The 144,179-nt window shown below is 41.3% G+C and overlaps 2 protein-coding genes across 6 annotated transcripts; both read right to left on the reverse strand.

Moving 5' to 3' along the window:
* Positions 1-1,001: 1,001 nt before the first annotated feature.
* slitrk3a (SLIT and NTRK-like family, member 3a) lies at positions 1,002-11,819 on the reverse strand. Its single transcript, XM_054795163.1, has 3 exons — positions 11,032-11,819; positions 10,560-10,644; positions 1,002-9,205 (listed from the first exon to the last, which is right to left on the reverse strand). The coding sequence occupies exon 3, from the start codon at positions 9,145-9,147 to the stop codon at positions 6,436-6,438; it is 2,712 nt and encodes a 903-aa protein (XP_054651138.1). The 5' UTR covers positions 9,148-9,205; positions 10,560-10,644; positions 11,032-11,819; the 3' UTR covers positions 1,002-6,435.
* A 6,712-nt stretch (positions 11,820-18,531) lies between these two features.
* LOC129191599 (acetylcholinesterase-like) lies at positions 18,532-64,080 on the reverse strand. Of its 5 annotated transcripts, none has more exons than XM_054795080.1 (10): positions 63,957-64,080; positions 62,777-63,082; positions 61,796-62,024; positions 60,522-60,654; positions 60,264-60,415; positions 59,286-59,472; positions 57,003-57,313; positions 55,745-55,954; positions 53,603-53,760; positions 18,532-18,650 (listed from the first exon to the last, which is right to left on the reverse strand). In XM_054795080.1, the coding sequence occupies exons 2-10, from the start codon at positions 63,072-63,074 to the stop codon at positions 18,568-18,570; spliced, it is 1,761 nt and encodes a 586-aa protein (XP_054651055.1). In that variant the 5' UTR covers positions 63,075-63,082; positions 63,957-64,080; the 3' UTR covers positions 18,532-18,567. The 5 variants fall into 5 exon arrangements, with proteins under 5 accessions (XP_054651055.1, XP_054651060.1, XP_054651056.1 ...); XM_054795081.1 differs by lacking the exon at positions 18,532-18,650 and adding an exon at positions 22,335-22,460; XM_054795084.1 differs by lacking the exon at positions 18,532-18,650 and adding an exon at positions 34,356-34,835.
* Between the last annotated feature and the right edge of the window lie 80,099 nt (positions 64,081-144,179).

Here is a 144,179-nt window from a genome sequence, read left to right on the forward strand (position 1 = left end):
GACACAGGAGAACCAGGCATTGTTGTCACTCACACAGAGGGGCATACACGCATGCAAGCACTCACAGCTTCGGTGCCAAACAGCAGCGGCTTTGCAAGTCAGGTCGACTCCCTCAAGATGCAAATACATGAATAAATTAAAAATAAAATGGTAAATTTTAATGAATAAAAAAAACAAATTCAGATTTCGTGACAGCCTGACAACAGTGACTGCAGAACCCCCTACTTGCATTTACACTTAATAAGCTAATGTGAACTGGAACTGTAATGGTTTTAATTGGAATTTAGACGTAAATTAATCTTTTGTGTATATTCTAATATTAAAGAAGCAAAATAATCAGCCAACGGAACAAAAGCAGTGTTATTATTCGCTTATTTTGCAGTTTTTCTTGATTGCTTTGAACAGTTAAAGGGATAGTTTGGGTGTTTTGACATGAAGTTGTGTGACATCCCCATCAGCAGTGTAGTGCATCAACAGGGACTTACCCCCCCCAATTGGTCCAGCAAGCCCAGTTCTGGTCGTGGATCCGTGACAAGGAACGTAGTTCCGCTTAGTTGCTGGGGCCATTTAAGTAAAGAGTTTGGCTTCTCAAAACAATATGCGTTCAAAAAAGTAACACGTTTCAAAAAAATCAGACCTCACAAATGGCTCGCCGTTATATTTGCCTCCCGCCGTGTCCCTGCACACTGTCGCCTGTGCATTCATGTGTATGTGATGAAGACGCTCGCATCTTCTTCTGCAACGGAGCCCCGCGGCCATCTTGTTTACGTGTATGTTGCACAGGGGAATGGAGAGGCTACAGTATGCAGGGACACGGCGGGAGACAAATATAACGCAATTTGTGAGGTCTGATTTTTTTGAGGAGGCATTTTTGTGATGGAAATGTGTTACTCTTTTGAACACATATTGTTTTGAGAAGCCAAACTCCTTACTTGAACGGCCCCAGCAACTAAGCGGAACTACGTTCCCCGTCATGGATCTCCGACCACAACCGGACTCACGGGTAAGTCACTGTTGATGCACTACGCTGCTGATGGGGATGTCGTACTACTTCATGTCCAAAAAAACCCTACTGTCCCTTTAACACACAAGCCTAAACAGTGGCCCTCTTAGGCAAAACGACACATTTAGTTTTCAACCGTGCCAAAACATTTAAAATATGCAACAAAAGCAAATTTGGCCTTCAAATGACACATCTTGCAAGCAAGTGCATGAGCTCTTCCAAACATTGGACAACAAAATACAGCACTGTATTGTAGCCTCTTACGTGGCTTTCAGGCCAGTGCCATTTGTTGTCCTTTTACTTCTTATAAAGAATTGTATCCAGAATCAGAAACACTTTGGTGCAAATGTTATTGATTGCTGACAAATTAAATCCTTGTAAATCCTTGTAAACCAAAATCACAGTTTCATCTGAAACTTGAGCCCTTCCAACTACACCTCCACTCTGCACACGGACTCTTCCTGGGACCGTTCTCTTACTCTCACTCTCATCTGTCTGCCTTAGACCTCTTCCACCCATGCTGGCAAAGAACAGCACGGAGGTGGCATCTCTTAAGGCCTGCAAACTCTAATTAACGCTAATTAAAGATGCGTATGAGGGAGATGATAAAATGGGAGGAATAGATGGTTTCTTTTTGGTTAGCACAGTTAATACAACGCCGTTTGGACTGCTTCGTTGACATCCGTGTTCACAGTTCCGCAAAAGGGTGGGGAAAATGTGTCAGTCCAATGACAAAGGGTTAACATTTGCAAGAGGTGTCTTCTGCTCTGCTGAGATAGTGAGGATGAAAATTGAGTGGATCCCAGTTTCTTTAAGCAGGTCAAAGCAATCAAGAAAAACTGTGAGAGGTGCAGTATATCTCAGATTTTATTACAAAGTAAACGTTTGCAAGTAAAAATTGTGCATTTTATTTTAACCTTCAGTTATTTAATCTGACTTAGATTTAAATGTTTGTATTGTAGCGAGCAAGTGCAGAAACAATGCGTCGCTACCTGCGGTGTGTAAAAACATTTGAAGGAACCTACAGTACCTAATTGCTCATGTACTGTCATACTTCCTTGCGGTAAACTTAACTTTACTGGACGTATTTGCATGGAAAAGCAACTTGAGGTCTTGCGGTGAATGATCACATTCTAAAATGGAAAGATGCCCAGTTTGGATTTTTTTTTTGTTTAAATCCGATTTTTTCATTTGTCGTTCACATGACCAAAAATATGCAACTTGTATTCGCGTGAAATGTGAATGCGAGTGACACGCATGCGCAACGTTGTCTCAATTCATACAAAATTAAAAAGAAAGAGGGCAAAACTTGAGGCGATTGCAAATTTTTGAAATAATTTTCGGATGGCAACAACAACTTTTGCCTACATCTGTCAGCACCTTTACCTAACTCCCACACGGCAGAACACGCCGTGTGGGATATATGGAATCATTGTTCAGACTGCAGTAGCATCAGATGCACATTTACATGTACATATGTACATACGAAAGAGGCCTGGGGCACATTTCAAAATAAGAGAATTGTACCGTTCACCCTGGCATGAAAAAAAATCAGATGCAGGTGAAATATGAGCAAAAAAATCGTAATACAGTATTCCCTCGTTTATCGCGGGGGATAGGTTCCCAAAATAGCCCGCAATAAGTGAAATCTGCGAAGGAGCCAATTATATTTTTGTGCAATTATTATATATGTTTTAAGGCTTTAAACCCCCTCGCCATACACTTTTTACACTTGCTCAGACAGGCATTAAGATTTTATCACATTTCTCTCTTGTTTAAACACTCTTAAAGTTAAAATTTGGTTTGAATTTTAATGATCAACTTACGAGAGTGGACAAGGATCGTGGCTTGTCCTGGCGCGTTTTTGTATCCTTGTTAAAACATATCGCTCCTCGTCGTCCTCTATGAACCGGAGATTTATTTACAGCATTCCAGGCATCCTACAGTACAGCCGTGTAACTTCTGCCTTCATTCAGTATGTATGATGGCTTGCAGCTAGCGATCGTACAGGCAACAGGCAGTCCTGCATGAAGGAGATTGATTGACAATGCTCTACAGCCAATCAGAACGCAGAAGACAATGGGCGGGTTCTCCCTTAGCCAATCAGGACTGTTGTGGCTTGATATTTACTGAGACAACTGGACAGTCTTTAACTCTCACATGAGTATACACCACCTTCTACTGGTAGCAGTAGTAAATACTATAACAGACAACATACAGCAGAGCACCGATCACTCCAATACAACACATGGAACGCACAGAACACAGAACACAGAACAGAATGCACGTTCATACGCTGTTCAAAAAAAAAAGTGCAAAATTACACGTTTAAAAAAAAATCAGCGAAAGAGCGAATCTGCGAAAGGTGAAGTGCGTTTTAGCGAGGGAACACTGTAGACCTGTAGTGTGAACGTAGTCTTTATCTGCAAAATTGTTTTATTTTTAATGCGGATGAGGTATGAAAAAATATAGTCTAAATTAAAACTACACAAATGGTTTCAATCCGGAATGACACTGACAAGATCACAGCAATAATCTACCCAGGGAAGCTGCAGCAACCAAGCCCGGTGCCACAGTAGAGGCGCACAATAAATCACATCACAAACCATACATTGATGCAGACAGGAAGAACCGAGGAGACAACAGAGCAACAGATTTAGGGTAAAGGGAGAAAGTCAGTGTTCGAAAAGGCACGCATGCACACACAAATCCACGCCATTCTCCATTCACCAAGCTGAAGTCCCGTCGACACACAAAACCCCAGGAGAGATGCTGAAAGGCAAGGTTGCCAAATTCAAACATCTCTGACAGCATGGAGGACGATTCAAACAAGCACAATTGATGCATGTTTACATTTCAGAAAAAGGAGAAACTGCCAGCCAGTCTTAAATCCCATCGGTTACCATTATCTAATATTCCTGCAGTGCATGACTTCCCTTGGAGATATTAGTGCAGGATAACAAGAGGATTTATTGGAATAAAACCACTCAGCATGACACAGCGGGCCAAAACTTCAGGGACCGAAACATGGGGTGAAGGATTAAAGGTGGCCGAGATGTATAGGACGGCTCGACCTCACTATCCTCTGCGATCCCCAAACTGTACTTATTTATTCATTTATGAAAGGGTGACTGAAGGTTGGGGTTAACTGATGCATGATGCTTTTAATCAAAGTGAGTGCAGTGTGAAAATGCTGACCATAAAGTCCAAGCCTCTTGGTCATGGAAAGGGGAGGCTGCATGTGTTTGGGTGTGTCTCTGTAACAGATCATAGAAATGTCTAGCATAGATCGTCGTCAAACAGATTGCTGTTTGATAGGAACGGGTTGAAATAAGATGATATTGGGATAGAATGTGAGCAATAGGCAACCACAGGGTTTTCCAGCCTATTGAAAAATTTCACTGCATAATATTTTATTTTGTATAAAGTAACAAATACTGAATAAAATTAATAACAATGAAGTTTGGACTGACATCCCATCAAGCTTTTTAATCTGTTTGTCCCACTTCAAATTTTTTCACCGTGAACTGCATATATATATATGTATATATTTATCAACAACGGTGTTAAGTAAACTTAAACAATTTTAAGTAAACAATATAGAAAACTGTCATAATATGCAATGCAGCTCCTTCAGTTACCTCACATTCTGATGCCGCTCCAACTTGAAAAAGATGCTTGAACATACTGAATAAACAACAAAAATGTATGTATGACAAATGCCACAAACTCTTTGTATATTATAAATAAAAAATAACAGCAGGGGTGGATGATTTTGTGCGTTTTTCTAACACTGAATTCAATGGAGCTCATCATGTTAGTGTTGCCCTCCAGTGGCCTGAAACCACACTGCTATTTCTGGGGCATCAGAGCAATTGACTGAATAGCTTCTGTGTTTCAGTCTTCCTGTCACTCATTCTTTAATAACCTACAACATGAATACCTCTTTGGAAAATGAAGACCGCTTGTCACACTCGTTTTGAAAATATTTTTATATATCATTTTCCTTGTATATATGTATGTGCAGCTTATGCATTCACATCCAGTGGTGAAATAAAAAGCTAATTTAGGTTCATTTATGACCTGTGATGCAAACTATCATTGTTTTCTAGTTGAGGAGCCTTTTCTTTAGAGAATTTCAAAGCATGTCATACAAAAAGTACTGCTATAGGTAGAAAAGGATTTTTGAATGACAAACGATTTGTGCAAGTGGAAGTTCGAAATGAGTGAATCCAATTCAAAAGTGAACTGATGCTTACTTTTTTGAATGATTTTCTACTAAACTCTCCTGAGCCCACAATGAAGGTCCGTACGGTTGTCACAGCCGCTTCAACAATCAAACACACACACGTCAATATTGTTTCACACACCTTTAGGTGGCATCAACCCTCCTGACATTTGATTAAAGAGTTTCTTTTTATTAAGAAGGCTATACCAGACGCATAATCACTATACATTGATTTAACATTACCTTTACAATTAAAGTCTTCACTGAAATTACAGAATAAATATATGCACATTTTTCTTCAAATCTTTGTGAGAGAGAAAAACATTAAAAGTGCCTCCTACAAAGCTGTTAGTGGGTGACGATGGGGGGCGGCGGGGGGGAGGACAATAGGGTGAGGCAAGATCCAGAGGCAAGTGGGGTTGTGTTTAACAAAGTGCATGGAAATTTCCAAAAAACCTTGAGCTCTGATAATATTCACAAATGTTTAACCATCCGTGCGTCGTCGGCGCATCCTTTATAAGAAGCACCCTGATATAGACAGAAGTCCTAATTAAGAGTAACAACCATATTCATAATATAGAAAACTTAAATAGATCACTGTTCATAATTTGATGAAGTGAACAGTTGCAACGCCACGCCCCCCCCCCCCCCCCCCCCAGCTTCCTGCACTGAAACAAGTGCATGCAGCAAACTGCAGTTCATATTAATATTCATTTTTATCTCTTTCAATCATTTCCCATTGCCTTAATGTGCACGGCCTCCGGGTCTTTGTACATCCTAGCGAGGGGTAGAAGAGCCAGAGAATAACCCTCCAAGTCAGGGAGACATCCAGCTCCCGTGTGTCATGGTAACTCCACAAACAAAAGGTTTTCACTGACAGATGTGTTTCACGATGTGTTGTATGTTTTATTTCCCGGTGCACCTCTCGCTCCTCTTACGCGCTCATCTCAGCAAATAGAGATATTTATATTACAAAAATAACGGCTGCTGACATTGCTGGCTACTCTGAAAAAAGGCACTTGATTGAAATATCTGAGAACAGCCTCTCCTCCATAATGATTTGGGCGGCACTGTTAAATCTGTAGTAGATTTTATTTCATATCATGCTGCTTTTTCCAGATAGGCTTTCTTCTACTATTGGTTTTGGGTGGATGTGTTTAAGTGATCATGTTTGTGGTTCATCCTTTTCCATGGGCTAGAGATGTTAAAACCGATACGATTTTTCCAGCACTTCGAGGTAATCAGGCTTGGTTTGAAGTTTGGCCCTTAACTCCAGGTAATCGCTTTGGGACGGGTCAGGATAGCAGCCTTTCCCTGCCGTGAAAAGCAATGTTTCCTTCAGCCGAGCATCCTGTTGCAAATCCGGGTACTGCATGCCGGGTGGGTGTGCATGCGCCACGTGCATGTCCTTTAGTTTGGGAGCCGTCCCATACAGACAGTCAACAAAACCCACCGTTGGTGTGGGTCTCTGACTGTCAATGACAGTTGGGCAGAGCCCGCCGTTCTCATGAAGCCCTGCCAGGTCGGCCGTGGTGTGGTTGACTGCGACGATGGTGTTGAGCTGAGAGTTGGAGACAGCCAGGCTCCACTCTCGCTCTTTCTCTAACAAGGTTCTATAGTTGTTGCTGCTGCTGCTACCGCTGCTGCCATTGTCTTTCTTGGCTGAAAAATGACTTCTGTCTTCTGCTGTCGCTGCTATCTCCCCCTCTCGGGGCTTATAGATGGGGTTGTTACACATTTGAGTCACAGGGTGGGGGATGTAATCATAAACGTGGCCATGGGAATGTGTGTGACTGGGGTGAGTGTGTGTAGGCAAGCTGGGAGTTGGCTTCTCCAGTGTGCTAGTGTTGCCCACGCTACTCTGCCTTGGTGCATCCTCAAAAATTCTGCACTGCATCTGGATCCCTGTCAGATCCACCTCTGATCGCTTCCTGAAGGGCATTTTCTTCCTCCGGCGAAGAACAAAGGCGAACAGCCCAGCTGCCACAAACACGGCAGAGATGAAGAGTATGAGCAGGCTGAGGATGAGGACAGACAGCGGCACTGCATCTCTTCCACCTGCCTTCCCCATACCGGCACTCCCTGTGGTGAGGTCATGCCCTCCAGGTTGAGCTGGCAAGGGGCCTGAGGAATACTTAAGTTCAGGACAGAGGACTTCCACTTCCAGTGAACGCAAATCCTTCCCAACAGCAAACTCTGGCGTCTTACAGATGACATCTCCAACCACAATGACAGAGGAGAGCTTTTCCAGCCATTGTTTGAGGGGGATGATATCGCAGGAGCACTCCCAGGGGTTCTGATGAAGATCAATCTGGACAATGGAAGTCAGATGCTCCAGGACTCCACGCACGGGCAGAGAAAGGAAGTAATTGTTGCGGAGGTTGAGGCGCGCAAGGTTGGTGCCGGCAAACACGTCATCAGGGAGCGAGCGAAGCAGGTTGTCATTGAGAAAAACCAGCTGCAGATTAGGCATGAGGGAGAAGGAGTTGGCCTGTATTTCACGTATGACATTATACTCAAAGTAGAGATAACTCAACATCTGAAGTCCTCTAAACATCCCAGGGGTGAGCCTCTCAATGTCATTCCCATTCAGATATAAGCTTTTTAAGTTTGGCAGGTTGATAAAAGCACCCTCCTGCACATAGGATATCCGATTGTTACCTAAATGCAATAAATCCAAACTTGAGAAGTTCCAGAAATCAGAACGGTAGATTTTCTGTATTAGGTTCCCACTGAGGTATAATTTCTTAGCATTGAGAGGCCGCGGCAACAAGTCTGAGATGTTGTGAAAGCCTTTCTCCTTACAGTTGACCGTTAGGCCCAAGTCATTGATGTGAAGGTTGCAAAGACATCCCACAGGACAAATGATCGGTATCGGAGGTCTTGTCTGATAGCCTGCAACGGGGGGCTGGTTGATGCCTGGGTAAATGCTACGAGGGGTGGGGGGATTTCTTGTGGGCCGAGGTCGTTTTGTGGGCTTCATGGCAGAAGACGCTGTGTTGTGAAAGGAAGAGAGCATGGAGGAAGGTTTGGTTGGCCACGTGTTCTCGTTGCTGAATGGGATGCGAGGAATTCCCAGCTTGGCCTCGATCTCCGAATCGGAGAGCAACGGACAAAGCTCGCTGCGCTTGATTTCCCGTAAGTCTTTCCCATGTAAATGGAAGGGGTACTCACATGTGATCTCGCCCACCAGAGCGGTGTAGGGGATCCTCTCCAGCCATGTCTTAAGCTGGACAATTTCACACACACAGTTCCAAGGGTTCTCCTCCAGCTGAATTTCCATCAAGCTCCGCCCAACATACTCCAACGTCCCCTTATACGGCAACGTCTTTAGTCTGTTCCCCCGCAGGTCCAAATGTGTGAGTGAAACAGACCGGAAGAGATAATTTGGGAGCACAGGGATCAGATTGTCATTCAGTATAAGCACTCTCAATTTGTGCAGGTGCCTGAATGCACCACTTTCAATCCTTTTAATGACATTGTAGTCTGCTTGGAGATACTCTAAACTCTCCAGCCCGAGAAACGTGTCATTCCGGAAAATCTCTAGTTTGTTCTCATGTAGGAAAAGCCGTTTGAGTATTCCTAAACCGTTGAATGCTCCAGCATGGATATCTTGCAAGGCATTATTACCTAGATTAATAGATATGGCATTGTTGAGATGGAGGAAGCTGTTAAAGTAGAGCTTCCTCATGGAGTTTCGCTGAAGGTTGAGTTTGAACGGCCGGCTCCATATTTGAGCAATCTGGCTCACATTTGTAAATCCTTTACTGTCACAGTGCACGTGGAAGATGCCCTCTTTGACCTCACAGTAGCAGGGCTCGAAGCACGGCTCATCAATCTCCTCCGAGTCCTCTAGTAGCGGGATTGGGGTGGTCCATCCTAAGGCTATGGTGCTCAGCAAGGTAACCCACAACATCCTCACTGACACCAAGTAGGTGAAGTCTGGGCTCCAGGAAGAGAGCCACTTCACAGCACTGCAACAGAGGGAAAGAGGGAGAGTGAAAAGGGGAAGGGAGGAATAACACAAACAGGTAAGCACACACTCACGCTCACAAAGTGAAGTTCAAGGTGAGAGACTTATCGCCAGAGCGGGGGGGCACATTAGTGTCGGTGGAATGGAAAAGCGCTTTGAAAGCAACACCGCTGAATAATACAATAACACAGGAGACTACTTTAGATGTTGCTGGTTGTTTCAAACAAAATAGGCCTGCTACTCTTGGACGGTGATGCGATATCCATGCGAGAGAAATCTCTTGTTGAGTTAATGCCACCAAACAGACCAGTGTCATTTATTATACAGCAGATATGCTGCTAAGGTCGCAATAAATCACCTCAGATGCTCATCGCTATGAATAAACAATGGCAACAGCAGGTGGATGAGGTTAGAGCGGCAAGAGGAGACACCGTCCCTCTGGTGTATTTATTACATAACGGGGGCCTCAATCACCTTCTTAAGTAATGAAAGAGCAGTGGAGAAAAAAAAAGCTGCAATGGAGATATTTAGGAATAAATGTGAATCTAAATAATCATGCATGGTGTTGATGAGGTGATATGATAAGACATGCATCGAGCCACCCTAAGTAGTTACCTAATAGGTGACATTAAATCAATTGGATATTGTCAATGAAAGAAAAAGAACTAAAGTAAATAAATTAACGTGGCCATAAAACGGAGTATGTTTTCTTTTAAAATCAAAAATGCAAGTAATGCAACATTTGAGCGTATGTTACAGGATCAACAACAATACGTCTTAACTTAAAAATGTCAATGAAAAAATGTAAATTCCAATTGAAAAAAAATACAATAAATGATGCACTGCATATGATAATCTGATGTGATTGTTGGATCTGATGATGTCTTTCTGATGCTTGACACTAAATGGTTAAAAGTCACCCACGTTCACACGCACACGGATGTGACTTTCCAGTTTCTATTGACATGCACACGCACACACAGACACACACAGGGGCTTGTCGCTGTCCGTCCAAATGTGGGTGCTGAAACATCCAAGGCAGACGCACGGAACAGTGGCTTGCTAGAACCACTGTCCACGGTCCTGAAAAGAAAAACTCCAGAGAAGGGAGGGTAGAAAAAGAAGAAAAAAAGGTGCATTGTAATCCCCCAAAATGAGGCACCAGGAAAAAAGATAACTGAAAAAAAAATCCTCCAAGACCATCTCCTTGCTGCAAAATTCACATTTTGATCCTCTTCACTGTGAGTAATCCTCCAGGATCCCTCGCCTTCCTTATGTGTATACGCAGATGTGTTTGCTTTTATTACAGAACACCATTTATTTAACACGTCTGTCTGATGTAATGGTATACATACTTAGTTTAGAGGGATTCCAACTTCACATATCCTGCGGCGTGTTCTGTTGTGGCCCGCTACGTCCTGCTCACTGTCCGATGCCGGGCTGCGGGGAAAAGCAGCACAAGTAGAGGTGAGGGATCCGTTCAAAAGCAAATAGACGAACCAGAGATAAAAATGTAGCAAACAGGGGAGGTTCTTGCCAACTGCTGCATACTCAGAGGAGCTGTTTCTATTTTGAATTACAACAAAAAGGTGTGTGATTTGCCAAATCCTCTCTTTCTCTACTGTTCAGTTCAGTCGCACTTGTGGAAAGAGATGCCAAGCATAATGCAGCATTCTTTGCTCGTGTGCAGAATGGAACACGACTATAAGGCACGATTATATGTTAGTGGGTAAAGTTGACATCAATGCATGCACGACACACAGATGCACACGCATTCAAAAAGGTAATCACCGACTCTGTGCACAAACCAAACATCTGTCAACTCACCTTAGGTTTGTGCCGCAGCTGGAAAGCATTGAAAGAAATAAGAATGCAAGAAAACAGAAGAGCAATAGTTTCGATGCTGTTAGATTCCTCTTCGTTCCCCATCCCCTGCTCTCCTCACCCTCTCCTCTCCCCGTGGTGAGAGGAGGAAGAGGAGAGATGAAGACGTGAGAGGAATGTGCAATCTGTTTTCACTCTCTGGTGACTCTGACACTCTCCCCCTTCTTCTTCCCACTCTCCTGTTTTGCTTAAAATGCAAGTCCTCGACTCCAGAGCTCGTGCTGCTTCTTCCTCCTTCCTCAGCCTCCTCCCGGCTGAGTGCGCTCGACGACTGCGCAGCCGGGTAAGGATGTTCTCCTCAGGACCGCGTCCTCGTTAAACGCAAGCAGATATGGAGACAGAACAGATCTGTTGCTTTTATTTATCTTTCTCAAGCTGTCTCTTGTCTTTTTCCACTCATTGCAAAAAATGCTTGCTGTCGTGCGTCAGAGGAGAGATGAGGAGGGACTGAGCCAGCCAGTGAGGTGGAGGTGGAGGGAGGGAAATTGTGAGAGGCACGGGAGAGAGAGAAAGAGAGGAGGAGGATGAGGGGGTAAAGAGTGATGAGACCGTTTGGATGCTTTGAAGAGGAGGAGAGAAGTGGAGCACGTTTGCTTTCGTGCACCAAGAAAAAAAAATAGGGAGCGCGTCGTGAGGCATGAGTGAGACCTGTGGATGGCACTCACTCTCTCACTCTCACTCTCATTCTCACTCCATTCTATTTTATTTGCATTCTTCGGTATCATTGAGACTCGTGCTACAGGAGTTGGCATCGCTCACTCCGCTGTGATGACGACAGCGGGTGGCCACGACTATTTAAAGCAAGAGGGGGAGAGGCGTGGAGCACTTCATGCTGCCCCCCCCCTCCTTCTTTCCACTCTGCTTGCCTTCCCGCGCCTCGCCTCCAGCGGGCAACACGCGTCCGTTCTTTGGCAGCAGAAACAAAGTGAGCCAAAGCTCAGACAGAGACAACATCACGATTTGCACCGTTAATTGCTCCGCAAAGAAGGACGATGGCAGCCACGTGCAAGCTTGTCAGAAATGAGAAAATACGAGTCCATTTGTATCCCTCAAGGTACAAATCCACATGAATGTACCACGTATGGCTGATTATGGGACTCCAAGGTATATACTTAATTCCAAATTAGTTGATTACATTTATTTGACTTGATTAACCCCGGGGAAAGTATATTTACACTGCTGGACCGTGTCACATTCAGGGCAAATCCCCCAAAAATGATTTTACAGACATGCAGACCAAAAGGAAATGTTTTGAGATTGCTAAAAGGCACATTCAACCTTTGACAGTACAGCCAAAAAGTTTCAAATGTGTTCCCAAGGTGTGAAAATTAATCAAGTGTACAAAAGAATCAAATGTTGTTGCAAACCGCTGAAAATCAATTTGTAAGCACATTATACTAACAGCGACTTCCGCAAATTACATTTGCATTCTAATTTACTCAACGCCACTGAAAATTCCATTTCTCTAAATACTAGCTCATATTACATGGCGAAGTAACAAAAAAGTGACGTTTGCAATATTAGATGTGTTGAGCTCTTTAAGGGTGAATTGTGTGTCCACGTGTGTGAATGTGAAGATGAATGGGTGGTTCTCCATGTGCGAGTCGAGTGTGTACCCTACCTCTCGCTCAGTGTCATGCTGATGGCAGGATGGATGGATGGATGGATGGACTATGTCTAAAAGGTGAGGCTATCTCTGAGGGCCTAGCATTAACCGAGGTTCTTAGGAGCGGAGCAGAACGTAATATTAAATGGTCACGGGGGTCAAATATCCTGTGAAAGTTTCGGGGCAACACCCATCTGGTATGACAGTTCATTTTAGCCCACACAGAAGACTTTGCCAGTGGACAGGATATTTGAGGGAGGCATTTGCGAGCAGCTGCTGGACGGCAAAACTGACATTCTTCTTTATGAAAAGCCATCATTCAGTCCTTCAGCCTGTCAGCTAATGTCACACAGAGTGACATGGGGCCACTGGAAAGCCTTCATTCAACACAGAGGATATGCTGTACATAGGTCATCATTTGTCACAATGAAGAAGCTGTGACCTATAAGATTACAGCTAATAATACCGATAGCTGGAATGCACACTTCCCAGCGAGCCACAGTGTAAAATGAACATGGAACACTTTGAGCCGTACGAGTAACATTCCACATGCTTAGCAACAAGTAAAGGGAAAAAGTTAGAAGCACGATGAGCATGTTGTACTGGATCATCAGTGATGGTTGATTAGGATTAAGCGAAACTAACTGGGAGAGCGTTGACCTCTCAGACTGAAGATGACTAATCTGGGATCATACTGAATACAAATGAGTACGATCCTTGTAGAATAACACCTGAACCAATGTTGACGATTGTTTGAAAGCTATGAATAAGAGGTGAGGAAAGTGTGTGAATTTAGTCTATCACAAACATCGTGCCAACTTTGTGATGCGCATTTTAAGTTGATTAGCTAAAAACAGCACCTGAATGGGTGCTGACAAGAAAACCTCACGGGACGCAACACTCTATCCATCTCATAACTCCTCTTTGACCCTCAGGGGCCGTCGTTGAGTGACTGAAGTATGCGTACAAGCGTTACAACTCATTCTACTCGTTTCTGCGGCACAAGAAAAGCAACCCACGGAGGAAAAGTTTTCCAACATTGATCACATTCTTTCACTCACTCCAGCAAATAGTTGATCTCATGAAAGTGTTGGAATGTAAATCGACGAGTACTTTGAGGGTTTTATCCTCTTTTTTTTTTGCCGTTGGTGTAGATACCCTAACTTTCTCAAGTGCACAAAATACTAAGTATTTTCTTTTTGCACAAAGTGGATCCAAACATTTCCTTCCATCTCTGGTGTAGCCACGTAATTGTACATCCCTGGCAAAACCACATTTGCGCTGTTAGGGATATCTGCCATGGGAATCCCCTTTGTAATCCACATTAGTATGACAATTAAGCACATTAAAATGTTCTTTAAAAGTTTCCTTGATTGATGATAGCGACGGTTTGACCCTGGATTGGATTACAGTCATCCCTCAGCCACATTGAGGTTCAAATTTCACAGCTTCACTCTTTCAGTTTTTAAAAAAATATCTTATTGAATAAATTATGCTGTTTCGTGGTTGAATATGGCCTATTGTTAGTCACAAACTATGCGTATTTAAGATAATGTGTATTTCACGCCTAAATTAAGGATTTTCAAGGATAAAAATGGCTAAATGAAATAAAATACAAACATAAGGCATTCAAAATACATATTCAAAGACATGTAGTAAAAGACACTGGTCACTAGGTGTCAGTAGTGTGAGTGTAATGTTTGGTGAGGGTTATTGCAGGTTTAAATGATCTCACAACAGACAGAGTAATCCCTAAACCCCCCCCCCCCCCCCCCCATAAAAACACTGGCTACTTTTGCAGCCGTTATCCACGTAAAACGGAAACTCAACACTGAACCCCCGACATGACTTCCCGTCCGTCTCTCTTTCAGGTCCCCTTAGAAACACATTTGTGGTAACACACACGCACGAGTCTTATTTATGTTTGAAATGGCTTATTTACTTACTTACTTACTTATTTTGTTTACTATAATGGGTATTACAAGAGTAAAGGTGACAATAGGGGTGTTATTTCATTTTTAGAGGGCCCTTGTAATGTTAAAAAACATATTTAGTAGTTCGTAAACAGGTTTTCTATGCTTTAACTACAACTAACTTACCACGGTCGGGTCTGGAACCAATTAACCACGATAAACGAGGGATTACTGTATCTACAACCACAGGCGCTAGATTGTTGTGATGACATAGATGCCACACACAGTACAAAGTCATGTTGTAGTTATTATTGATAACATAGGGTCATATAGTCATAGGATTAACTGCCCAGCTGGGCCTGATGTCGTCAATTTAAATTGTCCCACTGTGAAACAGCAACAGATCTTCTCTTCAATGCACAAGGGATTGGAAGAACAACTTAACAGTAGTAAGAGCATACTACAGTTTTAGTTTAGTTTGGTTTATTCCAAACAAGCAGGCAGTGTTACATAGAATACATCAGTTGTTCACAATTAAACATGAACACAAGCAGTAGTAGAGTTCGAATAGAGAAAAGGACTAAAGACTATCACTTCCTTTAAAACTCTTAATGGTCTCCATTAAATGTTTTTTTTTTTCTACTTCTCATTATAGCATCAAGCCGATAGTCTGCCTGAGTACGTAGGAGTCACAATGTCTGAATACCGTTCTCATTTCCTTGCTCACTTCCCGGACTGGCTGTCGGCCCACAAGATCACCAGCATGCCAGTCTCTCTACTTGATGATGGTGGTTTTTCCCTCAAAATCAAGTCTTTCCTACCTGTGGTTTGCCCATCATCGCTTCTGACACTTCCACAGACAAAGACCGAGTCAATCGTGAGTCCATATTAACAAGAAAAGTGTGATGAGAGCATTAAACTGGATTTGGCATCGGTTTAGAATCTTGCTAGATTGACTTTTATGTTCCCACTCACTCTCAGCAGGAAAGAGTTCTTTTTTAGCATTCAATTTCAGTATGTATGTAAAAATGCAGCAGCAGATCAAAAGAGCTAATTACATTCTATTTGAAGCGTTTTGGAATATTTGCAGGATCCGGCAGCAAAACATGAATGCCAAGAACAGTGGTTCATAATGCAGTATGTCATTATGTGAGCTAAACACTGCCAAGGAAGCAGGTGAACTCTCATTTCTTTGCTCCTTTTCAAATCAGTCAGTCCATTGTTCAAAACAAAAGAACGTATAAGACGTTCTGACTGACAGCCGCAAGAAAGTGCACACAAAGCTTTATAGGACATCGCAACAAAGTAGAGTTTTGGTTGCCGCATATGCTTTTTAAAGCACCATTGTACGACCCTGGCCTTGAAATCCAAGTGTGGGTTCAGAATTGAAAATACAAATTGTCCTGCGCTTTATAAACCACAGGCACAGGAAAACTTTCAAACTGGAAAAACACAAGGTGATCAGTTTTGCGTGCATAAAGGCTCTGCGTCTGCAGTGTGCTTCTTTTTATTATCAACCCCATTTTTACATGTATCTATTGTCAAGGCACATCCCCACAGGTTTATGAACTCGTGTGTCAGTCTATTAACCTGCGAGTGACACATTTCTGTGGTCACGTCTGAGTCTGCGAATGAAGTTTCGGACAAAAGACCAGAGTAACCCCAGATAAAAAAAATAAACATTGCAAAAGCAGTTTATTGTATTTTATCTCTTGACCTCACAAAAATGCACACTGGCACTGGGGCCAGGAAAATCAGTGTGACAGTACAGCGCTACACCATCACAGTGCTTTTTTTTTCCCAAAAGAAGAAAATATGGTATACGAAAACATCTGCTAATATAATGCATCATAAGATACAGTAAAACCTCCGTTTTGGTACACCCCAGTTTCCATGTAATATTCACAAAAATGTTGCCTCTGTACACTCTCTAGGTTTTTGTACAATGTAGCCCTTAACAAAGTAGTCCGTTTGTCCAGTCCTGTATCAGTCCGTAAAATCAATGAACCCTGCGCGTTGCTAGGTGTGAGTGCCAGTGACAGAAATTCGATAAAGAAGGTGAGAAACAATACTGAGTTCAATCTTGCCAACATGTACGGGTAGCCCACACTGCAAAAACAGCCATACTTGAAAGAAGCTCAAATTATATTAAAACGAGACAACTTTTCTCATTTCAAGCAAAAAAAATCTGCCAATGGGGTAAGCAAAATTTGCTTGGCTAGAATACTTGTACACTAAGTCCCCAACTAACGAACACAATTGGTTCCAGACGGCCGTTCTTAAGTCGAATTGTTCTTAAGTAGGGGAAAAGGTAATATTACCAATGATATAGGTACTACATGTACGTGTATACATATACAGTATATGTGTATGTATGTAAATATGAGTTTGGATGTAGTAGTAATGTTAAACGAGGATAATTAATGAAAAAAACAATAATAAAAATGATATAATAATACGTAATGGTAAATGTTATTTACCTTTGAAGAGGAGTGGTCGAGCATACGTCGTTGTGATGGAGGAGGAGGAGGAGTTATTGAAAAAAAGGACAAATGGTCGTCGTTAGACTCTTCTAAAAGAGGTAGTGTTCTGTGGGTGGTGTAGAATTAAGCAGGCCTATTAACTCTTCATAAACTTTAATCACAAGCTCCGTCCGGGTTGTATCATAAATCTCTTAGCCTTCCTCTCTCCACTTCCTCGTCTTCCTGTATCTGTTGGTCCCATTAGCAGTGTCACAGTGCCCTCTGCTGGTCAAGCATGTACCGGTATAAATATGGGTTTGCCGGTCAAGCATGTAGCAGTATAAATGTGGACTTATAAGGCAAAACACATGACAAAATAGACCAGTCGGCTTGTGTTCATATCTCCGAATGTTCCCACGTCGGATGTTCGTTAGTAGGGGACTTAGTGTAACTAGAATTTTTTTTCTTGTGACTTTGAGGAATATAATGAGTCCTAAAATAAGCAAGTTGTTCTTAATCACATAGCTACTTGTAGATTTAAGGAAAATATTCTTATTAGAAGGTAAGAAGTAAGCCAAATGCTATATAAGATTCTTAAATTTGGGATAAAAATTTGCTTTTTATGAGGCTAGATTTCAGCAGCAAGTGTTTACAAACTCTACAATAAAGCATTATTCTATTTTCTTACCACAATAACCATGCGGCCACCATGCAGCTAACAGCTTTTCTTGTCGGCATGTTAGTTATGTTGGTTACTTCTTTTCAACAAGCATGAAAAAACAAATGATAAGTATGGAACTTTTTTATTTAAAAAGAAAAGAGTGTTTTTGGCATAATTTGCATGTAAATTCACTAGTTTTTAGATTTATAAACTAGATAAAAAGAGTAATATTGACATTGAATTGCTCATTGAATTGACTCAAATTGACTTGCTTGATGTTATTGTAGTTTGCATGCATACTTCTGATCTATAGAATTGCTAATTGTTTTATTGTTCCCCTGCGTAATAAAAGCAGTTGTTTCTAATATTAAAAAATAAAATGTTTTCTTTTGTTGCCCGGATCTTTCATGTTCATCCTTCCAACCGCATCGTTCTTTGTTATGGGTTGTGGCGTCCATTTTCCTTGTTGTCATGGTGATGAGACCTTTAATATGTATCCTGTTCCTTGGTATCCTTGACAAGAAGCACGCTGGCATCTTCTGGTCCTCCGTTTAGCTAGATGTAATTTTTGGAGGTGGCGCTCCAAGTACCTTGAAGCTTTCCCTGTTTCCTCAAGTCGGCCGCTTTCTTCGGAAAGTCAGCATTGCTCTTGGCAACGTCAGCATTAGGTGTTATTTCACGTATAGAGGCCTCTAAGAATGTTTAAAACCGTATTTAGCAGGTAAACAGGTTTTCTATTCTCGAATTACTAAAATATTCCATTTATAAATAAAAAATCCTACTTTGAGGATATTCACTTACTTGGAACCGTGATAAACATTCACTGTTTATCACCTTTTATGATGTGATGTTGGGCCACTGTATCACAATGCCTTTGAGAGCGCCATGCCTGGAATGAATGAGTGTTCCAAGGTGTAAGCCTACAAAAAAACAAAATACCACACCAATTAGCAGCGGTAGTGAAAAGGTTGGTCAAATGATCAGATTCTAGAACCTTGCTACCTCGGAATGATGAAAGTCTCCATTTAGGTAGCTAAGCAACGTGATCTATTTGTAGCTAAAGGTTGGTTGTGTTTACCTGGCGCTAATGGTTTGTATTTTTAACTTTCTGTAACGCTTGCTACAGCAACAAAGGTCACATTACTTGATTCGGAAAACATTTACTTATGAGTTCATGTACTGCACAGAAATATTTAAAAGCCTCTGTTGTTTTCTGACACAGCTAAAAAGGCTTTGCCCCCTTCCTGATTTCTGGACTTGCTGGTGTGTTTTGAGTCATTGTCCTGCTGCAGTTTCAGCTTGAGGTCATAAACAAATGGCCCGACATTCTCCTTCAAAATTTTTTGGTAGACCTTGGGAAAATACTCTGTGGTCTGACGAGACAAAAGTTGAACTTTTTGGAAGGATTACATCTGGCGTAAAAGTAACGCCGCATTTCAGAAAAAGAGCATCATAACAACAGTAAAATATGGTGGGGGTAGTGTGATGGCTGTTTTGCTGCTTAAGGACCTGAAAGACTTGCTGTGATAAATGGAACCATGAATTCTTCTGTCTATATATGTAATATATATTTAATACAGGAAGGAGGTACACCCGGGACTGGTTGCCAATCAGTCCCAAAAGCACATTATTATTAATTATTATTAAGAACCCGGATGTACCTTGGAGCATGAATAATTCGGGCAGCACTACGACAGGAGTGACGTCTTCGAGATCACACTGATCTGCGAGAATTCCCTGATGGAATTCTCTCTACGAGAAATAGATTTTCAGCCGAGGGAATACGTTACATTTGCTCACTTTTTGAGCCGAGCATCAGGAATAAAATGCAATCTGGAATATTAATTCAGTCAATGTTGGCAGACGTATAAACACTCTGAGACATCAATCAACTGGAACGTCCATCTATCTATTTTCCACTTATCCTGACTTCAGGCGAGAGGCGGGGTACACTCTGGACTGGTCGCCAGCCAATCGCAGGCGACCAGACAAACAACATATAGACAAACAACCATTCACTCTCACGTTCATACCTACAGACAATTTAGAGTCACCAATTAACCTAACTTGCATGTTTTTGGAATGTGGGAGGAAACCGGAGTACCCGGAGAAGGACATGTGAACTCCAAAGATGCCCAAGCGGAGATTCAAAGTCTTCCCAAGTCTTATTGGCGGCGACAGTGTTGCTTTTGGCAGTGATCATCTTTTTGAACTCCTCATAACGCCCTACGATAATTACTTGCTCCTGTTGCATAAAATACACCAGCCAGGATCGCTCCATTTTTGCGTGGGAGGAGAATAACATCACGTCAAACGCCTGCTTTTATGTGAATGCGCACCGGACTTGACAAAGTAAGTTGATAACCACCGTCGCAGTACCGTTTTAACTCTTTGTTGAGCTGCATCATGAGCACAAACCCTGGGTATGTTGAGCCACTTTCGCGGTACAGGCCTCTGAACTCAAAGATCTAAAACTTGAAATTCCACACCTGTGAAGTGGGTGGTTTATCTTGGCAAAGGGGAAATGCTCAATAACAGATTTTGATTTAGATTTGTGAACAATATTCGAGAGTACTAAGCCTTCTGTGGACATCGAAAAAGTTTTGCATCTTTGAGTTTGGCTCATAAAAGATGGGAGCAAAAACAAAAGTGTTGCAATGAAATTTTTGTTGAGTGCATATAATGTAATGTGTCTGCACCCTGCCAGTGTGCATGCTTTGTTTATATTCTAGCAATCTCACTGCATGTGTATTTGTGTCCTCACCAAAAGCCCATGTGGCACACACACACACACACACACACACACACACACACACATTGTCGTGTGGATGAGTATGACATACTATCTGCTATCTCTCTCTGCTGTCCTAGCCTCAAACTGTCTGTGCAAAAATACCCACAGCATGGCTGTTCAGAGACCTAATTTTCACACACTGTTCTCTTCCCAGGAGAGATATGTGTGCATGTGTGTTTTTGTGTGTTTGGGGAGCAGGCAGAAAAAGCATAAATTGCTGTCTCATCAGGTTCTTCTGTCTCGGTTCCAATGGTAGAAATAGAAAGATGGGAATGATGAAGAAAATGATAGGCGTGATGCCTGGAAAATATGTAAGGTGCTCACATACACAAAGACCACAGGATTTGGTTTAAGTTCAAAGTGATCAAAATAGTAGTAATTCTACACGTGATCAAACTTATTTAAAATTTGTCAGATCAAAACACAATCGCTGCATAAGACTTCAAAACATATTAGCATCCACTTGACTACTTCAATTCACAACTTCCTGAATCTGCACTCTAAGCATCATAGTTCTTTTAGCTATAACTTAGCCGCAAGATTCAAAGAGTGTAAAAAAAAAAAAAAGACTTATAGTCCGGAATTTACGGTAATAATGCAAAACATGAATTATATTAATTTGATATACCCTAATATGAACAGTGCATGAGACTGTTTTTGGAGTGAATTTCAATCTCTGTGTGGTATATTTTCCCTTGCATCCCAGTTCTTGACAAAAGGGAATGAACCTATAAACAGGAAGAAGTGGGTCAACTATCTGACCTCTATGAGGCAAAAGCAGCCCTGGGCTCTGGCCAGCCTTGGACTGTACTGCTAAAAAAAACTGGCTGAAAACATAGCAGCAGGAAAACAGAAAATAGTGTTTGTTTGAGGTTTATAAAGAACAGCAACGCGTGCAAACATACTATAGTTACACTAGATGGACAAAAGCAGAATTTGAGTTACATGGAAGCCAACAGCGGCGGCACTAATTACTAATTACTTGTCAATAAGGTGTGGGGATCGATCCTCAACCTCTATTGAAAACTCCAAAAGCACTAGTACAGTATAGGATATCATATCAAAACAGTATAGAAAATGGATGGCTGGGTGGGCACAAACATCCACAGACTTGAAATGATTATACTATATAGAGCGAACATACTTTCTTTAGTTTTCCTCCCAGTTCTCTCTTTCATATGATTTATTTCTCCCAATAGCTCTTTATTGAGCAAGGAACTATATTTGGTACCTTAAATGGTGGTTTAAAAGCAGTAGAAGACCACAATTTATTCCAAAAAGCAGCAATAGATTAATATCAGGTGGGAGTCATCGCTTATAAAGTGACGTGTTTTATTTGCATTCACATTGAATCTGACATGATCATCAGCAGAATATTGTATAAAAGGCTATATATCAGGGGCTAACCTGGCTCACTGAAGTGTTGTGTAACAAACAGTTCAACACTGTATCATTCACACAAGTGAAAAATGACACTTTGACTGCAACAACAACCAGACATTCATTTTGTCAGTGGAAATAAGAAAGTAAGTGAAAGATTTCTGTTGTCACTGTGAGATGAGTCATACAAGGTCAGGCAAAATGATCTGACACTTTTGTAGGTTAAATAAAAGGAAAATAAAGTAAAGAAACAAAAAAGTGTTTTTATTTTCGAAAGTGACTATAAAGACACACTTTTCAACATTATTATCAATGTTGACTAATCATATTGTATAATACAACTTTATCTCTTTACCACTCTAACAATGTCCCTTGTGCAAAACAGCTATAAAGTATATGAGCATGTTGACACAGTAGTATAAAAAAGGCGGGACAGTGGCTGTGTGAAAGGGAATAGCGGAAAGCCGGAACAGGGGTGTGAAGCAATTGTCACCGTCCCATCAGTGTCACCACTTCAGACACTAATTATCTGAATGCGGGAAGTCTTCACTGGGTTCTGTGTGAAAAGGCATAGGCAAATAAAAAGCAGTATTTCTCATTAGGTTACAAATGTTCTCTTAATATTTTGACTTTATTCTTGTAAAAAGGTACTGCAGAGTTTTCTATTTTTGCAGGGTTTTTTTCTTAGTTTTCTTGTTAAATGGAATTTTTAGAATATGCCGAGGGGCGATTAAAAACAGCCGCATTGGATCTCTTCACCAGCATTATAACAAGAGCGCCTGTATAAAACTGGAACAGTGGATTTCTGTATGTAAAATTTGATGCGCCAACCATACATACACATGCACATGCACGTGCACTACAGTACTCTTACTGTCTGATGCGTGTGTGTCATCTAGTGGGAAAGCTGTAAATCAACAAATCATGCACAATTCTTTCTAAAACTTTACAACAAGAATATTGTTTTAGCTATCAACACAATCAACAATGAAAAAGTTAGTGTTTGTCAATCACACCCGCTAGACCAGGAGTGTCCAAAGTGGGCCATTTTCAGCCTGCAGGTCATTTTTTTTATATTAGATATCACACAAATTTACTTTTGTCATCTGTAACGCAAAGCTAGGATGTTTTTCTCACATTGCTTAGCATTTATTGAGCATCTTTAATGCACAAAATGGCCTCCCGGATACTTAAATTGCTCTGTATGCAGCCCTCAGTGGAAAAGGTTTGGCCACACCTGCACTAGGCTGTCTGAATGGCAAACGAGGCTTGCATGTTCCTGCCATCAGGAACAGGAAGTCAAACAGTAACACACTTCACAAATGACTGCTTATAACTCTATAACACAGGGTTATTTATATAGATTAATGTAACTACTGAATCACTGCTATGTAACAACACCATGAACTGAATTTGGGGGGGGCATGCCCCAACCTGTCCCTACTGCAAAATCAACAACACCCTTGAATGCATCACTGTTGGTTCCTTTAAACGTACCGACAATATGAGAATCAGATGTTTTTTGGTTTTTTTTGCATTCCACACACCCTTCTTGCTCGTACTCCTGAACACAAGGCTAAGAATCCAATCTCCAGGGACGAGAAGCGTAAATGGCAATTTGAGCTGCAGCACTTTGCCAGTAGATTGTGTGGATTATGTGCACTCTTTCTGCTTTGCTGCAGGTCTGTAACAAAGTCAAACAGACAGAGTGATCGACAAAAAATTGAAAAAAACGACAGACAGACTGAGAGGCCGGCAAAGTGGATGTAAGGATACGACGACTTGCTGGGTTGACTTATTGAAGAATGGATCAAACTTTAGTTAAGCTGTACAGCAGAGACACGAATGCACCCTACAAATAAGCAGTTGAGTGAAATGCCGGTTTCATGTAAGTAACTGCTTACTGCCAGTTACGAAGATGCTGACTGAAACGACCAATAAGCACAATAAACGGTATCAAGGAGATAACATTAGAGGTATGAACTCGAACCTCCAGTGTTTTACAACTCCGTAGAAGTCTGAATAGCTTTGCTTTCGTCGTTGCAAGATGACATCTACAGTACATTTCTTTTATACACTCAAATGTCAGAGAGACATATACCTTCCAGTTACTGTCAATTAGCATCAAGACTAATTGTAATATAATTTCCCCAAGCTAGTCTTTGAAAATCATAATAGCTCTTTATATATTATTATTCTCTTATCTTGTTTTACATTACAAACTTACATAAATACTTACATACTTGGTCAACCAGTATGCCAACTCTTTTGTTGATGTTTTAATCTGCCTATCTCTAACACACACATTCTTCCACACACACCACACTGATCTCTCTCCAAAGGCAAAACACTACAAATGACAAATTAAATATTTAAGCAGTGAGCAGTGTTGAGCATGCCCTTGCAGCACTGGTGTGTGCTTGATATGGTGTCATTACCTTAGAGAGAACCAGCGTTAAAACCTTGATCATTTTTGGATTGCACGTATAAACACAGTCGATGTGTTTTGCTTTGTGTGGCTTGTTTGCAACACTTATTTAGAAAGATCAACAAGGTGTTTGGCGAGATGAATATTGTGAAAAGAGAAGAAAAAAGAATATACGCTGGAAAATGTTTGTCATAAATGAATGCACATTCAAAACAGTACGACTTCCTTGTCAGTGACACTGAATTCCACCATTATTTCCTATGTTAAAGGTCCCATATTCTACTATTCATCCGTCCATCCATCTATTTTCTTCTTCTTATCCGGGTCCAGAAGCAGGAGTCTCACTAGAGAAGTCCCGTCCCGTCCCTGGCCACCCCGTCTAGTCCCACCAGCCCTGCACTGTGTCCTAAGTCTACCCCGGGGCCTCCTCCTGGCCCGGCATGCCCAAAACACCGCACCAGGAAGACATCCAGGAGGCATTCAGATAAGATGCCCGAGCTACCTCAACTGGCTCCTCTCAATCTCGATGACAGAGGTCCTCATCCTATCTCTTAGGGTGAGTCCAGCCACCCTATGGAGGAAACTCGTTTTGGCCGCTTGCATCTGTGATCACGTTCTTTCGGTCACGACCCAAAGCTCATGACCAGAGGTGAGGGTGGGAACATACTGTAAATCAACCAGTTAATTGAGAGCTTTGCCTTCCGGCTCAGCTCTCTCTTCCCCATAACAGTCCCGTCCAGCAACTGCATTACTCGAGACGATGTCCGCCTGTTGATCTCACGTGCCAACCTTCCCTCACTCGTGAGCAAGACCCCGAGATACTTAAACTCTTCCACATCTAAACTCTTCCACCGCGGTGCAAAACAAGTCTACCAACTAGCTTTAAATATCATACAAACCAAAATAGAGCGAAATAGAGAATGTGAGCTGGAGTCGAGCCAAGCAAGCAGAGAGTCACTGTCTGTATTGTCACTGTGTTGGTGAAAGAGTGACAGGCGTGGCTCCTCTCTCTGGCTGTAGCGAGTCTGTCTAGGGAGGGGCGGTCGCTGTGTGTGGCTGGCCAATCACAGAGCGTGAAGAGTGAATACATAAGTAGTTACCCAATGAGGATTTTCCTTCATCACGATTACAGATAATGACGAGCTGTACTTGTTTCATGCTTGTACTTGGCAAAAATGCATTACTCATCTAAAACGAGAGTCCGGCTCAACCCTAGGTGGCACGCTACTACGTGACTTTCGGTCCATATAACCGGAGCAGGCGCCCAATTCGCATTGCCAGCAGTAAGTCAAGCCTGTTCCGAAAAGTGGAGCAAACGAGTGAGATTTTTGTCACATTTGGTAGTCATGAACAGGCTCTAGGGACACAGTAATCCCTCGTTTACTGTTGTTAATTGGTTCCACACTCGACCGTGATAAGTGAATTTTCGTGAAGTAGGATTCTTTATTTTAAAATGGAATATTTTCGTATTTAGAGTGTAGAAAGCCTGTTTACAACTTTCAAAATACATTTTTAAACAATAGATAGAGCCGTGTGGACATGACATAACGCCCCTCTAGCCACTTTTATACTCTTATTATATAAAAATATAAAGACAAAATAAGACATAATATAAACACACATATGTTACCATTGGGAGAGCTCATCACAACATCTTTGAATGTGTCTTCTGAATGCCTTATATTTGTATTTTAGTTCTTTTAATCCTTTTCATGAAAATTGTTATTTTAGGCAAAAAAAAAATAGAATATCAAAAATTGGAGGGAATTTTTTCTGAGCTAATCGGGGGTCATCGCATCATGGAATGGATGGTGTTTGACCTTCAAAGTTCCACTATATTAGCAAATAGTTGTAGCTATACTCGCCAGCTACAATGACAAATAAGAACCAATACCACATACAATGTGTTTAAACTTCATCCCGGAGTGATTTTAATGCTTTCAAGCTTCAACTTGATTACAGTAGGGACTTAACGCAAATTGGTGCTTAAAAGCAATGATGTTAATCCTTAGAATTAACATGAGTCTTTCACACCGCTCAGTCAGGCCCTAATAGTAATCTTCATGTGTAAAAAGATATTTGGTGTTATTCAGTGGTCAGGCCTTCAGAAGAGCACAAATGCCTTCCTGTGTGTCTTACACAAACTAGGATATTAGCGGATCATATAGCAATGTCAAAACCTGGATTGGGTGCTCAGGCACAGATCGTCGATATAAATCCTTAGGAATTCCAAATGACTTATGAATGTACAGTGTAAGGCAGCCTGTTTTCTGTTGCACTCATTACCAGAAAATGATAGTTATGTTCATTAGTGACTTCTGTGAAATTGTGTCCATGGAGACTGTGAAAGATCATTTAGCTCACATCAGATGAAACCCACGCTCAGACTCTCTACTATTACAATATGAGTCATATCGTCTGCTATTTTTGTCCGGCCAGTGGGAAATTTGTGTGTGTGTTTTTGTACTGTGATGTTTTTACAGTGGAGACGATCTTGCGAATAAGGTTATGCGAGGGCCTGATGTACTGTAATATTATTATTGGAATTTGTAGAAATGTCTTGACTTAAATCTGAAAGAAAGCTTTAAAGATTCATATCATTGATATCATTGCTGCTCATTTAGACATGAGTGAATCAGGTAAAACTGTGACATTTTGATTTTGTGAATGGAAACATGATACAGCTCATTGCCTACCATACAATTGGACCAACAACAAAGTACATTAAAATAATAACTTTAAAAAGGCTGAGGTAGAAGAAGAACAAAACACTCTGGAAATGTTCTCATAATCCAACAAAGAGCATGTGAAAATGCGTGTGGGTGTGTGCTCTATAAAAATGATGGCGGTGAGCGTAATGAGCAAATAATGAAGCTATATATTATACGGCATAGATTTATTGGAACTGCACACAAAAAATAGCAACTCCTGTCGCTATTACCAACAAGGCAGTACTACAATCGCAATAGTTTGCCATGATGTTTGGTCGTCACGTGTGTTGTTTTCTCTAAAGAATATATTTCAGTTTTAAAAATATTTGTGTGTATGCCGAACGCTGGCATTAAAGTAGACGTTAGGAGAAATAAACATACTTTATAGTAAGAAAGTAACTCTTCTTTGCAGTGCATAGTTTCCTACAACATGCTAAATTATATATACTTATGAATATATATATATATACTTATGAATATATATATATATATATATATATATATATATATATATATATATATTTTTTTTTTTTTTTCTTTAAAAGCCAGCAAATGTTGAAAGGTTTCCACTCAACGTACATTAAAAAGTTTGAACACAAGAAATTGAATATTCAACAGAGTAAACGAGCTCAATGAGAACAGCTTGGGGATGATGTGGGAGAAGGTATGTAAGCGAGACAGATCCTTGTGAAGCCGTAAGGATTAAATTTGAATGATTTCTTTAAGTGACAAAAGTAACAGAGGCCGACTGAGAAAGAACAGCGGCAAGATCTGATATACTGTATACTGTTTGGTACCCAGGCTATGTGTATGTATTGTATATTTCTCTTGGAGATCAACAAAGTATCTATCTACTGTGCACACTGCACAGGTAACAAATGACACGCAAAGGGGATTTGCAAAAGGGATCCAAAATTCACCAGCAAGTCCACCTCTGAATGGCTGAAAAAAATGAAGACTTTGGAGTGGCCTAGTCAAAGTCCTGGCCTGCATCCTATTGAGATGCTGTGGCATGACCTTAAAAAGGGGCTTTATGCTCGAAAACCCTCCAATGTGGCTGAATTACAACAATTCTGCAAAGATGAGTGGGCTAAAATTCCTCCACAGCGCTGTAAGAGACTCATTGCAGATGTTGCTGCGAAGGGTGGCCCAACCAGTGATTACTTTTAGTTGGCAATCACTATTTTTAGGTAGGTTTGGATTTTTTTCTTCCTTGATAATAAAAAGTATGATTTAAAATCGGCATTGTGTGTTCAGTTGTGTTGTCATTGGCTAATTTTAAATTTGTTTGATGATCTGAAACGTAGGGCCGCATGGTGGCCTAGTGGTTAGCATGTTGGCCACACAGTCAGGAGATCGGGAAGATCTGGGTTTGAATCTCCATTGGGCATAGAGTTTGTATGTTCTCCCCGTGCGTGGGTTTTCTCCGGGTACTCCAGTTTCCTCCCACATTCCAAAAACATGCATGTTATAGGTTAACTGGCGACTCTAAATTGTCCATAGGTATGAATGGTTGTTTGTCTGTGATTGGCTGGCGACCAGTCCAGGGTGTACCCCGCCTCTCGCCCGAAGTCAGCTGGGATAGGCGACCCTAGTGAGAATAAGCGGCATAGAAGATGGATGGATGGATCTGAAACGTTTAAAGTGTGACAAGCATGCAACAAAACAAAAGAAATCACTTTTTCTCACCGTTGTAGATGACGTAACGATATATATTTAAGTGATACTTTATTTTAATATGGAAATTGGTGAGAAAATGACTTCCAGTTTTGCTTGCTATGTCATGCTATGTCACGCTTTTGGTACCTCTTTCAGAAGACTTACCCATATACACCATAGGCAATATTTTTTTAACCAATCAGATTTCAGATTCGCCTCACAGGGCCAGCTAGCTGGCCTACAGTGATGTCAGCATTTGTCCATCCTCCAATTCGTTAACCGAAGCAAAACTGTTTGACAAACCAAGTTACCCCGACAATGGCTGGCTGACGAGAAATGGACATCTCCGGTATTTTCTTTAAAACGTTTATGCTTTTGTCATGTTTTTGAAATACATATTGATTCTGAACTGCTCCAGATGATCTTAAAGTGTAGAGATTTGGAGTTGTCTTAATATTTTTAGCATCAAGCCGTTCTATTTACTTTACAAACACTGCCGATCACCAGAAAAGTTACTAGCAGAATGAAAATCAGGCATATCGGTGACGATATATTCTAAGATAAACTGTTAAGTTGATGTCTTGCTTCATGAATATTTATATTATTATTTTTTAAACAATACTGGCCCTCTGCTGAGAAAAATGACTGAAGATCCAGGCAGCGAATGCACCGCCCGCCACTGTTTAGTTCTGTACATTCAGACAGTCTCTTCTGCATCATTTCATTGGATTGAGTGGTTATTTGTTGTTCTCAGTTTGATGATGCTAACATTTTGACATTGGAACAGATTATTCCAGTTACTGGGTAATTGATCTCTAAGAGAAAAAAAAAAGTTTTGCAATACAAAAAACTGGAAGCCAATAAATTCAAGGTGGTTATCGTGCTTGATTTTGGATGTTCCACTGTGTTTTTGTTTCGAGATAAGCACACATACTCATGTATGCATGCATACATGCAACCCCCCACCAACCCCCCCCCCCCCCAAAACAATAACATGTCATGCTCCATTACCTTCACAACAGTTTTTGGACTTCCATGCTCTGTAGTATGATTAGGACTTGTAGAGTCTTGTAATTGAACACTGGGGTTATCAGTATAGGAAACCCATTCCAGTTAAAGGCAAGATATGGCCATGAGCAAACAGAAAAATCTGATTTTAACACCCATCGGGACACAGACATGTTTTTCGCATCGCCAGCCAAACATGGGCAAACGTGATCAAAATTGAGGTCAAATATGGTCACAATCAGATTTTAGGAGTAAATCCAGCCTGAAAATCCCAGATTTGTGGTTTGTATATCCCTTGCAACACCCTGCTGTGGAAGAACAACATGTTGACATTTTGAAAAAAATGCTGGGATTGCTGGGTGTGGAATTGAAATGGATCACTATTGCAGGGTAAAGTAAGCAAAGATAAGAACTTAGTCCGCCTTACATCACTAAGGCATAAACAAACAAACTGAAAGGAGTATTTTGTGTTTGTTTATGCATGAGAGTGTGCAGTCATTAAATATACTTGGAGAATTCCAATCTTCTATATTAATCTTAAATCAGTGATGTTTTTGCAATAGATATATTTTGTACATATGTTAGTGACTGTAAATATGTTTTAATGGACGAGCATATGTAGAGCATGTATTTACACCTCACTACAGTCTCCCTTAATCCTGTTGAAGAGTCCGACATCCCGCTTTTGATGGTCATACAAATTAGGTCATATTTCCACCTTGCAGAGCTCAGTGGGTTGATAGTTATGCTTAGTCAACCATAGTACAGTGGTGCTTTGGTTAATGTCATTAATTCGTTCCGGACGGTCAGACCCAAACCAAAAAGAACTCTAACCAAAGCAAATTTTCCCATAGAAAATAATGTAAATCAAATTAATTCCTTCCAGACACCCAAAATGTTAACACAAAACACATTTTATAGACAATAATTATATTTTTGCATGCAAAAAATGATGCATAAAAATATGCATTAAAATAATTACAAATGACAAATGAATGGACAACTGAACATTTAATATCACTTTTACCTAGTGCGCCGGCAAGGAGTCTTATGTCTGGTGACATGTGCTATGCTTTCCTGAGGATGCCGCAAACATGCTACAGTAACTTGGAATGCTTATGTTTTGTTGTTGGAAGCAGAAATGAGTGTTATGGGTGTAAAATGAGCCAGGCAGAAACACCAAGTTTCAGCCTTGATGCGCTGCCGAGTTAATAGACTGTTACGCGGGACGCCTGAAATGACGACGGTCTTCTCTTTAAGGCATAAAATTCGGAGGTCTTGCACCCTTGTCTTGGTATGGTCTACAACTCTGATATAAACAACATAAAATAGTGCCTTGCATTGCACGATCACGTGCAGGTTTCGCAAAATTTAATCTAAGACGTAAACAAACCGGACGGTATTTTGGACGCTAAACAAGCGGGCAAATGCAAGCCAAGGTTGGTTGTTAACCAAAAAAAAACGTGCTAACCAGGGCGGACGTTAACCAAGGTACCAATGTAGTTTAAAGCAAAAGTCAACTTACGATTACATACAATAAGTGTAAACAGTATGCCAATGCATTGCAAAACTTTTTTATTATGCTACAACTATAAGTATCATACATTCATTCATCAACAACACGTTGATCACGGGTATCGCAATTTTCTACTTTCTTTATTATTTCTATTCCATTACTTCCTATGGAAATATGACTGGTGGTCAACCAGAAGTGCATGTGATATGTTTACATTCACTGTGCTTTCATACAGTTACACAGTCGACATGCTCGCAGAGGAGAAATGGTACATAGAAAGCGGTTGGAATGCAATATAGGTGAGCTTGCTGTGTCACATGGTAATCAGCGTGTCTCATGTTTTTCAAAAGAACAGGCGTATCCCCTTGGGGAAGTGGATGTACAGCAATGCATCTGAGAGTTCAAGGGTACACTGATTTTATTAGGGGAATTCATCTGTTGGGTTATTTCTCTCTTTCATTAAACCTCCCCATTGCCTCGCCTTTAATCTTCTGACGTAAGTAAGCAGTGATGGCAATGCTCAGCGTGACCTTATACACCAGCACTTAATCAATAGTCTGTGTACGTAATAATAATGTGATGCTAAATGAAAGAATTATCGAATAAAAGATTATCTCCAGATTAATAATTTTTCTGTCAGTTGTGTTTGTGTATAATAGCCAATTATTTGGAAAACACAGTACATACATTTACCAGACACACAACTTCATGAGACCAGTAGAAGAGCTGTGAGAATGTTTTATTAATGCTTAGTTTGGATTTAAACTGACAGAAAGGTAGTTGATTTGGGTATTTACATGCACAACCATTTCATGGTTGGGTAATTATGATCATTGTTATTTTTAATGAGCCAGGCAGAGAGCTGAGGTATTTACTGTCCTCCCACTTCTTCCCTTATCTGATTAATCAGACATCTCTTCCTGTAGTAGCCTAAAATATCTCATAATTTGGCTCAATTAAATCAGTAAATCAGATAAATTAGTCACACTTCCTGTCTGGTCACATTATCTGTTTGTATCAGAAGCTCGGAAAGCATTGACAAATGTATTATTTCTAATAATTTCACCCTTTAGCCTTCTTTTTCATCAGGATAATAAAAACAATGAACCATTCTTACCAACTCTCGCAACAATGGCAAGTTTGAGTCCATGTCTGTTGTCTCACATTTTAGCATATGTGCAATTCATTGTAAATGGCCGATAACATGTGGAGGTATTTTCCTAACTAAAATGACACCCAGGAGATGGCAAATCTTGCCAAGACCGAGCAATGCTAATTTATATCAGCACCAAATTGTATACAATACACTTACAGATACTCATCTCCTGTATGAACTGTAATTTAGTCATTAAGATGCATATATTCATTTCTGCGAATTGAAGTACAAATCAAACAATTGCACATTGCATTACAAAAGTGTAAACATTCCACAATTTCCATATTATTCTGTTCTCCTTGGCCAGTCTGGTAAGTAACTGTTGCGTGAATCTGCTAGCAAACAAAACAAAACAAGTCCGTATGTTCTGTTCCAGAGAACTGGGAAGTAAAATGTATTCTACTGAGCAGAGAAAGTTGGGTATTTATGTAAAATAAATACAGGTAAAATATTTGATGTGGTATTTCCTTCAATGTGTGTTTCGTCAGACTTGTGCATTTAAGGGTCTGTTCACACGGGACGAGTTTTCAGTTCGAACAGTAAAATATTTCATCTTTTCAGCCTGTCATCCACACGACAACAGAGTTCTGGGTGCCCTGAAACGGTACTTTTTCAAAATGGCTTCCAGAGTGGGAAAAGTCTGGCAACGCTGGCGTGTCGCTGTAAAGCAAACCACTATTAAATGAAAACGAGGACGTCATCGCCTCACCGCCCGCCATCACGTGACCAGAAGTGAACGGCGCCACCGAGCCAACATATCATCTGAATATTTTGACTGTCATGACTCACCACAATTGACATTCTCCTGATTTGATTTGTTTTGCCTTATACAGTCGTCCCTCGCTACACTGGGGTTCGAATATCACTCCCTCACTCTATCGCAGTGTTTCAAAAATGTATTAATTCATAAATGATCGCAGAGGCCTATGATTAATAACAAAAAATAATAATATTTAAGCCAATTGTACATACATTTTAGCCAAGTTAAGCATTTTCAAGCATGAAACTGGCTAAATGAACTAAAATACAAATACAGTATATAAGCCATTAAGTCCACCAACTTGTGAGTGTACTATTCTACATTGGTCACCAGGCGTCAGCAATTGTTCGGTGAGACCACCACCAAAGCGCCACACTTGAACCAACCGGCTTTTATGGCAACTTTAAATGATCTCACAATAATAATAATAATCATCATCATGATAATAACATGGCTTAGTGTTGCGACCATATCCCGCAACAAGCTAAAATTCAACTCTGAACTCCCGATGTCACTTCCACTTTCTGATTCTGCGCCCCTAAATAAGTACAAAAATATTCCATTTATAAAGGAGGAATCCTACTTCATGGAAATTCACTTTTTGCGTTGGGTCTAGAATCAATTAACCACGATAAACGATGGATTATTGTACTCCAAAATGACTCGCAGAAGTAATTACACTTCGTCATTCTAGACAAGCCCTGGACAACCGGAAGACAGTGGACATTTTCGCATGCGTTCTTTCTTCTTCTATAGTTTTGGTGTATGTATGAAAGTATGGAATTTAAATTGATACATTTCCAGGTCTGGAAAAGTGTGCAAAATGGAAACTCGACTATGGAAAAATATCAATGTTTCTAAGAGTGTTACCACTGCTCTGTTTTCTAAAAGATAACATTATGAATAACTTAAAAACAAGAAATCAGTTTCTTTTACGCATTCATGGAAAAAATTGTGAAGATTGACAAATTGAATGGTCAGCCCTCTGCTCTCATCCTCCTCCAATTCTTTGTATGAGCTACACTACCTAGCTATAATCTCCTGGAAATTATATGGAGTCATAATGGCATACAGGGCTCTACGCTTAGCTTTTTCACTAGAACGGGAAAAAAAATGAAAAATTAGGAGCAATATGAAATTTCTTAACACAATTTTATTAACACAGAAATAACGTACACAGGAACACACATGCATTCATGCATATAAACCCAGTGCCATTATAAGGCCTCTGTAACCCTCAAAGACAAAGAACTGTCACACCACAAACTTGGTTGGACCCAAAAATGCAAACAAGCACGGTGGTGTCAATAAAGAAGATTTTTAATTACTTGCACGACACACCACAGCGGCCAAGAAGTAAAAAAAGGTAACAACAAAAATCTATGGTGCAGGTCTAACAGCAACAAAAATAGCACCACAAAGGAAGGAGACCGAAAATAAAGACCACAGAACTCAAAACGGGAAGGCTAACTGGGGGAAGCTACCGAACTGGCAAGAAGGCAACCATTCAAAACAGCATATGTACCGTAACAATAAAAGACAGCGTCTGGAAGGATGAAGAAGACTTGTGAGTCTATGAAGATCAATGAAATGACGCCTTCCTGCTGCCACAGGTGTGATAATAAAGGGGTAGCTCTGATAAGGAACACCTGTGGCTCGTTCGGTAGCTCCACCCATCAAGGTAGTCCAGGGTCTAGAATGAGAAAAACCATAAGCAAAGGAGGAGAAACCAAACCCAAAACAAACAGAGAAACCAATAAGTAGTGTCACTGCAGAGCGTGACAAGAACATCTTTGTTCCACAGCTTTTTGTAGTCAAGTCGCCTGACATGCTTGTACACTTTGCCAGCACTGTGGGTAACACTAGCGCCAATGCTAGCTGTTGCCATCTCCTCTGGCTCGACATTGTCAGTTATCACAGATTCCACATTTTCTCTCACCATTTTTTAAAATATACAGTATATAATTAAATCAGATATTTTTTTATGACACTCATATTTTGTTTACAGAGTTAGACAGGCTGTGGCAAACAGTGCTTCCAATGTGGACAGGACCTAAAAGTAGCTCGGGTAGATCGATTTACTCCCACTTTGCTAGTAACTTATAACTCCAACTGATATTCCGCTGCATGTTTCCAAGGCTAAGGTCTAACATTTTAGGCTTCCAAGTTGACTGAAATGTATCTTTAAAACAGATTAGGAAATACAAGACAGCAAACAGGTGAAAAGTAGAGATAACTGAGATGAACACAAAGGTAGAAAAAGGGCAACAAGATAAAGAATGCGGTAAATCAAGATGAATAAGTATTCATTGTGACGGTGTTTGATTTAATACCCTTCCATAAACTGTATTGTTGCTCCCTGCTGAGGCATCCATTTAAATCAAATTACTGCAGCTGATCCTCAATCCTGGTGGCAATCAGGCAAACTCCTGGTTTCTCAAATCCTGAAAGTCGTCCATGGATAGGAGAGTTTCTCTGCTTTTAGTGAAGCAAACAATCTAATTTACACTAGTTTGACTCATTTTATAAAGTGGCTTTGTCTCCAATAATGGTGTAAGGACACCGGGCTCAACTCACTGTCCTGTTCCATCAGTTTTTCCTCAGGCTTTTGTTTTGTCCAAACGTTTTACAGCCTAATGCCCAATAAGTCACTGGTCTTCTGAAGGGATGAGACATTTTCTGGCAGGATGTGAAAGAGGCTGATTGTTTGCGCCTTCATTCTGCGGCCAAAGCTTCCTGCGGTGCTGAATTCATTCTCTGACCCAAATAAGCCTGGGGCAGCGCGGTTCACTTTGGAGAAAAAAGTTCATGATCTGCTGTTTATCATCCATGGAGACCACAGGCCTCCTCCATTAGTAGCTTTCTCGCTTGGAACACAATTTGTGTAAGTTGTCCAGTGGGTCATCACTTTATTTAAGGAAGTAATGGTGCACATGCACACTGAGGCCATTTGTACAGAATGATCAATATAGAAGATGGAACATCATAGCACATCAAATCAATACTGTATGTCTTTCCACATACATGAATCTTACATACTCAATTTGGAACACAGACTTAGACTTTGAAATAGTGATTTCCAGTTGCATGGGTGTTACATGTCAAAATGACTGAGTAGGTTTCAAAAAGACTACAAAGATATGTAAATATCTTGATTTCCATTGATTTTATGCTGTCATCTGAAACCGTATCTCCTTATTTAGTAGATGTCTCCTCACCAGAAAGGCTTGTCTTTGGGAAAGAGGGCACTTGAGTACACATCACCTCAGGGCAGAGATTACTGATCTCGCAAAACATGTGAACTTAGTCGGATCATTTCAGAGACAATAAAGCTTTTATCAAGTGTCTGTGATTGACGTGCTTCTATCTACACCTCAGATGACCTAATTAGAGAGGAGGGAGACAAGTGAGGGACATCACAGGTAGACCAAAAAATGACGATATATTCCAAGGATAAAAATAACAACAAACTCTTAAAATTAAGGACATAAAATTGGCCTCAGATATCACCAGATTGCAGGAAATGAGGTCTAATTTAAATTTTTTTTCTGTGGGAGGGCCCCCAGACCCCTGCTCCATTTCCAGCGCCTCGGCCTATGGCCTCAGCCACCTCCCCCCATTTTCAAAAAAGCTAGATCTGCCCCTGGTGACCCTTCCAAAGTGCTGTGTCGGGGTTAAGATTGTGCGGTGCAATTCTCAGCCAAAATCTTAGAGGCAGTATTTCCCAGTCAGTCAACACACAGAGTAACCGTCACATTTACTTGTATCGCAAATGTTTAAGGAGAAGGCAATTGTACACACACAGGAAATTACGTGCTATTGCACTACTATTCGCTGATTTTTTTGTAGGTGCACTTCATGCAACGGTGGAGCGTTTGAAGGCATATATGTCGACGCCTCGACGCAGAAGCATAAACCTGCATAATTAAGTCAAGGTTTTGCGTATGGTGCAACTACACGCTTGTCATTTCCATCTTCCAATTGAGTGCACTGGAATGAAATAAGAAGAAAAGTGGATTAGAGCAGGGGTTTCCACAGTGTGGCACAGCAAGCCTGCCTTCAGGGGATTTAAATATGACCGAGGCATCCCCTACTCCCTGAAAAACTGATTTTCTGGAGCATATTTTGTGGCGTTTGCTCACCCCAGATTCTGTTTACTCGCTCAATGTAGGAACTAAAAAAAACATTTTAAAAAAACATAACAGAAGTTAGTTTAGCATGTTAGATAATATGTTTTTCTTAATTTTTTTGCAAGCTGCTGCACCTCCCTTGAAGTCTTCTGGAGCTTCCTCAGGGAGACATGCCTCATACTTTGATAACCGCTGTGTTAGATAACAGAATGTACGTTTGTGTTTTTTTACAGATAATGTTACGCGTCATGTGTATTTACTTTGTTTCAAGCTGTTCGAGTTACAAGCTGGCTCGCTGCTATGAGGTCACGCTTATACTGCATACTGCAGCTGATGAAGTTATTACCAACAGACCTACACACTCCCGTGGGGGTACATGTGTAGACATGTATACGTATGTGTACGTATACGACGGACTAAAAGATTTTAGTATCCAAGGAAAGCCTGACAATGCCACCTGGGGAATATAACACACTATATTATTGTATGCCCTTCCTGCCAGCATCTTACACCCTGCTGTAATGTGCTGCGGTGTCTCTGGGGCTTCAGCCTGCACCTCTCTAATGTGGTAGATCCCTGCCTTTATTGATCTTGTGGGTAGGTCCTGTTCTTGTGCTGCCATGATTAGTGCCTCTGTGCTCTTTTTCAATTCAGCCTTTTCCAGCCATTGGTGTGTTTTCCCAATTTCAGCCACTTCTTCAGTTTGTCGGTGGTACATGCCATACAGGGGCTTGTCTTTCCATGACAGCCCATCTGGCTTCTCGTCCTGACTGGGCTTCTGTTCGTTGAGGCATTCACTTAGCAGGCGTTTAGACTCTTTGGACTGTAGTTGCCATTTGCATTTTTTAATTAGTTGCAGCTTTTAGAGCTTGTGAGAACACCTTTGTGTATCTTTTGGAAGCTATTTTTATCTAGTTGTATTTTGCCACTGCATTCAACTGTATATATCACTGAGAAAATTGTGAAGACTGGCATTCCTTCCTTTGTTGCCTTTGGAGTGCAAATTGCAACAAATAGCATCACAATATGGCATGATAATGATATTTTCCCACAGCTCAGCTCTCAGAGTAACGCAAAGCCCACATCATTAAGCCATAATGCATATCTATGTCTATTTTTTTCCTCGCTATTTTAAAATGACACACTTTACATTCAGTTAATGATTCACAGATACAAAGAAACATGTAACCAGAGTCCCATGCGTTTCGAAAATGTGCAACTAAAGGTCACGTAGTTGCTTTGGTTCTCGGCGCTCTAATATTGCTCACTTCTTTCCCTAGTAGAAACCTTTGCTTCTGGAAACTAAATCTGTAATCTGCTTAGTCGTGTTGATGCATCAGACATTTTTAATCAGCGGTATTGAAAGGAGAGCAGCTCAACGCTAAGGCTTGGCAAAAGCACTGCATTGAGAGGAGTAATGGAGAGTGGGGGGAGCTTGGATGTGGGGATGAAAGCAGGAGCGTGCGTCGTTTGAAAAAGTAACACACTTCTTTTTTTTCCAGCAGGGATGCTGACTCTTAACTTGTGAGTTTGAGAACATCTGGAATACCAAAGGACATCTGGAATACCAAAGAACATGAACTGTTTACTCTATTTTGTGATTACTACGAGAATGAGATGTTTCTGCTGGTCAATGCATTTTAAGTAAATTAGTGGGTTTCAATCATGGGTTGGACCTTTTTGTCCAGTTTGCTGACACACAAAAATATGCATGTCAGGTTACTTGGACACCACATGTGTGAATGTGATGATAAACAGATTGTGTGATTGAAAACTACTGTCATTATGAACGTGTATAACATTTAGCAAGCTTTTACAGACTGACAAGGATGACTAGAGCAATATTTTGCTTACATGGTCATTTATTTTCTCAATTCAAACACATAAACATCTCTTTTGATGGTGAAGAGCGTTGCAGTGGAACCTTGGTTAGCATACGCCCCGTTTAGCGGGTTTTTCAGTTTACATCAAAACTGAAAAATAGTTTTACACCAAAATTTTGCCTCGGTTCACGTACATTTTCTGGTTAGCGTACAATATGGTGCGCGTCTTGTCCTACACTTCTTGAGTCTAGCCGCGTCCTTAATGTATTTTTATCACAAAACGTCCTTGTTAGCAACCTATTAGCTTGCGAACAAAATGGAAAGCACAACTGGAAGTCACCCGACGGGCGGAGGAACAACATTGTGATCTGGCAATCAGGACTTTGTAAGTGTACAGCAATCCCTCATTTATCGTGGTTACTTGGTTACAGACCCAACTGTTATCAGTGAATAGCGGCAAAGTAGGATTCCTTGTTTATAAATGGAATATTTTCAGAGTTATGACATAGAAAACCCGTTTTACGACCTTCTAACAAAATTTTTAAATATTATTAGGACACTCAAACATGAAATAATACCCATATAGTCACCTTTATATTCACATTACCCAATATAGTAGACATAATCAGAGAAAATAAGCCAATTAAATAATCCTCATGCTCATGTGTGCTGCAGTAATTGTGTTCTCTGAGGGACCTGAACGACGGGCAGACAGGAAATGATCTCTGAGATTGAGAGTTGCGTTTCGGCTTTGCGTGAATAACGGCTGCATCAGTAGCCCAAGTAGCCCTAAACACCTCGACTGGGAGGCGTCCGGGAGGCATCCTGACCAGATGCCCGAGCCACTTCATCTGGCTCCTCTCAATGTGGTGGAACAACAGTTCTACACTTAGTTTCTCCCGGATGACAGGGCTTCTCACCTCATCTCTAAGGGAGAGCCCAGCCACCCTACAGAGAAAAGTCATTTCACCCGCTTGTATCCGCGATCGTGTGCTTTCGGTCACACCCCAAAGTTCACGACCATAGGTGAGAGTAGGAACGTGGATCAACCGGTAAATTGAGAGCTTTGACTTTTGGCTCAGCTCCCTCTTCACCACAATGGACAGATGCAGAGTCCACATCACTGCAGGAGCCGCACCAATCCGCCTGTTGATCTCGTGTTCCATTCTTCCCTCACTTGTGAACAAGACTTATCCTCAGGGTCTTCCCCGACCCGGAGATGGCACTCCACCATTTTCCGGGTGAAAAGCATGGACTCAGACTTGGAGGTGCCCATTTTCATCCCAGTGAGAGTTCAAGATCACGGCTCGATGAAGCCAGCAGAACCACATCATTTGCAATTGATCGAATGCCTTCTCCAAGTCCACAAAACACATGTAGACTGGTTGGGCAAACTCCCATGCACCCTCAAGGACCCTGCCGTTCCCTGCAGTTCCAGTACCAGGACAAAACCACACTGCTCCTCCTGGATGCGAGATTCAACTATCCGGTAGAGCCTCTTCTCCAGAACCGCTGAATAGACCTTACCAGGAAGGCTGAGAAGTGTGATCCCACCATAGTTGGAACACACCCTCTGTCACCCCAACCTGCCAATTCAGAGGCACTGCCCCGATGTCCACGCGATGCTGCAGAGTTGTGTCAACCAAGACACACCCACAGCATCCGGGGTCTTAAGGAACTCTGGGCAGATCTCATCCACCCCCGGGGCCCTGCCACCGATGAGCTTTTCGACCACCATGGCAACCTCAGCCCCAGAGATAGGAGAGCCCACCGAGTCCCTGACACTGCTTTCTCATTGGAAGATGTGGTGGTGGGATTGAGGAGGTCTTTGAATTATTCCTTCCGGTCCATCTCAAGTCGAGTTCTGCAGCAAACCATTCCCACCATACACGGTGTTGATTGTGCCTCCTGAGACAGAGGATGGTGGTCCAGAATCTCTTCGAAGCCATCCAGGACTCAAGGATAGCATATCAGAGTAGGCACTTCTTAGTTTCAGGAATCCCTGCTTCTTCTTTGAAGCGCGGAGGTCCAGCACGCTGTACTTTGTGACTTCTTGCCGACAATTTTATCACTAAAAGATTGAAAATACAGAAAAGCATGTACGCCTGATCTACTCGGGATAAACGAACTCGGATGTTTCAAAACATATACATCTTTTAATGCAAAAGAGTAAACAGCAAGTCAACCCTTTTTGCATTGTAAATGCAGAAGGATGTTGGCGTCATTACAGAAAAAAGTGTTTTTCCTTAACTTCAAACAGCATCTGTGGGGTTGAAGTTTGCTCATACTGCTATTTAGTCTACGGTGGAGCGCCATCAAAAACGTGTTATCATGTAAGTCTTTACTCTTGAAAATGCACAGCATAACATCACTTTCACAGTAACCCGATCTTTCTGCTAAACACACATACATGTCCGTTAGAACATATGTTGGGGTTTTACACGAGCTGAACCACCTGTGACGGTGTTGCTCTTAAAATGAAGGCATTAGCTAGTGGCCTTTTAGAAGGTGAAACCACCACCAGTAATTGATACGCTCATAAAAGTGTCTACTTTTTGTCTAAAAAAAAAAACCCGTGTTAGCTTGACGTTGACGTTCTCCTCCGATTTCAGATCATTTACAATATGTGTGATTGTTGTAATTATTAGATTAGATTCATATTCAGAACCCTCCCCTTCTTCACTTGCCATCGTTAAATTGCAAAACAATTCAGGTTCCAGCCCTACATATGCCTCACATACGTATTAAACACATTTAAAGTATACAGTATATAGTTACTCACCACTCGTGGATGATAATGTAAGATGATTGATGAACACATGGAATCGGGGTCACGGTGTAGCCTTTAGCCTGGTCGTCAGGCTAGTGCTGTGCGCACACTGCACTGGATTCCAGTCCGTTTCAGAGTTGATTTTAAACTTTTAACGTTTGTTTTTAAGGCAATTCATGGTGTTGCGCCGCCTTATTTATATTGTACACTCCTAATCAAAATTTGAGGACCAGTTGAAAAATTGCAAGAATTTACATTTTGGACTGTTGGATCTTAAGGAGGGGGCCGCACGGTGGTCTAGTGGTTAGCATGTTGGCCACACAGTCACCGTCAGAAGATTGGGAAAACCTGGGTTCAAATCTCTGTTGGGCATGTTCTCCCCGTGCGTGTGTGGGTTTTTTCCGGGTACTCCGGTTTCCTCCCACATTCCAAAAACATGCATGTTAGGTTAATTGGCGAAATTCTCTATCGGTATGAATGTGAGTGTGAATGGTTGTTTGTCGATATGGGATGGGATGGATGGCAAGGGATGTTTATAAAAATGGCCATCAGTTCCAGACAGTTGATGCCTTTCGTGAAGCCATCTTCCCCACTTGGAGCAATGTTCCCACTAGTCTCCTGGAAACACTCGCATCAAGCATGCCCACACCAATTTTTGAAGTGATTGACAAGAACAGTAAAGCTACTCATTACTGAGTCCTACTGGGAACATTTTTTGTTGTGGTTTGGAGAGTTTTTTGTTATTTTTTGAGCGATGGTCTTAAACTTTTTAATCAGCTGATAAACAGCCTATTTCAGTTTAATTGTTGTTTTCAATAAATTACTTTTTTAAAGTGCTTTTCGTCTCACTCTCCCTTCTTGTTTTTGCATATTGCAGCTCTACTTAAAACCTCATTAAGATCCAAATGTGCAAAATGCAAATTCTAGCAATTTTTCAACTGGTCTTAAGATTTTGATCAGGAGTGTATATTAAAAATGATCGGCATCGGTCTTGGGCTACAGGAAGTTTTATTGTGCATCCTTCTGAAAGCTCACTAAATGTGTAACAACATCAAATACAAATGCATGAAACTAAAACAAATCAAACACCAAAGGGCGGGAAAAAGCTGTTTTGGTTGATGGATATAAATAAAAATGTGTTTATACACTCACATGCAATTTTACTAGCTCCAGTGACCAACAAGGGTCAAAATTAATCTTTTATGACACATCTGGAAGAAAACTATAAGGCATTTAAATTTCCATCAACTTGCATTAAAATAGACCACCCATCCACCACAAAGCCATCCAGCCAACTCCACCCACACAAAAAGACATGTTTATACAAGATCAGTATTTTCCCACAAAGGCAACACATGCTGTATACTGAAATCAGGCTGAATATTGGTTCACATGGCAGCGGAGGAAAGAAAATACCGTGTGGGTAAAAGCTATCATAAAGTCAGTTCTTTCACAATAGATGTCTTCCCTCCGGAAGGCACAACCAAAGGAACGGATGTGAAATGTAAAGAAAAAAATAAAAAGACGACGTTTGACGTGGGCTTTCTTCCAAGGATGTTTCCATTCATACGTACTGATAATTATCCACACTCACCATCAATTTTGACATGGAATGACGCAAATATATTTACCCGCTTTTGACAGATCAATAATCTGATGAAAATCGGATTACAAAATGCTTGAAATATATTTATTTGGCTGGTGTGCAACGTGTAATGGAATCCTCCTCTGCGTTTAACCCATCCTCTTGAGGAGTATGTATGGTTCAATGTCACCCCACTCCGACAGTCTGCCACCATGTTCTTTCTCTGTCATCATTTTCTACAGTCCTGATGAAAAATGAGTTATCACTCACATCATGTTGCCGACCTCAGTCAGTGATACCTGCTGTGGTTATCTAGAGGTAGTCCTCGACCATTTGTCTACACAAATTTGTTTCACTTTGGCTTTGCCCTTTCCTTAATTGTCTGTCTCTTTTGAATGATGTCCGTTTCTGTCTTGAATGACACAGTAATTCTCTCTTGCCATTTGTACTAAATGACGTATTCTGCTTTACTCCAGGGGGACACTCAAATGCCCCCAAACAGATGAGCGTGGCAAGACATGAATATGAATATCATTTTCATTAATAATGCACACAGGAGAAAATATCTACTGTTATGCTATACAACAAGAAAAATGTCAACCGTCTCAAGATTATTTCACTGAAACTACGTAGGAGACTGTTTTTAAAAATAATAAGAAAAAAAGAGTGACTGTATTGAATTACAAACTTTTTTCCACAGAGGGCCACACAATGAAAAATGAAAGGACGGAAGGGCCACTTTGATATTTTGTAAAGCAACACATGTAGATATGATAAGAAGTTATATATACTGTATATTTCAATATACATATATTTCTGTATATTTTTTCCCAAATATTTAAACTTTCTTCTCAAATACTACCAGTTGTCCAACATGAATGATTATTTTTTTCTATGTATGGAAACTTCTGGGCCAGCCTATTCGTGCAAACCAACAAGCGATGTCCAATGACGACTACCGCGAGGAAGTCTGAGCTTTTCTTTCTGTCACTCACACCCCAGTGAGCTGGAGAGATGCAGCGGCGACACAAAGACCTGCTTGAAAAAAAGTGTCTCAAACCTTTGGCAAACAAAAGAGGAGGAGCTATGCTAGTTTTAAGGTATTTCAGACATCACACATCGAACAACTGTCAAGCAGCTAAAAAATGTATCCTTTTTTACTGCAATCAAGTTTGTTTTGAATTAATTACATTTCATTTTTAGTTTTCCCAAGGCCCTACTCAGAATATGCTTTTCTACTAAGCTATTGTTGAAGCAGTTAGGGATCATTGCACAGTAATTTGCTTGTGACCAGAACCATATGAGCAACAGATGGCATGAATGGATGGGCATTTTTAATGCTAAACTGTGCATTCTTCAGTCCTTAAATGTGAGCTCTAAACATGAGACTAAATCATGGCATTACTGAAACGTGTAAAAAAGACAAGGTCTTTACTATTCTTCATAACTCGCTTCTTTGACTTGATATGAGACAATGCTGTGTTTTTTTTTCTATTGTTCACTGACATTTCTTGAACATGTACCGCCTTATGTATGCCCTGGGGGTTGGTAATGAGGATTTCAGGAGACATGCCGTGGGAGGTGTCATCTTTAATTAATGAACTTTTCACTGTCATAAACATTAATCACCACTCACTCCCTGACATCTGTCCCCCAGTGCTGACAAATTGGCCATTTTGTCACGAGAGCTGGTGTCTCTCCAGACCCTCATGGAGGCTTAAAATGATCAAAAACGACTACTGAGAAAAGTAAGTTAAAGAGAAAAACAACTTCAGATGTTTAGATCAGTTTCGTTGGGTCTTTGTCATCAAATGTTATGCTGCTGGTGAATCTTTCCAGTGGCACTGACCGTGAGGTTTATTCTACTGAGTTATGTCTATTATAGTTTTGGCTCTGCAATGTTTTCTTTGGTTATTCAAACACTTGGTCTTTTCTAATTGTAAACCCTCCACTACAACTAATGACACTTCCACAACTTCGAATTTACCTGTTTTCTTATTATCTTCGAATATCGCTCCCTCACTATATCACGTTTTTCAAAAAAAAAAAACGAAAATGTAATGAATTATTGCTGTTTTGTGGTTGACTATGCCTTATTATTGCCTTAAAAAATATTGAAAGACAATTCATATGGAGTGTTTTGGTCACTAGGAATCAGTAACTATATGAGACATTAATGTTATGAGCCAGCAGAGCCGAGCTGACATGCCATGGCTGAGATTGAATGAAAACAAGGTTCTCCTCTCATTCCATGTGGAAGTGGTACATTTGGCTTCTTTGTCCTTCTTCACCACTCCGTTTGAAACACTTCCTTAAGTTTAGAATAAGTAAATTGGAGAGGTTAACTAGTTAGCTCGCTAGCTTATGGTAGCAGTAGCCGTCCATTGTGTCCCTGCAGTGATCCCATAGCCTGAGCAATGTGATGTAAACAAAGAATAACGGTTGTGTAAAAGTGGCCGTTGGGAAGTTATTTCATGTCTACAGGGCTCTAATAACATTAAAACCAGTAGAAAGTCATAAACAGGTTTTCTATGCTGTAGCTACCTTAAATATTCCATTTGTTAATATTGAATCCTACTTTGAGGAAATTCACTTATCACGGTCAGGTCTGGAACCAATAAACCCTGATAAACAAGGGACGACTGTACAAGCAAATGCAATGATTATTAACCATCAAATATAATCGTTTTTTTTTTTTTTTTCCCCTGTCCTGTCCAGCCTTTAAAGCAGATAGAATTGTATACCTAAATGCCGTCAAGTGCTCAACAGATTTACTCTGCCAGAGAGAAGTGTGATATACACTTCCCCTGTCATACAAAATTTATTCGACCTTGATGCTTGTTATAAAGCAAATTTGGAGCGCCCGGACCGGAGCAGGAGGGGACAGAGAAGAAGAGAAAAGGAAACGGGGGGGGGGGCGAGAGGGGACAAAAACAAAAAAAAGAGAGACAAGAGACAAGGACAACAGCAGCAACAACAACAATTGTGACAGAACAACAGAAACATACAGAACGACATCAGCAAATAAATGTCCGTGACAACTATAAAGACGAACAAGGATAAAGGACAAATCAATATCAACAACCACAATGACAAAGCTGTCAATGACAATCAGACATAATAGCAGTCATGAAATGATGACCTATGACAGTGATCACAATGACAATACTGCATTGAAACAGTCGCACACAATAGCAGTCATGAAATGATGAATTATGATAGTGATCACCATGATAATACCGCATTGAAACAGTCACACATAACTGTAGTAATGAAATGATTATCCATGATAGTGAATAGAATCAAAGTTACTGTAATGCACATCATTGTAAAAAAAAAAAAATACATATACACACATATATACATACATACACATACATACATACATACATATATACATATATATATATATATATATATATATATATATATATATATATATATATACACATATATACCGCACATACACACATATATATATATAGTCATACTGCTGAAATCACCGTCGCTGTAATAAAACCAACAACATAATAACACCCTGGATAACTCAGTGAGTAATGTGGGGAAGTACGTATGTACTGTGAGTGTGCATATGTACAGGTATCTCTGTATGTAAGGAAGACTTCATATATATATAAAGGTGCAGGAATGTGTGGGCGTGTGATTGTCACTGAGAGTGCATGAAAGGAAAGGGGCCGCCTTCCACCTCCCAGAGAGCCCCGCCCCAAATAGCAAGGCCGGGCCCCGGCCGCCAGAAGGCCACCAGGCCCATAGGGGCAGGCAGCACAAAGATCAGTGCCCCAAGAGCCAGCCCAGAGAGCCCCCCCCCCCGGGAAGACCAGTAAGGGGCCGAAGAGAGGTAATCCCAGCCAAGGACAGGGCGCCAGCGGGCCGGAGGACTGCCAACCCCCGAGACCAGCGAGAGATCACACCCCACAAAGGCAGACGGGTACCGGGGGCCACAAACCGGCAGGCCCAGAGACGCCTCCACAGCCGGAAAGAAGCCCGCCCGCGCCGGAAGCGCCAATTCCCCCCCACCGCCACCCCCACCCCCAGGGAGCGGAGCCCGGCCCGCCCCGGGCCAACCCCCGCCCGACCCCCGACACAGGGCCGCCCCGCCAAGGGATGCAGGAGGCACACCCTCCACCCACCCGGCGGAGGCACGGGCGGCAGAGATGTATCGCCCAGCACCTGACCCCACGGAGCAAACCCCTGTATGCCCCCCCCCCCCAAATAAATAACTAAAATAAATAAATAAATAAAAATACACACACGCACGCACATACACACTCCTACGCACCCACACACACGCACATAAACACTCCTACGCACAAACACACCCCTATGCGCACGCTCATACACACTCTTACTTACTCAAGCGCGCACACACACACACACACACACACACACACACACACACACACAGTGGTCGACTGCCCGACACCCGGAAGCCCCACCCTATCCCCCGTTGGTAACCCAAGGAGCAGCGGAGCCGGGGACCCCGGGGTCCCAGACATACGATTCAGAACCCAGGGGCGGAGAGCGCAGACCGCCGGGGAGCAGGAAGACACCCGGCCACACCCCCCCAGCGGTAGGACGCCGCCAGCGAGGCAGACAGGGGAGTCAGCGAGGAGGAGAGCGGGAAACCGAGCAGGCAGGCGGGAAAACGGGCGAGCAGCCAGGCGAACCACCACACAGCGCCAACCGAGACCCACGGGCCAGCAAACCCCGAAGAGAGAGCGGGAGCACCACACCCCAAGCCGCAGGGAGGCCAAGCACCAGCGCCGAGAAGGCGAGACCAGCAGCCGACCAGCCGACGGCCCCCACAAACCACCAGAAGCCAGACCAGCCACATGCCACCAGAGCCGACAGCGCACCACCCGCGCACCGGAGCCCCACCCCCGACAAGCCCACAGACAGACCGGGGGAGGCGAGGACACAGACAGCGGCCCGGCAGCGCACAAAGCGCAACGGCGACAGACGCCCAAGCGCCCGGCAGAGCACGACCCCCCCCAGCGAGCCCGGCCCCAGGGCACCCGCCCCCCCACCCCCACCCCGCCACCCAGGCCCACAGTACCCGCAAGCATGACCAAGCCCCAACCCACCAGCTGGCCCGGCGCCCCAGCAGCCGCCACAGCGCAGCAACCACCGGCCGCCGCGACAGCACACGGGCCACCCGAAGCACCAGCACCGCCCCCCGGAGACCGCCGAACCCGCCCCAAGAGCGCAGAGGCGCCCGCGGCACGTGTCAGTCCAGGGGGGGCACCGCAAGCCCCGGCATCAACAGGCCCCAGAGGGCCACCCCAGGGAAGGGCAGGCGAACCAGACAAGGGCACCCCACAGGCCAGGCCGCCCCGGGCGAGCCACCGCGACGGCCAGGCCCCCGGCCACACCGCCGACCCTGGCGGGCAGACGCCGAGGTGCACGAGGCACCCCAATCCAGCCCGCCCCACCCGTGTATGTGATAAGGTGTGATAGTGTCTATGATGCAATTAAAAAAAATAAATAAATAAATAAAATAAAATAAAAGAGGATGGTGTATCTGTGTGCATGTATATGGAGTGTATGTGGATGATAGCTAATGATGCAATTAAAATCGGGGGACAGCTGCCGCTCGGAGGGCCCCTCACCTGGCCAGCCCCCCCAAACCCTAAGTGTCTACTCTGCGATTAAAATTGGGGGGCAACAGGTCAGTGGCACAGCAGGAGCAAAGGAGCCCCGCAAGGCAGCTCCCCTCCCCAATCACGCCCGACCGTAGGCCACCCCCCAATGTCCTATATATATGTGAGGTGGTGCAGTGGCACAGGAAGGACGGGGGCCCCACACCCCAACGCCGCCCAAACCGAGCAGGGGGGGGACCAAGGACACATGACCGACCGGCCGCCCACCACAGCCCAGGCTCGGGCGTGCCGCAGGACACACCACAGGCCCTACCCGGCCCGCCAGGATGCCCAGTCCGGCCCACCCAACCCCCCAGAGGCGATACCCCCAGCGCCCCCCAACACCGGAGCCCCACCGGAGGTAGCGTTCACAGCGCCACCCCCAAACCGCCAAACACCACGGACAAGCCACACGCCCCCAAGGCAGATCCGACCGCCACCAGGACAGCGGGAGCCGCGCCCACGCGCCCCCCGCATACCACCACGGCCGGCAAGGGAGCAACACCACGACGACCACAAGAGCACCGGACCCCACATAGAGCGGAGCACGGCCGCACCCACGAAGCACGCAGGCCAGAGGCGCCAGGGAGGGACAGAGAAGCAAGCACCGCACGACCGGGCCCGCGAGAGGAGCGGCCCCCGCCCGGCGCCCAAGCAGATGCCCCCGCCCGCCCCGCCCACCGCCACGCCACAGACCGGCCACCGCCCCACCCCCCGCCCATCCACCAACACGCCAAGGGGGAAACCCCGGAGGGAGGGAGACAACCGCCGGCCCGGAAGCAAGGACCAGCCTGACACCAGCAGGCAGCAGGGACCGCCCGCCAGCCCCCCGCCAGCCCGACCCCCAAGCCCCCGGCCAAAGCCACCCCCCGACCGCCCCACCCCGGAGCAAGCATCCTCCCGCCGATCCCGGGAAGCACCACGCAGATGGACACCACGCCGCCCGCCCCCACGCGCAACCCGCCCACGGCCCCCACACGCCCCACCCACCGAGCCACAGCGGCCCCGTCCCTGAGGGGAGAAAGCAATGGAACCCCCCCACCCCAGCACCACGCACCCCCCACCCCGAGCCCAAACCGCACATCCGCGACCCCCACCTCCGCGCCCCCCGTCACCCGGGGGACAGCCACAGGCGCCGGAGGATAACAGGCAGCTCCCACCTATCACACATACACCACACACATAAATCAGCGAAATAAAATAAAATAAAATAAAATAATTAAAAAATAAAATAAAATAAAAATAAATAAATAAAAAGGGGCAACCCAAACCACCCTCCCACCCAGGGGAGATGGCTCCGCGGGGGCAGCTGGGCTCAGGCACCCGCGCCCCCACCAGGGGGAGAGGCCGGCCCCCACACCCCACACCGGACGGCCCCACGCGGCAGCCGAGCAGGAGGGCCCAGGGCAGTCCCCGCCCCACCCCCAGAGGCAAAGGAGGCGAGGGAGAGCCAGCGCCACCAGCCGCACACGGGCCCCCCCAGCAGCAGTAGGCGCCCGGCACCAGCAGGATGCAGCACCCCATCCACCCACCACCCCGGAGGCCAACCAACGCCGCCCCCTGGGCGACCCCCCCGACCCCGCCCCCGCCCCATCACCCAACCCGGACCCCTCCCCACCCCCACCCACCAGCCCCCCCAGGCAGGCAGCCCAGCAAAGAAGACCCGGGACACCAAGCCCGCCACCGCCCGCCCCCGAGGTACCAGGCCCACCCAGCGACCAGGACCACACCCCACGCCAGATGAACGAGACCCCCAGGGGCAGAGACAGATGCCCTCACCCCCCTGAGAGTCAGGTCAGGATGAGAAAGTACAGTATGTCCAAACTTTTCACTAGACTGTAAATTCAGTAATATTAATCATAATAATATTAAGTAATATTAACAATAATAGTTAAGAGTTTAACGTCTGGTAAGAACTAGAACCAATGTGGTAATACCGGGAAGGAACAAACTGGTCAGTCAGCATTAAAGCATAAAAAATGCTGTACATTTTCAGTTGGCACAAACCAAATATCTGCTGTTCTTGGCTGTCACTCACGGCTGTGGGTATTCACGTACATGTCTGTGGCAAGTACCCACACACACAAAAGAGAAGCCATCATCAATTTCCATTCCTGTTGTTGTTATGATAGGCTAAACATTCAATGACTGCTGACATTAGTAGCTAAACATTGTCTAGTTGCTATTAGGGGTGTCTGAGAACAGTCAAATATTTGATTGGAGGAGTGTGATTCAAGTATCAATCTTGCCGTCGAATCATATAAAATGTTATGTGATCAAGGTTGTACCATTCTGACAACAAATGTGTGCTGCTGAGCTTTTCTTTAATGAAGAATGTCTTTGTTTGTTATAAATAGATCATTTTGATTAAAAAACAGCCTAATTTGTGTTCATAAATAATTCAAAATGACAATTGTGTTTAACAGAAGACCGACACCACACATTAATACTGTAAAACTCTAAAAGTTCTGGGAAGACTGTCAACATCGATGGACTTATTGGCTCATAATGGCTACTAAAAAATCATCCGAAAGTGTATGTATTTTGTAAAGGTTAAGGACTCCAGAAAGAGACATGCAACTTGTGTCAGCAGTGTCTTACACACGACAGCAACCAACAGCGTATCACCCGACAATGAATTTTAATGCAAGAAATGAGGCTGCTAACTGAGAGTTTTGGCAAATTGTTGTTTTTCAAGCCATGCTGCTCCTATTGACTGTGCACTTTTCTGATATTCACCAACAGCGACTGTGATTTGTTTTAGTTCGTCTTGCTTTCTGTGTCTCACTGTGGCTGCCAACATGAGCTCTTGGATTCGGGAGGAGCAGTGTGGTTTTCCTCATGGTCGTGGAACTGTGGACCAACTCTACACTCTTGGCACGGTCCTTGAGGGTGCATGGGAGTTTGCCCAACCAGTCTACGTGTTTAGTGGACTTGGAGAAGGCATTCAGCCGTGTTCCTTGAGGAATTCTGTGGGGAGTACTCCGGGAATATGGGGGTTCGCATTGCCAGCAATAAGTCGGACACGTTTCGAGTGAGGTTTGGACTCTGCCAGGGCAGTCTTTTGTCACCGATACTTTTCATTACTTTTATGGACATAATTTCTAGGCGCAGCCACGGTTTTGCGTTGAGGGGATCTGGTTTGGTGGCTGCAGGATTGGTTCTCTGCTTTTTGCAGATGATGTTGTCCTGCTGGCTTCATCGAACCGTGACTTTCAATTCTCACTGGATCGGTTTGCAGCTGTGTGTGAAGCGGCTGGGATGAGAATCACCACTTACAAGTCTGAGTCCATGGTTTTTGTTCGGAAAAGGGTGGCGTTCCATTCTTGTTCACGAGTGAGGGAAAGATGGAATGCGAGATAGACAGGAGGATTGGTGCGGCGTCTGTGTTGTGGACTCTGCATCGGTCCATTGTGGTGAAGAGGGAGCTGAGCCGAAAGGCAAAGCTCTCACTTTACCGGTCAATCTACGTTCCTACCCTCACCTATGGTCATGAGTTTTGGGTAGGGAACGAAAGGACAAGATTGTGGGTGCAAGCGGCCAAAATTAGTTTTCACTGTATGGTGGCAGGGCTCTCCCTTAGAGATAAGGTGAGAGTAGAACCGCTGCTCCTCCACATTGAGAGGAGCCAGATGAGGTTGCTCGGGCATCTGGTCTGGCCACCTGGAAGCCTCCCTGGGGAGATGTTCAGGGAAGACCCAGGACACGTTGGAGAGACTATGTCTCTCAACTGGCCTGGGAACGCCTCGGGATCCACCAGGAGGAGCTGGGCAAAGTAGCCGGGGATAGAGAAGTCTGGGCTTCCCTGCTTAGGCTGCTGCCCTCGCTACCCAACCTCAGATAAGCAGAAAAATATGTATGGATGGATAGATGGATGGCTTTCTGTGCCACTTAGATAAATTTAAGATGCTGTTATAGCACACCTGCCATGCTTATTTGTTTATCTGGGTGTTATAGTCTGTTTCTTTGAGGTGGAAGAAGTCGCAAATGAGGTCTGTTTTATTTGTCGAGATCGTCAATAGCTCTGCTCTTAAAAAAAACAATGAAAATCCGTAGTCAAAGAAAGCCCTAATTGCTATTACTGGCTGACAAAAAACAAACTAGTGTGCGTGCTTGTGTTGAGCGTTGAGCCAGTCAAAGCAGGAAGAAGCGGCATACAGTATAATCCTAGCTAGTACGTTCAGATGTTGGCGCCCTCTAGCGAGCTGAAGGAACCCCCTGCATACAGTCCCTTTGCTGCTGATGAGTTTATTGTAAACAACAGTATGGCAAGTATAGCATGCATGGGTTTCACACCAACAGCTGAGTGATATAATTTAATAAAAATTATATCAGGAGCTTGCCTACTGCCACAGCTGATAATGCCAGTGTTTTTTGACCGAGCACTAATTGAAATCCCAGCGGTTATTTGCTTTGTGTAGACCACACACGAGGCAACTCTAAGAAACTCGGTGGTTAAGTGAATGGAGCATTTATGGAAAGCATGTCTTACCTGAAACCTTCTGTATACTTGGTATCAGTTTATTCCATAAGTAACACTCTTTGGCTCTCATCATCCTCCTCGTTTCAGGAAGGTTAGTGTTCAGCGTGACATACTCCTGGTGCTCAGAGGTGAACAAAGGCCATGCAGCCCCATCAATTCCTGGATTGCTGTACAGAGCAGACAAAGATTTGACACCCCCAAAAAAATCCCAAGGGCCAGATGCAGAGTCAGTGCACTACAGTATATGGACAAAGTTGTGAGATACATGAGCTCTTACTGCTAAGTATGCAATTTAGAAAAAAACAAATAAGTTGCCCCCTTGCACTAAAGCTTTATGCCTGAATTGTTGTGATTTGTACTCCACACTGACAATGTACTAGGATTTTCTTCAGTGTGGCACTTGGGTGGCAACCAGCTTTAAAGCGCATTACCGCACCCACCACGAGTGTGGCCCAGAGTTAACCAACGTTATACGGCAACCGGATAGGCCCGATCTCGTGGCGGAAGCCGATATTATCCGATCTTCAAAATACAGCGGATCGGCAGCCGATCCCTTATCACTAATCATGACAGGCTTCGTGAGAGCCACCGCCACCCACTACTTTTTACTCTCTCCAGGGGGAGAATAATGTTGCTGTGTACTAGGCAGATCCAACTATAGGAGACAAGTCATTCTTGTAGCGTTATCATATAGCTCAAAATAAGAACATAAGATAACAGTCACTTCCGCTCACTGGGATGCTGAATGAAGGGATGGTTGTATCTTTCAGCACAAGACTTGTGTTCCCCATTGTGCTGGTAATTTCAGCATAGCTCTCAGGTAAAAAATGCTGAGAGCAATGAGCATCTCGCGGAGTCTTCCTAGAGATGTAGTCAGTCTGACTTTAGAGCCAGTATCCACTGCTTCAGTCTGACCGGATGTTTAGTTGGTAGTGAACACTAACACAGATTTAGACAGATTTGTGCAAAAATATTTGGGAGAAAGGCTTTTTTTTTTTTTTTTTACATCTTTGAGCTCAGCTCATGAAATAAACAAAAGTGTTGTGTTTATATTTTAGTTGAGTGTTGTTGACAATATTATGTACAGTGAAACCTCAGTCAGCGTACACTCCGGTTAGCATATGTTTCGGTTTCGTAGAAAATTTTTACAAAAAGTTTGCTTCGGTTTGCGTACACTCTTTTGTTTGTCATACAAAATTGGGCGTGCAACAAACTGTGAAACTGTATTCCACTCTTTGGCATGTGTAATGTACAGTAGCGGCTTATACACCGGAGTTTACAGCATATAGTTAAAGCGGTGGCCCTTTCTTGTGTCCCTGCAGAGCTCCCGTAGCCTCCTGCGTATGACAGCTGCGCAGTGTTGAAAGATGATGTCAATGTCAACTCACACAAGCCGTGCAGCCGTGTCCTTTGTCTTACACTATGGTAATAGCTACGGCTAATTGCATTGTTCGTTTATTCAGCCAACTTGGATCACACGCCTCCTGTAAGGCACATTCAACCTCAAATGAGAATGTTTCCAAACAAAGGATGCTCGGTGTGGGTGACTCACTGTATATGCGTTTCTTATTGAATGTGACTGCTAAAGCCGCTATGGGGCCAAAGAAAGTTTCAAGTAACCAACATTTTACAAAGAAGGTGAAGAACAATATTGAATTCAAGATAGAAGCCATTTCAAGTACAAAAATGGCGTCCTCGCCATTGTGCATGGGAAGACTGCATCAGCAATAAGTTTGATCCTGAAGAAAGAAAACATCAAGGGAGGTACTGTAATGTTTCGAAATGAGTAAAGTTGTTAAACAGAGTTCGCAAACCATGGAAGATGTTGAGAAGTTGCTCTTGTTGTGGCTGCCCCCCCACCATCGACTATTCACCGTGTTCACCAACAACAGGCTTCAATAAAGGTAAAAGTGATTTTTAATGTTTATTTATCCATTTTACTTGTCATTTGTATGTATTTAAAATATTTTTCTGCACGTAAAACTATAATTATTTATAAAATAGGTTTTGTGTTAATATTTTGGGTGTCTGCAACAGATTGCATTATTTCTTATGGGAAAAATTGATTCTGTTTCGGGTTTCAGCGAACCTTCTGGAACGGATTAATCATGCTATCTGAAGTTCCACTGTACTTTATTTGATAATGCATACCCAGTCCTTGCAAAACTGGCCCAGTGTTTCAGAAATCTCTTGGTCATGTTCACTTCAGTCCTTGTGTATCCCCAGGTTGTATTCAGTGGCGTTCCAAACACGAATTCTATCTCATAGCCATGCATAATGCCCATCCATGCAGGCCAAGGATTTATGGAAGATTGGTGGTCAAAAAAATAGAGGAAGGTGTTACCACCATGTTTTGAGTACCTGTGGGGATAGAGACACAGAATCACAGAGCTTGTAAATTATTAGAGAATTACAAACTCAATTTAACAAATATTGCTGGTTGCCTTCTGGTGTTTGTGACAACTAAGGCCTGTACTACGGAGCAGGATTTCTCCTTATCCAGGATAAGCTTGAGTATCTGGACATGCGGTATTACAAATCTGGTTAACTTCTGAGCAGGATATGTTGCCATAGTAACTTATGACATCGCTGCTTCGTTGCAGGTCGTATTCGGGAATAACCGATCAGAACCAATAAAAACACAACCTACTGACCAATAAGAGATCAGAGCCGGTAAAAGCACGACCCATTGACCAATGAAGAAAAATAACATCATCGTTCATTGACTGTGGAGATCGGTGCAGATAGTATACAGTATGTTAAGTGCGGGCAAACAAAGACAAGACCCTGGATAGCTTAAACTTGGCTCGTAGTACAGCACTCGGGACTGTCTCAAAAAAACAAAGCATTTGTTGTTGATTCATGAGCTAAACAGAGACATATTCATTAGGGGTGCACTGTCATCATCAGACCATAATTATCGGGGCGATATGACGTGATACAGATAAATTCAATAACAGAGACAACCCGAAGGCTCAAGCAATCTGTAATTTCATGATGGAAATGATGCCGCTGGATGACCAGCCCTTTACCATCGTTGCAGATACCGGCTTGTAAATCCCTTTGAGCTTGTACTTCTGAGCTGCTGCTTTTTTCTTTGTTAATGTTTTGTTAATAGTAGTGATATTTGGTAAGGCTAAATCAACAGGTACAGTTTGTCAACTTAGTTTGAGCCACTCTTACCTCCAGGTGCGCAAAAACTACAGTTAAATCTAAATTTCAAAATAGTAGTGTAAAACATTATCAGTATTGGTTTTGAGAAGCAGGAAGTTATAGGTATTGGTATCGGCTTGAAAATATATATATTGTGCATCTTTATTACTGTACTACCTTGTCTACAATAATAGAAACCCGACACAAATTACACTAAATCTATCCACATCAATAAAATTCAGATACTTGCACTTACCAATGAGCAAATTCCAGCACGGGGCAAACAAAAAGTTGGTCTCCAACCAGACTTCCAAAAGAGTCACGGTTTTTCATCCTGTTATTTTGATCTGTCCAATCTGTGTACTGGAAAATTGCTGCTTCTTTTGCGACAGAGCCAACATCTGCCATTGCAATCTGTACTCCTTCCATGAACTCCTTCCTGGTGATGAGACTCTCACCAGTGATGTAAAATCCAGGCATTCCATATACTAAAAAGTAAGTTCCTTCATCCCTGTTTAATCCAATCAACAATTCTTTCTTCGGGAGGTCGTTACTTTGTAGCAACACCTGCCAAGAAATTGAAAAGAAAATGTAGACCTTTTCCAAACATGTCACTTTATTGGGTGCTAATGTGCATATTTGTGTGGTGCACCTCTCTGAAAAACAAAATCCAGGCTCATACTGGTGGATGGTGGGTCTGCATACATTTTTTTGCTTTTAATTTGATGTAGTTCCCGTCATAGTTGTACACAATACATAATAAATAAGATAAATTAGATCTCTACAATGTATGTATGTTTTGCTGATGTGTTAAAAGTCTTTCCTGGTGACTAGCTAGTGCACTGCTAATGCTATTGACATCCATTCTCGTCTTTAGCCATGGTCTCATTGACACAAGCCCCCAAATAGCAGTCCTTGGCCATGCCTGCTGGTAACTAGCAGCTCATAACCCAAATTTTAGCTCACAGTTCAAGGCAAAAAAATCAACCGAGAGACAGCTCAGATCTAAAAAATGCTCATTAGTTGGGACACTCGTATGCCAAGGTACAACTGTATAAATGACAATAAAAAATACTGGCAGTGCTCCACCTTCTCACTTCTCTAGCAGTTGACGTACTAAAAAACACTCATTAGTTGGGATACTCGTATGCTACGGTACCACTGTGTAAATGACAATTTAAAAACTATCTGAAGTGCACCAGTAACTTATCTCTTCTTCCTGGGGACGTACTTCGTGACAACTCGACTCACAGCGACACAGGTAACTTTGGTCTTGTCGAGAGAGGCATCTGCCGGAGCTGTGAAGCTAAACGTACCATTCAAAATACCCTTTTCTTTGCCCATTTCTGCTCAGTATTTGTTCCTTCTTCTGGCTTCACATCAGCTGCCACACCACTGAGTTTCCTCAAACTACGGTGTGGGCCGAGGTTCAAACAGGACGTGCGCACATTAATCGCTATTAAAGTTTTATAATGTAAGATTGTCTACGTCAACAAATGCAACCGTTGAATTATGTCGAATCGCACCATTTGTACAACGATTATTATTATTACATTGATTCGTAAAGTAAATCGTTTTTAATCGTATCTTAACCTTTGTATCTAGATGCGTATCAAATTGTTCACCACAAAGAGATTTACATCCCTACTAATTATAAATAAAAACTTCTGTGATTAATTATGAGTTAACTGTGGACAAAATTACATTAATCAATTTAAATACTTTAATCAAATGACAGCCCTAATACATACATATATTGTGTATATATTTGTAAATATTTTTGGACATTTTTCTCCTTTCCACTGTGCATATTTTGCACTTTATTTCTATGTTTTTTCACTTTAGACAAGAGACCCACCGCAATCCGGTTCCATCCAGACTTCTCCTTATACTCCACCAGTTTTGCCGGGGGACACGGAGGTACATAAACCCCTTCAACCACAATAAGATGCCGATTTTTCTCTCCACTTTTGAATCCAAACAACTAGTGCTATTTGTAAAATGACCGAATAAACACTATTCTATGTAATTAATCATCAAACTACAGTTTTCAAAGACTATTTACTAAAATCAAAAAGTACAAGTCTGTTTCCACTTGAGTTGCTTGAAAGCCTGATGTGACCTGCATACAGTACATGATCATTTGGAATGAATTTCTGCAAGAAGGTCAAAATTGGTCTGCTGATAACGCTGAACGTTTTCCGAGAGCATATTTTTACAACTGAAAAACAAAAGTGGTTGTTTGTGGTTTATGTGTTTTCTGTTCTCTGCCAAAGATCAGTCATGCAGAGCGCTACTCCACTCTGTATGACTATTGTACATTAATGAGTGTTCACTGGATGTACTGTAGCTCCAACAACTTCAGTGTATAAAATCTATTTTCCCTGGTGGTACATACAGTACATAGTCTATATGCCAGTTTAATTGCATCTTGCAATTATTTTATGAGTTTAAAACATGATCACTAATGTCTAAAGCTTGAATATATAAAAAGCAACTATCGTCACATCACTTTACACTGAATCATACCCACACCTACTTCAGGTTCGTCTGGTAGGAAGTCGCCATCAACAAGAGGGACAAAGGGAGTGGCTAGTACAGCTGGCTGTGTGAGAACATCATACTGCTTTGAGGTTATACTCCATGGATCAAACTTCTGCAGACACATGTCCAGTTGGGTTGAGGAAGATGTGGGGCACCCCAGTAATGTTGCTAGCTTCATGGACCTGGATGTTAAAGCAATTATATAATGACAATTTATTGCTAAATATCATCTGGATCGGACACTGTATTGCTGTCATGAGACATAAGAATGTCTCAACTGGGGATTGGCATAATAATCCATTAATTGATTGTTAAAGATTGTGACGGTTCTGCAAAATAATTGGCAATTAATCGCTTCTTGAAGCCATTGAAGCGATTATGCATTACGAGCCTGCAATCTACAGGGGTGCTGTTGATTCAGTCTCAACTAGAATGGGGTCTAAAGAAGAACATTATTTTCTATGCCGCTTATCCTCATTAGGATTGCGGGGGTGTGCTGGAGCCTATCCCAGCTGACTTTGGGCGAGAGACGGGGTACACCCTGAACTGGTCGCCAGCCAATTGCAGGGCACATATAGACAAACAACCATTCACACTCATACTCACACTCACATTCATACTGATGGACAATTTAGAGTCGCCAATTAACCTAACATGCATGTTTTTGGAATGTGGGAGGAAACCGGAGTACCCGGAGAAAACCCACGCATGCACGGGGAGAACATGCAAACTCCACAGAGAAATGACCAACAGAGATTGGAACCCAGGTCTTCCCGATCTCCTGCCTGTGACTGTGTGGCCAACATGCTAACCACTAGACCACCATCAAGAAGAACATGACAAGTTTTTTTTTTAAATAAGTCATTAGAGTAATGCTTTTATACTTTACTTTAAAGGTAAACACAGTAAATGTTACAAATAACTAAAGGAGCCTGTGCTTAAACTAGGATGCATGAACTAACAAACACACTACCTTTCATTGGCGACTGTCTTGCTAACTGTTGCCCAGGGTGCAATTGGGGAGCCACTCTGCATGACAGCCCTTTGAAAAAGGCCATGACTACCGGGGGAGAGTAGGTGGAAGCCTACAGATGCTGACCCAGCACTCTCCCCAAAAATCGTGACCTGGACAGAACAGCAAATCAAGAGCCTTCAGTTTGCATGAATTAGGACAACTTTTCAACTTAAGCACTACTGCATAACAAAGGAGAAAAGCCTAGAAATGGCTTACCTGTGAAGGATCACCTCCAAAAGCCGCAATATTATTAGCAACCCACTGGAGGGCTAAGCGCTGGTCCAACAGACCTGCATTACCCCGGACGTTGTTGTTGTCGGGCAAAGCCAAGAAACCAAGTGCACCAACTCTGTTATGGATGATAACACAAATCAGTGGTAGCGAAAACTCAATTCTCACACACACACATTAAAACTAACATTTTGAGTATGCCCTTTCATTTCTTCTGAAAGAAGGACCATTCTGAACAAGAGGTTTTGAAAGAAGGTGATAAGGGTAGTAGAAGAATATGCACTGGAAGTAAGCAAACTTACCATTAAAGCAAAAAGACTATCAAATCAGAGAGACTCTGTCCTTCTACCTTTTGTCCAGCATTTCTGAGTGCTGTTACTTTAAAAAAAAAAAAAAGGTAGCTTATCTACTTCCAGTTTTTTGTCCCTTTCCTGTGTGCTTCATATGACTCTCAGCCAGTATCAATCAGCATTTGAAGTAAATTCACCAACAAAAGACATAGTCATGGCCATAAATATTGGCATGCCAAACATACCAAGAAGAAACTGACGAAACAAGGGTGGTGTAATGATTTTTCCATAACTGTAAATACATACACAAGAAACAAATATGAAACAAAACAAAAGCGACGTGATATTTGAATGCAAACAACTGTAAGCTGAGTGCAACGATGGATTTATTCTCGTACCAGCAGCTACAATTTTAAGCTAATTGGAAAAGTATCATCTCTTCATCCATCCCAGCATGTCTTGCTAGCAAACATTTTTGTCTGTAGTTTTGTCAGTGCTGAAAAACCCTTACAATTATTCTTACAACCAGGAAAGAGTGGCTTATTATTTCTCCACTTTGCACAATTGATATGACATGAGAAAATGTTTTTATTATGTTATCATTTCTTGAATCTAAATAACATAACGCGGGATGTGACACACGGTTTGAAAATGACTTTCTCCACATTCATCTTCATATCTGTGCAAATGTAACCACGTGATGTCCCTTAATGGAACATATTAAGCATGTCTGAAACAAATAAACCAAACTTCGATATTATTTTTTGTATAAACCTAACAATGAAACACTGCATTTAAGTAACAATATATTCATCTATCCTTAAAAAAATACAAAATTCAGCTTCTCCTGTTTTCGGGCCATGGTCCTTTCAGTAAATTCAGAAACTCATCCCACACGAGCTGCACAAAAGCTACGTGAGGCGTTCAGCATTGTTATTGAATCAGCTTTATACTGCAATAAATTCTCACCTGTAATTCATTGACACCACAACCACACCTTCAGCTTTACTCAGGTAGCGGCCATCGTAAATGTCCAGAGAGGATGTTCCTGAGGTAAACCCACCACCATAGATCCAGACAAGGACGGGAACCAGTGATGAGCTCTTACTGGTTTTGTTGAAGGTGGTCCAGACATTTAAGTACAGACAGTCCTCGCTCATTTCAGTGTTTGGGTTCCACATCTCTGCACCCCTGAAACCTGTAAAGAAAGTCCTTATTAATCATACGAAAAGGGAGTGACTTAGATGCTACAGTGGTTGTCACTCTGCTCTTGAAAATAAAGTGAACTTTAGTTTGTCATAAATTTTCAATTTATGACCCTATTATAAAAAGCTGACATGAGTGGGTTCTACCAACAGAATATCTACTGTATTTCTGTTTGCAAATCTATATTCAGTGCCTGTTTGGGGTATTTTCAGTGTACATATGGCTGGTGCTATCTGGTTTCCAAACAACCACTCCTGACAGGTGGTTATGTTTATAAATAGCAATGTATCCATGACCCACGCCATTTCCATCTACAGTAGGAGGGTTGCCCTGTTGAACTCTGCGCACGTGTACTGTACTGACAGATTGTTTTTCATATGAAAAGCCTTTTTGTTTAGACTTCGATTCTGAGATTCTGCCATCAAAAATCATTCAGTACCTTGCTGCGTGCTTGTGTTGTATAAAACGACAGCGTTGTATTCATGTCAAGCTTGAGCAACCACCAGAATGCTTTCCTGCAGTTGGCTTTTTTAATCTTTTTAGATGTGTCTTGGTCTTTAATACAAAACCATGCTCATATTATCGGTTTAAGGGGTTGCTTTATAATTGTAAAAAGAGGAATAACAGAGAAAGCCACTGAACATGCCTGCCAGTCGATATAGTTCAATAGAGAGGAAGATACAAAGACTTTATTATTGAGGGAAATTATGGTTGGCAGTGAGAACTCGTGTCATGATGTTATACCTGGGAAGACTTCATCTGGAATCTGGTAACAGGAATTTGGATATTTTGTTGCATCTTTCACCCCTTCCCATCGTTCTGCGGGCTCTGGTGCTCGGAATCTCAGTTTGCCCACTGGTGGTTTTCCATAAGGAATTCCAAGATAGACTCCGACATCACCACCGAGCACTGAAAGGCGCTTCCCTTGGACTTTCCCTTTGCTGGTATTGATTATAAGGTCATCTTGTGTGCAGAGTGACAATGGCAGAGTAGTGAACGCCAAGAGAAGAGCGCAGGACGTATATGCAAAGCGTTTCGCCATTGCAAATCCTGGAGAAACATACATGCATAATATCATGTGCATAATTATTATTGTTTTCAATGAATGTTCAAATATGCTGTTTTACGAGTTGTTATCAATGCCAAAGGTGGGCATACAAAATATGAATTAAACAAACATTACATTTTAAGTAATATTATCGTAAATAACAATTTAGTTTGAAACAAAAAATATATATATTTGTTTTCATGTTTTCAAACCGCCAGAAGTGTAAAACTAAGTTAATGAAATTAGATTTACACTCATATGGCTTTTTAAAATATTAAAATGTCACTTAAAATTGCCTGTACAGCTAAGAAAGCTTTTATGGTGGTGACAGTTTGACCCTGGAACGGATTTTTCCCCCCATTATGTGTGGGAGAATGGTTTCAACATTTGGGCTGACCCTCACAGGGACCACTGCACTGCATTTTCAGACACTATAATTGGACACTAAGGCATTGAGACTATTTGTGCAACAAGTACTAATCTCTGGAGACAAATTCAACACAAGTTGCAAGGAATCGTCTATTTATAATTAGGAAAGATAAACAAGAGACACAAAACAGGTACTTTTTGCAAGAGGTAAAATGTGTTCCATGTAACTTGTAACAAACTGTTTTTGTAGAGCTTCAACATGCATAAATGTTCAACTTAAACTGTGTACTTGAAGTGATGGTCAGTCCACGTGACACTTTGTCATACTAACCCAAATATTCGCTAATATAGCGGACATTATAGACGAGTCGTAAATAAACGGCGCATATTCCGCACAGCAATGACGCACGTCACGTTAGGCGAGCCATTAGAGTGGATTAGTGTGAATAGAACCTGTGCGGTGATTTAATTAGCCAGCAATCTGCAAATTCTTCAATGACGTCTTACCTTGTCAGTGGCCGTGTGAGTGTGCGTGGAATGGATGAGTACACACAGTGTTCTTGACATGAAGAAGGCGTGGAATGATTGTGTCCCTGTCCCGCGTCTGTGGGCTGCTCCCCTCCGCCCAGAGTCGTACCCGAGCAGCTCATATCAGTGCTATTACTACTACACGATAATAACAATAAACGTGGCTACAAGGCAACAGGAAGTAAAAAAAGGGGGTGGCAGCTCCACCTGGACCACTCCTCCTGCTGCACTGTCATGCACCTGAGAGCAGGGGAGAACGCAATTCATTCTAGGCAAGTTTCAGTCATCTTTATAGTACATTTCCTCAAGGAGCGTTTTCTTTTAATGAATAACAAGCAGACAGACAAAACTACACTCTAAAAAGAGTTACACTGGCTCAACTTAAAACATATGTAACAATTTGCATGGATCTTTTTTATGTTCTTTCTATTTCTCTCTTATAGCGTTCATGCTATATCTAGATAGGAAAACTATTCTATTCTACTTAAAGGAAAACTGAAATGTTTTAAACATTTTGCCCGTCATCCATAATCCTTATGTGATGAACACATACAGTCTTGCTCTTTTCTGTGCGTCATAAAGATATAAACACATATATAAAAAAAGACCGCTCATTACTGCACTTATGGGAACCACTCTTCCGCCTTTTAAGCCTTCTGAAAAATACTCCACAAAGTGCCAACAACACTCCATTTACATATAATTTGACGTGCATATAACCAAGCTACAGCAAAATTGTTATTATTATTAACATAGTTACGCCGATGGAACAGCGTTACTGACGCATTGTCACTTCGCCAGAACACACCAGCTAGCTACTAGCCGGCTAGCGACTAGCTTCACCACAGACTCGCCCGCAGCGCGTTAGCGTCGCACGCACGACTCCTCAGACTACTACAAGAAAGAAAAGTTTACGCTAGGTGTAGGCGCTCGTTTCTATATTGCTATGTGAAATCAGTGCACTGAGGAAGGAAGTTCCGTTAAAGACTAAAATGGCCAAAATACTGTAAGTGTTACATGTTATTATCAATGTACCTGTTTCTACATGGTCACAGCATGTATATAAAACCTTGACGGAGGTGTTTTAATAGCGGTCTTTATCAGTAAACATTTTTAAAAAGTAGAGTTTTCCTTTTAAGGCAAAAAGTAATGTTTACCTATCTAGATATGTCTTCTGGCATGAACACAATGGCTTTGGCTGGCTTAGATGTTATGGCACTTCTGGTTACCACAATCTTCATCACTTCACTGGTAAAATCACCATCACCATCCTTAGGAAGGGGGTTGTAGCCGATTCTGTAGTCTGTCCAGGGACCACGGTCTCTGGCACGGACCAGTGGTCCCTACCACTAGGGGCGCTAAAGATACTGGTCACGACCAGTGGCACGGTGGTCATGACCAGCTGTTCTCTGGCACAAACTAGTGGTCACTACCACTAGGGGCGCTAAAGACACCGGTCCTTCTGGTGTATGAAGCGACTCTAGTATTTCTTCCCTTTTCTGGACATTTTGGCTGCTGGATAATGTCAGAGATCATAATTCTTAGTCTCGTAATACACCATATCATAATTATTATTGTTTTTATTTTTGATTATGCAGATCCATGTGGTCAGGACTAGCTCTTCACTGGCACAGAGCAGTGGTCACTACATTAGTGGCACTAAAGACACTGGTTCTGATGGTGGTCTGGTCTGTCTTGTGGTCCTTGTCATCTGCTTGTTGTCTTGACCCATTATTGAGTGGTACTGGGTGAGTGTACATTTTATTTAATACACCCTCTCCATTTCATCATGGTTGAAAATTTATGTTGCACTTTTAGGCCACAAGGTGGCATTTGTGTTGCGTGAACTACTAAGTGACAGAGCAACATGACAATGTTTATCTGCTGCTGATTAGCGTTCAACATTAAAAAAAGAAAAAAAAAACAAACAAGAGAGTTAGCATCGCAGCGGACTTCATCCGTGCATGTAAGCATTGTGGAACACATACACAACAATGGACAAGCGGCAGCGCGCACTGATACGAACGGAGAGAAAATAACAGAGCGATTGAGAGGTCTGACTTTTTTGTGGGCAACGGTTTTGTGATGAAAATGTATTACTCTTTCGAGCGCGCATCGTTTTGAGAAGCAAAACGCTTAAGTTAAGATACCCCGGCACCTCGCCGAAACTACTTTCCTCCACAACGAAAACCAACCAGAATTCGGCTCACGGGACAAAGTGGGAGAAAAGTTACTGATGATGCACTACACTGCTGAAGGGGATGTCATACAACTTCATGTCAAAAAATCCGAACTATCCCTTTCACGTTATTGGCTGTCTGGAATGGATTAATTGGATTTACATTATTTCTTATGGAAAAATTTTATTTGGTTAGCATCCAATTAGACCCGGAGCTTCTGGAATGGATTCATGACGCTAACCAAGGTTCCACTGTATTAGTATTTGGATGGAATCGGTACAGAGCTGTGCTGAACGTGTACCACTTGAAACACATTTGAAGTGAGGGACAGGAAGTGTTCATTCAGATGTACCTCCACAAGTACTGTGACTAAAAGTGGACTACATTTTGGACTATGTTTTATTTGACAATCATATTCATTGCAGAATTACCTGCCTGGAGATTGCGATTGCATTTTCATGCTTCATTAAAAAAAACAATTCAAACTATTTTAGTTTTATGTTTTGCATTTGTTCCTTTATTCATCCACCCATGCATTTTCTTCCACTTATCTGGGTTGTGAGGGCAGCAGGCTCAGTAGGGAAGTCCAGACTTCCCGGTCCCCGGCCACCTCTTGCAGTTCCACCGGGAGGATACCAAGGCCAGCTGTGAGACAGAATCCCTCCAGTGTGTCCTACATTTGCCCCTGGGCCTTCTCCCGGCTGGGCATGTCTGGATCACCTCACCAGGGAGGCGTCTGGGAGGCATTGGTTCCTTTAATTGACCAAAAATGAGCCGAACTGCCACCTTAATACCGAACTGTGAGAACCGTTACACCCCTAGTGCCCCCACTATAATAGATGATGATAAGAAAGAAATTATAACAAATAATAATATTTCTTTAATCATAAGAAAACTGCAACTGAAAAACAGAATCATAGGAAAACTGGGACGTTTGACTGGATAGAGTTTGTCCGCTGCGCAGTTATAACAGCCTCCACTCTTCTGGGAAGACGTTCTTTCTTTCAAGATGTTGGAAGTGTGTCTGTGGGAATGTTTGTCCATTCATTCATTGTTAGGTCAGAGGTCACTTATTCAAAATACATACTCCTTTGCATCCCCTCAATGGTTAGCATGTACTCAGTGTTTTTTTTTCTTATCACACACACATGCTTTATGCACTACTCTCTTTTTTTAACACATGTATTGTGTGAGAATTACTGACCTGTGTTTTGTTAGTGTTGCATATCTATCCTATTTCCTCATCCAAGGAATACATGGTCTTCAGAGTTGTGTTTGGAGAAATAGACTTGCCTTCCAAAACAAGCTTTATTTTGTTCAGGAATCCCTGCTTCTTGATGACTTTTCAACTTGGAAATATTTAACTGGAATCCCTAAGCAATGATGTATTTTTCTGTCTCTGTGCCAATCTCCCATCTGTGTTGCCCCGTTTCAACACAGCAGCCCGGGAGACCGGAGGCTGTGGGTGGGCGCGGTGCTCCATTGGGTACATCAAGCTCAGCAGCTGAGCTGGCTTGTTGCACGAGCACATGTTGGAAGAGAAATAAAAATAGAGAAAGGCATACATGGAGCTGTACTCTGTCCTCAATTCAGAGGGTCAATGGAAATTTAATAGGATAGTTTGAGAGAAGGCGCTTCTCTCAGTGTCTTATTCCAGCATCATAATACATAATACATAATCTGTTCTTTTAAACCACTAATGATAATATATGCTACCCCATGGTGTTCCTCTTATATTTTTGGGGTTAAAAAGGTGTAAATGAAAGCCGAAGGGGGACAGCAACTTTATGGTCATACAATTTGCAATTGCAGTAAAACTTTTCAATATCTTCTTAGTCATGGGTGAGCTGGAGCCTATCCGGAGAGGGTTTTTCATCATGAAAGTTAAAATACTGAAGGAAGGGCAAAATACAGTCCACAGTTGACAAGTTTGGCCACCTGGCTGTGAGACAAACATGCCAACCATACTGTGACCTTGCACTATAAACTTGGCATCAAATAGATCTCTAAAGTCGCACATAACGTGTACTGACTGTTATATGAAGTCAACTTAATCACATTCAAAGTAGTAAACTTCTTGGGATATGTTATCACAGTTAAGGTAGAGGGTTTTATTTAATTAGGTTTGACAGTAATTACCTTCTTTTGACTACTTTGTACTATGTGATGTACTTCAGAGTAACTTGTATGTGTAACTTGTATGCTCAAAATGAATTCAACCATGACCATTTGACAAGCGTTGTAACAATGATTCACAATACAGTAATCCTTCTTTAATCGTGGTTAATTGGTTCCATACCTAACCACCTAGCCATTAAGTCATGAGGCATATGAAGATCACTCCCCAAAGCTGCTCATTCCAGCGTCCAACTTTGATGATATATAGACCGAAACAGCCCACTTCTGTGGAGAAGAATGGGGGCTTTATGGTCCTGTTTCTGATTGTGGACCTGGATTTCCAGGCCCAGTATCATTTAGATTTTTGCGTGGCATTGTTGGTCGGCATAGGCTCCAGCATACCCCCGTGACCCTAGTGAGGACAAGTGGCATAGAAAATGGATGGATGGATGGATTGTTGCTAGGCAACCGCTTTGAACTTCAGCAGTTAGCTGGTTAACTTGGCTTGCTAGCAGTTGTTGGCACCGATTTATTGGTAACTCATTTATTTCAGTAATCTCGCCGGTCCGAGTCCAAATTGAGGGTGTCAGATAGCTGTTCTGATCCTGTGATCACGAATCGTGGTCAGGGAAGCACCAGAATACTTCAGAACTCCAGTCGCGACAGCAAAGCTCTTGCCATGAATGTCCTTTCCGATCAACAGGAATTAAAAAAAAATTGTCTACTATATTGGTCGTAAACAGGTTTTCTATGCTCTAACTATGAAAATATTCCATTTATAAAGCCTACTTAGCTGAAATTCACTTATCAAGTTCGGATCTGGAACCAATAAACCGCGATAAATGAGGGATTACTGTATTCAGTATATCATATCTGCCATGTCGTCAGATTATGTTGCAGCAAGCATGACTTTTTTGTCTAATTTCCTACAAAATTACTGTGAGAGTATCCTATTAGTTACTCTTTCAGTCAAGGAGACTACAGAAATAATTTACCTGCTGTGTGTTTTCAACACGCAATGTCAAATTTTGGGAAGAAAAACTCATCGCTGCAGGTGTATGAAGGAGACGGGCAACATCTGCTGTGCCCTTCTCTCCACTGAGTTTTACTGTACGTGAATGTGCGCAGACACACACAAACACACACGCATACAATTCAAACTAACCTATGGGTAGGACATGTCCACAGGTAATGGAGCACTTGTACTGCTGTGACAGGAGCTTCCCTAATTGGTATAACAGAGCTTGAGTGAGAACAAGAAGGGGACCAAGAGGTTGGGGGATGTTACTTGAAAGCTGGTGAACTGAGAAACAGGGGGAATGAATGCGAGACAGCTGGTTAAGTGTTTTTAGAACACTGCTTTAATGAGATAACGCGTCAAAATACGTAGTAGATGGAGATTGACAGGGCCTAATGAAATGGGAGCAAATAAAGGATTCATATCTGCTGTTGGTGAGTGTGTAGCTTTGGTTGTGTTGTGTTGTGTTGTGTTGTGTTGTGTTGCGCATATGACAATACAAATCAATATTTACTACTAAACATTGTACAGTTCAACACCCTAAAGGTTGCACCCTATGGAATCATAAAAAAATATATGCCTAAAACCTTATAGTAAAGTAAATATAAAGTTTCAAGTATAAAGTTTCAAGTATAAAGTACAATGATAACTGGAGACTGTGCTGCTTATATGTGTAATGGTGGCGAAAGGTTACCTTACTGTGAGTGCTGTGAGACTGTAGGTTTGCAAGTGTTTTCTGTGTAGGTTTGTGTGTGGGCATGTGCATGAAAAAGATGGAACAAGGAAGAAACAGGATGATTGATTCTATAACTATTTCAGTAGTGTAAAATTTCATTTACAATCCTACTTTCCATTCAATCTTAATAAAACACTGAATTTCCTTGCGACCCATTTAACGCCCCATTGCACCCTCACCTTCCCCAAACTCAATTGTCTTCCTCACTTGCTCATGTGCGCACACCAAAGCTTCCTGTATAGCTGCTGTGTGTCTGAAATGTTTTTATATTGCGGCCATATTTCATTTTGGCCTACTTTCTTTAAATTGCCTATGGGGTTTTGTATGGGGAGAAGAGCCATCACATTTATATATGAGATTGAAGTAAGCTTGGAGATTTGTTTATGTTCTTATTCATTTTCTGTAGCTTTTTATACCTGTCTGCAAGTGACCCTTCACCTATTAGGTTTCATTTCCTCCACTCTCATCATAACTTATGTAACCCCTCATGAGTCTTCGGTATGCACATTTGCGATGCAGAATCCAGAATGTGCTTTTTTGGTTTAAAAAAAATATATATATATGTATGTGTAAATACTGTATATATATACATATACATATCATTTTTTTCTCCAACAGTAGACCATTTGTTTTGCGGAAAACACATCTCATTCACCCTAAAGCAGTGGCGGAGCCAGAAATTTTTCATTGGGGTGGCCATTACTAACATAGGGGTGGCAATAAGTTGATACCTGAATTGTCTAGATGGCCAGGGGGGGTGGCCAGAGAGTGACCGCGGTGGCCACGGCTACCACTGGCAACCCGGTCACTCTCCGGCCACCCCAGCTCCGCCACTTCTTTTGGACCGCTTACCTACCACTTGCAGTTCATGCAAGCGGCGTTTTTTTGACTGCTCCTCCACAAAATAGGCAGCTCTCTTCTGTTGTGTGCTGCAGTGAAATGCGTCCAAGCGTAATTGCCGTTTACGCTGAACTAATATTCTGCACCACAGATCCGCGTTTGTCACTTGGGTGGCCAGCCCAACTCAAATTCTGTGGCCATGTTTTCCTGAGAGTGCGGAATCACAACTCTTGCTGACTAGTTGTTCAGCTTCTTGTGTAGTACTAGTGAACAATGGGGACATTTAACGCGGAATTCAGGTCATTGTTGGAGCTTTTGAAACAACATGTTTCACTGGAACTGGAGGAGATACGTTCAAAAAGGTGGGCTGTCCCACCTCCGAGCGAGTCTTGGCAGAGGACTCTTTTGTTAAAAATGGTGCTTTCGCAAGAGGAAAAAAACGGAAATGATGCAGGAAAAAAAGTTAACCAGACACAGGTCCGTGTCACCATTGATTCGAGGCTACAATTTTTAGGTGATGCATGTCATGCAAAGCATAAAATGTACATAAAATACATAAAATGTACACACACTCACGTTCTAAAAATGGAGAAGACAATGATTAATTAGTACTTTGATTCCTACAAATTTGTATGAGAATATAATTGGTTTAAAACCAATGTCTTGTGAATATTTGAACATGTTTCAGTCAGTTTAATTAATACGACATTATAGCAGAACTGTGAAGAGAGTAAGAAATGTCTGTCATGTTTTTCAAGAATCATTGCTTTCCTGTGGTTGCATCACAAATTTCTAAATGTGTAACGCATATTTGTGCTGTAACTAATGGCAAGTCACTGGAGACTAATCGCATATTGTTACTTTTTGTCCATGCGAGAAAGGCATTCAGATGGATTAATTTTGACATTTTATCAAATAGCAGGGAGATAAAATATTAATTTATGGAATATATGCTGAATTAGCATAATCATAAGGTATTTTCTGGCAAAAAAAATGTTTTGGACTTTGACACAATAGATCTTCATATGCATACAGACCATATAGCTTTGAATGATAATTGGATGGGGGTGCATCCTGGATTTATGTATAAAAAACACATGCATCTTTATTCAAATGGTGAAAGCAATTTAAAACAACAAGCATCCCTATTTGACTGTAGAGATCAGCAGAAACGGACGGGGTGAATGCAAATCAAAGTATAGCTATATGCCTGCATGACTAAAATGTTGCTGTACCCATTTTAAATCTTATTAACTTCTAATGGAAACCACTGAAGCCACAAATTGCCCCATGCTCCTAACATGCCAAGCATAGTTAGTTTTGTGTATGTGTGACTGTGCAAGGAAGGCAATATCTGCCCACACTACATGTTGGATGTTTTAAAAAAACAACAACCCACAACCCATTACTCAAATAATTTAAGCTTTTTTTCAGTTTTAGAATGGTTTGGAACATCTATTATATATTATATAACCCAGTGACGTCCATCCATTTTCTTTCGCTTTTCCAGGTGCGGGTCGCGGGGGCAACAGTCTCAGGTCTCTAGTCACCTCTTCCTGCTCCACCATGTTGCGGGACACGGAGGCGTTCCCAGGCTAGCTGCAAGACATAATCCTTCCAGTGTTCCCTTGGTCTACTCCCGGGGCCTCCTTCCAGTTGGACATGCCCAGAACACCTCACCAGGTAGGCATTACTGCAGACACTGTACCGAGTCGCCTGTTGATCTCATGCTCTAGCCTTCCCTCACTTTTGAACGTGATTCTGAGATACTTCAACTTTTCCACCTGGGGCAGGACCTCACTCCCAACCCAAAGGGTGCAATCCACCCTTTTCCGGCTGAGAACCATGGCCTCATATTTGGAGGTGCCAAGTTTCATCCCAGAACCATCACACTCAGCTGCAAACCGCCCCAGGAAACGCTAAAGGTTACAGCTTGATGAGGCCATCAAGACCACATCATCTGCAAATAACCGTGATGAGATACTGAGGGCCACAAAATGGGCACACTCAAAGCCTTGGCTGCGCCTACAAATTCTGTCCATATTATGAACAGGATCAGTGACAAAGGGCAGCCTTGGTCAATGTTCAACATGATCAGGCTTGATTTACTACTGGCAATGTGAACCGGGCTCCTGCTACAGTTGTAAAAGGACTGAATGGCACATAGTAGCGCGCCACAAACCCCATACTGCTGGAGTGCCCCCCACAGGACACCACAAAGGACACAGTCCAATGCCTTTTCCAAGCCCACTAAGCACATGGGGATAGGTTGGGCAAACTTTAATGCAACCTTGCAATAGGTGTAGACCTGGTCCTGTGGTCCATGGCCAGAACAAAAATCTCATTGCACTTCCTGAAGCCGGTTTGATGGTTGTACTCTTCTCTCAGGACCTCTAGGACAGACTTTCTCAGGGAGGCAGAGGAGTGTGTGAAAACACAATTTGAAAAGGGTAACCATCACCTTGGTCTGCCAATCTTGAGGTACACTTCCCAACTTCCATGCATTGTTGAAGAGACATGTCAACCCAGACAGTCCCACAACATACAGAGCCTTAATGAATTCAGGGTGAAACTCGTCCACCAGCTTTGCCACTGAGGAGATTTTTGACTACCTCAGCTACCTCAGCCACAGTGATGGACACGTCTGTGTTTGTGTCCTCAGACTCTTCTTCCGCTATGGTGTGTCAGTGAGATTGATTTTCATAATCAACAATGACTTTAGGGGCATTTGACTTTGAAAGTTCCACTTTTGATTTAAATATATTCTGACATAATAAATCAGAACCGGACATTAAGAACATCAGTGTATGTGCAGCCTAAGGGTATATAAGGTGAATAGTCTGTGTGTGTTCTTTGCCTTCCAACAGGACTGACCTGCTGGCACAGTAATGATGGTGTTCAAAGCCAGTCATCCAGCAGCTTTCTTTTAATTAGATTGCAGGAAGGAACTGGACTCACGGGTGTCATCGGAAAGGTTAGCTTGATGCAAGAAAAAGGTACAAAGACAGAGGAGAAATAAGGCTGAAAGAAATTAAATGACCAGGAGGAAATGAAGATGCTGAAGGGACTGCAGCAGCATCTACTGGCAGGTTTCATTCTTAAAACATAAACCCAGTTTCCACCAAATACACTTTTGGTTCAGCTGTGATGGGACATCACACACATCATTGTCTCAGCATAACTAGCACAGAGACTACAGTATGTACTCTTGGAATATAATACTGGATTATAACTAGGGATGGGCACTGAATTTGGTACATTTATAGGCAACGACGGAATTTAGTTGGTACTACAGACACTGATTCACGTAAAATCAGAAGGTACCATGTTTCGGAATCAAATTTTTTTTATCACAAAACATCCTTCCTTGTTAGCATCCTATTAGCTTGCTAAATAAAGCAGCCGGAACCGGAAGTTAAGTCACCCGTCTATGATGTCATCAGTGGTTGACTCTCAAAAATGTTAACACAAAACAGGTTTTATAGTTTTACAATTATAGTTTTACATGTATAAAATAATTCTAAATGCATATAAATGACGAATGAAAACAATAAATTAACATTTAAGGTTAGTTTTCCCTTTGTTGAAGACGTGACTGTTCCCAAAGACACGATGTGGCAGCGTGATCAACCACCACCAACTTCCCGTTTTCAGTCATGTCAAGAATCAAGTCTTCAGTGAAAGTAAAAGTAGCCTTAAATGTTCATTTTTCCCTTTCATTCATCATTTACATTCATTCATCCATTTGTAAACTGTACATATAATTTATATCCCATGTCTTGACGGACAGCCAATTGGGTCCTCCGGCTCAGGGCCGGTGACATTTTTTTGGGTCTACCACTTGAACTTTTTGTTCCATAACCCTCAGGATCTTCTAAGAAGTTTAAAATGACTGTCATACTGTATTCAATCTCAACAACAATCGCACACTGCAAGAGGCCTGCTTATGCAGCTCAACTGCGTTCAAAGAGAAAATGCTTTTTTGCCTTTGCCATCGAGAGGTCATGACAGTGTGAAAACCTGACAGAAAATTACATTGATTCAACATTTTTGCCTAGATTTGGGCTTTTAAAAACTGGAACTTTTGATGAGCTGATTAACAGCCTATTTCACTTTAATGGTTGTTTGCAGTACATTGCTTACTCAAAGACTGCTGGTTTGAAAGAGGTGTGACAGAAGCCATCTACATCAAACGGCCATCTACATCAAAGGCCTTCTCTGAACAGAGGAGGAGGCTTACGCCATCATCATCATCGTCTGTTTACAATCTTGTCCTGACATCTCTACCCCGAAGATTGTCACATTCTAAGGGAACAATGGCCTCTAACAACTTGTTTTGCTATGCAAGAGGGTCGTTCACGGGCCACGCCGACCATCACAACAACCCATGGTGACCATCCCCAAGGGACACACCCACCAGGGACATATAAAGAGGGGAAGTCCACACCTAAAGTTTAGAACTTTAGAAGCCTTTTGGATTAAAGGTGAACGGTCTTGAACCAACAAGAAAAGTCCAGTTTCCTCGATTCAACCTTTTGCTGGTTACTATGACCTGGATGACTGAGAACCTACACAGACGACAGCACAAGTAAAAAGTGTAATAAAGATGAGAAGGACAGGTGGTATAGTCGTTTTAAGTGACTTGAATGCAGCGGGCCCAATCCACCAATGGTTAACCAAAGCTTCAACAAAAACCTGTACTCATCCAAACACGCTCAAGAAAACGTCCACCTTTCGAAATTTGCTTACTTCTCTCCTAAAGCTTTCCTAAACTGACTTTTGCTACTGCTCTTGCCCGCTGCGTTGAATTGACTGACTGCTGATTGATGTTTTAATTTAAGATTGCTGATGTTTATCTAGTATGCTATCATCACTGTCTATGAGCTAACAGACCTATCAAGTGATTCCTCCAGGTCATACATGTCTGTGTAATTGAACCACGGAGACTTTTCCGCTAACCTAGTGCGGCTGTTTCTCTTATACACAAGCATGGTGTTTTGTTTATATATAGAGCTTATCATCTCAATGTTATGGGGAGTTTTTTTGTTTGATTGCTCTGCTAATCAAGTGACAAAATTGCTTATGTGACATGGTTTGAGCTCAACGTAGCATTAACAATAATAGCTGTGTATTTTCCGAAGTAATAGTCACTGTCCAGTGTAACTTATAAACACCTGTTCAACATTTTAAGACCAGTTAAAAAAATTGCAAACACTATTGGGTCTTAAAAAGGCTTTAAGTAGAGCTTCAAAATGCAAAAAAGAAGAAGTAGGAATGAGACCAAAAAAAAAAAAACATAAGCAATTTATTGCAAACAACCATTAAAGTGAAATAGGTTGTTCATCAGCTGATCCAGAGTTTAAGAACACAGCCTTTCAAAGCCAAAATCTTGGCAAAATTGTGGATTCAACATCATTTTTTTGTCAGATATTGATTCACTCTTTCACTTTGTGGTTCAAATTTTGCGCTTGACTATCATGTTTTTTAAAAATACTGCATATTAATTGATAAATAATGCAGTTTTGTGGTTGTATACATTCTACCATTAGTCCAAAAATATGCATATTGAGGGAAATTGTACCTTTCTTTCTGCTTAAATTACACACAAAAATAACTAAATGAACTAAAATACAAATATAAAGGTATTCAGAAGACACATTCAAAGACACTGTGAATGATATGTAGTATTCTACATTGGTCACTAGGTGTTGTCAGTAATGTTACAGTAATGTTTGGTGAGAGACACAAGCATCAGCAATAAAAAAGCAGCAATAAAAGCCAAAACAACAGGCCAGGGATGTCAACGATAAACCGTTGCGACCCGACAACCGGTTTGAGGAGCCAACGATTTCAATCTGCCGGTAAAAGACTCCTGTATCTATAATAATCAGCCATAAATATTTTGATTAATCGATTGTGGCGGTATCGCGAGAGAAGCAATTGGTTGACAGTGTCTTATAAACAACGCAAGAGCCTGAGCTGCCGGCGAAATGCACAGGCTAGGTAGTCAGGGCCAGCATGCCGGCCGCCGGCGCTAGCTACTAGCTGAAATTAGGAACGAAGTTAGGAAGTTTGGACCATCCCTGGATTAACTTCAAGAAGGGTGTACAACTTGACCAGCCAGACCAACAGAGGCGAGTATGATAACTTTTCTGCTTTGTAACTTGATTACTTTAAAATGTTGCGCCTGGAGTGGTGAAAACAGTATGCTCGGTCTGAAATGTTGTACAATTACCATTGCTATGACTGAATATGGGATTGTTTACTTTTCCAAACTAAAACAGCACTTTCATTGCACTCATGTGACAAATACCTCTATGTACTTATCTGTGCTATTTACTGTATTTTGTAAAATTAATTGGACTGAAGACTTCTGTTTTTTCATTGTTATATTTTAGATAGATAGATAGATAGATAGATAGATAGATAAACAAATACAGTATATATTTTTACTAAAATAGTAACGCACAGTCATTTGAATAAGTAACTTTAATCTGATTACTGGTTTGGAAATAGCAACATATTTGATTACTCGTTACTGAAAAAAGTGGTCTTTTTGGTTACCATCACAAGAACCAAGTGTGCAATTATGAACCCTAATTATTTAAATGCATTTCTTATACAAAGTACACAATGTTTTGTGCACCTTGTTAAGTTGTTTGGAGATTATTTGTGTGTGAAGCACACAATTTGCCTGCTATGCCAAAAAACAATGCAGTCATTAACTTCTTACACAGAGTGTAAGCTCTTCTTACACAAAGTGAGGGTGTGGAATATCCACCACTGCAAAAAAAAAAAAGGAGTGGAGCATAATTCATAACATTCCTCTTGACAGTCTGATCACCACATCTATTCACGCATTGTATTGAAAATTTCCTACACCCAGTTCTGCTTTTTGGGATCCCTTTCTGCAGTTTGATCCAGCCAGCCGCTCACTCACCTCTCTGTCTTCCTCTGTGGATACGGATGAGGGCATTGTCATGGTGAAAGTGACCGCTACCTTCCCAGTATAAATGTTTCATCATAGAGTTTATAAATCAGTTTAGCATTTCCACATAGGGGACAGATGAACCAAAACCTTGGCAGAAATATTCTCCCACAGAGGACAACAGAGCCACGGTATCCCTTAGGTTGGGGTCAAGTATTCAGAAGTATAATGTCCACCTGAAGTGTACCACACATGCACTTGTCCGCAATATGATAAAGGATGACTCATCCAACTATATCATAAAAAAATATTTCGACCTTGTGTGTTTTCCCCCCACTTTGTAGTACTAAGGTCCTAACCAAAGATTTAAATGCATGTTAATGAAGTTCAGTTACTTTTACAGATACTTTTCAGGACATGACTGCTTAGTTATTATTTATAAAAACAACAAAGACAGAACACTGGGTAGTAACAATGCTGCACAGATAATTACAGAAGCATCACGTTTTGCTGTAATGGAGTAATTTATGGCATTCCTAGTTCAATTTGAGATTATATCCGGCAATATTATACCCATTATAATACATTTTAACCATGTGGTGACATTACTCTGAGCATATCCAATTGTTGTGACATACTGTATATAATGTGGTCCACAGGAAAGTCGATGATTAACTCAGTCTGCACGTATTACTCCTCTCGCTGGAAGTCTCGCCTTCCTCCACTGCCTGGCTCTTCAGTGGCTATTGATGCGTCATTGGAAGAAGTGTATGTCAGTTATTAATGCGGCACCAGTGATTGGCAGTGATGTTACCCAGTGTGTGTGTTAAGCATGCCCCGTACTTTCCGGACGACAGAATGCACCAGTATATAAGTCGCACCCACTAAATTTCAAGAGGATAAATATATAGGCCACACCAGTCTTTAAGACGCAGGTGTCCATGTCGTAACATGACATATTTAGTACACCAAAAGATGTTCCAAGATTTTTTAAACTTTTAATTAAATATTTTTTTTTTTTCCAAACAGTGCCACACTGTGCATGTAATACGACAAGGTCAACAGTAACTTACCAGAAATGTCATTCATCGTTGTCCTCATCCTTCTGGGAACTAAAACCACTAAAGTCGTCCTCTTCAGTGTTGAAGAGAACCGCCCCACAATTACCTCACCACACACCGAGCCTCTTTCGTTGTCTTTCCTAGCTCTACCCCGACCCCGAGGCAAATCACACCCAAGCCCAAGCCCAGCATACAGCAGTCCAGCCCCCCGAAACACCCCGGCAACAGTGGACCTCCCGACACCGTTCCATGCTGTCAAGATGTCTGCTCAGTTGTCAAAATTAGTCTGTGATATACTGTATTACCGTGGATACCATATATGAGTCTCTTGGAACATTGGATAAATTGATTATTTGACAGACAGGTGACTAGAACCTGCGCTGTGATGTGAATGAGAATCTGTGACCAGACAGACATCAGTGTGAGGATGCTCAGGAGGCTGAGGATGGTGGCCAGGAGAGTAAGGGTGAGGACAACGACCAGGGAAGAAGTGTCACTTGTGAAACTCCAGCTTTATATACAGCACTGCAGATGACATAACTTTCCTAGCTTTTTGTTTATGTGTGTATATTACAGTATTTTATACTGAGTACATTTTCTTATTACTCCAGTATATGGAAGTTATTTTACGTTTGTGGAAAAAAAAAATAGTTACAATTTCCTTAGCAGTATGAGTGCAATGTGTGATGTGAAACCTCAAATGTTATTGTTACCGTAAAATCTTTTTTTTCTTCAGTTTAATACACAATTGCATTATGTTAGCCAGACAAAAAAAAGCAAGCATCCATTGTCAATGAAGGACTGGGCTGACAGGTGCACATGAGGGATGTTTCAATGGTCCTCTGCCATAGTGACAAAACATCCAAACATTCTGACTTGTGATGCTTACACAATACCAAAGGGACGATGCATTTTGGGGGCACTGACAATTTATATGGGAAAGGAATTTAGTTTTGACACATGAGTAAAGTGTTTTGGGAGAAATATGTGCTTCTGCAGGTGAACCATGGTGTTGTGCTGAACCATCCAAGGTGCAAAAAGAACCAAGAGTGTTGAGACTACCTACCAGTCTTACCTACCATAAAAATGAGGCAAAGCAATTGAGAAGGATTTGCATTTTGGTTGCACTGACAATTTATATTGGAAATTAATTAGCTTTGAAGCATGAGTGAACAGTTTTGGGAGAGGTACAAGCTTTTGCAAGTGAGTTATGGTGCTGTGCTGAAGTACTGTATTAGACCGTTTGGCCAAATGATCTTAGAGTTTTCTGTTTCAAGAAATGAGCCTAACCAATGGACAAAAACTGCAACACAACAATCAACATCAAACAATTTAAATAACCACTTTGCACACAATAACTCTATATGTCACAAGGAGCGGCATAGCCGTAAGTTTGGATCCCAAACCAGACTCACACAAAGTGAAGTAAGGCGAGGAAAGGCAAAGAGCAAGATTAAGGTAACAAGTGGTGCAGCATGGAAAACAGGTCGACGTCTGAGTGTGGTAAACAGCATGCTGATAAAAGCCTCATGAGCAATTGACAGCAGGTGTACAGCAGGTGGCTCTGCCCCAGGAACTACCAAAAAAGGGTACAGCACATCCATGCCGAAGGAAGCCTCCTGGCGGCTCACCTGGTTAACTGTGGTGTGACGAGTGGAAGCCGCAAATAATGGATGGATCCAGGATTCAGGAGAGCGGGAGACCCAGGAACATTCCTCAGGCCCATATCCCTCCCAGTTGACCAGATATTGGACCCCCCTGCCCCTCCTTCTGGAGTCTAAAATAGACCTCACTTGAAAACTGGGTCACCATCGACCAGGCGTAGCCAGGAGCCACTGGTGGAGCAGTGGGCTCAATGCAACATTTGCAAGACAATGATATAATGCAAAGGAGAGTTCACAACTAACATGATTAAACACCTCCGGATTCATGATGTAGCAATAACAGAGTACCCCGTCTTTGATGCACTATGTTGAACTTCCTCTAAGCAGTCAAAATCCGGGAAGGCAAACAATAAATTGCGTCTGTGTCATGCCAGTGTAACCAACGGTTTCAGGATGCTCGTTGATGTTGTGGAAGTCGTGTAAGTGTAAATAAAGAATGGGAGCTACGGCTAGGCAAGTTTATCCATGTGCACAGTCCGTCTCCATTAGCGAGTCAGGAGACCTTCTCAACCTACACAACGCACTTCCAGCCTTCACAATAAGAGCACTTTGGGCTACATATCTGCTTGTTGTAACATAATAAATAAGATACAAGATAAAAAATTGATTACACTAACATTGAGGCAGCAAACAAAGTACACTACTTTTCAAAAGTAAACATTTTTTGTGAAAGTGTACTCCTGGAGAGAAGAAACTTCACAGAATTTATATTCAAGTTGAGTGGTTTGATATGTATATACTTGTTGAAAATAACCCTGTGAGAAATTCATAGTGAATTTGATAAAAAGTTAATATCATTAAACTATTCATGGAGAAGTTCAGACATTTCATCCAAAAAAGAACTCCGGTTAGCGCCTTCATTCAAACCATGCAAACTTTTATGGCCCTGCCTCTTAAAAGCATTGGAATCGAAACGAGGAATCTGAAGCATTCAAATTGAAACGATGGCCAACCCCAGTCTTCAGGTACCTCAAGGCCTTTTGTGACTCTAGTGACCCTCTTCTCCACCTCCCATCGGAGTGCTCCCAAAATTTAGGCCGCAGATATGATGGGTGCAGGAAATGAGTCCTCCTCTTCAGGGATGTGAATGCGAGAGAGAGAGTCTGGCTTGCTGTTACGAGAGCCAGGCCTGTAGGTGATGAAGAGGTTGAAACGGCTGACAAAAAGGGACCACCGTGCCTGACGAGCGTTGAGATAATCTGATGTATGCCAAGTTCTTATGATCACTGAAAACCAGGAAAGGAATGGTGGAACCCTCCAACCAGTGTCTCCACTCCTGAAACACCAGGACGATGGCGAGCAGCTCACGATTACCAACATCATAATTTCTTTCAGCAGAACTGAGGCAACACGAGAAGAAGGCGCAGGGGTGGAGCTTCTGGTCGACTAAGGACTTCTGAGATGGGACGGCTCCCACTCCGGTATCCGATGTGTCCACTTTGACAAAAAAATGGAAGATTAGGATTCGGATGACTCAAGATAGGTGCTCAAGTGAATTATTTCTTTAAATGACAAAATGTGACCTCAGCCTCTGGGGTCAGAGGTTCATCCTTGCAAATAAAATTAGGGATGAAACATCTGTAGAAATGAGCAAAACCTAAAAAAAACAATGTCAATGATTTCTTAATATAGGAGAAGGCCATTTGGCCACAGCCTGGATCTTGGCTTGGTCGGGACTCAGCCTTCTTTTGTCCACAATGAACCCCAAGAAAGACACGGTCGAAAAATGAAATTCTCAGCCCTCACAAACAGACGGTTTTCCAAGAGCTGCTACAGCACCAAGTGCGTGTGTTGAAAGGGTTCAGTAATAATTCTAGAAAAAATCAAAATGTCATTAGGGTCGACAAAGCAAAACCGGTTGGTCACACAGCACATCACGCGGTGTTCCACTTGTCACCTTCCCAAATGCGCATTGCGGTAAGCATGATAAGCATTGCGGATGTAATGCAGGGACGCAAGGACTTGTTCGTCTCCACAAAAACAAAAATCCACCTCAAAAAGGAGGGGAGGCCGGCCGAATAATGACGGAAGCGAATGGAATACACTTGTTGAGTGTTTGGAGACATTATATATTTTAGAAGAATGAAAAGAGGAACCAGGGAATAAGTTCATGGCACAATCATAAGGTCAATGAGGAGGGAGGGATATGACTAAACACTAGCCTTCTGGGGTACAGCAGCGACAGCTGAAGGCAAACAGTGTGAATGACAAACAAGACTCCAATTATTTATCTCAGGCTTAGACCAATTAATGGTAGGATTGTGGAGCTGAAGCCAGGTAAGACCTGGCTATGATGCCATGATACTCGTAATGGTTGACAGATAACTGCAAGGTAATCAGCTTGGTGAGTCCCTTCCGCCAGGAGATGACCATCAAAAGCCCTAACCTCCTTAGTACAATCAAATCAAAACCAAATAATGTAATTTAACAAACTCTGAATTAGGCTAGTGGGAAGCCTGTGGTCATACCTTGTTAAGGTGTCTTCTGAAAATCATGATTTACATTGGGTGTTTAGCAAGACTTCCTGGTTTCTCTTTTACTATGTTCAGGATGTATAATGTCTACAAGACTGAGCCAACAGCCCTCGATGATTATATTTCTTCGTCACTCACTTAGGGCATTATTCGGCCATCTTCCTCTCCTTTCGGAGCTGGATATTTTTTTGTGGAAAAAGTCCTTGCATCCTTGTATGGACTACAGGGGTCAATTATATCAACATTAAGAATAAGTACCCTCTTTCATTCATGGATTCAGTTTTTTCATCACTTCATTATGCTTCCGTTTTCACCGAACTGGACCAATGCAATGCCTATCACCTTGAGCGCATTTGGTAAGTGGAAGACCGTGTTTTAACACCCCTTCTGGTCATTTTGAGTACCTTGTGATGCCATTTAGGTTAACTAACGTTAACTAAGTTCTGCCATCTTTCAGAACTTAATTTGCGATGTTTTAAGTGACACGATCAACCGGTTTTGCTTTGTCAACGTCAATGACATCAAGAAATCCTGCTGAACACATTCAACACATGCGTTTTTTTGCTGCAGAGACGCTTGGAGGCAGAGAAACGTGAATTTCATTCTTCTACTCTGTCTTTTTTGGGATTTATTGTGGAGAAGGGCCAACCCAGACCCGACCCAGTCAAGATCCAGGCTGCGGTCGATTGTCCTTCTCCTATATCAACAAAGCGCTTGCAGAAGTTTTTAGGTTTTGCTAATGTCTACAGATGTAGTTGTAAGGCTGAACCTCTGGCCAGGCTTACATTGACTAAGATCCCTTCTGAATAGACCCCAGAGGCCTAGGTTGCTTTTTGTCATTTAAAGAAATTATTTACTAGTGCACCTATGTCATCCCAATACTAATCTCCATTTTCTTCTTGAGGTGAACACAATGGATACACTTATACACTTATCATTCAGGGGCTGGCCGCACCCAGTTCATCATTGCTCAGCAGTTCTGGTGGCCCTCAATGGAAAATGACATTAAGGAGTTTTTTCGGCCTGCTCTGTCTGTTCCCACAGCAAGTCCTCTGACCGACCCCCTGCCGATCTACTTCAGCCATTGCCCATCCCATCCTGCCCTTGGTCCCATATCGCCCTGGACTTTGTCACCTGACTTCTGGTTATCGTCCACCATCCGGTTAATTTATCCTGCTCATTCGTCATTTATATGCATTTAGTATTGTTTCATGCATATAAAAGTACAATTGTAAAACAATGCAAATGTGTTTTGTGTTAACATTTTTGAGAGTCTACCGCTGATGACATCATCACAATGCTGACTTCCGGTTCCGGTTGCATTTTGTCAGCAAGCTTTGAATGCTAACAGGACGTTTTGTGATACAACTACATTAAGAACACAGTTGGACTCATGTAGTGTATTAATAACACAACAAGATGTGCACGAAATTGTACACTAATCAGAAAATATACACGAAAGGAGGTAGAATTTTGGTGTACATTTTTTTATGTTAACCGAAAAACACTAACCGAGGTGCCACTATAATTATATTGATGATTTTTTTCCCCCAATTTTTTTGGCACCACGGTGTGCTGAACATCTGCCTGCATTGCCTAATGGGCTTGCCGGCAATAAGCAAGGGTCCTCAACCACTGGGCCTAGTTTTGTCCAACCCACGGACCAGTCCTGGGCGGAAAAAAAACAGACGCAATCTACCTTTTTAATTTAATTTAATTTAATTTAATTTAATTTAATTTAATTTAATTTAATTTAATTTAATTTTACTTTATTTTATTTTATTTTATTTTATTTTATTTTATTGTTGGTAGATATTTAGTTGAAATTACATGTAAATGTAAATTTATTTTGAAAAATAATGAGCTTTCTTTTATTTAATATGACGTCTCCTCATAGTCATAGTTGGGTGGTCATGCATTCACTACTGCCACTTTATTATTTTGTTCTGACCATGTCTGACTCTAGGTTTTCAAACCCATCCACTTATTTAGACCATAATGACAACAATAGCTGAGAAAGTCCTCATTTAACCGGACATCCACATTGCAACCGAGATCTGAACCCTGAACCTTCCTGCTGTTAGGCAGCAGTGCTAACGACTCTGCCACGGTGCTGCCTTGACTGAAATATCAATATAAGATATGCTTCATGTCACACAATTCCAATTTTTTTGCTCCTAAGGTGGCAAAGTGCAAATATGTGCAATGGTAGCAAAAGAAAAATACATGGATGAAAGTGAATATCCTCAGATTGGAGTCAGGCCTCTTATATGAATCAGATATTGACAAATGTGCAGCACTAAATTGGAATTGGGGACATAGACCTGCAGTGTAAAACCAGCCTTATGTTGACCAAATTTATTTCAGACTCTCAATACTTCGCCCTTGAACGGCTACTTTGCATATGACCTCCTCATAACCCTGTGACATGACCCCGCCACCAATTGACTCACATCATTTGCTCGATGAATGTCACCCAAAATAAAACTCATTTCAACTATTTTCAGAAATCTCAGCGGAACTACTGTTTGAAAGTGGCACCCAAGCTGGCACATTTAGATAAAGGGCTATTAACTGTGGACGACCCTTTTAACCTTGCGGAGAAAAAAGGGACTAACAAAACATCCAGGAGACCTTGTGAATGTAAATGGTCATTTAGTGTGGGAAGATGAAGTTAAGAGACAATCAAACTATGCATAGATCTTGAAGAAGCCTTAAACTGACAAAAAAGGATAATAATAATAATAATAATAATAAACGCCCAGAAGATATAAAAAATGAAGAAATAGAGAACAGGCTCACACTTACCTACTATAGTCCACAGGGACAAAAAAAAGCCGCAATAACATCAAACTAGCATCCTACAATGCCCACAGGTAAGGTGCCCGCAAACTACTTTCACAAAACAACACACATAGAGCTCCAAAGGCATTCACACAAGCCATGCACGCAAAACAACTTCTTCACAAATAAGAAACAAAATCCTTTGGGGGAGAGGGCGGGTACAAGCTGGACCGGTCACCAGTCAATCACAGGGCAGCAGCACAGACAGAAATAAGGTGATACAAATCATTTCAAACTGAATTTCCCATCTTTGCTAAAACAGCAGATAAAATAGTCTCCTCGAATCCACAAGATACTCAATTTGCAAAATAATACGGGAGTTTTTGAACTTGGCAACATGCTTTGGCCAGACAGCTGGGGTTATGACGCAGTAGCACTCCTCTCCTGTTGCTCCTCGGTTCCACTTCTGCCCCTCCCTTTGGGGGCTGGGGGATGTGTCTTGGGATTGGTGTGAGACTGGGTGCCTCCCTGTGGGGAGGCAGTGTCACTGTGACTGCCCTATTGTACATCAAAGCGGTGTGCCAGTGAGGTGGGTGTCCTCTGCTTCAGAAAAGCCTGGGCCGCTGTGTGGGGGTCGGAGTGCAGTCAGGTGCCCCGATTCCCCCCGCAGTCCTCCGCCCTGCCTGTCCTCCAATTTTAATACATTACACTCATTCCCACTATGAGGTCAGGCAGTGGTAACCTGGGGGGCAGTTTCGGCTACGATGCAGCTTTGTGCCTTGGTCTCCTACTGTCCTCCAACCTGTTTTCCATTTTTTAATGCACTATCGTCACACGTTTAAACTTTGGAGGACAAACTGGATTGAGGCCATTGTGGCTGTCCTAAAACACTTCTCAGTGTGTTACAATAATACCTCCATCCAAACTGAGCATTATCTTTGTAAATACATTTTTCTACATCTCATTACACAGTGCAGGTGGTTATGAGGCTTTGGTCAGAAAGTGTATATCAGGGGTGTGCAGTGTGCTGCCCCGGGGGCGCAGCTTTTTTATTAGCCTGCGGCACATTCTAAAAATTAAACAATTTAAAAAAAAAACAACAGCAGAAAAATGGAAAAAAATTGCAGTGATTTTACAAGAATACAGTCAAAATGTTAAGAGAAAAAAGTTGTAATCTAATGAGAAAATGTTGTCATTATAAGAGAATGTCGTAAAATATAAGAAAAAATACGTCAGTTTATAGCGTAAAGTTGAAATATTAGAAAAGTAGAAAGTCGTTTTTTTTTAAGCCACAGTATTAGGACAAACAAACAAAGCAACAAATAAAGTTGTCATTTTTGGAAAATCAGGGTTACGGAAAACGTTATAATGTTACGAGAACAATGTCAAGATATCATGGGAATAAAGTCCAAATAACAAGAAGAAAATTTACAAGAAAAAAAACTGAAATACTTAAAAAACATGAATAAAGTCAAAATCTTTAATAAAAGTCATATTGTAACAACAAAAAAGTTACAATTTTAAAAGATTGAACTCGTACTTTTATGAGGAAATATTTTTTCTTAAATGACGTCAGAAAGGTGAACAGTAAAAACAAAATTAAAGTCCTAATATGAGGAAACAAACAAAATCAAATAAAGTTGTAATTTTAGAAAACTTAGGTAGGGAAAAATGTTATATTATGGGAATAAAGTATTAATATTATGAGAAGAACATCTATGAAGATTAGTTAAGAAGGACGTTGAAATACAGTATCTGGAAAATAATAAATACAACAAAAATACAACAAAGAAAAAAAGAGCAAAGACCGAAGTTCGTATGAATAATACGCTTTTTCACAAAGCTGAAATGCAGTTTTTTTTTCTTGAAGTATATATAACTTCTTAGCATATCTACATGCGTTGGTATACAAAATATCAAAGTGACTCTTGTATCCTTTCACTTTTTAGTATGTGGCCCTTGGTGGAACAATTTCGGACGCCTTTGGTATATATATGAGAAATATTATTGTACATATACAGTACATGTTTCATACAGTAATATATACACAACATCTAACAACAGGACGATGGCCAGTTGGATACGGAGAGCTGCATGTAGCTGCAGCAGGCTTACAGTATGTGAAAGAGACAGAGTCCAGTTGTATTGCGGTGGCACTTTAGAACCTGAGCCTGGGTCAAAAGGTTGGTGGGCTAACCCCCAATTTGGCACACACGGTGGGGAACATGGAGGTGCTCTTTGCTGTCTTGTTCTGTCACTGAATCCCGCTCTGGAACATCAAGGTCACATACTCTATCCTTGTAATCCGCATCAGCAGCTTTCCAAGGGGTGCGCCGACAAACCTTTAAATAGCACTCACATAAGTACTGTACATAAAATGGCTTTTATGATATTAATAAACAATATTGAGTAACCATGGAACATCCGGTCTAGATGCCACAGTAATATTGTAGGAGTATTGATGTAAAAGATTTGCCTACAGTACTTTAATATTTGTGAACACGCTTTTGCACTATGGCAACACAACAAAAGATCACTTTGCTATTTGCATCTTTTCTGTTGCCTCAGAGTTCTCCATTTGTGGTGTATTGGTGGGTATATTTTAAAACCTGCTGTCTACCTTTACCATTAGATAAAGCTGTGGGAAGACCAGAAGGCTGAATGCATTTACAGTATGCATTTATCAGCTGCGGGCCTGTTGGCACTTGGAGACAAAAATACAAACATGCACAGCAAAAGAGCGATCATACATCATTTTCTCCCAATTCCCCAAAATGTGACAAAGCATGAGGAAAGAATTTAAAATGCTTGCGGCTCTGTGCTTGAACAGAAAATGGTGTTGTCATTTTTGACTGAAACTATTTGTGCGTCAACAGGATTTTTGCTGCCAGCGAGGATATGCCATGGATGCCACACACGCAGTCACACCTGCTGGCAACTCTGAGTCTTCAATGAACCCAACATACTGTACATGTGTTTGGACTGTGGGAGAAAGTCAGAATTCCTTGGAAGAACCCACACAGGCACAAGTAGAACGTGCAATCATTAAACACAAAAACAGAGCCAACAAACAACAATTTGAACCCGTTTGCCGATTGTTCACTGAGAGCAAGCTACGCATTTGTACTTTGGGAGTACAGTAATCGCTTGTTTATCACGGTTAATTGGTCCCACTGTCACGGGGTGGCGAAGTGCCGGTAATAGGATCCCAGAATGCAGAGACACAAAAATTCCGTGTAACAAAATTTCTTACAATAACCACACTAGGTGGAATAAACAAAAATGATACAGAGCAAAAGACCAACAAAAACTATGGGCCGAGCCGCGGGGAAAAAAACATATACAAAAAAAGAACTAAAAGCGCTGCACACACGGAAAGGAGCAGGAACCAGAAAACATAGCGAGGAACAAAAGGTCACTGTAGACAAAAGGTCTACAAGTAACAGGCAAAAAACACACAACAAAAATAGCTGCCGAAAAACTAGCAGTATCTCCAATGTCAAAACTCAACTGCTGCTGAAAAATGCAAGCAGGAAAATCCAAATACTCACAATAATCAAGGACCGGGTGACCAGAAAACTAGGATACTAAACAATGCAAGAGCAACAGGACCAAGGCAGGGAACAGAGACAAAAAAGAGAGAATCTGGCAACAGGTAAGTGGTAAAGCAGGGTATAAGTAGTCCAAGGCTGATTGAAAACAGGTGTGTCGGAGCTCCTCCCACGGGTCGGTAGGTGTGCTGCAATGAAAGACAGTTCGGTGGCAGCAGAGCAGCAAGCTGGCTCATGACACCCAGACCCGATCTGCAAAGTAGGATTTTTTATTTCTAAATTGAATATTTTCATAGTTACAACATAGAACACATTCAAAATATGGTCTTTAACATTATTAGAGCACTCTAGACATAGTCACCTTTGCACTACCCATTACAGTAGACATAATAACAGAAATATTAGACATAAATAAGACAGCATAGACTCACACGGTAGCATTGGGAGAGTTCCTTGTTGCTTTTTTCTTGACAGCGTACTTCCTGCTTTGGCTATTGTCACATCAATGTAATGCAATGGCAGCTGAATGATAACACGTCAGGATGGCTGGAAATTAGTCAGGCTTTTTATTTGAAATAGACAGATAGACTGGATGATTAGTAAATAAGCTGTAATGTGGTCAAGGAAAGACACAGAGAGTAAATCACTGTTTTAAAGGGATTACAGTATATGCAGCGAATACCTCCAGCTGCCTCGAGGGCGCTAACAATCGAACGTACAAATAGGATTATATCCCTCCTCTTTCTGCTTTGAGTATGTAAGACCTGACACACGCACGAGCACTAGTTGTGTTTGTTGCTAGCTAATAATAGCGATGTGGCTAAGGTTAGCTACTATTGTTAGCAATCATTGAATGTATAGCCTATAATAACCACACAATGACTCCAAATTGTTGGTCCCTTCTCTGAGACTTTGTGTAGGGCGGCATTGGAGACATAATTCAGATTTACCTCTGACGAACACAAGTGAAATGGACAACCTCTCGCATTCAGCAGTGAAATGCTCACAGACACGTTATTGAAATCCTGTCACACACTTATACGTGCTTAGGTACGAGTGTGTGTGAGAGACAAGTACGAATATGTGTGAGAGATATGTACTAGTGTGTGTGAAACTGAAGGCATTTCACATGAAACAGAAAGCATTTCACATGAAAAGGAAGTAGTCCGCCTTTTTCTTCCTCTTCCTGCTCCTTCTGTATTTTTTCCCCCAACCAACTTCCTTTTCAACTTCCTCAACTTTCTTTTCAAAAGTGTGTGTGAAAGCATTTCACTAGTGTTTGTGAGAGCACTACAGCAATGTGTGTGAGAGCATTTCATTTTCACAAGTGTGTGTGAGAGCATTTCAGTGTGTAAGAGCATTTCAGTAATGTGTGTGAGAGCATTTCAGTAATGTGTGTGAAAACATTTCACTAGTGTGTAAGAGCATTTCAGTAATGTGTGTGAGAACATTTCACTAGCGTGTAAAAGCATTTCAGTAATGTGTGAGAGCATTTCGGTAATGTGTGTGAGAACATGTCACTAGTGTGTAAGAGCATTTCAGTAATGTGTGTGAGAGTATTTCAGTAATGTGTGTGAGAGCATTTCATTTTCACAAGTGTGTGAGAGCATTTCACATTGTGTGTGAGAGCATTTCACTAGTGTGTGAGAGCATTTCAGTAATGTGTGTGAGAGCATTTCATTTTCACAAGTGTGTGTGAGAGCATTTCACTAGTGTGTGAGAGCATTTCAGTAATGTGTGTGAGAGCATTTCAGTAATGTGTGTGAGAACATTTCACTTGTGTGTAAGAGCATTTCAGTAATGTGTGTGAGAGCATTTCACTAGTGTGTGAGAGCATTTCACCAATGTGTGTGAGAGCATTTCAGTAATGTGTGTGAGAGCATTTCACTAGTGTGTGAGAGCATTTCAGTAATGTGTGTGAGAACATGTCACTAGTGTGTAAGTGCATTTCAGTAATGTGTGTGAGAGTATTTCAGTAATGTGTGTGAGAGCATTTCATTTTCACAAGTGTGTGAGAGCATTTCACTAGTGTGTGAGAGCATTTCAGTAATGTGTGTGAGAGCATTTCATTTTCACAAGTGTGTGTGAGAGCATTTCACTAGTGTGTGAGAGCATTTCAGTAATGTGTGTGAGAGCATTTCACTAGTGTGTGAGAGCATTTCAGTAATGTGTGTGAGAACATGTCACTAGTGTGTAAGAGCATTTCAGTAATGTGTGTGAGAGTATTTCAGTAATGTGTGTGAGAGCATTTCATTTTCACAAGTGTGTGAGAGCATTTCACATTGTGTGTGAGAGCATTTCACTAGTGTGTGAGAGCATTTCAGTAATGTGTGTGAGAGCATTTCATTTTCACAAGTGTGTGTGAGAGCATTTCACTAGTGTGTGAGAGCATTTCAGTAATGTGTGTGAGAACATTTCACTTGTGTGTAAGAGCATTTCAGTAATGTGTGTGAGAGCATTTCATTTTCACAAGTGTGTGTGAGAGCATTTCACTAGTGTGTGAGAGCATTTCACCAATGTGTGTGAGAGCATTTCAGTAATGTGTGTGAGAGCATTTCACTAGTGTGTGAGAGCATTTCAGTAATGTGTGTGAGAGTATTTCAGTAATGTGTGTGAGAGCATTTCATTTTCACAAGTGTGTGTGAGAGCATTTCACTAGTGTGTGAGAGCATTTCAGTAATGTGTGTGAGAGCATTTCACTAGTGTGTGAGAGCATTTCAGTAATGTGTGTGAGAGCATTTCAGTAATGTGTGTGAGAGCATTTCATTTTCACAAGTGTGTGAGAGCATTTCACATTGTGTGTGAGAGCATTTCACTAGTGTGTGAGAGCATTTCACCAATGTGTGTGAGAGCATTTCAGTAATGTGTGTGAGAGCATTTCACTAGTGTGTGAGAGCATTTCAGTAATGTGTGTGAGAGTATTTCAGTAATGTGTGTGAGAGCATTTCATTTTCACAAGTGTGTGTGAGAGCATTTCACTAGTGTGTGAGAGCATTTCAGTAATGTGTGTGAGAGCATTTCACTAGTGTGTGAGAGCATTTCAGTAATGTGTGTGAGAACATGTCACTAGTGTGTAAGAGCATTTCAGTAATGTGTGTGAGAGTATTTCAGTAATGTGTGTGAGAGCATTTCATTTTCACAAGTGTGTGAGAGCATTTCACATTGTGTGTGAGAGCATTTCACTAGTGTGTGAGAGCATTTCAGTAATGTGTGTGAGAGCATTTCATTTTCACAAGTGTGTGTGAGAGCATTTCACTAGTGTGTGAGAGCATTTCAGTAATGTGTGTGAGAACATTTCACTTGTGTGTAAGAGCATTTCAGTAATGTGTGTGAGAGCATTTCATTTTCACAAGTGTGTGTGAGAGCATTTCACTAGTGTGTGAGAGCATTTCACCAATGTGTGTGAGAGCATTTCAGTAATGTGTGTGAGAGCATTTCACTAGTGTGTGAGAGCATTTCAGTAATGTGTGTGAGAGCATTTCACTAGCGTGTGTTACGATGGTGTTTGTCGCTCTGCTGCCGCCTGCTGTGTGTATGCTCTCTGTGCAGCTTCAGCCGGTGTGGGTGGAGTTCCCAGCACACACCTGCAGGCAATCTCATCTGGCACCCTTCATATACTCAGCAGCAACTCAGGACCAGTGCCAGATTGTACTCCTTGCTACCTGTTCCGCTTCGTCCGGCTCCTTACCTGTTCCCCGCTTTCTGGCTCACCCTTGTCCCTCTGCTCAGTACTATTTCCTGTTACACTAGTTATTGTTCCAGCTCAGGTTTGCCTGCAGTATTTCTTAGTTGCATTCTAGTTATTCCTGTCAGCCTTCTGCTGGCAGCGTTTTGTGTTTTTCTACTTTTGGTTTATGACTTTCCCTTGTGTTGTACTTTTCCCGCTCGGGACACTTTATGTTATTAAATACCTTTTGTTTCTATTTTTGGTCTGACTCCTTGCGTTGGGTTCCGCCCCTTTTTACAAGTGGCGACTCCCACTTGTGACAGCGTGTGAGAGCATTTCAGTGTATGTGAGACATTTTCCATTCCACGAGTGTGTCTGAGAGGATAGTACGCAGTACAGACATGTAGGTGAATACCCATGATGATGAGTGACAGCCATGAAGGGCAATTATTTTATCCGGCCTGAATGAATATTTTCAACAGTATTTATGCAGCGAGGAAAAGGCTTCTTGAGACGTCATCTGTACTTCTGTGTAGAAGGTGTCGGACGTTTCGCTCCTCATCCGAAGAGCTTCGTCAGCAAAGTATTTATGCAGTTTAATTTGTAATTGTGAAAACTATAGACCTGTTTTTGGACATACAATTTGTTCTTTTTAACCACTATTGATAACATACGCCTGCTGGTGGTGGTGTTCTTATCATTTTTGGTTTCAAAAAATTGAATTTTTAACACATTGAGCACATTCGTCTTGCTGCAGTCGGCCACAACTCATGCCGAGTCATTCTATACGCCAAAAACAAAACCTGAGCTAACACAGCCAACTCCGCTCTAGCTCATGGACGCCACACGTCACTCACTAGGCACCGCCTTTTAAAGGTGCACACTCAAAGTCACATATATTACAAAGCTTACATCATAACAAGGAGATGGCTTTGAGCACTTTTTTTTTTAAAGATCCTTCTCTCCTTTTATTTTTTACACACACACACACACACACACGCACACGCGCACTCCAAACCGCTGCAGTCCTGCCATCTAAATAAACAGACTGCCTAAGCATATGTGCAATGCTGAGCTGATACTATAATTAGCTGCCTAATCATAATCATTGTTACATTTCTCCCCTTCACTTCCTGTGCAGAGGGAAATCTCAGTCCAATTTACATCATTAAAGTAATTGCCCAACACTTGCTAATGCACCAGTTAATGCCAACTCATGCCAATCTAGCCTCCCTGCTAGCTCTCATTTGCCATGATTAGCCGCCGTTGCTAACTGAGCCCAACAGTGGGAGGTCCATTAGGAGTTGCATGCTGGCACCTCCACAAAAAAAACAAAACACATCCAAAAAAAATGTTATTTTATGAAGTATAACATTTAACTTTAATATGTTAACTTAAAAAAAAAATTTTGTATTACAAAATGAAACAATAGGCATTTTTTTCTGTTTTGCTATATACAATGGATCCCCGCACAATTGGCAGCCCCGCAAATTTGCAGATATTAATTTGCAGATATTACTTTTATACCGTGACTCCGATTACATCTGTTCATTGATCATCACATTATCATTCATTACTGATGAGCAATTAATAATTACAACAGCCTGTCTTATTGTAAATGTTAATCTGAAATCGGAGGAGAAAATCAGCGTCAAGCTAGCAGGAGTGTGGAGAAAGTAGAGATCGACTGTAATCGGGATTCTTTCTGAACCAGTATTGGCTGACATGTATAAGCACTGAGTAACATCATGACCATCACTGGTTGTCATTGAAAATAATTCATTATTAACATGGATTATTTGATAAAATAAAGGTTAAATTTGATAACAGTAGTATTTGATATGTAGGCAGGACAATGTTTTCAGATGATTTTAACAGAAGCAAAAATCACAACATAGTGGAAGACATCTGAAACAAGCATTTTAAAAACAATTTGGTGGTCATGCCTGCGGAAAAGAGAAATATTGGTCACCCTGGTTGATTAATAGAAACATGGTTAAAATATTTAACAGACCACGGAGTTCATAATGCCACTGGGGTAAATACTTTTGAGTTAATTGGGGGGCATTGGAGGTTGTCTGAGAAGGTTGTCCTTGTGTGTCTCTCTGTTTAAAAAAGCCACATGGGGGAGAGAGAGTGACTGAGAGAGCTGATAATGATATCCTACGTAGGTCAGAGTAGAGGGTGCGGAGGGGGGGACCCAAACTCTGACTGTCTGTTTGGAGGAACAAGTGCTCTGCTTGTGGTCAATTAACCCCGAGGGATATTACTGTGTGTGGTTCGTGCGGACACACACGTACACACTCAGCGGGGGGAGTAGGACCCCTAGTACTCGGAAGAGAGCAATTTACTGAAGACAGGCCTCACCCTTTTGCCCTCATGCTGTCATTCACTTTAACAGCAACTGACACTGAAACACAAATGTTTCAGACACATACACACTAACAGAAATCATTACTGTGCCTTCTCTCTGTTCCGTCCTATTGGCGTAAAGTGATTGCCCTCCTGTTAAAGCATACCTTAAGTGAGATTAATTGAGATATATCAGTCTGGAAAAGGTTGTAAAGCCATTTCTGAAGCTTTGGGAGTCCAGCGAACCACAGCGAGAGCCATTATCCACAAATGGTGAAGACATGGAACAGTGGTGAACCTTCCCAGGAGAGCGTAGGGACGACTCATCCAACAGGTCACAAAAGACCCCACAACAAGATCCAAAGAAATGCAGGCCTCACTTGTCTCAGTTAAGGTCAGTGTTCATGACTCCATCATAAGAAAGCCACTGGGCATGACAGACTCCCAAGACAAAAACCACTGCTGAACAAAAAGAACGTTAAGGTTTGTCAGAAAAAATCTTAATGATCCCCAAGACCTTTGGGAAAATACTCTGTGGTCTGACGAGACAAAAGTTGAACATTTTGGAAGGTGTGTGTCCATCTGGTGTAAAAGTAATGCCGCATTTCAGAAAAAGGACATCATACCAACAATAAAATGTGGCGGTAGTGTGATGGTCTGGGGCTGTTTTGCTGCTTCAGGACCTGGAAGACTTGCTGTGATAAATGGAACCATGAATTCTGCTATCTACCAATAAATCCTGAAAGAGAAGGTCCTGCCATCTGTTCGTGACCTCAAGCTGAAACCAACTTGGGTTCTGCAGCAGGACAATGATCCAAAACACACCAGCAGGTCCACCTCCGAATAGCTGAAGAAAAACAAAAAGAAGACTTTGGAGTGGCCTAGTCAAATTCCTGACCTTAATTCTGACACGACCTTAAAAAGGTGTTTCATGCTGGAAAACCCTCCAATGTGGCTGAATGACAACAATTCTGCAAAGATGAGTGAGCCAACATTCCTCCACAGTGCCGTAGGAGACTCATTGCAAGTTATCGCAAATGCTTGACTGCAGTTGTTGCTGCTAAGGGTGGCCCAACCAGTTATTAGGTTTAGGGGGCAATCACTTTTTCACCCAGGGCCATGTGGGTTTGGATTTTTTTTCTCCCTTAATAATACAAAGTTTCATTTCAGTTGTGTTGTCATTGACTAATATTGAAATTTGTTTGATGATCTGAAGCATTTAAGCGTAACAAACATGCAAAAAAATAAGAAATCAGGAAGGGGGCAAACGCTTTTTCACACTACTGTGTATATAATATGTTATATATATCTTAAATAGTGTAAAAATGCATAATGCATAATACTTTACGTTTTGTGGTTTGCTATATTTTTATTCTGCTAATCAAAGCAATAGACAGTTCCACTGAAAACAAAACAGTGACTTCCATACTCATTGTCATGCTTCTCCTGTCATAACTGGGTCTATCCGCTGGGTCGTGCTTGTCATAAAGCCTGCATATATTCAATGAGAAAGGCCTTCAGTGGTTACGTCCAAATGCATGTGACCTTTAATGGGCAGCACATCATTGATAAGCCTGGATGGCCAGCGTACCCATCTGCTGCAATCTACAGCAGCTCCACATGCGGCCAAGCAGAGTGGACTTGGTTGAATATTGAATACATTATTACTGGGCAGGGCTTTCTGTCAATGATGTGATCTCGTGTTGCTATATTTGGTCAATATGCGTTTCCTGGCAATAGATGTCTCCATAAAAAGATATGCATCTTCCTCTAATGAGCAACATTCTCTTAAGTGATTACAATCTGCACTAATGAAACAAATACTCCAACTTCATCTGCACACAGCTCTTTCTGTCCTCCTTGATAGCTTCACAAATAGATACAAGTGAAATAAGGGAAGAGACATATTTATCTGCACAAATAAGCAGCGTGAGGGTTTTACAGGTAGAAGCTCAATGTCATCTGAACTATGAAAGCCAAAGTTTACTACAAAACATTTATTGTATCATCCATACATTTACAGTAATCCCTCATTTATCATGGTTAATTGGTTCCAGGTCTGGCTGTTATAAGTGAATTTCAGCAAAGTAGATTTCCTTATTTATAAATTTTATATTTTCACAATTAGATCATAGAAAACCTATTTATCACCTTTTAAATATGTTTTTTAACATTATCAGAGCCCGCTATACATGAAATAACACCCCTATAGTTACCTTTATACTCATATTGCCTAATATAGTGGACATGATAAGCAATAATAAAACAGAACTCCCACATTAGCATTGGGAAAGTTCATCGTTGTTGTAGTGTCTTGACCATAATGTGGGTCATTCGCATGGCATAAAAAAAAAGATTGACGTCTATCATCCATCTAAGATGCTTGATTGATATACGGGGCAGCCAGTCTGACATGCAACTGGCACAGGCTACGGGATTTCTGTGGCGACAAGTGATGGCTGCTGCTTTAAGCCGCTTTAATTGTTTGTCTATATGTGAATGATTGTCTATACGTGCCCTGCAATTGGCTGGAAACCAGTTCAGGGTGGACCCCGCCCTCGCCCGAAGTCACCTGGGATAGGCTCCCTAATGGAAAAAATGCAATAGAGTGAGGGAGCAATGTTTGAACTGCTGGATATCAACTAGAATGTCGTGTCATTGAATGAAGACTACTATGTTGAACTGTAACAGGCAATGGATTGAATGATCCGCAAAACAGTAAAGAGTAATGACACTGTCATCATTTAACCTGATGAAGCTCTTGACCACCATTTGTGTGTCTGCGTTTGCGAGCTGACACACTTAAACAACTGAATATATGATGAATGTGCGCAATCATAATTGAGAATGCACGACTGAAGCTGTTAAAATGCATAAACGCCGACAGGAAAAAGCCACTTACTGACAGGTTTTGCATTTTTCCTGAGCAAAAAGGAACACAACATTCTGGGATTGCAATATAACGCAATCATGATGTCATCATTTTGAAGAATTGTTGACTTTTTATCACTGCAGTTGTAGATCTCCCCTCATAATTATTATCATGGTTTTTCATTTCTATTCATCTATATTTCTTTATATCCAGTACATAGATCATCAGCAGACTGGGGGGGCTGGGAAGGCGACGGTTATGTTTTTGACATCATGGTAATGAGGATGTTTACATTCATCAGATATGAAACCCCATTTTAGAACAAGGAACATGTAAGTCATTTGTTGATATCATTCAGCAGTGTCATTACTATTGATTCATGAATATGATCCTGCCAACATTTGCATTTAACATTCATCCAATTCAGGCTTAGGGTGGTAAACATGATTTATATCTCCTACCTCCTTGATGGAGTTCGCTTTTTAAAAAAATTAGTGCGGATGCTCTTAGACTCTAATCAACACTTCTTCTTCCTAGCATGGTGTCTGATTCTTGGGTCTATATTTGCCAGGCTTTTTGGGTCTGGTACATCAGAACTCTGAGTTATACAGTTTGCATTCTTTGTTTTTAATATTTCTGTATGATTACGTGGCAAGCATACCGATCTTTTTCTTTCCATCATGCATGTTGTTCATTTGTTGCACTTTTTTTTTTTTTTTTGCTGGTCCCAAAGCCAAGTCATCCCAGACTACCTCCACCCCATCCCTTTGGACAATCCAACCACTGTTTTAACATTGATGTTTTTCCATGTAAGATTAAAAGCAACCACAGAGGATTTGGGGTGACTTGGAATATTTGACTAGTCGATCCGGAGGAGTCTGATTTGGTGATCAACCTCTGGGTCGAGTCGTGATGAAGATAGTACCCTTCTGACTACATGGGGGTGCCCAAGGCTGCTGCTGAGCATACGTTTTGACAGAATGTCTTTGTTTTTGTTCTGAATACCCTATTTCGATACAAAATAATTTGTGTTAATAAAGAATTGAAAATGATGTGTGTTTACATTAAAAGTTCTTTAAAGTCCAGTAATAAAATCTCCAGCTGCAGTTGCGTAATCGGAGCTGAAGTACAGTCAAACTTCGCTCCCTCACTCAGGATCAGGTTTTTTCAAAAATGAATTGATTAATAAATGGTTGCTGTTTCATGGTTGTCCGAAAAATAAGCAAATGTCACATGTTCTTACCCTAAATTAAGCATTTTCAAGCATAAAAATGTTGCTAAGTGAACTACAATACAAGTACAGTTTAAGGCAATACAAGATGTTGAACTGTACGACGCTGGTCACTAGGTGTCACTAGTAACACGCACAGGACGACAGGCTTTTATTATTTTAGAATTATTTTCACAACAGGCACAATTATAACATCCATCCATTTTCTATGCCGCTTCTCCTCATTCGGGGGTATGCTGCAGCCTATCACAGCTGACTTCGGGCGACAGGCGGGGCACACCCTGGACTGGTCGCCAGCCAATCTCAGGGCACATATAGACAAACAACCATTCACATTCATGGAATGTGGGAATGTGGGAGGAAAACGGAGTACCCAGATAAAACGCACGCACGCACGGGGAGAACATGCAAACTCCACACAGAAATGGCCAACGGAGATTCGAACCCAGGTCTTCCCAAACACCCCAGCTAACTTTCAATTCTGAATCACTGACATCACTTCCTGTCCACATGTCCATATTCAACCACACACACACAAGAGTCTTATTTATGCCTTGAATGGCTTATTTTCTTTGATTATATCTACTATTTTGGGTAATATGAGTGTAAAAGCGACTATAGGGGTGTTATTTCATGTCTAGAGGGCTCCAATAATGGTAAAACCCGTATTTAAAAAGTCATAAATGTTTATTTTATGCTTTACCTGCAAAAATATTCTGTGTCAGTGTCAGCAGCTTCTTACATATCGCCCGACAACATCCAACATGGCGTATTATTTAACACGATTAAGGCTGTTACACCTCCATCATTTTATATATTTTAATCCAATAAATTAGGCTGCTAACAAAGTTTTGGCAAGTTGTTGTTTTTCAAGCCATGTTGTTCCTGTTTTATGTGCACCTTTCTGATGTGTGATAAGCTCACTTGCTTTCTGTGTCACTTTATGTATTAAGGTGCTGTTGTTGCACACCTACCATGTTTATTTGGTTATCTGAGTGTTTTAGCATTTTCACTGAGGAGGAAAAAGCCACAAATGAGCTCTCTTTCTTTGTCGGGCTCTCCATTAGCGTTGCTCTAAAAAAACAACTAAATGTTTGACAATTCGTCGACTACGGGCAAAATCTAACAAATCAGATTTGACTCTGAAAATCCTAAGACAACCCTACAGCAGGCATATCAGTCGCTTGTAGTGTGAGGATTGATATAACATTTCTGTAAGTGATGAAGCCTCCACCAAAGTTGGGTACGGTTCACCCGATGTGCTGCAGTTCAGGTGCGATGAAAAAGCAACTTGACCTTGAACTTGCAAATAAACAAATTAATTATGTCCCTTAGCAACATAATGATGATGTTACTACGAGTAGCGTGTGAGCAGATGAGATGGTTGACACACCGAGCACGTCTTTAATTAAGCATGTCCACGGTCTGATAGCAGTATGTCTTCTTTTCATCGTGTGAAGGAGGGTCGTTTGCATAACGTCCACTGAAAGATTGTCCATATAGTCACTCATTGATAATCAATAAAGGCAAATTTTGTTTCATGTTCATTCTTCCTTTTGTGTGCCGTCATTAGTGATGTCTGATACCGCTGATTTCGTTTCTGATCCTATACTGAGTAAAATTCAGGCTGGTATCTGTGATACCAAATCTTTGTGCAAATTCATGCAATGTGTCTGGTGATTTTGAAAAAGTAGTGTATTCATCGCATAAAGAATACTAGGCATTAGCCAAGTTAATATATTAAACCCATTAAATAAATTAGTAAATATGAATAACTACTATAAGAATGGAAACTATTCACAATTCACAAATGGCTCGGTTTACGATGGGCCATCGTTTCAACAGACAAACAGGCAAACGTTTCAGACCAGCATCACCTCACATGACTGAAATATCAAACGTATCGATATTTTGATTTGAGAATCAGTTTTAGAGCATGAAGAGCTGGCATCGGAAGTATCAATATATATCAGTATCGCTCACTAGTTGTCATACATTTTGATTGACTTGTATTTTTTAATATGTGAAAAGGAACCAAGACAGTATATTTGGGATGGGGACACAAAGCAAGTTTAGAAACTCCAACCAGAACTCAAACCATTAGCCTGAAAGCACACGGAGACCCAAACTCTTACGTCATACTGTATTTTTTCACTAATTTGGAGTCTAAGGAGGACAATATTTTTTGCATAAAACTCTTAAGAGTGTGTCATCACGGTGCTGTGGGGAGACAGGAATCATTGTCACAGCAAACTAGCCAATCTAGTCCTCATAAAAACACAGAAATAATAATAACATCACGCGCCGAGGCAAAGGTTGCTTATTACAGTCCTTTTGTAAAGTAATGAAGGAAGCAAGTGGGGTGAATTTAGTGAATTCATGTGCAGAAAGAGACATACTGTATTCACTGAGGTTTCTTGGCTGTCTTGAGACGTGAGCTAATTGGGTATGAAACAGCGGCACATCATTCTCGTAAAAGACGTAGGGTTGTAGTTGCATGACACATGTTCCAAAATATTTCTAACACATTTTGAGGCAAAGAAAGAGAAGCGCACAATTTCGAGCGATTGTGCAAACACACTTCAACACAATATGACAGCAGGAACTCCTTATCGTCGTACAATCCCGCTTGTATGGGTTACAATTTATTGCCAAGGACCATCTTTTAAGCTTGTACCAACCGGACATGTGGTTTTTTACTTAACCTCCACATTTCCAGTTTCATGCCTACATTTGTTGTACGGATGGTCCTGGTTTTACGCTGTTCTGAGCTATGTCGTTTTGTGGTTACAGACGCACTGCCATAAATTGTTAATACTTGGCTTATACTCGGACAACATGGCTTTTGTTCTTTTTAATTAGCGATCAATCTGTAACCTCCCTTTTGTCTCCCTTATGGCAGTGAGGCAGACTCTTCTAGTGGCAGCGCGTAAAAGTGAAAGTGAAAGGCAAATTAGACATCGTAACATTGGCCGCATGCCTCGTCCTGGCTGCTGAGAAATGCCGAACATCATGAAGCATAAAGATGGTATCCTTGGACATGTGAAAGGATCGTCTCCTGTGAAATGGACAGTGACCCAATAAGACTCTCACTCCTTGCGGCACCACCCAGTGTGTGAGACAACTACAGGGATAAAAGTTTGCGTGTTTCATCGAATTCCTGTATTTAATCTTTTTATTGGTGTATTTTATGTCCTTCATGTGACGCACTGTGAGTGACTTAGAAGTGAATTCAGGTAAAAGATCCAACTTCCACCAAAACTCCACGGAACTCGTACTCGTTACCCGAGGCCTACCTGTATATTTTTTAGAGAGGGCATATTCTGGAAAGGACGGAAGGATGTAATCTTTGTACTTTCTATTAATTCTTGTTTTCCTCTCTCTCCAGTCTTATTAGTTTAACGTGGACTCATCAGCCCTTCCGCTTTGCCTGTTTGCCCACCTGTGTCTCATTACTTAGATCAGTGCTGTCTTGTTGGTTCAATTGATCTATTCTTGGCCCTTCGGCCAAAGATCTTGCCATCCTATTCATTAATGCCATTTGCACTTCCTCTTAAACTAAGTATAACAAAAAAATGTCACTTTGTTTTGGATAGATCATCTCTCTTTGTAACAATGCCAATGCCAATGCATTTTATGCATTATTTGCATTTTGGAAATATGTGTGTTGCACCCATGAAAAAATGCCACAAGGTGCCAAATCTTCACTTTCTAAGCCAAATAATGTTTTCGGCTGTTTCATCATGTAAATGTTCATAAAATAACCGAGATTAGGGAGAGCATCTTTGACAAATTAAAAATGGCAAACTACATGGTGACTAGGGATAGTCGTGGAGTATCCGTTACGAATAATGCATTTTTGCCGAGTACGAACATGAAATGAGTACAGCTGGTCATTATCCGTAATCGTCATGAAGGGAAATCCTCATTATGTATTCACTTTCATGCTCTGTGACTGGCCAGTCTCATACGCCAGTCAGCGACAGTATCACTGTCACTGTCTGTATTGTGTCTGTGCGTCAGGGCCGTTCACTCGCATTTTCAACCCTTTCATACGCATTTTGCTCTTGAAATAAGTTCATACAAAGTGAATCAAACTCGAGTAATATTTTCTCGCATCTGTATATAAAGCTACAAGTCTCCTACGAATGTTCTTTTTTCAAATCGGCAACTCTCGCGATGACGTCTCAGCCGTACAAGATGCACTTGCAGCTAACTGACGTAGCTAACTAGCTATGTTATCAGATGAATGCTGGAGCGTTGCAGGAAAGATGACTGCTCTCTGTGACGTGGTGACCTCCCTTGAGTAGCACCAGTCCAGAACAAATACAATGGATTTAGATGGATTGCATATTATGTTATCCTTTACCATTGTTTTTTTTTTCACCAAAGAAAATACAACAAATTGAAAATAAATCAGCCAGCAGACAAGTGCAAATAATAAGAGCAACACCATAAATTTAAGGACTAATAAAATAATAATTTGTGACCAAAAGGTCAGACGAAAGCTGATTCGTACAGAAACTGAAGCAAATTTTCCAATAAGAAACAATGTAAATCCAATTACTCCGTTCCAGACACCCAAAAACATGAACAAAAATACATTATATAAAGAATAATAAGTGCAAAACAGTGCAAAATAACTATAAATGTTGAATGAAATGGATAAAAGAATATTTAACTTTTACCTTTATTGAAGATTATTGTTGGCAAAGACGGCAAAGACTGGAGAGGGAGGGGGGGAAGAGAGCCAGACCCAATAATAACTTCTCAACATCCACGACATTTATGATCTCTGTTTCGTTAACGCCTTCATCCATTTTTTCAATTCAATAGTATTTCACACCTTCGTTATCAAACTGCAGGCAGTCGTTTTCTTTGGCCCATGGTAGGTTATTTAGCAGTCACACTTAATAAAAATGACTGAGCCAGCTTTGTTTGGTCACTTGATTCTGCGGCGTACTGCATCGGACAAACTGACTAGTTTGTTAAGCAAAATGTTGTATGACAACCGAGATGACGAAAACCGGAGCAAAAATTTGGCAAAAATTTCAGTGGAAAACCGAATCATGCAAAAAACGTTCAAAAACTAAAGTTTGATTGGACAATTACCTGTAAAACGTGACAATTCACACATTGGTCCAAACATGCAGGCAGCCAGGCAAAAGGCAATATTACTTTCATTAGGTTTCTGAGGGATTAAGTTCAAGGCGGTGGAGGATGCAAAGCATTCTCTTCGTCCTCTGTGCTTGCATCGGTTTAGTTCTCCTTGCTTCTTTTAGTTGCATGCCAAATGAGTAAAGTAAATTAAATTCAGTAAGTGTAGGGATGAGCCGGATACTCGTTTTAGACGAGTATCCGTTACGAATAATGCAGTTTTGCAGAGTACGAGCATGAAAGCTCGTCATGATCCGTAATCATGATGAAGGAAAATCCTCATTGGGTAACTATTTACATATTCATGCTTCACACTCTGTGATTGGCCAGTCACACACAGCGACCGCCCCTCCCTCTGGTGTTTTTTTTTTTTTGTCTGCTTGCTTATACTTTGACTGGTGACATAAAGTCAGCTGGAAAACTTTGCTCGTCGTGCTGAACACGGTGCTTTTCAGAAAACTACAGTGAACAAGGATGACAGATTAGTTCCTTGTTTGCAAACACTGGATGTTTGCATGAATCAGCAACTTAAAATATAAAATAATTACATAATAAAGTCTTCCAGATCACTTACACACATACACAGTACACATACAGCTGAATAATAAACAATAAATATTGCAACGTCTGACCAATCCACGTCAATTTCAGACTTAAAATAATGCACCAATTTAAGCCCCACCCATTTCCGGTTAAACCACACTTCCTGTGTATGCCCCGCCCACTCCAAGTACAGATACAGATCATTTAGATGGGGGAGCAGACACAGATACAGATAGTGGTGGACTCGTTCATCCCTAGTAAAGTGTGCCTGTCACTATTTGTGCATCTACACTATAGGCTGATATGCGCTTGTATTTCGAGAGGTTTTCAAAAGGTCTTGCCAATTGTGAGCACTGTTGATGTTTCAAAATCAAGAATGTGGGTTGTTTCCCTGATGAATTCAGCTCAATCATTAGGCTTTGATATGACAGAGCTCTGTTGGAGATGCATCATTAGCATTGGTTAACTTGCAGTCACATTATCATCTACTCACAATTCCATTCCATCCATAATTCATTTTTTGTTGTAATGTATTGGGTTATTGTGTGGCTTTTATTATTACCATTTGAGGTCAGTTTACCACATGTCATTTCTGATCATATATTGCCAAATGGTACTGCATATGTTGGCAGTGTAAAGGGGAGTGTCGAAGTTGAAGTCGTTTACCCACAATTGTTGGCCATAATTTTGTTTTGCATCATATTGCATTATCTTTTTGTAAGAGGCGTTTTTTTAATGAAAAATGTTACATTTCAAAAGTTTTCATTGGTCATTGATACACACTATCGAGGACAAAAATGTGCTCTACCAAAAACTGCTATGAAAACATAATAGGTTAATATTTCGACTCAAATTTCTTGCTCAAATCAGTCAATTTTAGTCCTAATTTTTAAAAAAATCCAGATATTTAAATTTTAAAAAAATATTTTAAACCTTTAAATTGTCATTTTTAATGATGTTTTTAATGAACTTTATTCGACGGTCCTTGAACTCACCATCTAACTTTCTTCCACGCTGCACAGATAGACTACTGCACTGTATTTGGTCACAAATGCTGATACTATGTGGGAATGTATAAAGGGAAGGTCTGACGATGTGATTGAGTGCTAAAGTAAATTTTTGTCCGGTCCACAGCAAGTTAATTCATGCTAGCACATGCTAGCCTGTTATAACACACATCAAACAGTAATGTTATGATTATCTAATAACTCCAGGCTCGTACTGATAGACGGTGGCTCTGTATTCTTTTTGTGCTTTTAATTTGATGTTTTTCCTGTCTTGGTTTTGAACACCGCATAATAAATAAATAGTATTTGATTGCTATAATGTATGAGCCCCCCACCACCGTCCCCCACTCCACAGGTTTGTGGGAACGAGAGCTGGTCTGGGGGTCCAAAAATGTTGGGGAACACGGCTCTAATATCTTCCAAGGCTAATAAATGAAAGCAAGCCACAAGGTTTAATATTGTTTCAGACTGCATATTTTCATTGAACTTGTTTGCAGTTGACAGAGGTTCTCTTTTTATGACTTTGGAAATAAAACTGCCGATTGACGTGTACACCTTCAGGTTGAGTTTGAGAGGTTTCGCTGTCACATTATGTGGTACGCTTTGGATTATAAATCTAAATTGTAAAACTGAAAATACTTTTCTGTATTTTTTGAGTAGTCCTCCTATGCAATGATTTTGAATCCAGAACATGAAAAGCTTTTTAGATCATTTCTGACAGTCCAATCTGAACGCTACTTGTGGTTTGCACCGTGTTGTTAACCCTCGGGGTTAAGGTTCACAAATGATTGTAGATCAGGATTGTAGATATTGACAATGATACGCCAACCTTCTCTAGAATATTCTTTACTTCTGTTGATCTTCTTCACCAAGTCAGGAATTGTGTCATCATCCAGAGCTGTCTTCTGAGGTCTTTTGATGTGCTTTTCCCGTTTTTTTTTAAGAATGTACAAAACTGACGGACTGACTGACAGATAAAACCAAGGTCAACTTGTATCGGAATAGGACAACCAAACTTGCAAGTCTGTGAACGCAGTAGGCCACACTTTTTATTTACTTGCCATATTTTCCAGCGGACATTTTGCTCTTTTGCAAGGAATGTGCTCATCTCTAACAGTTGGCTTGTGCTGCTTAACACGAACCCTGATGTTTTACATTGTGATTTCAGAGTACACAAACACACACAAAGTTGTTCAAAACAAGGACCCACAGCAGTGTCTAAAAGCAAGGATGCGTACCGACGCTTGGTATCGTAATGGGACCTGTGTTAACATAAATGGTGGTAACCAGGGCCGAAGAACTAAATGGCTATCTATGCCTCATTTCAGTGCGAAATCAATGCAGACTCAGCCACCTGCCATAAGTTCTTGAAGGTGATATCATGCAGGTAACGTCTTGTAAGCAAGGTAGCGTCCCCGCAGAGACTCACAGTCTGATGCTGTTTTCAAACTTTAGTGTCGACCTTAACACACACACACACCAGTGCTCGATTCCAACGCAGTAAACTTGCACACGTTTCTCCGTCGCAGTCCACACCGACACACAACACTTTGTCATTATCCACCAACGGCGAGCAAGGTGCATTCATGAACACCAGAATTCTGAAGAGGAACATTACAGCACAGCGCGTCGCCAAGATGGTGTATCAATTACCAATTTCTGCTGAAATGATGAGAAATATATGCGCTTACACTGCTGAATGTGTGTAAAGTACTGTAAAAACTGGTTATGCTGTGATAATTAGGATCATTTATTGTGGATTTTATGTCACATGGTGAATTTACTCCATAGGTAAAATTTTGTTAGGATAACAGGTAGACGTTTTTTTTAAACCCTAGCAAAAATAATTGAATCAAGTGAATAGGATAGTCAGAAAGCAGACTTTTATATGCAAATAAAGCTATTACAATCACTTTTGTGCATAGATTTGACCCGTGGGTGCTGCAAGATCAGTGTGAACACATCCAAACATATTTGACATAAATGCACAGGCTTTTAATCTTTGCATCCTGAAGCGCTCCCTTCAATTCAGACAACCCTTGCTGCACGCTGGTCATGTTAGTCTCCGCCCCTGCCTGTTCTGTTCTGTCTCACTTCACAAGCACCTATCACTGCAGCTGAGTGACAACAGCAGGCAATTACAACCGGGTGAGAATGTGACACTTCTCACAAATCACTTAGCAGAGAGATTGCTTTTCTACTGCCTGCTTGAGATGGTGTCTGGAGGAGGGGATACAACAGTCCAAACACACAAAAGGTCCAGCATGTCTACAAGGTTGAAATGAGGCATATGCTCTGATACACACGCATCTGGTTTATATATATATATGTTATAACTACATATATGAAGCTGTCATCTGCAAGTAAATTTGTTTGGCAGCCTTGCCTCGTGAGAGGTAATGTGAGAGGTATCAATTTGCAGGTATTTACGTGGAAGTGGCTGAAAACGTCACTTTCATAATCTATGAAGAACATAATTTTAGTGTTGTCAATTACTTTATGTTCTAATATTGATAGTTAAAAAAAACTGGCGCTTGTAATTTAAATTAAATAAGATTTTGTGCTTATATTCTCCAGTAAAATGTACGTTTACTGCATTGCGACTGCAGACAGTGGAGTTATATAGTATTCATTTCCAAAGTCTTCTGGAGGGACAATAGCCTATTGTATAAATGGAACTTGGATAAAACTTGGAGTAGCACAGCTTGTATAGCAGTATAGCTATATAACACACAGCAATTATGGGCTAAATAGCTTCGGTTTACAATCGAGTTTCATTCCCACAACATGTTTTAAATCGATTTTTAGTAGGAGTCGGAACTTATACTTAACTTATCACCTAAGTCACTCATACGGTACAGAACACATTGACATATAAAATACATGAATAAAGATGCATGTCATTACTGTTAATTTTAAAAGAGCAGATGCTTTCATGTTTTCAAGGATACAGAGGACCAGGCACACAACCAGCGTTGGTCGGTTGTTTTTACACTTTCTGATCATTTTTGGTTTTATTTCTGGTTTTGTTTCTATAGTGAGCAAATGTAACGTATTTTTGCCTATATTTAACATTTGCTAAATAAACGAAAATACATATATGAGGCACTCAAAGACGCTGTGAATGATATTTCGTATTGCACTGGTCACTAGGTGTCGGTAATGTTCCTATAATGTTTGGTGAGACACACACACACGCCAGACTTGATCGGCGGCTTTTATTGCAGGTTAGAATTGTCCTATTTTAAGTATCCTACAGTAACAAGGGACTTTTGAGACTTGGTCCTGGGCATGACCTTAAAAGGCATCCGGTGATGAGGTTATGTAAGTGACTTGGGGAGAGTGGAGCTACCCCTTCATCATCATTGCTCTCATGTCCATTCTGGCCCGGAATGGTAGTACCTGCCTAGGGTCCCTGCCAGGGGTAACTGGCGAGGACATGATTTAAGGGAAACCATTTGCTATTATATAAAAAAATATATATATATGTATATATATATATATATGTGTGTGCCTGTTAATTATGACGCCATAAATACCATCGTCAATAATAATAAAGGAGGGACACTCTATAATACGATTGTGCTTATGGCTATGCAATTAAGTATTGTTAGGTCGATCTCGCCTTGTACAAGGAAGATATGTATGTAGTACTATGTACATATACTGTATGTATAAGCAATGCTTATGGAAAGATGGTTATGCTCACAGGAAGAATACATTTTAAGCCTTTTAAGCTAAGCTTGTTTTGCTAGCTATCATAATAGCTACTATTACACTTACTGTACTTATGAAGTAGCTACATTTTGAACACAAGTTAGTTGAACCTTCACCTAGTTTAGAGTTTGGTCTTCTACTTTTTTATCTGGATGCTGTTGTGGCATGTTTATTGTTCATTTTGGGATGAAACTGAGAGGGTGGTAGCGACCCACTCCTCATTTTAAACCACTTTGGACATTTCCAGTTTGGGACATTTTTACAACAATATTTCATATATGTATTCATCATGTATATATGTATCAACATCTTTAAGACAAAGTAATGTATGATGATTTTTTTGTCTTTTTACTGCTTTTTGCCCTTGCCTACTTGACTATTAAATTGACTTCATTCACTTTCACTGTTGTTTTTACGTCTTGTGTGGTAAAAGAGTAGGCTTTCTGCCTGAGATAATTCCATTGAGGTTGTTCCAGTAATTATTTTAACCTTGCAAACAGGTCCTTCTGATCGTTAACAGATTAGTAAAATTTCCCAGGTCTATACCAAGTGCAATAAACCAATACGAAGGAAAGCGGCTATAAAGTGGAGGGTCCTGTGCTGGGTGCAATATAAATATGGTTACTCTATTGTACTTGGTCTGGATGTAGCGGGGCCGCCTCTACACGAGCTGTGAAAACCTGGGTGAGTTTCCTTCAACCTGACTTAGAAGTGTCCTTTTTAACACAGGAGGCTTTAACCCTTTGAGCGGAGAAGTCAGAGAGGTAGGTGCGCCTGCTCAACACACGAAGGGTTAAGGGTCTTGCACCACCTGGTAACAAGGGTTTTAACACCCACAATAGGCACAATAATCCTGAATAAAAACACAGGCTACTGTTGCGGCTTTAACCCAAACCAAGGTAAAACTTCACTTCCTGTCCACCCTCTATTCCACTGCCCTCCGGAACACATTTATAGTAACACACACAAGCACGAGTCTTATTTATGTCTTAATTGGCTTATTTACTGTTATTATCTCTACTATATTGGGTAATACATGTGTAAAGGTGGTTATAGGGGTGTTAGGTCATGTCTAGAGGGCTCTAATAATGTTAAAACCCATATTTAGAAGGTCGAAAACAAGTTTTCGATGCTCTAACTATGAAAATATTCCATATATAAATAGAGAATCCTACTTCATGGAAATTCACTTATCACAGTTTGGCCTTGAATCAATTACCCACGATAAAAAAGGGATTACTGTATAGTGCTTTCCTATTGCACTGATCTTAGTTTTTCCAGGTGGACTGCTCACAAATTAAAGCTGAAAAGTCCAGTTTTAAAGGGTTGTTGTTGTGTAAATGTAAATTGCTACTTCACTGCTGTCTGTTTGCCATCCTTCCTTTTGGCTATCAGTTTCAGACTTTATTTGTTATGCACTTATAATTTTCCCTGCCAGCACTCTGGGCACATTTTACCATGTAGGTCTGAATACAAATGTACAAATTTTAGTAGCAGCTGCTCTAAACTGTGGCAATAATCCCGCCCTTCGAATTACACTACTATAGGCTACTTGGGTACAATCTAAACAGTAAGAGTTTCAACATATAATAACTATAAATATATTAACACCTTTAGGGGCCATGACAATTTTTGCTCGTGAGTTTTATATTTACAATATAGGCAAAATAGTCTTCCACCAGCACAACAACAACGCCTTTTTACCAAGACTATGGCACTAACTATCAGTGCTTTCCTGTAATTTTGATGTGCCACTAAATACTGGCGTGCAGTAGTAGTGTAGTCTAGTTTTTATGTATCAATGTTGTTAAAAACCCTTTACTACTATCCAATCTGCAGCAGCAAGAGAGACAAATGTGACAAACGGGCCAACAATCCCATTCAAGGCATTACTGCACTTACGCCAGACCATATGATTCAAAATTCAAGATTTATTGTCATTATGCTTACAAATAACAGAATTTACTTTGCAACGCTCAGCATGAGCAAGGCACAAGGCACATTTACAAGGCACATTGACAGAATAAATCATAAAATGATACAAATAAATAAAATAAGCAACATAATTTCCAAGGATCATAGAACAGAATTCCGCAGCATATTATTCCCACAACGAATGTATTTTCACATTCGTTCTGTCACATCCAGGGACTGTGTGCTCACACGATTTTATTTACACCATCTGATGCAATTTCCCACACACGCTGGACGGCACTCGATGGTACAACACGTCACTCCATAACTCCCAAGCATACAAGCGTATGCTACACATTCCCTTAGACCCAGCTTAAAATAACCACAGATGATTTGTGTTTGATATGAAGCTGAATGTGTGTGACATATTTGGCTTCATTTTATTGCGTCGCCGTAGGAGTCACTATATCTCTCTCCATAATGTACGACATAGTGTGGATAAAAGTAAGCAGATTCTCTTACAAAGTTGTTTATTATAAGTAAAGGTAAGATTTATTTTCCGTGATGGCCTAATAAGTATTGTACTGTAATCCCTCATTCATCACGGTTAATTGGTTCCATTCACCATGATACGTGAATTTCCGCAAAGTAGGATTCCTTGTTTATAAATTGAATATTTCCAAAGTTAGAGCATAGAAAACCTGTTTACAACCTTCTAAATACATTTTTTAACATCACTAGAGCCCTCTAGACATACAATAACACCCCTATAGTCACCTTTACACTTATATTGCCCAGTATAGTCGATAAAACAAGTTGCCAATTCGTGCTTACGTTACCACCACCAAACATTGATTCACATTCATGCACCAGTGTGGGACGCACTGGAGGCAAGGTGGGTGAAGAGTCTTGCCCAAGGACACGGCGGTGACTGGGTAGAGAGAGCGAGGATCAAACTGTCAACCTTTCAGTTTCTGGACGACCTGCTCTCCTCCTGAGCCACCGCCGCCCATATTAATATTAATAGGCCGTATTCAACCACAAAACAGCATGATTTATTAATTAATAGGTTTCTGAAAAACAGTGACAACGAAGCTGCGAAATTGCAACCGCAAAGTTGCGGGGAACGATTGTACGCAACTTCCGGTCCCTGTTTTGCGTCCAAAATCTTTACAAATGAACCTTCCCTTACCTTAACAGCTTTGGGATGAACTAGAACAGAGATGGCGTACCAGTAGGCCCACATTCAGATCCAATATCACTGACCTCTGACCTGACCTCATAAATTTTCTTTGAATGAATGACGACAAATTTCAAGACACACAAATGTCGTAGAAAGTCTTCCCCGAAGAGTGGAATCTATTTAAGATGCAGAAAATGATATAAATCAACATTTGCTATTATTTTCGGTCCATTAAGGTGTTTTGGTTAGGTGTCCCAATACGTTTGTTCATAAACTACTTTATGAACCACTAAACCTTCCTGGTCTGACTTGTTTTTTTTTTGTCCAGCAATCCATCCCATCAGTCCATCCCACCCACTGCCAGCTTGTCGCTTACCGGTTTTTATTTCCATGGCTTCATGTCCAACATCCCCTGCTGAACCCTGACTAAATTTGTTTTAATAAAGTGTGAAAGTGTGTCTAATTTACAATAATCTACATCTTCTAGAAGGCCATAAAGGCAGCTTGTTTTTCTGATTTATGATCTCATCATCAACTGTGTTTACTGAAACTGAAAGAGAACTACAAAGGCCCAGGTCCCATAACCCAGCAGAACTCCAAGTATAACATTGAAGTTGTGCAGGAGTCGAGTCACTCAAGTCATTTTGTGTTTTGGACATTGGCAACTATGGCTGATATTTATAATTGAAGTAATAAAGTACTTCAGACCCAGTGAAAAATCATTAAATCCGATTTGTATGGTAATGTGAAAAATAATGAACTTCAGTTTCTGTACAGCGTGATTTGTTTATCACATATTTCAGTCATCTTGTGGTAAAGCTGATAAATGCGTCTACCTGAGCGTGTGTGTGTGTGTGTGTGGTTGAGGGCATTTGTGCGTGTGATTCAGCAGGAAGTGGAGGTTATTTCAATGAGCGCTGTTCATTTTTTCCTATAACACCCCTCAGCATCTCCAGCCCATACTGACTTCACAGATTCATCTATTTTCATTATGGAAATGATGTCAGAACTCCATGGCAACCACTCAGCCAGTAGCCCCGGGCTTGCTAACCAGAAGGGCCCAAGAGACAGAGGTAGCACACAAACACACATGCACGTTTAAACCAGAAATTATTGTAGACAACAGTGTGTCTGAATATTGCATTCAGACGACTGCACTGATTGGAGTAATATAAATGTATTAGCTTACACTTGTTTATTACCATTTTTATTTCAGTTTTGTCTCCAAATGGCCAGATTTGTTTTTTTTTTTTAATGGAACTCTAGTCTTTTTCCAGAGGATACATTTCCTTGCGAGCACATTTGCGGTACTTTTGGTGCAGATGGGATTTTTGCCTGGAGAAACACAAATGCATTTTAGCAAAATAATATTGTTATATCCCAGTGGGGGAAGCCCGGGGGCCGACCATGGAGTCATAGTGGACCGCCCGCTGCCTCCACAATCGATGAACACAGCATGCAGTTTTGTTTTGATCAATGCATCTCGGACAGTTTCAATCAAACAAAACTGAGCATTATTATTTTATAAGGCAGAACTTTCATGAGATTGTGCAGGCGGTCAAAGTTCAACATGTCCAGTCAGTGTACAAGCAGATCAATTTTGCTGAACAACTTGGAGAATGCCCCATGGGATGCAATGTGGTCATCTGTGACCACGCATTTGTAGTTACAGTAATCCCTCGTTTATCACAGGTAATTTGTTCCATGCCCATGATAAGTGAATTTCCGCAAAGTAGGATTGGAATATATTCATAGTTAGAGCATAGAAAACCTATTTACGACCTTCTAAATACATTTTTTAACATTATTAGACTCCCCTGGACATGAAATAACACCCCATTAGCCACCTTTACACTTGTTTAACCCAATATAGGAGATAGAATCAGAGAAAATAAGACATTTAAGACATGTGTGTTGCAGTAAATATGTTCCGCATGTGTGGAGGACAGGAAGTGAAGTTGGGATTTCAAAGATGAGTTTTAGCTTGCCATGGGTTACGGCCACAGCAGTAGCCCGTGTCATTGTTATGATTATTATTATTACAATTATTATCTTACTGTTATTGTGAGATCATTCAAACCAGCACTCAAGCCTGTTCTTCCTGCATTCAAGACGCTGTGGAACACATACGTAAACAAGATGGCCGCGGCGCTCCGTTGCGGAAGTAGATGCGAGCGTCTTTGTCACATAAACATGAACGCACAGGTGACAGTGCGCAGGGATACGGCGGGAGACAGATATAACGTAAGTGTTTTGTGAGGTCTGATTTTTTTTGAGAAGGCATTTTTGTGACGCAAATGTATTCATCTGTTGAACGCATGTTGTTTTGAGAAGCCAAACTCTTTACTGAAAGAAATCTGACCAGAACTGGACTTCGGAGCCCAAGTGGGGGGTAAGTCGCTGTTATTAGACTACCACGCTGATGGGGATGTCATACAACTTCATGCAAAAAAATCCGAACTATGCTTTTAATGCTTTGTATCTATATTTTAGTTATATTTAGTATATTTTAGTTTATGCTTGGTAGTGATTAATTTAGGCAAAAACTATCTAAAATGTGCTTAAATATGCCTTTTTTTTTTTTTTACTAATAGATCGTATTCAACCACAGCAGCGTGAGCAGATTTATTACATCATTTCTTTTTGAAAAACCGCGATAGAGGGAAGCCACAAAATTTGAACGGCAATGTGGCGAGGGATGACTGCATAATTAATTTTCACTGCACTGAAAGGCTTATCCTCAAAAGCCTCTTTCACACAGACTAAAATGTGGTGCATCAGTGATGGTGATATTTATGTTGTTGAATGATTACTATTCAGTGTTATTGTTTTACTGGAGCTTGACTCTATATGTATTGGGAAACGTATACATAATATTATGCAGGGGTTTGGGGGCTTCATTTAACTTCTCATGATTGGTCTTGTATCTGTGTCAGGAGTCAGCATGAGCAAAACAATCACAGCTTGAAAAGATCTGAGCATATTTCGGTGTGAAAGCAAGCCATTAATTTTTCTTCCATGTCTTTTGCCTTTGAAGGCTTGCAAATATGACATATTACTTTCCTGTTGTAGTTATGAATCACTGTAATTAACAGCAGAACATGGTTTGATATGGAAACAAGAATACTGTATTTGCATTTTATGTGCAATTATTTCTCATTTTCACTGTGGCTTTGCGCTTCATATTCCAGTTCTGTGTGCCTGTAACCAAGCGGGGATGGGAGGGCGAGTAATAGCAAAAGTCTTATAACGGCTGTTAATTAGCGAAGCAGAGAGAGTTGGGGACAGTTTCCCCAACAAATCATTTGCATAAATCAATTTCTATTATACCACATGGTATGTGTTAAAGGACGAGCAAAATAATAAATTCAGCTGGTTTATCAACATAAAATGATACATAGTTTTCCCCACTCTGTATTTTCGGCTTACAGTACTGTATTCAATCATTGTGACTGACATGCTGAGGTTAAAAGTAAAGTTAAAATGAAGAACTTGTTTGGCATGGAAACAAAATCTGAGAATGAGTAAAGGCCACCTTTTTCCTGGGTGACAGCAAATTTACATTAGTGGCCAGTAGGCACTGAAGTGTGTGAAGCACCTGTTTTGGAAAGGTGTTGTGTGTGCGTGTGTGTGTGTGTGTGTGTGTGTTGCTTGGTCCCCAGAGGCTTTAGTCAAGAGGGGATTTTATGGCAGGAGAAAGATTTGAATTGTATTTGAAAAGATGAACGAGAAACAATCCTCATGCGGGAGTCTCAATAAATACAAACATATTGCTTTTATCTGGGGGGGGTCATACTCTGCAGTATTTGTGTTCTAATTTTGCGATTTCCCTCCGTGCCCGTGAGGGGAGCTGTATCACTATATGGTGACTGTCAAATGTGTGTGATGCAGGTCAGTGGCATGTGGTGAGGTTCATGGCTGGTGAAGCACTGATTTACACATACACCCGCTTCTGGTGTGACAGAGTACTCCCTGCCTCACCTTATGACTTTTCTCTGCAAAGAAAATACTCCAAAGGAGTCAGTGCCTCACCAGCCATGAACCTCACCTCACATGACAGTGCAAGGTGACAGTGCAAGATGGCGGCGCCCTGTGTGTCAATGGAGACTTCACCAGTCACCTTTCTGAGGCGGTGTTTACACTTACAATACAACACGTGTCATTTATTTATGTATGCACGCCTGCAAAGCATGAAGACTAGTTTGCGTTCTGTTTACGCATGAATTATGCACTTGGCATGCAATTCGTGACCGAAAATGCTGCGCATTGGCACGATATAACCACGCCCCCGTACGAGTTATTTGCATTTTGTCAAGTACACGACAATAGTATGCGCAATGTGCACTGTTCCCTCATGGGTATGCATTGTCACCACCGCTTCCCGCATCCGTGAAGCAGTCGTGGCATTATTTGGTCACGCTGTGTCCCACTGCGTCCGACGTGACGCGATGCAACAGCAGGCATCATTAATTCCTCTCCTTGCTAAGGGACCTACAAGATGCCGAAGAAGCTCTCAATCCAGAAAAGTAAGGTAAGTCTTTATCTCACAACTGCAGAAAGAGAATGTGCAAAGAGCAAGAAGAAGGCAAACTAGAAAAAAAAAGGAGACACAGGCAGTGAGTGAGAGGGAATTGCTGACTAGAAGACGTGCCATTGGGCATTATGATCACTTATTAACAGAAATTCACAAAAAAGAGCCAAGAGGCAGAAATGTACAGAAATTACTTGAGAATTCCCCCCCCGACTTCCTCCAAGAGGTGATGGAAAAGTTAACCCATTCATGTGAACGAGACACACTTTGATCGGCACCGCCTGCATAGTTTAGGCATAGGTTGCGGTGCGTCCACGTTGTGTTCACGACTAGTATCAGTCCTCCCTACTTGTGTACCAATCAGTCCGTGTGCGTTCCCTCAATTAGCCCGTGTTAGTTTCTGTTTCTCCCATGGATTGTTTTATACGTCTGCCCACCCGTTGTGATTTGTATATTCAGTATTTTAGGCAGCCCTTTCTGTCTTCTCTTCTGCTAATCTCATTGTCATTTTACTCAAGTCATTACACCGTGTGACGAGTCAAATCTTGCTGATTTCATTCATTCACATTTCTTTTTTTTTGTTTCATTTGTCTGCAGCCAAGGTGAAGAGATGTTCACCCTTCAGCTGTAGTCTAAAAATGGAATGCGATGAAAGATAACAGATGAATCTTACAGGATGCGCTGACCTGCAGAGCTTTGCACTTCCAAGGCCGGCCTGCCTTGTCCCTCTCAAAGATAATTGATCAATCTTACATTGTCTCCAATATCATTATTCACCCGTGTGCCCCTCTTTTTCTCAACATATCCAAGCCGAAATTCAACTGTTTTGCAAACTCATTCATATGCAGAGGCATTTACCAACAGAGTTCACAGTCTCCCGACGGATATTCGGTTAAAATAATAGCTTTGTTATATTGGAAATCTTGCATCCATCAGGTAAAATGCTGATCATTAAGCTAGTCAGATTAATAACAGCGAGCTGCTGGTAAATGGCGGATGAAATGCATTCTTGGCAAGCCCAGAGGCTTCTTTGTATGAAAATAGGCTACATACCAGGCAAAGTCCAGTATTCTCTTACTGTCTGGCCTGCTGTCTGCTTTTGAAGTTTCATTCACACACACACACACACACACACACACACACACACACCAAGAGTTCTGGTTGTGCGCATAGCAGCTGAAATCTGATTGAACAAAAAAAAAATCAATCTTACACCTAACATACACGCTACAAAATGAAGATGCTGGGAATAAATTACTACAATGTCATTGAACAAATGTTAGAATTTAAGTTGTAAATATAGGTCTGTGCTTCTGATAGTGTTTACGCCAGCAGAGAAGGCCTTGCTGGCCCTCATCGCCGCCAGTGACATCTACATATACAGCATATAGTATATTCTTATCTTCTTTAGCCATTCATTTGCATATTATGCATAGATACATACAGTATGTGCTGGTTAACTTATGCCAGACCATTCATAAATCCCCACATATTTTTTATCACAATGCAAAGAGCTTACCTGTTGACAGCTTATTTTAATTTTAGTCAGGTGCTGACAGCAGTTAAATATTGGGAAAAAGTCTAAAAAAAAAAAAAAAAAAATCCAAGATAAAAAGAAAATAAAGGCAATGATAAGTTTCAACTTTCCTTTGTCATCCATATAATTAATTCAGCGCCATGGTCTGACCCCTGCCCACACACCAATAGCGTGTTATCGCAGCAGTGCTGTGTTCTCACAATTTATTGTACTCTCTTTCAAAGGGAATTTAAAATTAACTTGGGAGCTCCATTCAAAGAACATCAAACATTCTGCAAAGGATCGACTTTCAATTCTTTACTCGGCTCCAGCAAGTTTATCTTTTCACGATATTACATTGTCTTTAAACACACCTCTCTGCTGTCATGTCGGATAAGGAGCCTCAAATTTGGGCAGTTAAAGAGGTCCACTCATTTCCCATGGAAATCATTTTGTCCACTCTTGAATTGCTGCATCATCTTGGTCACGCTGTTTGTAATTTAGTGCAGTGCAGGACCGATAATATAAGCCATTTTAAGGCTGTTAAGGATTTCCCATGTCATATTGTTTGACCATATTATATTTTTGTTGCTTTTTTTCATTTGAAGGACTTTTTTCGTTAATTGCATGGCACCTCTCCAGAAGATTGTTGCTAGCAAAGCACCTTGAAATTGAAAAGTGAATTGGAACAGAATGGAAGGGAGGGCATTCTCTCACACACTCTTTTTTCTGCAACTGGTAAAGCAGGATTAGGTTTGGCAGTAAAAGAGACAAAAGGGACCACACATATTTGTGTTGATGTCTGCATGTGTTGGTATGTGTGTGTTGGTGTGCCAGCCTAGTCCTGGAGTCAGCGCGGCAAGGTTTTTAGGGGGCTCAATTAGTTCAGCCCCGACACAAATCCAGAATCTGTCACATTCAAGGTCTATCTTGGATGTGGCAGGAAAAAAAACATTAAAGCTTTGCTTGCAATTCACAAAAGCCCAAAGTCCCTCTGCTGCCCCGCTTATCCCTGAGAATCCCTGCACACAGGGGGACTAGTGGGGAGCCGATCACAGCTGGAATCCCACGATCAGCCCCTGCTCTGGGTTTTTGCATGTTGCTCTGGCTTGTTTCATATTGAAAGGGGCTTTGGCCTCGTGTCTGCTGGTGCCAGGTCTATTTTCAATTATGCTTGCAAAAGTCTGCTGTTTCAACGTGGCACACATAGCGTGCAGACCAAGAGGAGCGTGGCCATCTTTTCACTGTGTGATTCCAGATCTGAAAGCCGGGTAGAACATGAAGAAAAGTAGATTACAGACGGACAATCCTGTTTTGACTTAAAACTTCACAGTTTATTTTTGTATGCCTACTGAATTTGATGTCCAGCCAAACTCGGTGCTCGGAGTCATTCACACTGACGTCTCAAAGCAAGATGGTTTCATTTGAACCTGCACTGTGTAGGTACGCCGCAGTCCCCACAGCGCGTGGTGGTGAAACCCTGTCACTATGTGTGAGAGCGTGCTGGGGATTGCCCCAAAACGAGGCTTTATTGCTGGTTGTACGTATTGTTACTAGGGGTGCTCCGATCGATCGGCCACCGATCAGTGTCAGCTGATTTGCGTGAAAAATCACCGTATCGGCATATGCCGATACTTGCTTTAAAACGCTGATCACATCCGTCGATCAGCCCTGCCCCCATTGCAGCATCCAGCCTGTAACGACTTTTACTTCACAAAGCCAAAACTAGCATGGCTGCCACGTGGGACTTACCTGTTGTTGTGAGAGTGATATAAATTCCTCTAAGTTTCACCAGTGATTTGGAAAAAGTACGTCAGATTGGTTTTTGTCTAAATTTTATGGTTCCCCTTTGATATCATATAGCCCAGGGGTCACCAACGTGGTACCCGCGGGCACCAGGGAGACCCCCACGACCACATGAGGCGCCTGCAAGCCTGCTTTTCATTCAGGTTTTCAGTTAATAAAGTGAGAACACCAGAAAGAAATGCATTCCGAAATACAAACTGTGGGTTGTGGATACCAGCATTTTGTTCGTGTTCTGGTAAAACAAGCATATTCGCTTTGTTTGGGTTCAAATAAGCTGTGAATATAAATGTTGCAAAAATGAGTAGCTCTTGGCCATTTTCATTTTGTTAAAGCATCTCTCACAAGACCCCTGATATAGACAATAATAAATTTAAAAATGTACACTTAATCTATGTGATCGGTATATGTATCGGCCGTTATCACCCATGGATGCACGGTATCGGCAGCATAAAACACTGTTATGCTTTGTAAAATGGTTTATCGTGCTTGTTAAACTTTTACGTTTCAATTTGGTATCAAGTTTATATGCAGACTTAATCAGAGTGCTCCCGAGTGGAGTGAAGCTCATATTCAATCCGTTCAAACTGAAGGATCCCAACATCACACACACTGGGATAAAAAGTGTGTAGGATGATTACGTATCTATTTATCAATTTGAACATGCGAAATACAATTTTTTGACTTGGAATTATTCAGGGTCCTGTCTTTTTGGTCCTGCCAAATTTAAGACCTTTTAAAACTTTTTTGAGTCCAATTTAGGACCCATTTAACATCCATGCTGGCAAAAAAGTACAAAAGACATGAAGGAAAATCGTAGGCCCGGGACTACTTGCAAAGTACATTCATTTATTCACAGCTTTTTAACACCTAACGTGTCGGGTAAATTAAAAAAAAGTAAAACTGTATTTCAAATCATAGCATAGCTCATAAAAAAATATATTAGACAAGAGTAATTTATTAATTTATTTTAAACAACTGCATATCGTTTCGACAAGGTCTCAATAATTTTGTTACTTTTCAATGTGTTCCTGTTAATGATGTACACTATACACAATGTGTTCCTGTTAATGATGTACACTATGTACAATGTGTTCCTGTTAATAATGTACACTATATACAATGTGTTCCTGTTAATGATGTACACTATACACAATGTGTTCCTGTTAATGATGTACACTATATACAATGTGTTCCTGTTAATGATGTACACTATACACAATGTGTTCCTGTTAATAATGTACACTATATACAATGTGTTCCTGTTAATAATGTACACTACATACAATGTGTTCCTGTTAATGATGTACACTACATACAATGTGTTCCTGTTAATGATATACACTATATACAATGTGTTCCTGTTAATGATGTACACTACATACAATGTGTTCCTGTTAATGATATACACTATATACAATGTGTTCCTGTTAATGATGTACACTATGTACAATGTGTTCCTGTTAATGATGTACACTATATACAATGTGTTCCTGTTAATGATGTACACTATATACAATGTGTTCCTGTTAATGATATACACTATATACAGTGTGTTCCTGTTAATGATGTACACTACATACAATGTGTTCCTGTTAATGATGTACACTATATACAGTGTGTTCCTGTTAATGATGTACACTACATACAATGTGTTCCTGTTAATGATGTACACTATATACAATGTGTTCCTGTTAATAATGTACACTATATACAATGTGTTCCTGTTAATGATGTACACTATATACAATGTGTTCCTGTTAATGATGTACACTATGTACAATGTGTTCCTGTTAATGATATACACTATATACAGTGTGTTCCTGTTAATGATGTACACTATATACACTGTGTTCCTGTTAATGACGTACACTATATACAATGTGTTCCTGTTAATGATGTACACTACATACAATGTGTTCCTGTTAATGATGTACACTATATATGTTCTATGTTCATGTTCTAATACTTCCCATATGCTGGAATCTACAGAGGTTGAAAAGGTCATTGAGTTCAGATAAATGAACGATAGTGTTTAGCAATTTTGATCACAGCTTTTGTCTTAAATCGATGGTAACAATCAGGAACGACAGCACTGTCAATCCCTCATACTGAACTTAGGAAAGTGAGTTTTTGATGTTTTGTCTGATGAGCTAGATTACAGGCATGATACAGGCAAAATTTTGTAACATAAGAGGAAACAGAACTACAAAATAAGAGTTTAAAGCACGTTTAACCAATGAGAAGCCAAGCTCACTTTTAGTGAGGATAGTCAACAGTCAGGTCCACGGCTAATAACCCCTCAAAATACCAAAACACGCTTACGATGACAACGATTGGCAGTATGGTGGCAGTGTGGTTAAGCACATGTGCCTCAAAGGGTTCAAATCTTGGCTCTGACCTTGTCTTGCGTTTGCTCGCAGTTATCCATAAGGAAATTTTCATTGGGATCAATCACTAGCTGCCCCATTACACGATAGGGGAGGGAAAGAAAATACAGTGGAACCTTGGTTAGCGTCATTAATTAGTTCCAGAAGGTCCGACTGTAACCAAAAAGGATACATTTTTCCCATAAAAAAACATTCCAGAAATCCAAAAATGTGCAATGCCAAAAAACAAATCTCGTATTTATAGAAATGTAAATAAGTACGTATAAATGATGAATGGATGGATGGAAGCATGGATGTTTACCTTCATTGAGGACGTGGCTGTTCCCAAAGACACGATGTGGCAGTGAGACACCACACCGACACTTCCTGGCCGTTTTGCCAAGAGTTATATCTTGAATTCAATAGCGTTTCTCACCTCATTATCCCAAAATGGAGCCAAAGAAAGTTGTAAGTGCCAGCATTTTGACATGCAAATATGCTATTTTCCACAAAGACACAAAAGTTGTGTGACTCCTCAGTTTCCCGAAGTTTTGCTCAACGGAATGCGGCCGTTGTGGATCAGTTTTTTTTGGGTTTGGGGGCTCAAGAGTTGAGTATAGAGAAATAGAAAGAGCTGGTGCTGGCTTCGGGTCTTACCTTAATCCTTTCCACACAATTTTCAAAGCATTTCTCTGAGACATCCAAAGAAGCAGAGGGGCATCCTTTTGTCAAAGGCAGATTAACCTTATATAAATAGGTTTCAGAAAGGAGAAACGGCTGAAGCAATGGGGGAGGGGGAGGTTTTCAAATAACTTTGAAAACCGACGACAGTGAAATGAAAGAAAAAGCAAAAGGAATGAAATGATATACAGAGTTTCAAAGCTGGCTGGAGAGGGAAGATTGAAAAGATGGGACAATTTTGATTGGTGGCTCGGAGAAGGGAGCTTTGGTTTGGTTCGGATTGCAGCCAGCGGAGCAGCTCAGTGGAGTAAGCTGCTTCCAGATGAGTGAAAGGAGTCACACACACAAACCCTCCCATGTGCAGGCATAGGCGAGGAGGAGCAGTGAAAGGCCACAATAGCAGCCATGTTTCCGTCACACAGCAAATCAAAGGTCCGACAGCTCACTGCCACTGAACTCTGCGGGGCTCAGAGGAACCAGACACACAGACACACACAGACACACACACAAGTTGCTGTTATGTAACATGAATAGCATGTTAATATTCAAAACAAATGCAGCTTTTGAAGCCATACATAAGCTTGATTGCCCTCTTTGAATATACTGTATGTCACGGGCTGAGAACTAAATGCAGGTTTTTTTTACCCAAACTTCGATCTGCATCTGCATCGCTCCAGGTCACTTGTGTGTGTGAGTGATGGGAAGAAAAGCTCTGACTCCTTGTAGGAGAAGTTGTTTGTCGCCAATCTGTTGGCTTGCATGTATACATCTCTTTTCTGGCTGTTTTCTGGAAGAAAAATACCGTATTATATTCAGCTCAGTACGGTATATTGTATTTCTACGCCTTGCATCTACTAGTATGTCTGTCTGTCTGCCTCCACCAGCTCTGGTAAAGCATGCCCAACTGATAGTTCCCAAAGTCAGTGGTTCTGCGCCCAAGATCTCTTAACGCAAAGAAAATGCTGCAGTTGATTGACAGCCTTTTTGGTGTTTACTTTTTCAGAGTTTTATGACTCTAGCTTAACTTTATGACCTCCAAGTAAATCCTCCATATCCGAGACGTCTTTCTCTCCCCCTACCTCTCTACACAGGGATGCATGTTTGTGTCTGAACCCGAGAGGCATTAGTCTTGTTATAACGTTGGAACCAAACTTAATCCGAATGCAGGTAAAGTGAGAGGAGCCTATGAAGTATGCACAGTATGGGGGAAAAGATAGTAAAACTGATTTAATTTCAACAGCAAGGAGAAAAAAGAGAACACAAACTAACCTATGAAGCGTTGCACCATGAGTCTCATAGGAATTCCATCGGGTAAAAAGTCCAAGGCCCTATTTTTAAAATAACATGAAAAATATTATTTTTACAGCGTCCTTGTTTGACAACATGGTCATTCATCTTGCTGGCAAACAAGCAATGACCACAACCCCTTGGACTTCGGAGTGGACATGATTCAAATAGTAAGGTTCTCTTCGCCACTGTGCTCGCAAGGGTCCAGATCTATAGACATTCCAAATGTGAAAGTCACTGAACTGGACAAAAGAAGGTAATGCCATCACCCAGAAGGAACACACTCACACACACCAGTGTACACAAAAATGTGTACACGTGTCAGGAATACCTTAGGATGAAGTGTATGGAGGGAATGGCATCACTGAAGTGAAATGAATGAGATGGATCATTCCAGGGAAAAGGTCATTGGCTCCGCAATTGCAGGAAGATGTAGGGAATATACACACACGCAAACACACCCATCCAGTCGGAGTAAGACAGGAGAGACTAATGTGAGCATTGGCATTGCAATCTGTCACGCCTCTGTGCTGTGGTGTTCTATAATTGATTTAAATAGTCAAAAGCAATTACCTTAATTCCATCCATCATGTGCAATGGGAGCTCCAATTGCACATTAGTGCTGTCATATAGTGTATTTACTCTTTAATGCCATGTTCATAAAAAAAAGTAAGGGCATAAATTCATATTGTGGCAACAAAGCCCCTCACTCTTGTATTATTTTCCTCTTGATAATGAAGCCGCCATTTTAGACACTAATTTCCCTTTTTTTTTTTTTTAAAGTTAGCTCTCTGTCTTGTTTAATAGCTGTCATTAAAAGCTGTTTTCAATCACGCTCGTCTTTTGTCAGTCCATCTGAATAATAATCAATGACCATAAATAAATTCATACATATTCAATGTATGCTGTGAAGTGTACTAGCGAGAAAACAACGCAGTTAGAATGTATCTTCTGGAAAAATGGCACTTGCGCCTTCACTGGAGTTGAAAGAATTAACATCAAAGCACAATAAAGATGTTCAGGCAGCTTGTGGTTGGTATTTTTTGTTATGATTTATACTTGGAAAATTCTCTTAAATGTGACAATGAACAAACTGTTCTCTGTAGCTGGACTGACTTTAATCCATTCTGTCTTGCACTGTAATTATGCACAAAGAGTAAGCAAGACGAGAGTTTGGCAGACTGACAGAGGATATCTGTGTAAAAAGGAAGGAGATGCAGGGTAAATCAAAAAAGAAGCTCCCGAAGCAAAGGTGTGACCCTCAGTTGTAAAAAAGGCTCATCTAAAAGCCCTACAAATCGGTATTGTTTGTCTGCAGTACTTTCTGTGCAAATCAAATTGTCAGGAAAACAATTACATGACAAATTTGGATCGCCAGTCATTGTAAGAGTTGAAAAGCGCCAGCGTAAATTAGGCACACTCATGCTCTTCAGATTATGTGCAACCAAAGAAGGTTTGATGAATTAGTGAATACCAACAGAAAGGTAATTTACACATCTAAATAGAAGTTCTCAAAACAAATTCTGTATTAACTTGAATTTAAAATCATTTGCCTGCATGGATTGGATTCTGGCATAAGCGAGAGAGAAGTGCTTAAGAGCCTAAATACATTGAGAGATCAATTAGCATTCAAATCATTTTGGCACGCTCCAACATTTTGGAAAAGTCCTCTATCTCTTAAGGGAATTCCTTGCTGGAGTCCCACTGAAATTTTAGGGTTGACACACATACAAAAACAAGGTATTTGTTTCCAGGTGTTAGTGTCGCCCTACTGCAATGTTTCCCAGCCAGCCCCGACTCACGCCTTGGCTCGAACCTAGGTCTACAGATGAGGGCAGAGAGCGCTAGCCGTCAAGCTAAAACCCTGGCCTGTCAAGTGGACGGCCTGTGTGACTTAAGGTGGGGAGAGGGCGTGAGGTTTACCAACGTACATTCCCACAGCCACACCGGCTGGCACCCGTTACACTCACCTCTTGAATCCTCACTCTCATCCGGATGACGACACCACTGCAACCTGTCTGGTCCACCCTTGCGCACGCCCAGGGCTTGAACATGGGTCCACCGAATGAGAGTCAAGCTAAAAACCCAAGCAGCCAACGAGACGTCCTGCTCGACTCTTACGGTGTCAGGGTGTGAGGTTTACCATGAACATCTGCACATCTGTTCCCTAGAATCTGGATAATTCATGTTTTTTTTAATCAACTGATGTCTGTTGGGTATTTTTAATCATTCCTATATGTCAATATTGAAATCCATTGATCTTTTGTCTTTACCGTTTATTCCCATTAGGGTTACAGGTGGGCTAGAACTTATCCCAGCGGACTTTGGGCAAGAGGCGGTGTACACCTTGGACTGGTCATTGTTCAGTCTCAGGACATATACCTGTAGAGACAAACAACCATTCACACTCACATTCACCCCCATTAATCATTTCTTAATATTCTTAATTTCCAATTAAGTGTGTGTTTGGACTGTAAAAGGAAGCTGTAGTACCGAGCACGGGGAGATCATGCGAACGCCACACAGAGATGCTCCAATACAGTAGAGATATGAACCCGGATCTGTACCCCGCCTCTCAACCAAGGTCTGAGATAGGCGCACCCGTGACCTTAAAGAGGGCAAGTGATGGATGGATGGATGGATGGTTCTCACAGTGACCTGTGGGTCCAGTGTTTCTGCTGTTGTTGCTGTACACTGCATTTTTTGTGAGTACCAAAAAAACAGAAAATCTACCCCTGTGATGGATGAATACAGAACTGATTAAGTGACTGGATCAACAGCTCCTTAAGCCAGCCATACATCCTTTGCTGCCCTTTTTTAAGAATGGTATTGATGTTCTTGAATGTCAGCTTCGGGTTATAAAGGCTGCAGCCTCCCACCCACAAGCTAGCTTGGATGTATGATCCTGGTATTTTAGGAGCTTAACTGGTGCTAAGATGCAGTTGGGTGATGTTAGTGTAGATGTACAGTACTTCCCTAGTTGCCAAAACAACTTTCATTCATAATTCTAACCTCGCCATTTCTGTCCAGTCATTTCAAGCCGTCTCAAATCTCAGCTGTTGTCCCTTTGTAAACGTCTCCCCTCTGTTATTCCTCTCTGACTTCCAGTTGCGCAACCCACCTCTTCCCTTCTGCCATCTATTCCCCATTTAGTTCTTTGCGTCCTTAGAGATCTGCTCCATGCAAACCACCTCCTCTTCATGGCCATCTGTTAGCCTGGTTGTTTCGTGTGACCCATTGAGGGGGTTCCATCTGTACCTACTGGCTCTGCTCCACTAATGGTGCTGTCTCATTTGCATTACATAACATAATTTGAGGCTACTGACAGCAAAAAAAAAAAAACTTAACATAAATACAACGTAATCTAATAACCAAGACTGTGTTAAGTACCTGATGTATGACAGACAGAAGTGAACCTCCAAAAAAGTCCTCAAACTGCGACGACGTTGACTGTTAAGGCTGTTATTGTTATTATTAGTGCATCATTTCCTGCATGTCTACGACTTGTTCAGACGGCAGACAGCCCACCTCTGTGAACGCCTTCTCCTCCGATTTTGGATATACTGACTGCTGTCACGCATCAATTAGCTCCAGCTGCAATAACACATGCATGCGCGTATTCCAAAATGACAAAATGTCCCAACACTCGTAAGCCAATGACTTCATGATCTAGGTATAAAAACATAAGACAATGTCGCACATTTCTTTTGACACAAACCAAAAAGCTCAGTTGCTATCAAAGCGGGGGTGTCCAAATTGCGACACAGAAGTCATTTGCGGCCTGTGGCTCGTTTTTTCTTGGCCCTCTGCACAAAATATAACGAGGCATAATGCAACAAGAAAAATATGTGTGACTTTTTTTCTCTTTTCACAATCCATCCGTCCATTTTCTATGCCGCCAATGCTTATTAGGGTTGCGGGTGTATGCTGGAGCCTATCCCAGCTGACTTTGGGCGAGAGGCGGGGTACAACCAGGACTGGCCGCCAGCCAATCGCAGGGCACATATAGACAAACAATCATTCACACTCACATTCATACCTATGGACAATTTAGAGTCGCCAATTAACTTAACAAGTTTGGAATGTGGGCAGAAACCGGAGTACTCGGAGAAAACCCACGCACGCACAGGAGGAACATGCAAACTCCACACAGAGATGCCCAACAGAGATTCGAACCCAGATCTTCCCGATCTCCTGAATGTGTGGCCAACATGCGAACCACTCATCCACCGTGCGGTATCTCTTTTGACAAAATAATAAAAAAAAACATGTAAACGTGCCCCAGCCCTGTCAATCCTTACATATTTCAAGTTGGCAGGAGGAGTACTCATTAAAGTTCTTCAAAGTTGGCAGGTCTGCGCAAGCATGAGTTGTGCTTTGATTCAACATTCATTTCCAGTCACTTCCAATTATCATTTCATATTAAATACTTGTGTTTCTTTATTTCTGCCTTCAAGTGTGACATAAACTATCATGACACATGCATGCGGCAACGTGGAAAATTAAGTGTGATGTGACTGCTGGATGGCAGACTCCTTGGGATGCTACACATATGACTGACACTTAATAATAGACATACAAGTATGTGTATATACAGTATGTATATATGTGTCAAGAACACGTCTCAGGAGAGAGGACTCAAAGGCCAAGTTGGCAGTCCAGTCACAGGTACGTTCAATCCACAAACTAAGGTCAATCCACCATAAGTAAGTGCAACAAAGTAGGGTATCCAATACGACAGGCAGTTGATGAGGTCGAAGTGAAGGCAGGGTTTGGTAACAAAGAAGCAAGAATAAGAACGCCAGAACTACAGTAGATATGAAGTACAACAAACTGGCACTTGACTGAGAGGCTAGAGGTCATGGTGATAAGAAAACATGAGCAGATCCAATCAGGCAAAGGGAGGTCCTGGAAGAGAGTGGGACATCCAGGCATGACAGATGACAGACACGACAAAGGATGGCATGTAAAATAGTAACAAAATTCATATAGGAAAGTGTGTATAGAGGATGAGCCACCCAAGTTTTGACAATCTGCACGGTTAGCGCTACAGGGATCAACAGTGGAGTGCTCCTGCTACTTTTAAAATGAATATTGGATTAAAGTAATACGCTGTACTTTGGTAATATGCAAAAGCTAAGATAGCTACAGGTTTGCTTCATAAAAGAAGTCCGATGAATTCCACCTAACAGGCGATTTTGGCAATAGTCTGTGTCGCCTAAAGTTTCAAATGAAATAATTTTTTTACTTGGGATTAGACAAGAGAAGTTGTTCGCTTTGGCAGTTTCATGAAACGAGTGGCAGGAGGCAATTGTGATAAGAAGCTGTAATATGAGACATGGCCAGTAAAATGTTCTACCCCAACCAACAGCAGCTGATAGAGAACAGAGTTTGGCTAAAAGCCACTGCCTGTCATTTCACAGGCAGCTTGACGATGAAAAATAACTGTGTAGAGAATGTAAGTCAAAGGTAGTCAAAGAAGTCAAACAAATGATTTTATTTTCCCGTGATGAAACTTACAACATGATTTTTCCTCCACATAATGTCAAAACCATCACTGAAAACATTTATTAGTTACCAGGGATTTCCATTGGTTATCAAAAATATGCACACTTAATTAGTATACACTTAATATGCACACTTACGTAGTTAATAATTCCACTACTGACCGCACATCCCTTTGTTTGCAGAAAAATGAAAACTCACAACATAATCAAGTCAAGTGCTATTCATCATTGTTACGTAATTTTAAAAAATGCTATCCAACAATAAGGCTTTGAGTCTATTACCCTTTAAAGTAGAAATTTAATTAAGTATTTATTTAGTTAATTCAAGAATTACTAAAACAATTATATCTACAGAAACCCCCTGTTTATGGTGGTTAATTGGTTGCTGACCCGGCGGCGAAAAGTGAATTTCCGTGAAATAGGATTCCTTCTTTATAAATGGAATATTTTCGTAGTTATTTTAAGAATGGTATTGATGTTTATGATCTTTTAAATCAGTTTTTTTTTAACATTATTAGTGCCATCTAGACATTAAATAACACCCATAAAGTCACCTTTACATTCGTATTGCCCAATATAGTAGATATAATATATAGTAGATAATAAGCAGTTCACCTTGTAGGGGAGCAGAATTGATGGCGGACAGGAAGTGACGTTGGGGGTTTAGAGTTGAGTTTTGGCTTGTCGTGGGCTATGCCCAAAACAGTAATTTGTTATACAACAGTTATTTTATAACAGTTATTATTATGATGACGTAATTATTATTGTGAGATAATTTAAACATAAGCTGGTTGTTCAAGTCTGGTGCTTTGGTGGTGGTAGAATACTACATTCACAAGTCGGTGGTCTTTATGGCTTATACTGTATTTGTATTTTAGTTAATTTGGCCATTTTTATGTTTGAACATGCTTAATTTTCGGAAGAAAATGTCCATAAATATGCATATTTTCTGAGTAATAATAGCCCCTAGTCAACCATGAAAAAGCAATCATTCATTAATAGTTAATTAATGTGAATAGAGGTGGATTAATGCGCTAGAGCGAGGGAGCGATGTTTGAACCATGATGTAGCGAGGGACAACTGTAATCTGAGTAGTTTACATTAATCTATGTAAATAAATAAATAAATAAACGTCTCTAGTCCATTCGTCACTCCTAGTGACACTCCTCGTTGTCACTAGACAGACCGCGAGATGCATTCACGGACACTCCGAACGTCACATGAGCGTCTTTATTATGGTGTATGTTTGGTCTAAGTCGGGTCACCAACACGGTGCCTGTGGGCACCAGGGGGCCCCTAAGGACCACATAAGTCGCCCGCCAGCCTGTTCTGAAGATAGCGCAAGTAGTGACACTTACCTGCGAGCTGCATTTATTTGTTTTGGTTGCTATTGTCATGGTTCACTTCCTGCCCTTGCCATCTGCTCTTCCCTGCCTTCTCATGGGTGTATGCTTTTCTGTTTCAGGAGCCCTTTCAACGGCTGGAGGCGGGACTACTGGGCATACCTGCCTCTGATGAGCTCCCACCTCTTCTTAAACTGATGGACTGCAACTGGGAGACACTGGGTTATTGCTCATGGTTTGTGCCCCATGTTTGGACAGCAATTTTCTGGCTTTTTGGATTTTACACCTTTTGTTGCAGTTTTGGTGAACCTATATTTCCCCCTTCTGAGGACTAAGCATATTCCTGCGTCTCCCAGAGTGTGCGCCCCGTGCTCCCGGCTCTCCAGTCTGGCACTCCCTCAGCCATCCACCAAGTCTGGTATCCATGGTGCTTTTCTGTTCAGCCACCTTACTCACGCACCATCGCCTTTTGTTCTGTTAAGACTCTATTAAAAGACTTGCTTACCTGCCTCCTGCCTCCGCATCTAAGGTCCGACCCACACTTAACAGCTATTCTTGTTTAAATCACACATACATGTAAACTGGAAATGACAATATATATACAAAAAAAACCACACAAAAAACACACAAAAGACTGTTTTAGTGGTGCCCATTCTCTTTTCTTCCTTTAAGTTAACATGTGATTAAACGTAGCTGTTAATTACAACGCGAGACGGGCACATGAATGCACCAGGGCAGCCACGGGGCTTTCAGAGTTGTTGTCGTGTTGTCGTAACACTGACCTTGTTTTTGATGTTCAACTAACAGTGTGCGTCTGTAAATGTGAGTAACCTAGTGATTTGTCATTCATTCAATGCTAGTCACTGTTTCCACCGTGATATCGTATGTGTTGTGTTGTGAGCGAAGTTAGCCTCGCCAGCAGTGCCACCAATTCATCATATCGTTAGCATTCTATTTCAATGTGTTTAGTGTTCTGCTGATAGCTGAGCTGTTATGTTGCTGTCCATTTGTGTTTAGGTCTGTGTGTGATTGGCCAATCACAGAGTGCACAGAGCGAATACGTAATGAGGATTTTCCGTCATGACTATTACGGATCATGACGAGCTGTACTCGTTTCAGACTCGTACTTGTAAAAAATGCATTATCAGTAAAGGATACTCATCTACAACGAGTATCAGCTCATTCCTAGTAGTAACCAAGGCAAGGCGCAGCAATAAATATATCAATAATCAACGGCTGTCAATTGGCCGATTACTGATCGGCCCACAGGGAAAATTGACGCTACTCCCGATGGATAGTCTGCCCCTGAGTAACGGTGCTGTAACGTGTTAACATAGAAATTAATTAGATTACCCATTACTGGAAAACTTGACAACACTGAAATAGTCATCTCTGGGCACCTCATTGGAATGATTTACATTTCATTGCAGTTGTCAACTTTTTACAAATTGCAGATAGAAAAATGAGAAATACAGTGAATGTGAATTTACTGAAATATGAATTGTGAACATCATAATTAATTTACTGATGAAGCCATTTCAGTTTGAATAATGATGTATAACTGTGAATAGCATATCATGCAGTGTATGTTTTTTTTTGCAAGACTTTTAAAGACTAACAAAAGTCACTCAGGGCCAGCATTGGAATTATTCTGATGCAAAGAGAATTGCTTGTCTTTGCTGACTCATTAAAGCAAATGCACTGACTGATTAAAGCGCTAATGCTTCTTGTCCTTATATGATTTGCATATGAGGGTATGGGCTTGAATGATTTTTCATCTCCGATCTTCACTTAGCCCACTAGCCCTTAATGACCTATTTTTGAATTCCAATTAAAATTCAGACCATGTACTTCCCCGCATGCTGTCATCTTACAGCTGTACACACTGTACAGTATCCGTATTGTACAGTATTCCGCCAGATAATTCCACCAAATACTCATGTTTGGGGCACAGAATGCCAAGTTCGTGTGGCAAGTGTGAATTCTCTGATCCGTACTCAAATGCGTCACACTTCGTCTACACATCTCGTAGGAAACAACTAGTGTATCATTTCATTGTCCACATTTGCTGTGTACTAAATAAAAAAAATATTTAAAAATCTCAACTGAAAAAACAACCACCTTCTGCTTCCTTCGGCATCACTCGGGCAAACTCGCCGTACCACTTCTTGTATCCGGTAAGTCCGGCCATCAAAATAAAACATGCCCGGTTATGCCACACATTCAGTCCACACTTTTCACTCAGGAAACCTGCTTGCATGTTATTCAGAGCTTTCTCATTCGAAAAAGAAAGATCTCACCCAGATTCAACTCTTGTTTCTTCTGTTCCCACATACTCAGACAGCCAGTCCACCTTAAAAGACCTTTTTTTTTACTCAAGCTTGGTGAGTGCATGTTGCACTGCCTGTTCCTTTTGCCATAATACGGGGTTATCAAGCAGCATTTATCTCTGTTAATTCCGCTGCACCAGTAGCTTTACGCTGACCTGCAGAATTAATGACTTAATTGGCTGAATAAGTAAAGATGTACCAACAGGATCTCATCATTGGTTGGACAGTGTTCGTCATTGTTTTGCTACCGTTTGTTGTTGCCTGTCACTCATGAAGTTGCATTGCAAAATGGTACAGAATACATTTTTGGTTGGTTGGGTTTTATTGTGGTGTGCTGCACTGAGAACACAAGGTCAGTGCACACGCGCAGCTTAGTGGGAACATTTATTGGGGTGGTCCGGGGAGGTCTGAAAACCAGTCAGTATCTGGTGCGACCACCATTTGCCTCAAATATCATATACGCCGATCCAGAGTTTGCGCCTGTGTTTGTTGTCCATAAAATACGCGCCTGCCACAATGGGCTACTCCATTCCACAACACAGGTGCATTTTACTGTATTTATGGCATTTTGAATGCATAGAGATACTGTGACGAGACCCTGATTGCCCATGTCATTCGTCCACAAGCCATCACCTCATGTTGTAGCATGATAATGCACGACCCCATGTTTCAAAGACCTGTACACAATTCCTGGAAGCTGAAAACATCCCAATACTTGTATTGCTAGCATACTCACCTGACATGTCGCCCATTGAGCATGTCTGGGATGCTCTGGATTGGTGTATACGGTATTTGGGCCAAATGGTGGGCACAGCAGATACTGACTGATTTTCGGATCTCTCCAGGCCAACCCCAATAGAGTTAAACTGCACATTTTGGAGTGGCCTTTTATTGTGGCCAACCTAAGGCAAATGGGCATCTTGAGGTGAGGTGAATAGATTATGAATTATGAATTATGATAGAATTATGAATATAATTATGATACAGATTTAGACAGATTTGTGAACAATATTTGAGAGCGAGATCGGCCTTTTGTCAACATGGAAAAAGCTTTAGATCTTGAGGTCAGCTCATGGGAGCAAAAACAAAAGCGTTGTATTAATATTTTTGTTGAGTGTAACTAGTAATTATGTAACTATAAAACCGAAATGAGGCACAGATATCTATTCAGTTTTTTGTTCTGGTTACTACAGTTGAACGTACATCATTTCCATGAGCATACATGGTTTGAATATGCATCCTTAGCCGCATGAAGGACACACAAGCGAGGATGAATTTATAAGGCAGATGAGGCCGAAGCGGATCCCTTTGTTCATGATCTAACATTCTCTAAATGAATCTGACCGTGACCCTGTAATGTCAGCAGCCGCTATACTGCATGAGCGTGATTATATTCTTTGACACACAAAAAAAACATTTCATAGCGAAAGAGATGTAGAGACTGCGTGAGCTACAGTATAGCAGCACGTGGATGGACTTAAAGATGAATACTAGCTATACACTGTAAAATGATAACTACTGATAATTGATCCTTTCTACTACCTCCTTAGCCCATTCCTTTGTCTTTGTACACAATCAAATCATTATGTCATTTTTTCCCAGTTTATTTCAGTATTCTTGTTTGAACGGCAAATTGTTAATTGCAAGTGTGGCTATTTCTATGAAAGTGGACTTTGCATTACACATCAATTTTTATTTTTCTCATGACAGCGAGTCAATCGGATGAATGGTTTTAGCTTATTTTTATGCCAGGTGATGTTGATGATACAAACCTCGTCAGGTACACCAGTACCTGTCCATAAAATGTATTCTAAGCACATGCACTATGGTTTTGTCACAATGACTTTCTCTCCCTCTCTCCTTTATAATAATTGCCTACGTCAAGTCATTGCCTTGGCACACAGCGGAGAAAGCCCTAAGCACAGCATGAGTCATACCAGCTGATCCGAGGTCTGCAATTAATCCCATGCTCCATTGCACTGGAAAAGGAACAGTGTCTCGGTGATCTGGGCCGATATCTGCACCGTCACAACACTGACGGCCACAAGAGCCACATAGCTCAAACAGACCCCTTACACTGCAAATTGGGCAAAGGAAATATCTGACACTAAAAATGATGGCGAACCACATTGATTAAGATATGATAAATGACATGGGATGTGTGACATTGTGGGTCTTTTACCGTCTTAAGTCAAGCAGATACAAAAAGCAAGGAGTGCAGTCCAGCTGGTGGCGGTAATGCGCCTGAAGTTGGTTCACCAACCGCCATACAGTAGTATAAAAAGACAAAGAACTTCTGTTTTCTGGTGATGGAAATTTCGACTTTGGAGCTGCTTCATTTGGCTCGGCTCCCTAAAAAGAAACGTCGCTTTCAGCTCATAACCGAATACTCAGATTTTTTTGTTGCTTAAATTGCTTTCTTCCCAAAATATGTGTAAAATAGATTTCTAATATACAAATCTAATTGAATCAAGTCTTTATTGTTTATACAAAAACAAAGACCCAACTCAATTAGACAAAAAGGTCTAATCTGATAGTGTGTATTATTTGTACATTTCCAACCATTTACAGGGAAACCACACAACATCAACCAAACATTACACAACCAAATATATTGTGAGTGTCGCGGCGAGCACCTCCTGCTTCCCAGCATTCTTTGCTGGGCCGCTTTGTAAATATTATGTGTTTAAAGTTATATAAGTTGTTGTTTGTCATTCCCAGTAGTATTAGTAGTTGTATTGTGTGTGTCTGTTTATTTGTTTGTGTTAAGTTTGCTGTCTAGTGTTTATCTAAATGTTTATATCCGCCACCATGACCACGGTTAGTGTTCTGATTCCCATTGTGTGTAAACTCATTTCCAAGTTCCTGATTGTTGCTTGCCCAAATAAAGAGCAACTTCCTCTCAAACAGCTGAAGTGCCTACGACCTTCTCTTCACCGACTTGTGAGCACCACATTATGCTGAAATGTGCAGCTAAAAGAAAGAGCGGCATCCAGGTACTAGTCGCAAAGTGCCTCAACGTTTGTTTCCTGCTGCTCATTTTTCCTTGACCATTTTGACCAAACATGCAATGTTTTAACTGAAAAAAAGACGAGCGAAAAACAACAGCTCATTCACCTCAAATAACCGTCTCCCGTTGTTCACTATAAAGACCCGGCGGTAAGAGCCAGTTCGCTCGTGAACGATCCACCACTACCAGCTGAACCAGGGAACTCCAGACTAGTACGTATCTTCATCTGTGGCACTGGAAAACTATAACTGGTAAGTTGTCCAAAATACACGTTTAAGGGGCTATCCACACAGAAAAGTTTTCAGGTCAAAAAGGCAAAGTATTTTATCGTTTCAGCCTTTTTCATCCACATGGAAACGGCGTTCTGGGTGACCTGAAGCGGTATTTTTCTGAAAACGGCTTGCAGAGTAGGGAAATCTGAAAACACCGGCTTGTTTCCATCAAGACGGACGAACCACAATGACGTTACAGACCCTTCGCCCCCTCGGCGCCGTCAGGTGACCAGAAATTAGCTTTGACGACAAGTCAACATAATATCTGAATACTTCGACGGACATGACTCACCCCAGTCGACATTCTCCTGATATTGTCTTGTTCTCCAAAATGAATCGTAGAAGTAATTCCACTTCTCGTAAGTCTGGACGAGCCTTGGACACTGTGAGACGACAGACTTATGCGCATGCGTTCTTTCTTCTTCTATTGTTTGGTGTGGTTCCGTCTGCGTGTCTGTTTACAGCGCCACACGTAGGTGTTCCTTGTGTACTACAGGACATTGTTTTCACCCCGTGATTCGTTCCCGTCTGGATGCAACTTTTACTAATCCGGCACAGTGTGGATGCGACTTTTTTCAACCCCCCAAACATTTTTTCCCCCAAGAACGGTCAGTGTGGACAGGCCCTAAATAAGCCCTTTTTGGGTTTTTGTGTCTCTGTCTTCTTTGCTTGAAAAAAAAAATAGAGGAAGTAGTAAAAATGGTTAATCTTAGTTTAGCTTTTTGTCTGTGATTCTCTTTTTCTGCTCTTTGTGTGTTATGATATACACAACTGTGTCTGACTACTGGATTGTGTGCATAACGATATCTGTATATGGTTTGACACAGAGCAGACCCACAAAAGCCAGTATTTCTTAAATACATTTCTACCTTGTTGCTATAGTAACTGCCTCCAGATTTACAGTATTCTGTTCTCTTGCTCCCCTACTTTTAACCTTCATAGTGTCTTTTTCTCTCCCTTTTCAAGCGTTTGTCTGCGTCGTGGCACTATGAACTCTTGTCTGGAGAGTGTCAGCAGTGTATATTCAGGTTTAGCTATGGTGCCATTCCATTCCTCCACTCAATTTACACAGTTAAGTGTCAGTAAAATTGAAATGTAGCATAAGCATTTTGACATAGACCTGCACCCACACATGCTCACAACTACTACACACACACACACACACACACACACACACACTGGGAAACTTCTATTTGAGGCAGTGTAGAGTTTTGTTGTTTCCATGGTAACATCTCAGGATGGAATCAAGGAGGTGGGCCAAGTAGCAAATGAGAACACTGCCCCCCCTTGACAAGAAAGAGGAGAATAATAATCTCAGGACCGCATGCTAGAGACAAAAACAAATGAGAAGGTTTTACTTGAGACCATCAGGATGCTCTGGAGAGGAAAAAGTTTGTGAGTACATAATTCTCTATATGCTCAACCAGGACTCTGGAAAATATATCAGCTCGGCCTAACCTTGAGGTTATCACAATAAATATTTATCCGGCATTGTGAGCATATTCTATGGTAGGAAATGTGTTGGAACTTCTGTCCTCGACTAGAAATCACTTAGTTTACAGTCTATTTTTTATCTTCTCTAGTCAAATCTCTCCAATTAAAAGTATTGCAGTGGTTATAGGTCTTGCTTTTAAAGATAAATAAAACCAGCAACACTTCAGAGTAACACCTTTTCGAAGGAGCATCTTGCTAGCAAGGAAAGCATATTTCTCTTGGTGTGAAAACCTGATGGTGTTCTTGAGCTGTCACTGACCTGGGAGGTGGTGTTAACCGTCTCTTTCTCTGTTTTCCTTTCCTTCTCTACAAACATTATGTAGCACGAACACAGCGTGTTCTATCCACAGCGATCACAGCTATCAAATATATTGGTCTTCACAAAACTATCCCGAGATAAATTTGGGATTTCAATGCAGAGGGCAAACTATGCCAATTATCCTGTGCTTGGGCCCACTTCACACCAAAAGCACATCGAGGTTGGAAGAGGTGAGCCAGGGCATGGCAGGATTCCATGCACACACACACACACACACACACACACACGCAACATAGCCAAGTCATAGAATGACCGTAATGCAACAACACGTTTTTAACAACCAACACGTTTCATAATAGAAATAAAATACACTCCAAATAATCCAAAAGTCAGTCCCACAGTATGCTCGCTGACTTCTGTGTGTAATAAAGATGTGTCCTTTAATTAATGCAATCACTCCTCTGCAAGTAATTAATGACAGCCGCCACGTTGTACAATAGAAAGAAGCAAAACAACTGGAAATACAGTAAGACAACAAAGCAGCAGCGTAGAAGCGATGGGACAAGCAAATTCATAGTGTGAGAGTAGGCAAGTGGCGGCCAGGAGACGGAGTGGGAGTCGTGCCGAAGTCCTGCATGGAACGAATGGCCTAGTGCGAATACACCCTAAATCCACCTTGACACTTGCAGTGGTATGCAATTTTGCCTGCCAAAGAGTACCGTGAATTCCGGTGTATATTTCTTAAACTTTCAACCCTGCGGCTTATACAGCGGTACAGCTAATTTATGGCTAAATTCTAATCTCGTAACATCTCCTTTACTTCAGAACTACTCTTGATTGTTTAAATACTGTGCCGCTCACGAGTCAGTGAGGAAACGCTAGCTCTTTCTTTGGCAGCAGCCAATCGCGAGCTATCATTGCACTCAATAAGCACTAAACAAGCAATAAACAATAAGCTTGTCAACCCGTTGGAAGTCAGTGGAGGTCAGCATATATACCAGTTTAACAACATAATACCGACTCATGGTGTCATCTTTCAAAGAACACTTTACTAACAGCACTAAATTCAGCACACTGTAACTTAATATTAAAAATGTGTATATACAAATATACAAACATGTCCCAATATGACTGTAAAATAAAAATAAAAACATTTGAAAGTTTTCCCATAAGGCATTGCGTTTGAGCAATGCATTCATTGGGGCGCTGCAAAGACTTCACCTTCCCTCTTTTTGCTTTGGGCTGCGGGTCCTCTGGCATCACACGGGACAAACCAAATAATGCCACACCTGCTGCCACCTACTGATATGGAAGTGTATTACATGGTTACTCTGTCGATCACTACTAGACAGCACAGACACTCGGCAACGGCACATTATTTGCGGATAATAATTAGCTGAAATTGGATACTTTCCCACAGCACACCAGACAATCCCTCACGGCACACTAGTGTGCCACGGCACAGTGGTTGAAAAACACTGCCATAGCGCACCATGTTCGGTCATGAATTGTGTGTCTTTTGTGTAACTTACGCGTAAACAGAACGAAACAGTGCAGAAACTAGTTTTCACGCTTCCAGGCATGTCTTCTAAATCAGTGGTTCCCAAACTTTTTACGGTCGCATACCCCTTCGGACATTTCACCTGAAGCCATGTACCCCCTACTCCTGCACACTTCAAACACATAAACCTTTTTATCTTAATTAACTTGAAATATTGGACATAATTCATTGGTTAATTCATTTTATATTAGTTACGGGTCAAATGTGTGTATTTTGCACATTTCATCACATTTTGATCAAGTTCCACCAATGAGCCCTGATAAATACTGTAGATAAGTAAGCATCCTACATATCTTTTATTCCAGCCTGATGTTGGCATCCTTCCGTATGAATGGCTTGAATTTGAGCTTCACATTTTTTGTCCACTCATGACGGCTACGGTTTAAGTCTGCATATTCATTTAATACCAAATTGTAGAGGAAAGTTTAACAATCATGATGAAGCAGTATCCAAAGTGTAAAAACACATACAATCAACGATAAAGCCTCATTTTCGTGGGGGAATCCCCACTCACAGTAACAGATGGAATGGAATCTTCAAGGCGAAACACTCTTAATGCACAAAATGATCATCGAACTTGCGTATTTGTTCTTATAATGCACAAAGAGCAACAAACAACTTAATGCTGTGTTTCCTTTCTGCGTTATCCTTGCGCCTTGAGACGTTCAGGCACACTTACCCCCAATGACAAGTGGTACGTGTACCCCACTTTGGGAACCCAGGATCTCAATCTCAGGCAAAATGCGTGCAAGGGTAAAGGTGGAATAAGATTGTGTGGTGAAAGGGGGAGGTGGTCAATAATACATGGTTGTTCTTTCCCACTGTCTGCCCCACATTCATATGCAAACCTGTGGAAGGATGTGAAACTAGCTAATTGAAAAAGACGTAAGAAAAAGAGAAACTGTTGTCGCTAATTGAGACAAATCTTCGCGATAAAGGAATACGCGGTTCAATTCAATGATTGAGTCAATGGTGCTCCAAAGAAAAGAGACTACATTTTGACATCGTGGCAGTCAAGGAACACATGTTACACCGCCCACACACTGTGGTTCTACGTTAGGGAGCTGACAGCTACTGTTAGACTGATACTGCCAAAATCTGTGCAGACTGTGTACATACTGCAGTTCTACAAGGATAAAACAAAAAGGCTCAAGTTATTCTGACATAGAATAACACTGGTATTCTTTCAAAGTTTAAAGAATGGGAGTAAGTTCACCTTTTGATCTTGGGTACCTTAAACATCTCCAGACTTACGTACAGTATATGATTCAAAATAAAAAATAACTGTTATTCTTTTGACACAGAGAAATCTTTGAATCTAATCCTGAATCTAATCGTTTTTAAACACCAACAAAAAAGCCTTCTTAAGTCAGACCTCAGAATTCTTTTTGAATGTTCTGAAAGTTTGACAACGAATCTCTACAAATGTGAAGGACCAGGTCAAATATGTGTGTATTTTTTATCATTTTATCCCATCATTTTGACCCGAACACAACCACATTGGTTCTAAATGAACTTTGGCGTGGTTTGTTTATGTGGTCTGACTGTGTTTTCTATGCTATTGAATGGGAATGGGAGATATGGCCTGAAATCCATACCGCAATATGTATTATAGATACCATATTGTGATAATGAGATACTGTATATCACAATATATTCTTGGTCATATAAATTATACTTGATGAATTTCAAAACTCCAGCATCCCCCCGTGACCCTAGTGAGGATAAGCGGCATGGAAAATGCCTGGATGGATGGTATTTCAAAACAGATTACAGATTACAAAAGCTCCTCCTTTGGCTGCTGATGTAGGCAATGACGTATTGCGTCAGTTGTGGTGTTCACTCAGTGTAGTTGCTCTGTGTATATTCTCTTTCTAGACTCTTATTAATCTACTTTCTAATTTCCTGTCCATAGCTGGTTACGCTCCACTGTAACGCTGTTCCAGCTAGATATTTGTTAAAGCAGTGTTTCCCAACTTTTTTTGTCTTGTGTACCCCCAGAGCCTTTTTTTTGTCATACCAGGAGTACCCCCTCACTCATACACGTTGGTAATTCCTTAAAAGTAGAATGAAACACAACTGTTACAATTTTGGCGCAGGTTTGCCACAGGTTATTGTCTCCCTGGGGAAACTAGTTGTAGCGCACACATTCCATTTCATTTACTTATGGCCTAACATGAAATGACTGAGAATATTTACTTTTCTTCTTGGAAATTAACTGTTTCCAAGTACCCCCTGCAATTCACGCATACTCCCTGGTTGGGAGTCACTGTGTTTAAAAGTGTAATAAAAAAGTAAACAGTGAATTCAAATTGTATTATTTTCTAATTAAACATTTTCTGTTCAGGGTTACTTGGAAACTTGCGTCTATCCCAGCTGACTTGGGGTTAAAGGTGAGGTACACCCAGGACTTATGACGAAGCAATCAAAGGATTTCCACATATTGAGCTCATGCAGACACTTTCTCTACACAGAAAGGCCAGGACAAAAATTCTAACTAGAACGTTCTTGCTTTAAGGCAGTATTGCTTGTCAATGCAACAATGTGTTTTTCGATTCAATCCACCTTTGTTAATTTATATCACACCAAATCACAGCAAACGTTATCTCAATGCACTCTGGTCAAACATTTAGAAAAGATGGGAGGCGCAGGTCCATAAGATAAACTGGGAAACACCAAATGAATGACGAGAGACATGGTAAACATGGCCTTGGAGGCAGGGCGGGACAGCAGAGTAATTAGCTCTAGTGATCGCTCCTTGGCCTTAATCTCCTTAATTGCTCTGTGCTTAAAGGGGTAGGATATTAATGAGATGTCCTGCAACACAATAACTAATGCATTTTGCTCGGCTGGTCAATAACCATATGTTAGACTGAAGTCAGTGCAAGACTCTAATTAGGCTGCTGCAGTATCCCAACAGGCACAGTTATAGATATTATCACAAAGTAGAGAGCAGCATTAAGAGGGGGAATGGCTTAATTTGATGCAAGAATCGTAGGAATGCATTTTTAAACTTTAACCTCAATAACTGAGAAATGGTGTGATGGCACAGTTTTATCTTCACGGGTAAACTTATACAATTATAATAAATAACCGCATAAGGCAGATTTAACAATGGGAGATTATCATATGGCGGTTTTATGTATAGAGAGAAGTGGGGTAACCCAACAAGGGGAGAGAACAATCATTTGGAACGAGCTGAGTGAGTGACAGGTATGGCGCTTCAAAGGAAGGCGATGTTA

The sequence above is a fragment of the Dunckerocampus dactyliophorus genome, chromosome 12, assembly GCF_027744805.1.
Source record: "Dunckerocampus dactyliophorus isolate RoL2022-P2 chromosome 12, RoL_Ddac_1.1, whole genome shotgun sequence".
NCBI classification, from domain to species: Eukaryota; Metazoa; Chordata; class Actinopteri; order Syngnathiformes; family Syngnathidae; genus Dunckerocampus; species Dunckerocampus dactyliophorus.

Bases quoted from the DNA above. Each gene is read 5' to 3' on its own strand.
- slitrk3a (XM_054795163.1), bottom strand. From the start codon at position 9,147: ATGTTGTGGGTTACCTTGCTGAGCACCATAGCCTTAGGATGGACCACC.
- LOC129191599 (XM_054795080.1), bottom strand. From the start codon at position 63,074: ATGGCGAAACGCTTTGCATATACGTCCTGCGCTCTTCTCTTGGCGTTC. The intron at 53,761-55,744 runs GTATGCATTATC...TGCTCTGTACAG, and splicing joins GCCAGTTTTGCAAGGACTGG to CAATCCAGGAATTGATGGGG. The intron at 18,651-53,602 runs GTAAGACATGCT...GTTTTTTTGTAG, and splicing joins AAGTATACAGAAGGTTTCAG to GCTTACACCTTGGAACACTC.